General features: G+C 41.0%; 1 protein-coding gene, 1 long non-coding RNA gene and 1 other non-coding gene across 4 annotated transcripts; 1 reads left to right on the forward strand and 2 right to left on the reverse strand.

Moving 5' to 3' along the window:
- Positions 1-859: 859 nt before the first annotated feature.
- Positions 860-20,330, reverse strand: LOC133244252 (uncharacterized). 2 transcript variants are annotated; one of them, XR_009735344.1, is made up of 4 exons: positions 18,159-20,330; positions 13,198-13,397; positions 10,280-11,160; positions 860-10,055 (listed from the first exon to the last, which is right to left on the reverse strand). It is a non-coding gene; the product is annotated as an uncharacterized LOC133244252 (long non-coding RNA). The 2 variants fall into 2 exon arrangements; XR_009735343.1 differs by having other exon boundaries at positions 860-11,160.
- A 363-nt stretch (positions 20,331-20,693) lies between these two features.
- On the forward strand, positions 20,694-118,810 carry ALG14 (ALG14 UDP-N-acetylglucosaminyltransferase subunit). Its single transcript, XM_061411131.1, has 4 exons — positions 20,694-20,947; positions 26,000-26,151; positions 57,186-57,317; positions 118,373-118,810. The coding sequence occupies exons 1-4, from the start codon at positions 20,809-20,811 to the stop codon at positions 118,601-118,603; spliced, it is 654 nt and encodes a 217-aa protein (XP_061267115.1). The 5' UTR covers positions 20,694-20,808; the 3' UTR covers positions 118,604-118,810.
- Positions 91,824-91,895, reverse strand: TRNAY-GUA (transfer RNA tyrosine (anticodon GUA)). The gene has a single exon. It is a non-coding gene; the product is annotated as a tRNA-Tyr (tRNA).
- Positions 118,811-144,179: the final 25,369 nt, after the last annotated feature.

The raw sequence follows: 144,179 nt of genomic DNA on the forward strand, positions 1-144,179 counted from the left end.
CGCTCATCATTCTGCTATTTCTACCTTGAAATTCTTAATAATTATGAAATAAGAGGCCTTCCTGGGCCTTGCACATTATGTTGCCAGTCATGTTGGTGGTTGGTGGTTGGTGCTGGATGTCAGCTGGGCATCTTTCTCCACGTAGCTTCTCATCCTTAAAGAGACTAGCCCAAGTTTCTTCACATAATGGTAGAAGCTTTCCAAGAGACTGATAGCAAAGCCTGCAAGGCTCTTGAGGTCTAGGCTCGTAATTGCCACATCATTACTTCTGCTGCATTTTTTATTTATTTATTGGCTGCACGGGTTTCTCTAGCTGCTGTGAGCAGGCTTCTCATTGTGGTGGCTTCTCCTGCTGTGGAACACGGTCTCTAGGGCACCAGCTCAGTAGTTGCAAGGAGGTGTGTGTAGAGGGACAGGATGAGTTTGTGACCATTTATTGCAATCTATCACCAATGGGGTACATGTTTAAGGAGAAATGAAATCATTTCAGTCTTGGACATCTGGTGATTAAGGTTTTACCAGTGATAAATCCATGCAAAGCTGTCTACTATTCATATAATATAGGTTTAGAATATAAAAGAGAATCCTGGTTGGGCATACAAATTTGAAAGCTGTCAGTATGCAGGAGATAGGTTTCTGAATAAAGAAATCAGAACCTCAAGCAAGACTGTATTAGTTCAGGTAAAGGTAAACAAAGAGATTCGGTCAATCCCTCATACCACCGAGATGTCTCAGTGCACCCTTCTTTCCATACAGCTCAACATCTCTCCAACAGGAGCCATCTGTGGGCCTATTCATTTCCATAGCCAGTTCAAAGTCTACTCTCTCTGGGGAAAGTAGAGCCTTCTCTTTCCAGATGTCCAGATGTGACTACATACAGTCCAATGACTTATAAACCAAAAAATATTCACTTGATCCCCACTTTCAACCCAATCTGTAATGGTGGATCAGGAATAGAATACAAACTTCCATGTGAAAAATGAAAGAATGGGAAACACATAGCAACCTGTAATCCTTAATAGTTTTCTCTCCAGACAGAAACTTTTGCCCTGACCATGGAAGACATTCCCTGATGAACCCATCTGGATGCCTTGGTTATGCCTGCAGACCCCTGGGTTCACTCTTTGGGAGGTTCTTCCATGTCCACCATTCACCAGGATCAAGACTGAAGAGGACCTTGGAGACTAGCATTCCCAGAAACTCCTTGAGAACACAGTAAATGGCTTTTGCAAGGCAGATTTATGGTTTCTTTAGTAATGCAATTTCCTAAAAAAAAAAAACAACTTTTAGGCTTTTGTACTATTCATATCCAGTTATGTGTCAAAAATGATGCCAAAGTTCTTTTATGGACCTAGCTCTTAAATTAGCTTATTCTATGGTCTACCCATTCCTCTTTTCATTGTTTTAACGGTGGCTACTTTGAGGTAATCTTAAAAAATAAGTAAGTGTTAGCACCCTTAATCTGATCTTTGCTGAAAGGCTAGGTTTCTTTCTTTGTCAGAGGATCTTAATTCGTTGTTGTTGTTCACTTGCTAAGTCATGCCTGACTCTTTGTGAGCCCATGGACTGCAGCATGCCAGGCTCCCCTATCATTCACTATCTCTCAGAGTTTGCTCAAATTCATGTCCATTGAATCAGTGATGCCATCTAACCATCTCATCCTTTGCCGCCCTTTTCTCCTTTTGCCTTAAATCTTTCCCAGCAGCAGGGTCTTTTCCAATAAGTTGGCTCTTAACAGCAGGTGCCCAAACTATTTGAGCTTCAGCTTCAGCATCTGTCCTTCCAATGAATATTCAGGGTTGATTTCTTTTAGGACTGACTGGTTTGATCCAGTCAGTCTTTTCCAAGACCACACTTTGAAAGCATCAATACTTCAGCACTCAGCCTTCTTTATAGACCAGCTCTCACATCTGTACAAGACTACTGAAAAGCTTTAGACTATACAGAACCTTTGTCAGCAAAGTGATATCTCTGCTTTTTAATACACTGTCTAGGTGCATCATGGCTTTCCTTCCAAGGAGCAAATATCTTTTAATTTCATGGCTGCAGTCACTGTCCACAGTGATTTTGAAGCCCAATTTTCCCCTTCTATTTGCCATGAACTGATGGGACTGGATGCCATATTAGTTTTTTGAATATTGAGTTTTAAGCCAGCTTTTTCACTCTCCTCTACTCCCTCATCAAGAGGCTCTTTAGTTTCTCTTCACTTTCTACCATTAGAGTGGTGTTATCTGCATATCTGAGGTTGTTGATATTTCTCCCTGCAATCCAGATTCCAGCTTGTGACTCATCCAGCTCAGAATTTCACACGAGGTACTCTGCATATAAGTTAAATAAGCAAGGTGACAAAAGACAGCCTTGTACTCCTTTCCCAATTTGGAGCCAGTCTGGTGTTCCAGGTCCAGTTCTAACTGTTGCTTCTTGACCTGCATACAGGTTTCTCAGGAGATAGATAAGGTGGTCTGGTATTCCCATCACTTAGAATTTTCCACAGTTTCTTGTGATCCACACAGTCAAAGGCTTTAGCATAGCCAATGAAGCAGTAGATGTTTTTCTGGAATTCCTTTGCTTTCACTATGACCCAATGAATGCTGGCAATTTAATCTCTGGTTGCTCTGCCTTTTCTAAACCCAGCTTATACATCTGAAAGTTATTGCTTCACATACTGCTGAGGCCTAGCTTGAAGGATTTTGAGCATAACCTTACTAGCATGTGAAAACGAGCACAGTTGTACAGTAGTAAATTGAAGTAGTCTCCTGTATCACTGTCTGTACAATCCCATGGTCAAAGATGTCTGTCGGGCTATTGTCCATGTGGTTGCAAAGAGTCACACACAACTGAACATGAGAAATCTTAATGGAAGGGCTTTAAAAATATATATATCTGAAAAACAACCTTTATTCTCTGTTTGCACTACAAAAATAGTTGGATTTTCTAATCCTGTGAGGCCCAAATTTTCTATACACTCTATTTGCTTCCATTTCTGTTTACAAAACCCTCATTTCTTATATGAGCTCATCTTTTTCTCAAAAAATCTTGCTAAAGTCAGCAAGGACCAACCATCACACATTTATTTTCTGGTTCTTCCCAAATGCTTCCACTAAACTTCTGCCATAGAAAGATGGTCAGGCTTCCAAGCTGACTAGGTAAAATTTCTACCAAACACTTTGCAATGGTATTAAAAGGATCACCAGTTTTCCAACCTGAAAGATCTATTCCTTCACTGTCAATTGTCTGATTGTTTATGTAATGCCATATGTTTTAAGATTCTGTTAGAAGTTCCCCATTTCCAGGTATCAATTTTTATATTAAATGCTAAATTGCTGTGATAAAGAGGCCCTAGAAGTCACAGACATGAAGAAAGTGAAAGTTTCTTTCTTTCTCAGATACTAGTTGGGCCTAGACTGACACAGCATCCAGTGTTATGAGGTCATTTAGGAACTGGATTCCTTCTACCTCGTTTTGCATCCCCTCCTACCATGTCTTCCCCACTTTTGTGCTGCAGTGGGTCACAGACATGTCCATGAAGGAGACAGAAAGGCGTCTAAGGCAAGCCATGTTCTTTTAAAAAGAGTAAGGCAAAAGATTTTCTCATCACTTCTAGTTATATTCCACTGGCAAGAACTTAACCACAAAATCATACCTAGCTGCAGAAGAGGATAAGAAATGTAACTGCCAAATGAGTGAGCATGTAACCATAGAGAAGATAATGGATTTTACGGTGAAAATCATTTACCTTAGGAAAAAAGATACACAAGGTTAAGAAACCTCAGAAATAAAAATTAAAAAGCTAAAGTGTAGGGGGAATGGTGGTATAAATAAAGCTTTTCTTTCTTAGAGAGGAAAAAAAATGACAGTCTGAACAAGGAAGAAAGGAAGGAATGGAAGGAAGAACGGAGAGAAGGAAGGAAGGAAGGAAGAAGAAAGAAGGAAGGCAAAATTATCTAGCTGGTGGGTACCCAAGTTCCCATTTTATTTTTTCCAATGTTTTCCTGAATATATTTTTAAATATGTGTGTGTGTGTGTTTTATGAGAATTAATAGAGAAAGAAAGGCCCAGGAAGACTATGAAGGTAGAGTAATAGTGATATGAGGAGACTCAGTTCAGTTCAGTTCAGTCCCTCAGTCATGTCCGACTTTTTGCAACCCATGGAATGCAGCACGCCAGGCGTCCGTGTCCATCACCAACTTCCAGAGTCTACCAAAACTCATGTCCAATGAGTCGGAGATGCCATCCAACCATCTCATCCTCTGTCGTCCCCTTCTCCACCTGACTTCAATCTTTCCCAGCATCAGGGTCTTTACAAATGAGTCAGCTCTTCACATCAGGTGGCCAAAGTACTGGAGTTTCAGCTTCAACATCAGTCCTTCCAGTGAACACTCAGGACTGATCTCCTTTAGGATGGACTGGTTGAATATCCTTGCAGTCCAAGGGACTCTCAATAGTCTTCTCCAACACCACAGTTCAAAAGCATCAATTCTTTGGCGCTCAGCTTTCTTTATGGTCCAACTCTCACATCCATACATGACTACCGGAAAAACCATAGCCTTGACTAGACCTTTGTTGGCAAAGTAATGTCTCTGCTTTTTAATATGCTACCTAGGTTGGTCATAACTTTCCTTCAAGGAGTAAGCGTCTTTTCATTTCATGGCTGCAGTCACCATCTGCAGTGATTTTGGAGCCCAAAAAATTAAAGTCAGCCACCGTTTCTACTGTTTCCCCATCTATTTGCCATGATGTGATGGGACCAGCTGAGTACGTCAAGTCTCTATACTGTCACCCTGCTTATTTAACTTATATGCAGAGTACATCAGAGAAATGGTGGGCTGGAGGAAGCATAAGCTGGAATCAAGATTGTCGGGAGAAATATCAATAACCTCAGATATGCATATGATACCACCCTTATGGCAGAAAGTGAAGAGGAACTAAAAAGCCTCTTGATGAAGGTGAAAGTGGAGAGTGAAAAAGTTGGCTTAAAGCTCAAAATTCAGAAAACGAAGATCATGGCATCCAGTCCCATCACTTCATGGGAAATAGATGGGGAAACAGTGGAAACAGTGGCTGACTTTATTTCTGGGGGCTCCAAAATCACTGCAGATGGTGACTGCAGCCATGAAATGAAAAGACGCTTACTCCTTGAAGGAAAGTTATGACCAACCTAGATAGCATATTCAAAAGCAGAGACATTACTTTGCCAACAAAAGTCCATCTAGTCAAGGCTATGGCTTTTCCAGTAGTCATGTATGGATGTGAGAGTTGGACTATAAAGAAAGCTGAGCGCCGAAGAATTGATGCTTTTGAACTGTGGTGTTGGAGAAGACTCTTGAGAGCCCCTTGGACTGCAAGGAGATCCAACCAGTCCATCCTAAAGGAGATCAGTCCTGGTTGTTCACTGGAAGGACTGATGTTGAAGCTGAAACTCCAATACTTTGGCCACCTGATGTGAAGAGCTGATTCATTTCAAAAGACCCTGATGCTGGGAAAGATTGAGGGCAGGAGGAGAAGGGGACAACAGAGGATGAGATGGCTGGATGGCATCACTGACTCAAAGGATGAGTTTGGGTAAACACCAGGAATTGGTGATGGACAGGGAGGCTTGGCGTGCTGAAGTTCATGAGGTCGCAAAGAGTTGGACATGTCTGAGTGACTGAACTGAACTGAACTGACGGGACCAGATGCCATGATCTTAGTTTTCTGAATGTTGAGCTTTAAGCCAACTTTTTCACTCTCCTCTTTCACTTTCATCAAGAGGCTCTTTAGTTCTTCTTCACTTTCTGCCATAAGGATGGTGTCATCTGCATACCTGATGTTATTGATATTTTTCCTGGCAATCTTGATCCCAGCTTGTGCTTCATCCAGCGCAGCGTTTCTCATGATGTACCCTGCATATAAGTTAAATAAGCAGGGTGACAATATACAGCCTTGATGAACTCTTTTCCCTATTTGGAACCAGTCTGTTGTTCCATGTCCAGTTCTAACTGTTGCTTCCTGACCTGCATATGATTTCTCAAGAGGCAGATCAGGTGGTCTGGTATTCCCATCTCTTGAAGAATTTTCCACAGTTGATTGTGATGCACATAGTCAAAGGCTTTGGCATAGTCAATAAAGCAGAAATAGACATTTTTCTGGAACTCTCTTGCTTTTTTGATGATCCAGTGGATGTTGGCAATTTGATCTCTGGTTCCTCTGCCTTTTCTAAAACCAGCTTAAACTTCTGGAAGTTCACAGTTCACATACTGTTGAAGCCTAGCTTGGAGAATTTTGAGCATTACTTTACTAGCGTGTGAGACAAGTGCAATTGTATGGTAGTTTGAGCATTCTTTGGCATTGCCTTTCTTTGGGATTGGAATGAAAACTGACCTTTTCCAGTCCTATGGCCACTGCTGAAATTTTTCAAATTTGCTGGCATATTGAGTGCAGCACTTTCACAGCATCATCTTTCAGGATGTGAAATAGCTCAACTGGAATCCCATCACCTCCACTAGCTTTGTTCGTAGTGATGCTTCCTAAGGCCCACTTGACTTCACATTCCAGGATCTCTGGCTCTAAGTGAGTGATCACACCATCGTGATTATCTGGGTCATGAAGATCTTTTTTGTACAGTTATGTGTATTCTTGCCACCTCTTCTTAATATCTTCTGCTTCTGTTAGGTCCATACCATTTCTGTCCTTTATCGAGCCCATCTTTGTATGAAATGTTCCCTTGGTATCTCTAATTTTCTTGAAGAGATCTCTAGTCTTTCCCATTCTATTGTTTTCCTCTATTTCTTTGCACTGATCACTGAGGAAGGCTTTTCTATCTCTCCTTGCTATTCTTTGGAACTCTGCACTCAAATGGATATATCTTTCCTTTTCTCCTTTGCTTTTTGCTTCTCTTCTTTTCACAGCTATCTGTAAGGCCTCCTCAGACTATCATTTTGGGTTTTTTTGCATTTCTTTTTCTTGGGCATTGTCTTGATCCCTGTCTCCTGTACAATGTCATGAACCTCCATCCATAGTTCATCAGGCACTCTGTCTATCAGATCTAGTCCCTTAAATCTGTTTCTCACTTCCACTGTATAATCGTAAGGGATTTTATTTAGGTCATACCTGAATTTTCTAGTGGTTTTCCCTACTTTCTTCAAGTTAAGTCTGAATTTGGCAATAAGGAGTTCATGATCTGAGCCACAGTCACCTCTCGGTCTTGTTTTTGCTGACTGTATAGAGCTTCTCCATCTTTGGCTGCAAAGAATATCAGATTTTGGTGTTGGCCATCTGGTGATGTCCATGTGGAGTCTTCTCTTGTGTTGTTGGAAGAGGGTGTTTGCTATGACCAGTGCGTTTTCTTGGCAAAACTCTATTAGCCTTCGCCCTGCTTCATTCCGTATTCCAAGACCAAATTTGCCAGGTACTCCAGGTGTTTCTTGACTTCCTACTTTTGCATTCCAGTTCCCTATAATGAAAAGGACATCTTTTTTAGGTGTTAGTTCTAGAAGGTCTTGTAGATCTTCATAGAACCATTCAACTTCAGCGTTTTCAGCATTACTGGTTGGGGCATAGACCTGGATTACTGTGATACTGAATGGTTTGCCTTGGAAACAAACAGAGATCATTCTGTTGTTTTTAAGATTGCATCCAAGTACTGCATTTCGGACTCTCGTTGACCATGATGGCTACTCCATTTCTTCTAAGGGATTCTTGCCCACTGTATAGATATAATGGTCATCTGAGTTAAATTCATTCCAGTCCATTTTAGTTCGTTGATTACTAAAATGCCCACATTTACTCTTGCCATCTCCTCTTTGACTACTTGCAGTTTGCCTTGATTCATGGACCTAACATTCCAGCTTCCTATGTAATATTGCTCTTAATAGCATCGGACTTTGCTTCTATCACCAGTCACATCCACAACTGGGTGTTGTTTTTGCTTTGGCTCCATCTCTGTATTCTTTCTAGAGTTATTTTTCCAGAGATCTCCAGCAGCATATTGGGCACCTACCGACCTGGGGAGTTCATCTTTCAGTGTCCTATCTTTTTGCCTTTTCATACTGTTCATGGGGTTCTCAAGGCAAGAATACTGAAGTGGTATGCCATTGCTTTCTCCAATGGACCATGTTTTGTCAGAACTCTCCACCATGACCCATCCGTCTTGGGTGGCCCTCCACAGCATGGTTTAGTTTCTTTGAGTTAGATAAGGCTGCAGTAGGGGAGTAGAAAAAGAGTAATATGAGGAGCAGTATGATTAGTATGAGGAGAGTTGGAAGAAAAAAATGGAGTCGTGGAAGTCAATCAGAGAAAAAAATTCAGTGGCCTGAATGAAGACAAAGAAAAAAAAATTAGAAAAGGAGATTTTCTTTGGGTTTAATAATCCAGCAGTTACTAGAGAATAATTATGGCAGAAGCTAGATTTCAGTGAATTAAGAAAAAAAAAAAAACTAGACAGCAAGTATGGAGTAGTCTTTAACAACACTGACTTTATAGGAAAGAAAAGACATGATGGTAACTAGTTACGACTGGTTCCACTAGCATGTGGACTAACATAAGAACCAGTCTTCAAGGCTGAGTTGGGGTATTGGGTCCTAGAGACCAGGGTGGTTCACAGTTCTAGCTGTCCAGCATATACATAATGTACATCTTAAACAGTAGTAACCCAACAGAGCTCTCTGATCCTCGGAATAGATTATGGATGTAACTAGTATGCACAGGGCACTGTCATTCTAGGATAAGCCCTGTGTCAATCAATACCTGACTTCTGTAGTGCTGGGAGGACCAAGTTTCTTCCATATGCTGAGAGGAGCCTCCATATACTTGAAGTCCACCAAAAACAGGCTGCCTAGCTACATGTCCAGGATGACCACCTTTCAACAACTGAAAAATAATTGTTCTATGCACACCAGAAGGCTTCAGTTCTATGAAATAGCCCAGTTGCTTAAAAATAGACTGGGAGTGGAAAAACACTCTGGCAAAAGGATAGAAGGTGTGGTTGGGCTGTGCAGGACTGGTAGTTTAAAGGAGTTCTGCCGAGCCAGGCCCAGCGAGGGAGGGTTTTATTGATTGTGCTTTTATTTTTTAATGGGAAAGACTTCAGCTTTAGAGGCTAAAGGGCAAAAATACAATGAGAGTGCACAGTTAAAGATTCAGGACAAAAGGCATAATTGATGGAGGAAATTGACCATAAAAGGTTTTGTTTCATTTATAGTACCTTTTTAGAAAGGGAAATTGAGAGTTGTTTTTTTTTTCCTAAGTTAAGACACAGACATTCCACAGTTCCCAGGAAAACATAAATGAAGTATCACAGAGTGTTAAGAATTTCTCAGGTTCATTTATTTTTTAACTTGTGTGTGTGATTATTCACGTCTGACTCTTTGTGACCCCATGGACTGAAGCCCGCCAGGCTCCTCTGTCCATGGAATATTCCAGGCAAGAACAGTGAAGTGGGTTGCTACTTCCTACACCAGGGGATCTTCCCAAACCAGGGATCAAACCCAACTCTCTTGACTCTTCTGCACTGGTAGGCAGATTCTTTTACCAATGTGCCACTTTACTCCAAAACAAATATAACCAGCAAAGATCCCACTGGAGCACTGGTGTAGAGAAAGGAATCTTAAGTTTGGCAAATAGCCAAGCCATCTGAGATTTCTATCTTAAAAAAGGTTTTCAGTAAATTGTCAAGCCTGTTTGTAACAAATTGAGAAGTAATTCACAGTGAATAGAGTACCTAATATAGATGAAAAATGATTAGGATATTAAATAAATTGTGGAGACGCTGAGAAGAAACCAGGTTACACGTCACAGCAAGAGCTATATATCCCCTGTTGTAAAGTATACTCAATATTATTCACACAGAATTTTAGGGAGAAAAATAAGACTAACCTTTAAGAGGCACATCTGTAAGTTTCATTCTTCTTATCTCCTTCTTAATGTAACATGTTCTCTGTATTTTCTGCATGAATTACTTTCCCTAAGTAACATCACTATACTCCCGAAGCCACTAGATGGCCACAGTACATCCACAGGAAGTCAAATCAAAACATCAGTGGTGTTGACTTAGCACAGTAGAGCCTTAAGTTCCTCACCTACAAAATGGGGATAATAATAGTACTTAAGTTCATAAGATGGTTGCGAGAGGTAGTTGAGAAGCTATACAAATGCCTACTAAATGGCAGACTGCTTGTATGACTGTGTATATGAATTTTGTTTTTTCATATAAAGTTAAGCAATAATGTATAGTCAGATGAAGGAATGAAAACATAATTTGTGTGTTTCTATCAAGGACAATCAATCTGATTTTGATACTGACCATTTGGTGATGTTCATGTGTAGATTCATCTCTTGGGTTGTTGAAAAAGATGTTTTGCTATGACCAGCAGGTTCTCTTAACAAAACTGTTAGCCTTTACCCTGCTTCATTTCATACTCCAAGGCCAAACTTGCCTTTATTCCAGGTATCTCTTTACTTCCTACGTTTTGCTTTCCAATTCCACATGATGAAAAGGACTTTTCTCGGTGTTAGTTCTAGAAGGTGTTGCAGGTCTTCATAGAACTGGTCAAATTCAGCTTCTTCAGCATCACTGGTTGGGGCATACACTCAGATTACTGTGATGTTGAATGGTTTACCTTGGAAATGAACTGAGATCATTTTTGAGATTATATCAAAGTACTGCATTTCAGACTCTTCCGTTGACTATGAGAGCTACTTCATTTCTTCTAAGAAATTCTTGCCCACAGTAGTAGATATAATGGTCACCTGAATTAAATTCACCCATTCCCATCCAATTTACTTCACTGATTCCTAAGATGTCAATGTTCAATCTTACCATCTCCTATTTGACCATGTCCAATTTACCTTGATTCATAGACCTAAGGTTCCTATGCAACATTGTTTACAGTATCGGACTTTACTTTCACCACCAGACACATCCACAACTGAGCGTTGATTCCGCTTTGGCCCAGCCACTTCATTCTTTCTGGAGCTGTTACCAATTGCCTCCTGCCCTTCCCCAGTAGCATACTGGACACCTTCCAACCTGGGGGGCTCATCTTCTAGTGTCATATCTTTTTGCCTTTCATACTGTCCATGGGGTTATCCAGGCAAGAATACTGGAGTGGGTTGCCATTTTCTTCTCCAGTGGACCACGTCTTGTCAGAACTCTTCACTGTGACCCATCTGTCTCAGGCAGTCCTGCAGAGACAGCATGGTTCATAGCTTCATTGATTTACACAAGCCCCTTTGCCATGACAAAGCTGTGAGAGTTGGTCCACAAAGAAGGCTGAGTGCTAAAGAATTGTTGCTTTCAAACTGTGGTGCTGGGTAAGACTCTTGAAAGTCCACTGGACGTCAAGAAAATCAAACCAGTCAATCCTAAAGGAAATCAACCATAAATATTCATTGGAAGGACTGCTGCTGAAGCTCCAATATTTTGGCCACCTGATGCAAAGAGCCAACTCACTAGAAAAGACCCTGATGCTGGGAAAGATGGAAAGCAAAAGGAGAAGGGGCTGGTAGAGGATGAAATGGTTAGATAGCATCACCAATTCAATGGACATGAATCTGAGCAAACTCCAGGAGGTAGTAGAGGACAGAGGAGCCTGGCATGCTACAGTCCATGGGGTCACAGAGTCAGACACAACTCAGTGACTGAAAAACAATAATAACAAGTTAAGGACAAAAAGTTCTATGGAAGCGGAAAACAACTTGAGAAAGACAGAATAAAGGGCAGATATACAATGAAGAAGAAAAGATGGATTTGATGGAGGTGCTGGTCAGAGGCTCTGGGAGGAGGAGGAAGGGTTGAGATGAGGGGAAAATTAATTCAGCAGATTTCAAAGACAAGCAGTGTTATGTGAAAAAATGGAATTGTTTCTTTATAAGTCTAAAACAGAAAATATGGTAACTTTGAAAATTAAGAGCTACTTCTATTGTGGTTGTCATTAGTCAATAGTATAATGTGGTATGGTACTTACCATGATAGTTTTGGAATACATTTATAAATAAGATTTTAATGTCTTGTTAAATTTGGAACTGATAAGGCATTCTGGGTGCACAGGCTAGGGCAGGGATTTATAAACATACCTGGAAAGGCATAGCTGAGATAAACGGACATAAAGTGAGAGAAAAAAAATAGCATATCTAGTCATTTCACTGCAAGTATATTGAATCAAGTGTTAAGATGAATTTACAGTAAAATGACTAGACACACTAATTTTGTTCTCTCACTTTATGTCCAGAGAGAGAGAGCAGCATATATTTGTCTGTCAACCTATCTAATCTAGTATTGTATTTTAATGTATCAATACTTGGAGAAAAAGCTAACAGTAAACCAATTCTTGACTAGCATGTGAAACAGCTACTTTTCAAAATCCTTTTCCTCCTATTGAGCTCTAATTTTACAACTGAAAAGTCAGGCATAGTAAACAATACTGTATTTCTATCTTGCTTTCTATAATGTATAGCACAGCACCTGGTGTAAATACACAATAAACACATTTAATGATACTGTAGAAGTTAAGAGTGTGAGATATTTTGAATTCTGACTTTCAGTTCCTGGCTTTGTGACCTAGAGTAAATGATGTGATCTCTCTGTACCTTATTGTCTTCATTTGCAAAATGGGGGTCATTATAATGCCTACCTCATGGAGTTGTTGTGAGCATTAAATTAGTTAATTCATGATCTGAGTGCTTGGCATATATTAAGCACACAGTAAAACGCCAGTTAAGGATTAAACAATGACCTTAAAGAGGTAGCATTCAAGGAACAGTAGGAAGTGGCTTCATCAGGAAAAGGTTGTGACTCAAATATATACTAAGTGTGTGTATGTGCGTGTGTGTGTGCAGTCACTCAGTTATGTCCAATTCTTTGCCCCGACAGCTCCTCTGTCCATGGAGTTTCCCAGGCAAGAATACTAGAGTGGGTTGCCATTTTCTTCTCCAGAGGATCTTCCCTACCTAGGAATAGAACCCATGTCTCCTGTGTCTCCTGCTTGGCAGGTGGATTCTTTACCACTGAGCCACCTGGGAAGTCCTATATGTTAAGTACATTTGGCCAAAAAAAAAGTCTTGGCTATAACTCAGATATTTGGTTGTACTGGCACAATTTCTGTCGCCTATCTGACCCAACTTTCCAGAAGATCTTTATGGTAAAGCATACAACCATCCATCCTGGTGGCCATAGTTTTATCTCTGGCCCAGGCTAAGAACTCCCTTCCAGCTTTATCCTACCTTGTCAAGGACAAACATAATGCTGACCAAAGTGGATCTCCCAGGCTCTTGCAGAAAAGCTTCATTCTTCTTTACCATCCTCATTAGGATTGAAGATTGCTGAACTCTGGTGGGAAGAGCCTCGCTGCTAGGCTTCCTGGCAGCCCACACTTCAAGGCAGCCCATGAGAGCATGGGAAGGTGACTTTTCTCTAGGAGGCTCTGGTAAGACATACACAGTTCATTTAGCCAGGATCATTGTAAAGTCACTGCTGGGGTGTTAACTGTCACTGCCCACAGAGTGCAGCATGTAACAGGTACTAATAGACCTGGATGGATATGAATTGAGAGCCTGTCCTCAACCCTCTTTACTTCAATCCAGAAGCCTCCCAGATGAGCTAGAAGCCTCATCGCTGTAGTCACTGACCCAAATGACCCAAATGGCATTCCTCACCACCTTACAAACCCTTTCGCTGCACCTGTAGACCTCTTGATCTTAACTGAAAATTTCCCCTGAATCTTCAACTTCTTTCTGAATGTCTTCTTCCCTTTGCTGCATAAGCTGAAAACTTGCTCTCTCACATTTCTTCAATATGTCTCTCAAAGACAGGCTGTCTGACTCTCACATCCTTACAGGAGGTGGGGAAAGTACTCCTCTGGACCCCTGTCACTGCTTCCAAACCATTTCTCCTTCTTCTTTCAAAAACTCCAGCTCCTTTGAAGTTCTAGTCATGCCACTGTACCACCCTGTATCAGCATCCCTAAAAGACAGCATACAGATGGCACAGTTGTATGCGGTTAATTTGAAGATGATTTAATAAAGGGACTGCAGTGTTGACTCTCACCCTAACCCTAGGGTGGGGTTAGAGTTTTCACTCTGTACAGTGGAAAATTCTAGTATAATTTATAGTCAGCCCTCCATATCCATGTTTCCTTCATGTCTGTGTTTCCTGCATCCACAATTTCAACCACCTTCAGATCACGAGTATGGAAGTGCTTATTATTGAAAAAGCTCCACATATGGAGAAGGAAATGGCAACCCACTCCAGTATTCTTGCCTGGGAAGTCCCACAGACAAAGAAGCCTGGAGGGCTACAGTCCATAGGGTCGCAAAAGACTAGGACATGACTTAGCAACTAAAAACACACACAAAAAACCAACTTGTCACTCCTGAGGTATCTTTGCATCCAGTTTGTTTTCTCTTTTTTAAATCATTTGTTAACCTACTCAATGCGGAAAAGATACTTGATCATGTGATTGTACAAAGTCCAGAATTAAAAAAGATATAAAACCAGAAAAAAAAAAGAAAAAGCTCCACATATAAGCGGATTGCCACAATTCAAACCTGTGCTGCTTAAAGTTCAACATATTTACAAAGATGTGAATGAGGTAAGGAAGGCACAAGAGGTCATGCAGTGACTCAGGTTAGTATCAGTGGAACTATCATCATTCCTAGGCCTGATGGAACAAGGAAAGGGAACGCAGGCACCCAGAAGGAGAGAGATGTGTAGACAAAGCCACGTTGAAGAGCAGAGATCTTGAGTTCAGGGACACAGCCTCCCTCCATCCATTCTGAGGATCCCCAATGGCCAAACCCAACCAGAACCAGAGAGCAAAAAAAACCAATTGGTTTAATCTAGGTTTGAGCTCCCATGGCACTAAGTGCAATGGAGAAATGTGGATCTGGAGGGACAGATGGAACATATCTAGCTTAAAACCAATGCTTTTGGGAGGGACTTCTCTGGTAGCTCAATGGCTAAGACTCTGTGCTCCCAATGCAGAGGTCCCAGGTTCTAACCCTGGTCAGGGAACTATATCCCACATGTGGCAACAAAGATAGAAGATCCTTCTTGAGTGCTGCAACTAAGATCCAGTGCAGCCAAATAAATAAATATCCTTTTTTAAAAATGCTGTTTTTGGTTGCTATCATCTTTCAACCTCTTACTCTTTGACGATGTGAAATCCTAGCTCATTTTCTTGCTCTCCGCCCCTTAGTGACCTCAGCATCCATTTGGGTGTGCACACCCACCCTGTGATCTTTTTCATCCATTCATACTGTCACACCCTAACTACTACCACCAATAATAACAGTATTGGCTTCAAGCATCTCACTTGCTGACCACCACCTCTTATCTCTAAAGTTCGCTCTTTTCATTGCAATTTTTAAACATTTTTTAGGCCTCCAATCTACTGATTTTATACTCTTCCATGATTCATCCACAGTCCCACCTCCATTCCCCTGTCTTCACTTTCCACTGTGTCCAGAGAAAACTCCATGGACCTCACTCCCTTGAAAAGAACCTCTCTAACGTATTCACCTGTCAAAAATTTAACTCTGGTTAAAGCCAACTGTTTGCATTTTCCAGTGGCGGGGTGCGGTGGGGGGAAACAAAAAATCATGCCAACTGGTTTTTCTCTATATTTGCTATCTCAAGCTACAAATGGGCATCCCAATCCACTCAGAAATCCTAGGCTGATCCTGGTAAGTATGCCAATTACTCTTCAAGATGCTTAATTCATGCATTCTTTCTTCTTGAGCTCCTCATACTCTTCTGCACCCAAGTTTCCACACCCTTCTCTATTCACCACCAATTCTACAAACCTCCCAGTACCGCATCCATATCCCTGCCCTCCATCCTGTAACCATGGAATAAGGGTCCCTCCTATCAAAGCCCAACCACTCCCTTTGTCCTCAAGATTTCAACCCTTTTCATTTTTAAAATAAATGCATTACAGGACTTCCCTGGTAGTCCAGTGGTTGGGAATCTGCCTGACAATGCAGGGGACATAGGTTCAATCCCTGATCCAGGAAAATTCCACATACCACAAGGCAGCTAGGCCCGTGAGCCACAGCAGCTGAGAACACACTCTAGAACCCGAGAGCCACAACTACTGAAGACCGCATGCCCTAAAGCGTGTGCTCTGCAATGAGAGAAGCCACTGCAATGAGAAGTCTGCCTACCGTAACTAAAGAGTAGCCCCCACTTCCCACCACCAGAGAAAACCCATGTACAGCAATGAAGACCCAGTGGAACCAAAAATAAAAATAAATAAATAAGTAATTAATTAAAAATAAATAAATGTGTTCCTATTCTCATTCCCTTTCTCTCCTGCATCAATTTGCCTCTACTGGATCATTTTTAACATCAAATGGAGTTGGTGATGGACAGGGAAGCCTGGCGTGCTACAGTCCATGGGGTCATAGAGTCAGACACAACTGAGTGACTAAACTGAACTGAATATGACAATTACCTCCCATCTTAAAAAATATTTCCCTTATATAAGGAATTTAGAAAGACGGTAATGACGACCCTATACATGAGACAGCAAAAGAGATACAGATATAAAAAACAAACTTTTGGACTCTGTGGGAGAAGGCGAGGGTGGGATGATCTGAGAGAATAGCATTGAAACATGCATATTACCATATGCAAAATAGATGACCAGTCCAAGTTCAATGCATGAAACAGGGCACTCAAAGCCAGGGCAATGGGACAAACCAGAGGTATGGGATGGGGAGTTCAGGATGGGGGACACATTATACCCATAGCTGATTCATGTCAATGTGTGGCAAAAACCACCACAATACACCTCCAATTAGCCTCCAATTAAAATCAATAAATTAATTTTAAAAATGTTTCCTTGACTACAAATTCTCCTCCATTTCCCATCCAATTCATCCGTTCCTCTTCAAAGGCAAACCTGAAATAACTATGTACAGATGCTGCTTCTCTGCAACTCCCAGTCTCTCCTCTGCCCATTTCTATCTGCCTTCCACTACCACCATTCCATGGAAATGCTGCTCCTGTTTAGACTGCCAGTGACTAGACTGCCAGTGACTAATTTGTTCCCAAGTCACTTGATGTGATCTATCTGCAGCCTGTGACGTAGCTAACTGGACTCCTGTTCTTAAATCATTTTCCTCCTGTGGTTTTTGTGGACACCATTTTTCCTGATTTTCCTCCCTGGCTCCCTGGCTTTTTCTTCTCCATCTTCTTCTTTGCTGGCGCAATCTCCTTAACTGGATTTCTAAATATTAATGACTCCAGACTCTTCTCTACTCTGAGCTGTCTAATACATTAGCCATTGGCTAATGTCAATGTATCTATTTAAGTTTAAAATAACCGAAATGAAATAAAAGTTCAGTTCCTCCATCACACTAGCCACATCTCAAGGGCTCAGGAGGCAAGTGTGTCTAGTGGACAACATGGTCACAAAACATTTCCGTCATTGCAGAGACTTCTGTTGGACCTGACTGACCCAAATTCCTTCCCTAAGTGATCTCACCCAGCTAGTCCCACGGCTTTAAACACCATCTATACGTTGAATTCGAAATTTACACCTCTAGCTCTAACCCAGACTTCAGATTTATACGTAAAGTGCCTAACTGACACAACCACTAGAATGTTTAACAGGCTATTCAAACTAACACCCAAAACAGAACACTTCCTTGTCACCCCCTCCTCCCCTTTCTTTACCCACAAAAGCTTGTTTCTCTTCCTGTCTAGTTCTGGCACGACACCATCCAACCAGTTTTCAAGCCAAACATCAGCAGTCACCTTGATTCCCAATATCTAATCCATCAATGAGTCTTACTGACTCTATCCATAAAATATATGTCAAATCTACCCTCTTCTGCCTCCCACTGTCATCTTCTTGTCTAAGGTTTTTGTCTGGATTAGTGTCCTTCTCATACACGATCCCCTGCAATGAAACCCAGCACACAGCATGTGTGCATTAAATATGTTGAAAAAAATTAATAAGTACAATGCTATTTAATAGTGCAAAATAATCTTATTTAAAAATATTCATGAATAATACTTGTTAAAGAAATTTTAGAAAACAGATTTAAGAAGATAATAAAAATCACTTCCAGGCAGACTTTACTTAGGATTGATTATGGCTCAATCAATTACTAATACATTTTCACACCTTCATACACTTTACCTCTGTGCATTTATCTGCATTGTCAGTGCAGCTTACCTCCCCAAAAGAAATTTTCGTTGCTCCTTCCTGATCAGTCCAGCCTTTTCTGATTAATCCAGTATAGTTTCTTGACCTCTTTTAATTATAGTCCACGCCTGTCAAGCTCATAGGAGTTGGCTCACGCAGCAGACATTTATTGCGTTCTGGAGTTCCCAACTTGGCTTCTGTCCCTGCCTGCCACTCAGCTCCTCCCTGCGTCCACAACTTCCTTGTCAGCCTTAATTCAAAATAACTCATCCAATAACTCCAAACAATGTCTGCTACTCCATCTTCTTTGCTTCTCGGCATTTACTGGTAGTCGCTAAAATGCTTGATCACCCCCTATTCATTCTACCTGCAACTAAGTGTGGTCAAGCTGATTTTTCGTACAGGCAATTCCAGTAGTGAGGGGATGGGTAGTAGGGAATGCAGGGGTATCTCTTGGGGCTTGGATTCTAGACATTATCAATATGTCCAACATCTGCATTGCCTGTGTCAGTTTACAGCACCACTTCAAACATACTATCTCCGCAGCAATCCAAACACTATTATTTGCCTACCCAACAATTCTCTCTCCTCCACCCTCCTCCAACTTCCTCCTCTCCAAGAGAATGTCCATTTTGTTCAGCACCCACCCTACACCAAACAGCCAGATACAACAGGTGAGTTGTATATCATCCTCCATCCTACCCCAGCCAGCTTTGTGGTCTCATTCCTTTGATGAGTGGGCAGGTGACATAACATGGCCAGAGAGTGAAAGTCTTCTGTGAGAGGTTCTGGAAAAGGTTTCCTCACTCTTACACAAACAAACAAAAAAGGGCCCGATGACAAGATAACCTCTTGAAATCTGGAGACTGCCTATCCAGATGTAATTTCTGAGACCACTAAATATCTGCTTTTAAGTAGGAGGGGAAACGGCATTAAGCTGAAGCCATTGCTGGGAATGGCAGAGCGGGCAGACGAAAGAAAACTATATCCTTTGTAATGTTCTTAAGCTGTTGTTCACACTGAGCCAGAGGCTCTACTTCTGGACTTTCATCTATGTATTGTAAGCCCAGGGGATTCTGATGCCATCAAAATTTGAGAGGCACTGACTTCTAAACCCACAATTATAAAACTTCTCCACCACTACCAGCTAAGTAATCTTAAGCAATTTAACTTTTATAGAATCCTTTTCTTTATCTGTAAAGTGCAAAAGTAATATTCACCTTATGACCTTATTGTGAGGATACAGGGTTAAGAGGATTTGATAGAATACAGAAAGTGCTGCAAGGTCCATTAGCCAGAAAATGATGCTACATAGTTCCTAAATATTTCCCAAACTTGCCTGCTGATACAAATAGATGGATTGGTTAGATGAGTTGGTCTTAGGCCTCTCCCCTGGAGATTCTGTTTCAGTAGCTCCCTACTGTACCCTAGAAATCACATTTTTAACAACACTGTTCTAGGATCTAAGCAAGTTTGAATTTAGCAAAGGAATGTGTGAAAATGTTGCTCAGTTGTGTCCTACTCTTTGTGATCCTGTGGACTGTAGCCCACCAGGCTCCTCTGTCCATGGAGTTCTCCAGGCAAGAATACTGGAGTGGGTTGCCATTTCCTTCTCCAGAGGATCTTCCTGATCCAGGATCCAGGGATGGAACCCAGGTCTAATGCATTGCAGGCAGATTCTTTACCATCTGAGCAATCACAGAAGACCTAGCAAAGGAATACACGATGTAAACTCCTATGCAGCAGGAGTTGGGATTTCCACTGTCTAAATCTAGATCTGCCACTGTCTCACTTGAGCAAGCTGTTTAACCTTTCTGGACTTGTTTACTCCTCTGTACACTTGTCCTATCTACCCTACAAGTCCACGGGGGACTGAAGGCAAATTACACGTGGGGTGAAGGGGTTTCTCTCAGTATTTTTATATTGCTGTAATGGGAATTAAGTAAACACAAAATTAAGCAAAACTGAGATAGGATAGGTGTTGCCTTTATGGTAAAATTAACTGAATAGGACGATGTCATCTCTGGCCCGCCACCTTGAACCCCTGAGCGTCCACTCCTCTCAGGATCACGGTGTAACCTGAGGTGATCACCTACTCAGGTCACACTGTTCGAGATCTGTGAAAACGTCTAGAAAAGTGAAAAGCCTGAGTGTTGGGAAAGAGGAGAAATACGAAGACCCTAAATTCAACTTTCTGTACCAAGGTACCTTTAACTGGCAAACACTTTCAGTAGCTGCGCATGTGCAACAGAAACATTTCTCTCGGCGTTTCATAAAGAAAAACGGCGATGTATGCCATTGGCCTCAGGTGGAAGTCACAAAGTTGGTAAAGCTGGAACACCTGCTAACTTGGGCGCTCCGGGGGTTCTTTAGGGCGCACAGGTGTTCTGACATTCTCATGAGCTGCAACCAAACTTCTCCAGGGCGTTAATCCGTGAATTTCAGTTTATGCACTGGCTTGTAGGTTAGCAGAAACCGGCCCCCCACCCCCCGCCGGAAGCCAGCGGAGCGCTCTGAGCCCGGGCTTCCGCCTCTGGCCTTGAACTCCTCCCACCTCAAGCAAGTCACGCCCACCAAGACGCCCACTCTTCGAGTTTGAGTCTCCGGAGAGCCCGTAGCTTTGAACTCTGACCGCTCCTGCGGCCGGCACCGGGATAGCACGCATGCGTATTTTCTTTGAATGGGTGGTGCCCTTATCCTCGCGGCGGCTGCAGGAGCCCTGGCCTTGCTGCTGCTGGCAGTACGGCTGTGGGTAGTCCTGAGTCCTCGCGCTCCTGTGCCTCGGCGGTCTCTCAGCCTCTTGGTGGTGGCTGGATCTGGTGAGTATACGGGCCTTGACTGGCGGGCTAGGGTCGGGAACTACAAAACCCAGAGTCCATCGCGGCGCTCTTCGGCAGCGCCAGTAGGACTTTTTGCAGCTTTGAATGCTGAGATTTGTAGTTTGTGTGCATGATTGGCTCGTCTGCCCAACTTGGGCAAAACGCTGGTTTGTTGCCAATGTGCCTCAGGCCGCGCGTTTATTGACAAATGGGTAATTTACACTTGTCTGTAATAAACTTTTCTATAGCGTATATTTTCCTAACAAAGTAAGTATCAGTTACCAAAGATGACACAGAAGCCTGTTGATGCAACATGAAATTTCCCTGAATAAATATTGTTATTTTGCATTATTAATCTAGACATTTGGGATTTAATTTAGGAATCACAGTTACTGCATGAAAAACAAGACAAACCGAATCGTCGCATTTTTAAGTATACATATACAAAATCTGCGAGTGTAGGAGCAATTACCTACTAACAGGAGAACAATACACACCTTAGGATGTTGCGTCAGGGAATGAACAACAATCTGTACAGTCAGATAATGCAATCTAAAGGGAATCGGCCAGCTCTGTACGTGCTTACAACTTTAAATGGACAGCTCTGACAGCCATACACACCCACACTGTGTACATATAGAAATGCCAGAAAATTGCATCCAGAAAGATTAATGTTTATAGTATTAGCAAGTGTTCTAAACCTATGTTCACCTGTAATTCATTACTTTATTCACTTAATGTGTTTTGAGCCATGGGAGAGAGGGCAGGCAGTAAACTAAGCCCTGAAAATAACAAAACTGATTAACACTACTTGTCGTGAAGTGCTATGTCCCACGCACTGAAAGGTGTGAGGGAACAGCTGTGAGCGAAATGGAGAATATAGAAAAACTAACAGAAAACAAAAAACAGAATGGATCCTTGGCGCAATGAGAAAAGTGCTGTAACCTGGGAAGTAGAACCTGCTATGTAAGGTCACACTGGGCATCACTTTATCTGAACCTGAGGCAGGAGGCTTCCTGGAAGAAGTGATGTCTAAACAGATACTTGAAAGAAGACTAAGAATTAGCCAGACAAGGGGGAGCTGGGTCTTTGAGGTCTGGAAAGCTGTGTAAAGAAAGCCATGGCACTTCGGATGGCCAGACGTGAGAGAGCACTCCTGCAGTGAGTTGGATGTGGGGAAGTAACAATTGGAGAGGGTATTTTAACACCCCCCAAACACACACACATAGAGAAAGCGACACTACTCCACTGCATCCTACCACGTAGTCATTAGGATCACTTACCTCTAAGTTAACATAATACCGGAGTTAAATGACATCTCTGCAACTTACTAATTTGGTGATCTTGGGCAAATTAGTTAACCTCATTGAACCTTCTGTTTCCACTTCGAAAAACGTGAGTTAGGAAGAGCTGAGAGAGTAAATGTGGTGGTAAAGTGCTTAGCAAAGTGCTTGGCACATAGTAATGCATTTAATAAGTGATGACTTTTGATAGTCCTAGTAGCAATGGGATCTTTTAAAGAATTTTTAAATGAAGAGTGACCCAGTTGCATCTGAGCTTTCACAAAGACCATTCAGCCTGCATTGTCAAGAGAATGTCTTGCAAAGACTGAGGTAGGGAGACAAGTAGGACTTTTGAACATTTCAGGTGACAAATGACAGCCTGACTAGGGGGGTTGAAGAGTGAGGGGATGGAGAAAAGTATATGCATTTAAGTGAGATTTACGAGATAAAAATCACTAGAATTGTGGATTGGAAGTGGAGGGTGATGGGAAGGTGGGCTCAAGAGTCATGTCTGGGTTTCTGGCTTGAGCAGATGGATGGAAGAATGGATGTTCAAGCCATTCACTTAACATCATTAGATTTGGCAGACTGGGAACCAAAACTAAAATTGAGAATTTGTCAGGCAGGTGGTGCCCTCTGTCATTCAAACCATTGAGGGTATGAAGAGTCAAGGACCTCCAAAAGTCATCGAAACCAAAGAAAGATTTGTAGTTAGATAAATAATTTAATAGTTCATGTCCAAAATTTAGGATGGGAAGGCATTTTCCTTGTTTACCCTGAATACCAAAAAATGCTTAATCTTACCATAAAGTATCACTTGTTTAAAGAATACCAATCAAAATTATTATTTGTCTTTGAAATACCATATGTTTCAAAGACATGTGACCTGCTTAGACAATTTTAGATGTAATATTAAATTGTCTGTCATTGGAGGTACAGCAGTAACAAAATAAAAGCCCTTGCTATCATGGTGTTTACCGTCTATTGGGGCTAGGGTGGGGGAGACCAAAACAGAAAAAATGAATAGACTGAATAGTTAGTTAGAGGCAATAAATACTATGAAGTAGAGAAAGGAAGTTGTATTTTAGATAGAATTGTCAGGGAAAGCCTCCTTGGGGAGGTGACAGATACCCAACAGCAAGGAGGCCAGAGTGGCTGGAGTAGACTGCGTAAGGTGGGGAAGAAGTAGATGAGGCCCAAGAGCTTACAAAAAGTCTTTTATTCCATATGAGAAGGGGAGCCCTTGGAGGGTTTTGAATAGAGATAAATAATTTGATCAACTCTTTTTAGTAGGATCACTATAGAGGCTGTGTTGAGAATAGACTATAGTGGATACTTAAATAGACAAGGACAGTGAGGGCAGTAGACCAGGAAGCTACAGTCATAATCCATGCAAGAGAGGTGTGGTTTGGAGCAGGATGCTTGCAAAGGAAGTTAGAAGTGATTGCATTCTGGGTTCATCTTAAGATAGAACTGAGAGGATTTCATTCCCAAAGAATAAATCTTATTGAAAGAGTAAAATGGAAGACAAAGCCCATCATTTTAATGACTTGATTCAGTAACAAGCTTAAATTTTCAAAGAATGTATTCAGTGAAGCTTTCCTTTAAAGAAAAAGGAAAAAAGACCATGAAAGTAGGTAAAATAAAGTCTTAACTGCAGTGGAAGATGTTATGTATATTAGGTTTTATCCTTAATTGTTCTAGCTGTGAAAATAAGTACCTACTTTGCAAACTACCACACTTTTTCAAAGTTAAAAACAAAAATTCTAAGATGAGTATGAGATGTGTGAATTACTTGCATAAGAAGATGGATGACAACTTATTGACAGAGGCGCCTGTTGGGCTACAGTCCATGGGGTCACAAAGAGTCAAACAGGACTGAGCAGCTAACACTTTCATTCACTTTCACAGAAGAAAATGGGTGACAAGTTATTAAGTTCCAGTATGATTCTAATTCCCTTTATATTTACTCTGTGCTGACTATTTCTATATCTAATTCCTTCTGGGATCTAGAGAGTAATCTTTCCCTTTCTACTATAAGAATATATATGTGCTTCAAGAAAACACATACTTAATTTGTTTGATTATCCTACTTGTTTGTTTGTATCACTATTGAAAGCTTTCTTACAACAGGGAGGTGGGGCAGGGGGAGCTTTGTAGCATAGTGAGTCACTAGTGAAGCCGCTCGGTCGTGTCCGACTCTTTTTGACCCCATGGACTGTAGCCTACCAAGCTCCTCTGTCCATGGGATTTTCCAGGCAATAGTCCTGGAGTGGATTGCCATTTCCTTCTCCAGGGGATCTTCCCGACCCAGGGATCAAACCCGGGTCTCCCGCATTGTAGACAGACGCCTTACCGTCTGAACCACCAGGGAAGTCTATGCTTTGTAGCATGACCAGAAGCAAAGAAGAGGTAACAAATAAGATGAACACAGAGAATGTTAAAGACACCAACCTGGCCGAGGCCAAGGGATTGTGCAATTAAATAGATAAGATAGGGCTCATTCTTAAGAAGTTCAATTGTCTTGCTTAATTGGCATATAGTTAATGAGATAAATAAATGTTCTTTTGATTTTTTTTTCCCCTGAAAGAAACCTTAATAAACACAGTTGATTTTTAAGTTCATGGTTTTAAAATTAAAGTGTTAAAATTTTGGAGATTGTATGATTTCAGAAATTGAACACACAGTGGTTGGATGAAGTTTGGTAAATATTTGAGGACCTGCAGAGAGCTGAGACCTCTGTTAGGAGGTGTTGAACAAAAGTCTTCCTTAGAAAGATCTGAGCCCTAGCAATCAGTGCTCATCAATTCAGTTCAGTTGAGTTCAGTCACTCAGTCGTGTCTGACTCTTTTCGACCCCATGAATCGCAGCACGCCAGGCCTCCCTGTCCATCAGTGCTCATGCCTGCCTAATATTACTTCACAACATGGAAGCCTTCAGCAGCTGCTTCCCATTTTCCAACCTACTTTGCTGACCTTACTTCACCCTCATCTTTCTTCCCAGTGTTCCCACCAAGCCTTGAACACCCATCCCGGATCTTGTCTTCTCGTGTCCTAATGATCCCACCCCACCCACTGGCATCCCTATACCTGTCTGCCCATTAGCTTCACTTTTAAGTCATCTCAGCCTTTACCAGGGATCTTCTCTATGCTGAGGGCATTGCTTTTCATAACAGTTTGCTTGCCCGTCCCCCTCATTTTAATGTTTTTTGCTGTCTTGCGTCACTCTTTATATACCTGTGTGTGTCTTGCCCCTCTCCCATCAGACTTCTTGATAACAGGACCTGTGTCTTATACCAGGCTTCCCAAGTGACACAGTGGCCAAGAATCTGCCTGCAATGCAGGAGACTTGAGACACAGTTTTGATCCCTGCATCAGGAAGGTCCCCTAGAGAAGGAAATGCTAACTCTCTCCAGTATTCTTTCCTGAGACAATCCCACGGACAGAGGAGCCTGATGGACTGTAGTCCTTGGGTCGCAAAGAGTTGGACACCACTGAGCCACTGAGCACACACAGTACAGTGTCTTATACTTCTGTGTACCTTCTTCAGCTAGAACAGTAGCATGACTTACTGCTGGTACTGATGTTATTTTTATATTATCCTCTTCCCCCATATAGAAATAATATTTCTACAGGGGCACAGATTATTGTTTCCATATATTCCTTCTGTATTTTGAGAAATGCACAAAACTTAGCAGTAGGATAACATCATCAGATGGATATGTCCATTACAAGTTTCTTCATCTTAGGCCTTCCAATATTTTTTCCAGGTGGGCATACCACTGAGATCCTAAGGCTGCTGGAGAACCTGTCCAATGCTTATTCTCCTAGACATTATATCGTTGCTGACACTGATGAAATGAGTACCCATAAAATAAATTCTTTTGAACAAATTCGAGCTGATAGAAACCCTAGTGCTACGGTAAGTAATAATTTCTGTGTCTAAGAAAGTTACAGGTTATATATTGAATTTAATTCTCTCATGGCACTTCAGTGCCCTGCTCACACAGTACAGTCACACGTTTATTGCCGATGAAATATAGTGCCTTTACTACCCAAAGATAAAAGCTTCTTTAAATCTTCAGATAAAAATGGTTGCTAATTTCTTATATTCTTTTGTTTCAAATAGATAATTTTTTTTGATAATTCCAACTGCAAAAATTGTTTTATTTATAATTACATACATTAAAGCATCCAGTTCATGTGCTTATTGGCTCTTCGTTAAATTTTTTTTTTTTATTAAGAACACACCAAAGTGTAATTCTTTGTAATATTTATCTGTTTATTTGGCTGTGCTGGGTTTTAGTTGCAATGTGCAAACTCTTGGTCGTGGCATGAGGGATGTAATTCCTTGACCAGGGATTGAACCTGAGCCCCCTGCATTGGGAGCATGGAGTCTTAGCCACTGGACCATCAAGGAAGTCTCTCATTAAAGTTCTTTATCAATGTATTACGTGTATTGATCATTTATCTGTTACTATTGTTTATCCTTCCAATTATATCTGTATCTGCCTTTAAAAATTACTTCTCAGCTCCTCGTTGCTCACTTCATTTTAGCATTTTAATCAGAATTTGGAGTAAACTGAAAAAAAGTAAAACTATTTTATCAAGGAAAGAAACCAGAGCTATTCTTCATTAGCTTGTCTCCGTCGTTCCCTCTCTCTGGTACCTGCCTGGCCATGGAGCTCCAACAGGTAGTTCAGGAATGGACAGACAACCCGGCTCAAGCCACTCAAATGGTTCCCTCTGGGCTCTTTGGACTTGAGGACCCAGAGAATGGAAATAGTCTTTCTTCAGGTGCTTCAGCTCTATAAAAGAGAGAACTTGGAGAAAAGCAGTCATGTTTTCTCCTGCTAGCTAAAGACAGCTAGAGCAAACTATGAAGTTAATATACAGGAAGAGCAAGATGGAAAAGCAGATGCTGAGTCCTGCCTTCAGTTACTCCAGAGCTGCCCTCATATGAGCTCTATCGTTCTTATCGATAGTGCATCTAATCAGGATGCACTAATGGGTAACTCACCCTCTGCTGACCTTTGTAGCTAGTTAAACCTTGTTTTAGTTACGATTTGGTCACTTGTAAGCATCATCCCTTACTGTGTGCATGCGTGCTAACTCACTTCAGTCGTGTCTGACTGTGTGCAACTCTGTGGACTGCAGCCTGCCAGGCTTCTCTGTCCATGGGATTCTCCAGACAAGAATACTGGAGTGGGTAGCTATTCCCTCCTCCAGGGGATCTTTCTGACCCAGGGATCAAACCCATGTCTCTTAAATCTCCTGCATTGGCAGGTGGGTTCTTTACTACTAGTGTGACCTGGGAAGGCCCCTCATCCCTCACTTCAGTTCAGTCGCTCAGTCATGTCCGACTCCTTGCGACCCCATGAACTGCAGCACACCAGGCCTCCCTGTCCCTCACCAACTCCCAGAGCCTACCCAAATTCACGTCCATTGAGTCGGTGATGCCATCCAACCATCTCATCCTCTGTCGTCCCCTTCTCCTCCTGCCCTCAAATCTTTCCCAGCATCAGGGTCTTTTCAAATGAGTCAGCTCTTTGCATCAGGTGGCCATCCCTCACTTACGCACTACTAAAATGTGTTCTTGGAAGATCCCTGTTAAACAAGATTGAAATCCACCCGCTATTATTCAGCCATAGTGAAATATGTGGTATGGGATGAGCCAAAATGCTTCATTTCTGTTTCAGGACTCAATACTGTGTTAGTTTCCTAGTGCTATTATAACAAAGTGCTATACACAGGGTGGCTTGAAGCAAGGGAAATTTATTCTCTCACTTCATTTGTAGTTATTATAAAATAATGGCTGTATTCTGTATAATATATCCTTATAAGTTATTTATTTTATGTGTAGTTTAATCCCTTCTCCGACTTGCCCTCCTTCCCTTGCCCCATTGGGAACCACTAATTTGTTCTCTGTATCTGTGATTTTATTTCTTCTTTATTATATTCACTAGTTTATTTTTTCGATTCCACATGTGATATTATACAGTATTTGTCTTTCTCTAACTTACTTCGCTTAGTATAATATGCTCCAAGTCAATGCATATCATTGCATTTGGCAAAATTTCATTCTTTTTATGGCTGAGTAGTATTTCATTGTGTATGTGTGTGTGTACACTACATCTTCTTTATCCATTCTTCTGTTAATGGACACTTAGGTTCCTTCCGTATCTTGGCAGTTGTATATAATGCTGCTATAAACCTTGGGGTGCATGTATCTTTTTGATTGAGTGTTTTTGTTTCTTTTTTCAAATATATACCCAGGAGTGGAATTGCTGGGTCATGTGGTAGTTCTCTATTTTTAGTTTTTTGGGAAACCTCCATACTGTTTTCCACAATAGCTGCACCAATGTACATTCTTACCAACAGTGTATGAGGGTTCTTTTTTTTCCACATCCTCACCAACATTTGTTATCTGTGTTCTTTTTGATGACAGCCAGACAAGTGTGAGGTAATATCTCATTGTGGTTTTAACCGACATTTCCCTGATCATTGGCCATCTGACCTTTTCTTTGGAAAATTGTCTGTTCAGATATTCTTCCCCTTTTTTAATCAGGTTGCTGGGCTTTTTTTTTTCCTTTGTTTTTTGATATTTGAGCTGTTTATATATTTTTGGATATTAGCCCCCTATTGATCATGTATTTGCAGATGTCTTCTCCCACTCAGTAGGCTGTCTTTTTATTGTGTCAGTGTTTTCCTTTCATGTGCAGGAGCTTTTAACTTTCATTAGGTTCCATTTGTTTATTTTTGCTTTTGTTGCGTTTTTTTAGGAGACAGATCCAAAAAACACTGCTACAATTTCTGTTGGGAGTCTTCTGCCTGTGTGTTCTTCCAGGAGTTTTATGGTTTCTGGTCTTACATTTAGGCCTTTAATCCATTTTGAGTTTATTTTTTTTACCTGATGTTAGAGAATGTTCTAATTTTATTCTTTTATATGTAGCTATCCAGCTTTCTCATTGCCACTTATTTAAGAGACTGTCTTTTCTTCACTGTGTGTTCTTGCCTCCTAAAATTTATCCTAAGTAATCGACCATCAGTGTATGGGTTTATTTCTGGGATCTCTGTTCTGTGCCAGAGAACAGAGATCTGTGTGATCTGTGTGTCTGTTTTTTTTTTGCCAGTACCATCCTCTTGATTACTGTAGCTTAATGGTATAGTCTGAGGTCAGGGAGCACAATTTCTCCAGCTCTGTTCTTTCTCGAGATTGTTTGGCTGCTTTGTTGTCTTTTGTACTTCCATACAAATTAAAAAAATTTTTTAAGTTCTATGAAAAATGCCATTGGTCATTTGATAGAAATTACATTGAACCTGTGGATTGCCTTGGGTAGCATGGTCATTTTAAGATTATTAGTTCTTCCAATCTATGAACATGGTATACCTTTACATCTGTTTATGTGGTCTTCAATTTCCTTCATCAGTGTCTCATAATTTTCCAAACACAGGACTTTTTCTTCCTTAGGTAGGTTTATTCCTTGGTATTTTATTCTTTTTTGTGCAATTGTAAATGGGATTGTTTCCTTAGTTTCTCTTTCTGATAGTTTGTGATTAGTGTGTGGAAATGCAGCAGATTTTTGTGTATTAATTTTGTATCCTGAAATTTTGTTGTATTCATTGATGAACTCTTAACAGATTTTGGGTGGTGTCTTCAGGATTTTTTATATATAGTATCATATCATCTGCAAACAGTGACAGTTTTACTTCTTTCCAGTTTGGATTTTTTAATATCTGTTTCCCTGCTGATTTCTGTGGGTAGGACTTCTAGCACTGTGTTGAATAAACATGGTAAGAGTGGACATTCTTATCTTATTCCTAATTTAAAAAAAAAATGTTTTCAGCTTTTCACTTTTGAGTATGATATTAGCTGTGGACTTGACATATATGGCCTTTATTATGTTGAAGTGTGTTATCTCTATGCCCATTTTCAATATCATTAATAGATGTTGAAGTTTATGAAAAAGTTTTTCTGCATCTATTTAGATGATTATATGGCTAGTCAAGGCTATGGTTTTTCCAGTGGTCATGTATGGATGTCAGAGTTGGACTGTGAAGAAGGCTGAGCACCAAAGAATTGATGCTTTTGAACTGTGGTGTTGGAGAAGACTCTTGAGAGTCCCTTGGACTGCAAGGAGATCCAACCAGTCCATTCTGAAGGAGATCAGCCCTGGGATTTCTTTGGAAGGAATGATGCTAAAGCTGAAACTCCAGTACTTTGGCCACCTCATGCGAAGAGTTGACTCACTGGAAAAGACTCTGATGCTGGGAGGGATTGGGGGCAAGAGGAGAAGGAGACGACAGAGGATGAGATGGCTGGATGGCATCACTGACTCGATGGATGTGAGTCTGAGTGAACTCCGGGAGTTGGTGATGGACAGGGAGGCCTGGCGTGCTGTGATTCATGGGGTCGCAAAGAGTCGGACACAACTGAGCTACTGTACTAAACTGATGGCTTTTATGCTTCAGTTGGTTAATGTGTATCATATTTATTGATTTGCACATATTGAAAAATCCTAACATCCTGGGATAAACTTCACTTAATTGTAGTATATCATCCTTTTAATGTATTGTTAGAGTCAGTTAGAGCTAGTGTTTTGTTGAGGATTTTGCATCTATGTTCATCAGTGATCTTGGCCTGTAATTTATTTTTTGTGGTATCTCTGTCTGGTTTGGGTGGCAAGGTGATGCTGACCTCATAGAATGAGTTTGATAGTGTTCCTTCCTCTGCACATTTTTAGAATAGTTTGAGAAGGATAGGTGTTGACTCTTCTCTAAATGTTTGGTGGAAATCACCTGTGAAGCCTTCTGATCCTGAACTTTTGCTTGTTTGGAATTTTTTTTTAATTATTGATTCATTTTCATTTCTAGTAATTGATCTGTCCATATTTGTATTTCTTCCTGACTGAGTCTTGAGAAGTCATGTAAGAGTTTTAGGAATTTGTCCGCTTCTTCTAAGTTGCCCATTTTGTATTGCCCATAGTTGTAGTAGTATCATGACTCTTTGTAGTTCTGTGGTGCAGGTTGTAACTTCTTTTTTATTTCTGATTTTATCGATTTGGGCCCACTTTCTTTTTCTCCTTAATGAATCTGGCTAGAGGTTTATCAATTTTGTTTATCTTTTCAAAGAACCAACTCTTAGTTTCATTGATCTTTTCTATTGTTTTTTAGTCTCTATTTCATTTATTTCCACTCTGACCTTTATAAGTTCTTTTTTTCTGTTAGCTTTAGGTTTTATTTGTTTTTCTTTTTCTAGCTCCTTTAGATTTGAGACTAGATTTCTTATTTGAGATTTTTCTTGTTTCCTGAGGTAAGCTTGTATTGCTGTAAGTGTCCATTTTAGAACTGCTTTTGCTGCATCCCATAGGTTTTGGATCATTGTGTTTTCATTTTCATTTGTCTTCACATATTTTTTTAATTTCCTTTTCAATTTCTTCAGCAATCCATTCATTGTTCAATAGCATAGTGTTTAGCTTTCACAGGTCTATATGTGTTTTGAAGCTTTTCTCTAAAAGTTGACTTTTAGTCTCATAGCAGTGTGGTCGGAAAAGATGCTTGATAGGATTCTAGTTTTCTTAAATTTATCAAGGCTTCTTTTGTGTGAAGCCTGTAATGTATCCTGAAAAATGTTCCATGTGCACTTGAAAAGAATGTGTACTCTGCTGCTTTTGGATGGAATGTTCTATAAATACTCCTAAGTCCATCAGGACTATTGTGTCATTTAAGGCTAGTACTTTTTTTGTTAATCTTCTATCTGGTCTGGATGATCTGTTCATTGATGTGAGTAGGGTGTTAAAGTCCCTTACTATTATTGTCGATTTTTCCCTTTGTGTCTGTATTTCTTTTATGTATTTAGATGCTCCTATGTTGGGTGCATATGTTTATATTTTCTTAGAGCAATGTCTTGATCATTATGTAATGTCCTTCTTTGTCTCTTGTAACAGTGTTTATTTTAAAATCTATTTCTTCTGCTGTAAGTATTGCTACCCCAGCTTTCTTTTGATTTCCACTTGCATGGAATATGTTTTTCTATCACCTCATTTTTAGTCTGTGTGTATGCTCAAACTACCGCACAACTGCACTCATCTCACACGCTAGTAAAGTAATGCTCAAAATTCTCCAAGCCAGGCTTCAGCAATATGTGAACGGTGAACTTCCTGATGTTCAAGCTGGTTTTAGAAAAGTCAGAGGAACCAGAGATCAAATTGCCAACATCCGCTGGATCATGGAAAAAGCAGGAGAGTTCCAGAAAAACATCTATTTCTGCTTTATTGACTATGCCAAAGCCTTTGACTGTGTGGATCACAATCAACTGTGGAAAATTCTGAAAGAGATGGGAATACCAGACCACCTGATCTGCCTCTTGAGAAATTTGTATGCAGGTCAGGAAGCAACAGTTAGAACTGGACATGGAACAACAGACTGGTTCCAAATAGGAAAAGGAGTTCGTCAAGACTGTATATTGTTACCCTGTTTATTTAACTTATATGCAGAGTACATCATGAGAAACGCTGGACTGGGAGAAACACAAGCTGGAATCAAGATTGCTGGGAGAAATCTCAATAACCTCAGATATGCAGATGACACCACCCTTATGGCAGAAAGTGAAGAGGAACTCAAAAGCCTCTTGATGAAAGTGAAAGTGGAGAGTGAAAAAGTTGGCTTAAAGCTCAACATTCAGAAAACGAAGATCATGGCATCCGGTCCCACCACTTCACGGGAAATAGATGGGGAAACAGTGGAAACAATGTCAGACTTTATTTTTCTGGGCTCCAAAATCACTGCAGATGGTGACTGCAGCCATGAAATTAAAAGACGCTTACTCCTTGGAAGGAAAGTTATGACCCACCTAGATAGCATATTCAAAAGCAGAGACATTCCTTTGCCAACAAAGGTCTGTCTAGTCAAGGCTATGGTTTTTCCTGTGGTCATGTATGGATGTGAGAGTTGGACTGTGAAGAAGGCTGAGCACCGAAGTATTGATGCTTTTGGTGTTGGAGAAGACTCTTGCGAGTCCCTTGGACTGCAAGGAGATCCAACCAGTCCATTCTGAAGGAGATCAGCCCTGGGATTTCTTTGGAAGGAGTGATGCTAAAGCTGAAACTCCAGTACTTTGGCCACCTCATGCGAAGAGTTGACTCATTGGAAAAGACTCTGATGCTGGGAGGGATTGGGGGCAGGAGGAGAAGGGGACGACAGAGGATAGATGGCTGGATGGCATCATTGACTTGATGGACGTGAGTCTGAGTGAACTCCGGGAGTTGGTGATGGACGGGGAGGCCTGGCATTCTGTGATTCATGGGGTTGCAAAGAGTCAGACACGACTGAGCGACTGATCTGATCTGATCTTTAGATCTGAAGTGCATCTCTTGTAGGCAGCTGTGTTTTTTTTTAGCCACTCATTGTCTTTGATTAGATCATTTAGTCCAGTTAAATTTAAAGTAATTATTAATATGCATGTTCTTATTGCCATTTTGTTCATTGTTTTTTAGGTCTTTCTTGTTCTTCTTTTGTTCTCTCATGATTTGATGACTGTCTTTAGGATTAGGTTTGGATTCTTTTTTCTTTTTGCATGAGATATATATATGATTATGATTATATATATGATTAAATTCATGATTTCTTAATTTCAACTGCATTTTAACAACTTTGCATTTGTATTCTCCTCCCCTCATGATAACTGTTTTAGATATCATGTTTTACCAGGAGTTGTTTTGTGTATCCCTTGTCTGATTATTGTGCATATAGATGGTTTTACTAACTTTCCTGCTAGCTCTGTGCATGGAAAATTTCCTACCTTTCCTGTATTTTTGCCTTTGAAAGTGAAAGTCACTCAGTCCTATCCAACTCTTTTCGACCCCATGGACTATATAGTCCGTGGAGTTCTCCAGGCTAGAATACTGGAGTGGGTAGCTGTTCCCTTTTCCAAGGGATCTTCCCAACATAGGGGTCAAACCCAGGTCTCCCACATTGCAAGCAGATTCTTTACCAGCTGAGCCACCAGGAAAGCCCGAGAATACTGGAGTGGGTAGCCTATCCCTTCTCCAATAGATCTCCCCGACCCAGAAATCGAACTGGGGTCTCCTGCATTGCAGGCAGATTCTTTACCAGCTGAGCTACAGCCTTTACTGATTAATTTTTTCCATTCATATTTTCATGTTTCCAGTTTCTAATTGTGACCTTTTCTTTTTCACCTTAGAGAAGTTCCTTTAAAATTTCTTGTAAAGCTGGTTTGGTGGTGCATTTTAACAAGATTAGTTTTTCCAATCCATGAGCACAGAATATCTTTCTATTTATTGGTGTCTTCTTTAATTTCTTTCATCACTGTCCAATAATTTTCAGTAAACAAGTCTTTCACCTCCTTGGCTAAATTTATTCCTAGGTGTTTTATTCTTTTTGATGCAGTCGTAAATGGTATTGTTTTCTTAATTTCTCTTTCTGATAGTTTGTTAATAGTTGTAGAAATACAAAAGAGTTTTGCCTATTGATTTTGTATCCGGAACTTTGCTGAATATCTCTCTTAATTCCAATAGTTTTTTGGTGGAATCTTTAGTGTTTTCTATATATAAAATATCATAGCACCAACAAATAGTCACTATTTTGTTCTTCTTTTCCAGTTTAAGTTTTGTATAACTTGTCTGTTATACAATGGCCCCAATGTCTGGCCCCAGTGTGTTATTTTTGTTATGGAAATAAAACTTTGCAGCCTTTCTGTTTCTTTAAAAATCAGTGTAACAAAGATATTTTTCTAAGAACATGTTTAATTTTGGTAACTTTGCAAATATATTGGCATTGCTGCTGCTGCTGCTAAGTCGCTTCAGTCGTGTCCGACTCTTAGCGACCCCATGGACTGCAGCCTACCAGGCTCCCCTGTCCATGGATTTTCCAGGCAAGAGTACTGGAGTGGGGTGCCATTGCCTTCTCCATATTGGCATTAATATTTTCATAATATTCTCTCGCTGTTTTTGTAATCTGTGCTATAGTGTTTGTGTATTTTCCATCTCTTTTGAGTTTCGTGTGTCATGATGTTTTAAATGTGTCTTTTATAAATGACAAAGTATAATTTTAAAATTCAAAACTGAGAATCATTGTCTCTTAACAAACATGTTTGGTACATGTACGTTTATTTTGGTTACTAATATATTAGTTTTATTTCTACTATTTTATTTGGTTCTTTCTACTTACCATTTTCTTTGAATCTTTTTTTTGTTCCGTTTCTGCCTTCTGTTTGGATTGAGTTTTCATTGTTCTCCTCTTCTCCTGGAATGGAAATTACCCTCTTCCCTTGAGTATTTTCTTTAAACTGTTAATACAGATATCCAACTTAAAATCAAAATCTTGTTATTTCCAGTCTTCTGGAAAAAAAGAAAAAGCTTTTAGAATATTTTAACTGTGAGCACCACCTCCCATCCTATATGGTATTGTTCAGGGTTTTGGTTCTACCTTGTTTTTATTCCACTTATATTACTTATTACTATTATTTTATGCAGTTAGTATTTATTTAGATGTATGTAGTATTTGCTTTTCTTACCCTGACTACTCCTTTCTTTTGGATCCACTCTTTTTCTTCTAGAAATATATATATTTTTTTTAGTTCTTTCATGGAAGGTCAGTAAGTGATTTATTCTTTCCGTTTTGTTTGTTTGAAAATATGTTTGGGTTTTGCCGTCCTTTGATTGCATTCTGTATTTAGAATTCTAGTTTGAATTTTTTCCTTAATAACTGTGAATTTGGCATTCACTTATTTATTTAACAAGTATTTATTGCATTCCCATTGGGTGCTAGGGATACATTAGTGAATAAATTACAAATGTCTCTTCCTTTATGGTGTCTATATCTCAGTAAGGGGATAATAAACAAGATATTTAAGTAAAATGTATAATTTGCTAGTGATAAATGCTAAAGAGAGAAATAGAGCAGGGAAATAGAGCAGTAAAAGGGAACAGAGAATATTGGGGATTTGAGGGGAGATTGCAGTTTTTGGTAGAGTGGTTGGGAAAGGTGATACTTGAACCGAGACTTGATGGAGGTATGGTGCAAAGCAGCCTGAGGAAAGCCAGTTCTTGAAGAGGTAACAATAACTGCAGTGAAGTCCCCAGAGACAGAATTGTACCTGGCATATTTATGAGACAGCAAAGGAGATCAGTGTGGCCAAAGCAGAGTAAGCAAGAGAAAGCTCAGTAGGTTATGAAGCCATAGATGTTAAAGTGGGGATAACAGGGTCAGATCTTTTAAGACCTTTTGGTCCATTTTTAATCTTAGGTTTTTTTTCCGCCCATGAGTGATATGGGGAACCATTGGGAAGTTTTAAAGGGGATGTGATCCGGCTTATATTTTAATAGGATCATTTTGGCTGCTGAATACACTAAAAGAGGCAAGGGCAGAAGCAAGGAAAGCAGTTTGGAGGCTATTGGAGTAATTCAGGTGAGAAACCAGCATGGCTTGGACAAGGACGGCAGTGGTGGGTGTGATGGGGAACAGTCAGATTCTGGACATACTGTGAAGGAAGAGCTAATAGGATTTCCTGGCAGACAAGGTGCAAGATGTGGAGAAAAAACAGAGTGGGAGATGACATCCAGATTTTTGGCCTGAGCTACTAGGAAAATGGAACTGCCATTCATTTACATGAGGAAGACTACATGAGAGAACAGCAGGGCTGAGTGTAAGATATCTGAATATATAAGCAAGGATGTTGGCTGTGCAGTTAGATGTATGAGTCTGAAGTTGAAGGAAGCTGGTCTTCAACATGAATTTTGGAGTCACCTATGTTTACATGGTAATACTCAAAACGAGAAACTGTGATATCACCCAGGAACTGAATGTAGTTAGGAAATAGAAGGCGGCTAAGAACTAAGCCCAGAGCACTCTAGGTTTCAGATATAGGGGAGCTGTTACTGTTGTGAAATTATCAGCCTTCAGTTTTTTGTTCCTCGGTAGGCCTCTGCTCTGGAACCTGGGGAGGGCAACCCAAAACCCAGCTCTAGCTTTCTTGCATCATTATATCCTCCTCCCAAACTTCAGGGTCACAGACTGCACCCATTTCATTTTCTTCTTGTTTCTAGCAAGCAGAGATTTCCCTTCTTTCCAGTTCAGATAAAACTATATTTTGTTGTGTATCTTGCAGCATTTTAATCCATTTAGAGAAGGGTTTGGATCTTCGTTTAAGTCAGAGTTTTAATGTATCCTCTGTATAGATGCCTATTCTACACTGTCTGTATTAATGTCTTTAGTACATCTAATAAATAGTGCCCCCTACCTATCCAATTTTCCCCACTCTTTAAAATCTGGTATAACTGTACCAACTGCAGTTTCCTAGCAGTTGATAATACTCCTGCAGTTAAAGTCCTTGACTGTCTCTTTTTAGTCTAATTTTTTTCTTAAGTAAACCAGAAACTCTGTACCACTTTAAAGCATTAATAATTGCACCCTGTGCCTGGGTGGGGTGTCTCATCCATATCCCTCAGAGCACTTTAGGAATAAAAGTGCATCAAGTCCCACTTGGTTCTGGTAAGAAGCCAAAACCTGCATTCTCAACACAAGCCCGCTCTTCTAAAAACATAAAGAAGACCTTCCCAGCAACCAGAAGATACAAGTGACCTATTATTAACCACATATTGTTGCCCAAGTAGCATAGGAAGTTTCTACTGTTTGGTTAATAACTTGGTCTAATATGGAATTTCTAAATACTTTTGTTAGTTTTTAGAAAAATATTTAAATGTTAATATTTGTCTATTTATGATAGATATAAATATCTAGCAGATTTTAAAGCTAAATTTTATGTTAATAATATAGTCTTATTATTGAATGGTAGAAATGACCTACTTTTGTTGCAGAAACCTCATTCAAATTCCTCCTAATTCCTCTGATTCAGTACATTTTTACTTGTATTTAACATCTTTAGGTACATAATTTATCTTATTTATAGTTACACAAGAGTGAAGAGAAATAGTTATTTCTGGTGCACTTTTAACTCATCTCAGTCTATGTTTCTTTAAGTAGTTTAACTAGCTTTTGAAGAGAAACAGGCTTCTCTGGGGAGAAACATCTTGATGCCATTCAAAGAAAGCAACTGAGATTAGAAAGGTGAGGGGCAGAACGCTAAGCGAAATAAAAAACAAAACCATGTTTAGCTGTGAAATTACCTGTATGAAAAAAATCTGGAAAAGCCTTCTAAAGAAAATGTAATTTCCACTGGGATTATCTCTAAAGTAAAGAGTGGCTAAAGTAATATCTTTTCGAAAAATTGGATGGTAACCTTTCCAAATAGAACCAATTACCAGAGCTGTATTATATAAAGGTAAGTGAAAAATCACAGCAGAGCTTCTTCCCGGGAAGCAGTCATCCACCTGTTGGCCTGTGTTTCAGCAGGGACATCCACCCCTTTGGGACACTGAGGGAAGTGAGAGTCAGGGCACTGCACTATAGATTCTGGTTCATTTTTTTATTTGCTTCTCAGTCTGCGCCTTATTTGTTAACCACCCGGCTTGACAACCATTACTCCTTGTAACTTCTGTTACAAGCCTGAGTTGGCACCTTAACATCATATCAGTAAAGACAGAAATTCAGTGACACGTGAATAAAACATTTTTTGAATACACATAAAAATTAAAAGAGTGAGCTTTTTTCTTATGTAAAACAATAATAGAAGTTTCTGAAAACTGAGTTGAAGGGTTGAAAATTAGGGTCAACCTTCTTTACTTTTGGGTCACTGACTAGATTTCTCACTACTCTATAGTTAAACGTATAATGCTTTGCCAAGAAAGATTATTTGTTTATTTTGTAGGGGGAAAAAAGGAATATTCAGTGCATGCCAATTCTATACAAGACATTATGCTTATGTGGATATTTCAGCATATCTTTATAATCAGTATGCCCCATAATTACCTGCTGCAGGACTGTAAACAGTTATTTTTCTGTTTCTTTTCTTTTCTAAAAGTTCTGTTTGTTTCTAAATTGAAAATCTGTAGACTGCAAAGAAGTATGGGAGTAAAAAATGGGAGTTTCCAGTAACCACTCCAGTCTCACTGTCTAGAGGGAAACACTGCACCAGCTTGAGTCATATCCTGCTGGGATTACTTTTTTTTCCTCCTGTTATACATGTACTTATAACAGGATATTATGAATTATGTGTACATATATATACGTAACTGTATAAACAGGGGTGGGAGAGCATAGCATGGCTAGTCTATAAATCACACCCTGTACATTGCTGTCAGCTTTTCTGTTCTTTTAACTCTGTACCTACTTTTCCATGTTGGTACTTGTAGGTCTCCCTTATAATGCTTAGATATGTAGTATTGTTGTGCCTTTTCCCTATTGTTTTCAGTTTTTCATAGAATACTGTAGTAAACAATTTTGAATTTGTTATATATAGTCTGCAAGTATTCTTATAACTTTCTAGATTTTCTGCAAATGTGAGTGTGACTTTGATTAGAAAAAAATGAAAAACCAAAAGCGCAAATTAAGTACCTTGCTGACATGGAAGGGCGTGTCACCCCTTTGGCACTGTAGCATTCTGCTAGAATGTTGATTGAATTCTTGATTTGATGTAAATGCAGTAAATATATGAGAGTATCCTGTGGGGTAAATAAGTGAAATAGCTATCCCAAACTCTTACTGTTTTGGTCACTAAATAAAACCCTCCTGGGCCTCTCTTCATATTTTTCAATAGTTTACTGGGCCAGGTGGTACTGAATGCATGCCGTGTTCAAACCCCACATATACTGCAGTTACTTTGAATTCTAGTCTTCTTATCTGCATCATATTCATATTCTTGGCTGCCTACATTTATTGTCCTTAAACAGTGCATTGAACAAATAACCTATTATTCTAACATTTTTAATGATTTCCTTAATGTGAAAAAGTGTATTTGGAGCCAAAAGCCAATCTCCGTAAGAGGCATTCTTCTCCCTAGAATCAGACCCCAAACAAGAATACCTGCCAATTCAGTTCAGTTCAGTTCAGTCGCTCAGTCGTGTGCAACTCTTTGTGACCCCGTAGACTGCAGCACACCAGGCTTCCTTGTCCATTACCAGCTCCCAGAGCCTGCTCAGACTCACGTCCATCGAGTCAGTGATGTCATCCAACCATCTCATGCTCTGTCATGCCCGTCTTCTCCTGCCTTCAATCTTTCCCAGCATCAGGGTCTTTTCCAATGAGTCAGTTCTTCGCATCAGGTAGCCAGTGTATTTCAGTTTCAACTTCAGCGTCAGTCCTTCCAATGAATATTCAGGACTGATTTCCTTTAGGATTCTGGTTGGATCTCCTTGCAGTCCAAGGGACTCTCAAGAGTCTTCTCCAACACCACAGTTCAAAAGCATCAATTTGTTAGCGCTCAGCTTTCTTTATAGTCCAACTCTCACATCCATACATGACTACTGGAAAAACCATAGCCTTGACTAGACGGACCTTTGATAAAGTAATGTCTCTGCTTTTTAATATTCTGTCTAGATCGGTCATAACTTTCCCTCCAGGGAGTAAGCATCTTTTAATTTCATGGCTGCAATCACCATCTGTAGTGAGTTTGGAGCCCCCCAGAATAAAATCAACCACTGTTTCCCCATCCATTCCCCATGAAGTGATGGGACTGGATGCCATGATCTTAGTTTTCTGAATGTTGAGCCTTAAGCCAACTTTTTACTCTCCTCTTTCGGTTTCATCAAGAGGCTCTTTAGTTCTTTACTTTCTGCCATAAGGGTGGTGTCATCTGTGTATCTGAGGTTATTGATATTTCTCCCGGCAATCTTGATTCCAGCTTGTGCTTCATCCAGCCCAGCATTTCTTTCCCCAATTTATGATGCAGTATCAGTCAGAATTCTAGAGTTTTTCAAGTTTTTTTTAATTCAATATTAAATATTTGTTTTCTACTTGCCAGGCATTGTAATAGGCAGTTGGGATACATCAGTGAAAAAACAGGCCAGAAATATTCCTGCAATCTACTCGAGCTGGATCAGAAAGGCAGTAATACTAGACAGAGTGAATAAGAAAACCATACAGCTTATTAGTAGGCAATCAGTGCTGGGGGGTGATTGCCCAAGAGCCAGGGGTTGGGGTGGGGGATTGAGAATTCTGACAAGGAGGAAAAATTTGCAGTTCTTATCAGGATCTTCAAGAAAACGGGAGCACCTGGGAGAAGGCATTTCAGGCAGAGGGTGTGGTCTGGAAAAACTGCCTAATGGATGTTGGGGGAATGGCTGAGGGTCAGAGTGAATGGAGGGAGGGATACCAGAGGAGAGACGGAAGGGTAGGTTGGGGCCAAATGGTGTGGGGCCTTGTAGGCCCGTGTGAGGACTTCCTGTCTTGCTCTGAGGAAAATAGGGAGCTGTTGGAAGGTTTTGCCCCAGAGAGTGACGTGGCCTGACTGCTATTTTAAACAAATCACTCTGGTTGCTGTGTTGCCCGTAGACTGTAAGGGACAGGGTGAAACCAAGGAGGGTAGTTAGGTAGTTGAAGCAATCCAAGCAAGAGAGAGTGTGGCTTGTATTACTAGGGATAGGAACAGGGGGAAATGGTTAGAATTTGGATTTTTTTTTTTTTTCCTGAAAGTAGAGTAATAGAATTTTCCTGACAGATTGGATATGAGTTGAGGAGAAAAGAGAAATCAAGCAGAAGTTCGGAGATTCTATCAGTGGCCCTGGGAAGTCTATCAGTGGAGCATCCTCATCTCCGAGTGTCTTTATAAATAATATTTTGTACCACCCAAATGAGTCAGCAGCCTCTATCTACACTGGCTGGAGGAACCAGGATGCAACCTGGAATTCAAAGGGGCTGCCCAGGCCCTCCCAGCACTGCTTTAAAACTATCTCCTAAGTCCTGTGCACTTGCACTCTCTCTTTCTCTTTTTTCTCTCCCCTCCCCCGCTTCCTCTCTCACCCCTCCTCTTCCAACCCAAAAAGGCCTTTCAAGCTCCAGAAATGATTCTTCGAAGTCCTTCCACGTGTTGAAGAACTTTGTAAAATATTAAGACTCTCCCTCGGCTGCTTCCTCACCCCATGTTGCTGTCATTCCCTCATGCTGCCACCAGGTGGCAGCGCACTGCGGAACATTATGCTTTTGGGCCCTGCTCGACTTCTCAGTAGGGGCAAGGAACTGCTGGACTTTAGATGGATTTCTAATATATATCGCATACTAATCTGGCTTGGGGAAGATGAGGAGAGATTGTCCCCAATTCTTTTTTTAGTAGCATCATATAACCTTGCTAGGGATAATATCCTTTCTTGAGTTTGAAAAGGCTCTAACTGGCTTTCTAGCAGTCTTTCCATGTAGAGTGTGAATTTAAAGACTTTCTTCACCAAACACCTTCTTGAGGTTGCAGTACTGTTTATTTGTTTTATACGCTCTTTATTTGTGACAGGTAGAACAGCTCCCTAGAAGGCTTCCCAAAGTAAAATCCTTGAAAATTATAAGTGGATATTAAGTAGTTTCTGTATGCAGAATGTGGACTGTGTTTTTATAAAGTAAGGAAAGGAAGTACCCTTAGTCTGAGGTTTTGGTGTAGTTGGACAGGCAGAGCATGAATACTGGAAACCTTAGAAATTAATTAATGATAGTGTTATTGGGCAGTGCTGCTGACTAAAAAATAATATAGCACCAGGTACCTCTGGAGTATGGAGTACAGGGTAGGGTGGGAAAGAAGCCTCTTGGTTGAAGTCTGCCTAACTGCCTTGTCAGTTAGGCTCCCAGCCTCTCTGCCGTTACCTGGTAGAAAACCCAAGGTTTATCCACGGGAAAGGTTAAATAAAGAAATTTTGGCTTTGGAAACAACAAACCAAATTGCAGATGGGTTAAGACATTGCCCTAAAAACTGAGAGCTTAAGGAATGTGTATAACTACCCCTGTTCCCCCCATGCATACCACTTAGGTCTCCTTTGCCATCAGTTCATATGTTTCCCCAGGCAGGAGATTAAACATTAACTTTGAAGAAACTGATTTGCTTTGGAGATTAGAGCTATGTATTCCAACACTTGGGATTTTCCCCCAGTGAAGTGGTCAAGTCCTGTTTTTGTCCTCTACGTGACAAGTTCCACCCAGCACACAGAGCTTCTGTCTTCCTTTTAATGCCTCATTCTTCAGTAGGAACTGGGATTTCTCAGCCTTGGTACTGTTGATATTTTAGATGGGGAGGCTGTCTTCTCCCTGTGGGATGTTTAGCAGCATCCCCAGCCTTCACCACTAGAGGCCAGTAGCACCCATTCCTTCTCCACCCCTCACCCCCAGTCCCACCCCTCACCCCCAGGCTTCCGGCCAAACATGTCTCTTATCCTTGTCGCCTGAAGGTCTCTGAGGGAGAAATCTCCCCCTCTCTCTTGAGAACTACTGCTTTGAACCAGCATCCACAGACTACCAAATATTGGAAGAAAGTCCCTAACATAAGAGAAGGCAAAACTAACCAGGAAAGGGATTTTGAGAAAAGGAATGGGAAGGGTGGAGGAGGGGGTTTTGAAGGAAAACAGTAACGTTAGAGAAATGAGAGGACATTGTATCTTTAAAAAAAGAATGAGATCTACCTTCTAAAAGCCCTCATAGAATAAGAAAGACCTTTGGCTATTAAAATTTTAATTATAAGAATTAAAAAATCAGAACATTGGAAGATCAAATTCAAGAACTCTTCTGTAAATAAGAACAAAAAACAAAAACAGTAGAGAAAAGGTAAAAAAATTAAATAATTAAATTAGATGTTGGCAGTCTACTATCCAAAAAGACCAAGGACATAGGGGAAGTTGTTTTTTTTTTTTTTTTTAAGTGAAGAGCCAAGAAAAATTCCCAGCACCCGAAGGACATGACCTTCAAACTAAAGGACTACCCCCGAGCCAGTTAAAATTGTAGTCACAGCAAGATATATCATCATACTATTTCAGAACTCGTGGTTAAAGAGAAAAATTCCAAAAACATCCAGAAAGAAAAAGGAAAGGAGTCACATTGGGGGTTCTAATGGCATTCAGAATGACAGTGGAGAAATGTCCTCAAACTGATTCCCCATAAATCCTTTCACAGAGGACGCGCTCCACCAAAACAAGGGGAATCCAAGGAAGAGGAAGCCTTTAGTCCAGGAGTCGGAGAGCAGCAAGCGGAATTCTCTGGATGGCAGGGAAGGAGTTCCGTGCGAAGACAGCCGTGTTCAGCAGGCCCAGAGAGAGAAAAGACCATGCTAGCAGGCCCAGAGAGATTTGCGTGTGAAGGAGGGACAGCTCTGGAGCTAGAGTGTTGGGGGCGGGGGCGGGAACGGTAGCTTCTCGGGAAGGGTAGGGGGACGCGAAGAGTGAACCTGGGGAAAAGTAAGGAAGGCGGGAAGTTCAGCACTCGCACGAACAAATGGAGGAATCACGACAGCTGCTGAAAGCAGTCGGTTAAATTTACAAGGCAAGAAATTATTTCAGATTTAGAAACCCAAGACCGTCTTAGAATGTTTCCAGTTGCAGAAAAGATTTAAGTTAGCTGGTATTAAGATTGTACAAAGTGGGTAGAGGAATCATCTTAGCGTTACCAATAATGGTTGATTTTCAGTTTTGTTTGAACATTTTCTGTGTTTTCTAAAGTTATAATTAGAAAACAAAGTGTTTTGGAGGGGTTTTTGGTTTTTTGTTTGTTTGTTTAGAAATAAAGCTGAGAAGAGAGAAAAGCCCCAGTGGAAGTAGTAATTTTCTGAATACCCACATTTTATCAGCACTAATATTTAGGGACTAGTAAAATTTTTTGGAAGCACATTACTTTTTCTGTTACTTTAATAAATAGGGATCTCTTGGTATCATCTTTTAGCCTGTCTGTATGATTCAGTGACAGTTTCCTGATTGTAGGACTCATCTACCAGAACTTCTGAAATTAGCATGATGTGCTTGCATTTAACAACACCTGCTGTTTTCCACAAGGTGGGGTGCTGACTTCACACAGTGAACTGAGGCTGTGTTTAACTGCTGAGACTTCTAAATCTAATGCTAATGCACTTGGTATCTCTCTTACATAATTCCCAGGCAATCCTAGAAGAAGTAAGTTTGTGAACTGTGTAAAAGCAGTTACGGGGTTTTGTTACAGTTCATGGTTTAACGTATTTTCCTTTTTAGAGTGTGACCAATGTATACATGCACTTTTCCTCTTTATGGTGGACCTTAACTATATTCAATTATAGGTGAAGGTAAAAAATATCTCTAATTTGGAAGAGGATCATTCTAGATGCCTGAAATACCTTAAATAGAAAGTATCTAAAATGTATTGCACTTAGACATCCTGCCGTGGCTCTTTCAGTGCATAAATGATTATTTCTAAAACAGTACATCAGATAGATGTATAATATATGGTTCTCAAGTATTTTAAGTAGCTTAAACTCCTTCCCAAATCTTAATTGTCACATCCTCCATCTCTTCAACAAAGGCAAATTAAACTTTCTTTGAATCAGATTCTGAATTGATGTTATTAAAGTAACTGTAAATAGTATATTGCAGTTATTTCAACCTTCAGGTAATTTAACTTCTTCCCCGTGCCAGTGAAATTTGTATGGGCTTCTGACAACATGCAGAGCTGGTAACATTTTACAGTATGATGCTGTTGTTTCTCCATTTTAAAGCAAATTAAAGACATTATAATAACCAGTGTTTGAATTTAAATATTTACATAAATAGCATACTTTAAAAATTCATGGGCCCAAGTATACAGTAATTTTTGTTGTTGTTGACACAAAATCAGGATGTGGCCTGTTTCCTTTTATCCTTCCTTTTGCATAGATGGAGATTCTTTGGTCCCTTTTAGCCTTTAAGCTCCAGGAAATAATTCTGGAGCCAGTAGTCACAATCCTGCCAGGGACAACATAGTTCTAAGCCCTGCAAGTAGTGAGGCTGACCAGTGGTGGTTTCAATCACCAATTGACCAAAGAGCTGAGCACTAGAACGAGGCAGAAGTGGAAGAGGGGGTACAGGGGTGTTCACTTGTCCTTCAAGGATGTGAGAGGCGCCTGAGTCATGGTAGAAAGTGACGACCCACGAAGTGACCTATGACAAAGGAGCTCTGGGTTCCAAGCTGGGTCCTGCTGATGACCAACCACCTTATCACCTCGGGTAACTTAGTCTCTCTGGACGTCAGCCTCTCACTGTGAATGAAGCCAGGAGGCCTGGATGAGACCAGGGATCCTCAACAAGCATCCGTGATCCCACCATTGGCTGTCAGGTCTGACTTTTCTGAGACAAATGAGGCCTCTGCTCCAAGCCAGGTTACCCTGAGACCTGTCAGCGCCTGCCTAGAATCTAGATTTCCCAACACTGCCTTTTCCTAGATTCCCAGTTGTCTTACTCTGTCTACCACCCTGCCAAGTCAGTCCATTGCCCATGTTCCTGTACAAATCCTTTCTGTCCCATTTCAACCTGAAAATTACCTGTATGTATTCTCTAACAAGTGGTGCTAGTGGTAAAGAACCCACCTGCTAATGCAGGAAACATAAGAGATGTGAGTTCGATCCCAGGGTTGGGACAATCCCCTGGAGGGGGGCGTGGCTGCACACTCCAGTATTCTTGCCTGGAGAATCCCATGGACAGAGAAGCCTGGCGGGCTACACTCTGTAGGATCGCAAAGAGTCAGACACAACTGAAGTGTCTTAGCACACACATTCTCTAACACTGATATATTTTGTACTTAGAGTGTTTTTCTGACTCAAAATTATGCTCAAAATCAAACCACAATGATATGCTCTCAGTGTGTTTCCCCTTTTACCATCACTCCCCTAGAAACCTGAGAGTCACCCTAAGCTCCCCATGCTCCTTAAATCCCTAATCCCCGCCTCTTGCCCTCTCCAGTCCTTCGCCTTAGTGTTATGAGCATCCGTTAGGCCTTCAGCATCATTCTCCTGGTATATTTGTTTCTCCCAAATGCTTTCCCTTCTCTGGTCGAGACCCCTCAGCAGGGCCCCTCTATCCACTCTCTTCATACGCTCCTTTTTAGCATCTTCAGTATCTCCTCTTTGCCTTTAGATTTGAGCACATACTCTTTAGCATGGCTTTGGGGGCCCTACTTCTCAAGCTCCATTTGCTGCTGCTCTCCGCTCTTTACATGCCAAAACCTAGTTCCCCAGGTATTCCGTGCCACTCCATGCCTCCCTGCTGTGAACATGCCAGAAGAACCTCTTTCCCCCTCTGCTAGACCTGGTAAATCTCATATTCTTCCAAGTTAGATAAAACAGCTCTTCCATAAAGCTTAACTTAGTTTATCAAAGTATTAATTCATCATTTCTTACTTGGTGCTAACATTATTTTTAATAATTATGTCTCTTATTGTATCAGTCTCTCTGATTGCAATTATTAGTTGTCCTGTGTCACTCTACCAAATGGCAGTGAGTTCCTTATAAATATTTTACTTACCCTTGTGCTCCCAGCCTGGTTCTGTCACCTAGTAGGTGCTCTTGGGAGTTTATCTGAGCTTACAATGAAGAGTCCAGCTCTGATAGCCAGTGTTGTAAATGACTGCTTCATCTATGATTTGAATATATTTTCCTTTTTAAGCAGAGGCAAACAGTCTTTAAATTCATACCATTTTAAAGCTAAAAGGAAGTGTTTCAGCTGCAAGTGCCCTAAAACCAAACTCAAAACTGGCTCAAACAATAAAGAGAATGTGTTGACTTACGACATGGGAAAAATTCAGTCTTGTTTCTGGCAAGACTTGGTCCAGCTGCCCAGGGAGATCACCAAGGATAGCAGCATGTCTCTGCTCCATCTTCCACAGAGTCATCGCCGTTGGGCCCCCCAGTGCTGCCTCCAGCAGCCCCCAGCTGTCCCCACAGGGAAGCAAAGAGCATTAGCACCTCCTGGCTTCATGTCTTTGCCCTAACTGTCTAAGGAAGAAGAAGGTCTCTTATAGCATGTAGGAGAGGGAGAGATAAAGCGTCTTTTCCCCAAAAATCCAAGCTAACATCTGCTGCCTAATGATCTCCAACTGGATCATGTTCCCATCTTTCAGCTAATCATCACAGCCAGAGGTGAGTGTTGTTCCCTGGTGCTGAAGCTGTTCCAGGTCTACTCTTGGAGCTACAGGTTGGGAGTTAAGGAGATGGGCTAAAATCCTACCAAAAGCATCTGACTGCGAATGTGAGCAAGAGTGAGTTACCCAAAGGAAAAATCAGATTATTGCTGGAAAAGGACAACTAATGTTCATTATGAAGGACTTTAGAAATCTTTTGGGCCAGACTCCCATAATTGTTTCAAGAACAAACTTCTTTTTATTTCCCTGAAGCCTGAGACCTCCACATAAGAAAAGAACTTCTCAAGGTAAAGTGAGGAATGCCTGCAAGTCGTGAGGCAGGGCTATAACAGCAACCTTGTCTTCTTTGATGAGTCAAGCTTGAGAACGAGTTGTGGGATCCTGATGGCTGGTTAAGGATTCCCTGATCTCAGCCAGGCCTCCTTGCTTTCCAGTGAGAGATCTGAGGTCCAGAGAGGCTAAGTCACCCGGGTTTCAGAGCTGATTATCTGAGTGGAACCTGGCTTGGAACCCACAGCTCATTCATCCTAAGTCACTTCACGGTGCATCGTCATCATCTACCGTGAAGTGAGCAGCTACCAAGTTCTGGAAGGACATGCCTATAAAACCTTTTGTGTTTTTTAGTAAATTATGGTCATCTTGATTTCAGAATCGTTGGGTGAGTCATCCAACATACTTTTACTGTATATTATACTTTTCATTATTAAAAAGAGCAGTTATGAAAGAAAGCTGAAACCATTTTTGGTTGAATAGAATTTTACCATTTTCATTTTGTCTTGTTTCCAAGATTCTGCACTAGCATGGCATTCACTAAATAATAAATGTATTGTACATTTCAGTGTGTGGTAGCAGCGAAGAATGACTTCATAGACCACTTGACCTGCTCTGTTGTGGTTTATGATGCCATCTGGATTCCTTGGTGGAATTATTTCCATCTAAATCACTATAAACTCCTATTTAGCTTGTCACAAATCTAAAGCCAGATATGTCTGTGGTTTTTAGTAGTGATGTAATTCTGAAAGACACTTTGAAAGTTACAAGTTGTCGTATACCCTTAGCGTTTCACTTAGTGTTCCATATAATTCCAGACAAACTAGAAGCTTGAAAAAAAATCTATTACTCTTTTTTTTTTTAACTCTTAAACATTCCGCCTTTGCTGTGGATTTGGTTATACATCAATCGAGTATGTGTGGGGAACACTGGGAGGCTCTGTGGGCTACACAGTAATGTAAGCCTGGTCCCTGCTACTTCTTAATGAGAAAGCTTACATAGATAGATGAAAAGGATGTCTCTATATGGTGAAGAGAGAATTAAGGAGAGTGTCTCTTTGTCTTTGATATCACTGCCAATTGTGTGAAAAAAACTGGATCACATTGCAGGATAGACACATACTGCAGGGTGGCCATGTTGACCTACACAGAAAGAAAGGACTCAACTACAACATAGTTTCTCGGAGAAGGCAATGGCACCCCACTCCAATACTCTTGCCTGGAAAATCCCATGGACGGAGGAGCCTGGTGGGCTGCAATCCATGGGGTCACTAAGAGTCGGGCACGACTGAGCGACTTCACTTTCACTTTTCACTTTCATGCATTGGAGAAGGAAATGGCAACCCACTCCAGTGTTCTTGCCTGGAGAATCCCAGGGACAGGGGAGCCTGGTGGGCTGCCGTCTATGGGGTCGCACAGAGTCGGACATGACTGAAGCAACTTAGCAGCAGCAGCAGCAGCACAACATAGTTTCTAGGAGTGTGTGACCTAGTTGGCTGCCAGGTAGGAGCAACAGCAAAACAGCAGAACCTGCCAACAGGGCCTCGGGGTCTAATATTCAACAGAAAAGTCTGAAGATTTCTAAGGCCCTGCGTTTTTGTTCTGAATTTTCCCCGGAAAGGCTTGGGGGCAGAGGAGGGAGTCATTGGTAACAGCGGTAGGTGGGGGAGGGGAGCCAAACCTACAGTGCAGAGTGGAGCACAAAGTGCAGAGAGGAGAGAGGAGGCCAGGAGAGCAGCTGCCATAGAGATGCAGCACACTCTGGGGGTGGCAGGCTGACGACACATGGGGCAGGCGGGTTGCCGAACAGAGAAAGAAGAGAAAATGGGTCAGGATGGGTAGCTGGCTGTCTTAGAAACAACAGGAGGCCGGGAAGCACAGCTCCAGGGGCAGCTGATTCAACTAGCTGTGTCAGGGAGTCAGGCTTCTCAGCAGGAAGGCTTAGGGACTCAAGGCCAGGGTTCCAGTCCTGGCTCTACCACTTGCTGGCTCTGTCCCCCTGGGAAATTTGACTCCTCATCTGTGAAATGAGGAGATGGGATTAACTGGTGCTTTATGTTCCTGAGATGGTATGAGATAAAGAATCATTATCCTCCCCAGCAGAGACCACAGGTTGGGACTTCTAGAAATGGTAATGACACTCATTTATCTACTCAGTGGTGAAGAGCATGTGTGACTCATGAAACACCATGCTGCGTGCCAGCCTCACGAAATCCTGTCCTTCACTGGAGCTCTCGCTCTGGAGAGAGAGGCAGGGAGCAGTCAAGCCACCACAAACAAGTTAATTTGCATTACCAAGAACTGCTGTGAAGATAGTAAAAGAAGACAGTGTGGTCAGGGAGGGGCTGATGGAGGAGAAGTGAATCCTCTGAGGAGAGAACATTCAAGAGAGACCTGATTTGCAGGAAGGAGCTTACTAGGAGAAAGTCCCGGGGCAAGGCAGACCACTCAGAAGAAGCAGAAAAGGCCCTCAGGAAGGAATGAGTCCGGCACATTCAAACAGCAGAAAGGAGACCAGTGTGGTTAGGGTGAGCAGGGGGCGGTTGGGGAGGTAAACCAGCCCCAGACTACATGGGACCTTGGAGGCAGTGGTAAGAAAGTTGGATCTCATCCAAAGAGTAGCGGTAAGCCTTTGGAGGGTTTTAAGCAGGAGAATGAAAGGAAAGATCTGCTGTACATTATGAAAAGATCACTCTGGAGATTCTGTGAAGGATGAAATGAAGGCAAGCAAGAGGAGAAGCGGAGATGAATTAAGAGGGAATTGTAATAGTGAGAGGTGGTGATGGCTTGGACCATGAAAGTGGCAAGAATGTAGGGAAGAAGTGGGTAGATAGGAATGTGTGTAGAGGTTTGGGAAGAAGGAAGCAGGGGGACAGTCCCCCCCACCAGCCCTCATCTCTGCTAGTGCCAACATAGATCTTCATGTCTATTCAGGAAATCTGTTTATGATAGAGTCTTCTCTTCATTTGTCAATTTTTGGTTTGGTAGTGCAGGAATATCCTGTTTTGGTAGCAAATATAATAGTTGAGTTTCAAGTTGTTATAGAAAAGCCTAGTAAATAGAGGAACACCAAAACAAGTATATATTTGTTGCCCTAGTAGAATGGATTGAGGGTCGCCGGTTTAGCAGTCCACAGTGTTTCTCAAAGGAAGAACTGTGCCTGGGTCTCTGTAAGAATCCAGGAAAAAGCTGACCCTGCTTGGGTCATGTGGCCACTCCCAAATCAAATGTTAGATTTGGGGATGTGGCTCAGTGGGTAAAATGATGGGTGAAGCATGCTTTGTGTCCTGCATCCCATTAATAAGACATAAAAAAAGGGTCGGGACAGTTTCTTCAAGGCAAAGGTACAGACTAACAAAAACAGTATGTCTATAAAGATGCCTTCACTTGAATTGCTCCAGATGCCACAACTCCTCAGAATGCCTGGTCATAGCCAAGCCTAAATTGTAGCTCTCTGAAATTGTTCCATTCCTTTGTCTTCAAAGGAACTTTTGTGAAGACCAAAATATAAGCATTCTGTCAATCAGTTTTCCTCATTTACTTCTTTATATGTTTGATTATCTTCTGAAACTCTATAAAGTAATAAAAACTCTCTTAAGATTTTGTCCTGGCCAGGTTCTCAGTATTTCTTCTAGGCGACATGGGACATCAGACACCCCAGCACCAACTTCTGTGGATCAGGCATGGGTAACTTGAGGGCTCCGTCCATATCAGGATGGCCTCAGGCTTCCATCCACTTGACTGTCTGCCTGCACATAGGTTAATACAGACCCAGTGGGCATAGAATTTTTCAAACACTTTTAGATACACAGTGGGAGGCTCTCTAACCTCACTCCCTTTCCCTTTGTGCTCATACCTCAGGCATCAGATCATTCCTCTCTCATGGACCTATTTTCTGGGGAGAGGATCCACAAGGGCTAAGAAGTTCCTTGAGGCCCTTGTGAATGGTCGGTTTCACAGAGAGAAGTCTAGGCTGTGTACCCAGGTCTCGTTAATTTGTCGTTGGTTCCTTCTCATCTCCCTTAGGGTTTCATGCCTCTTGACACTGGCTGTTTGTGAACTCTCAACCCAGAGCTGTGCTTGGGCATTTTCCCTCTAGCCCCAGGAATTCCCATTTATTGAGTAGATTGTACAAATAAGGCCCATGGAAGCACTCTGAAATTACCTGCTTTGTGTCATTTCTTCATTCCTAGTCTAAATACATCTCAGCTAAGTGACAGGAAGCTTGAATTATTTTCTATTAATATCCAATAATGTACGAATCATTTATTCAGTAAATATGCATTGCTCAAATACTCAAACGCACTGAGATTGCAGTGATTCAGGTTCCTGGCCTCTTCAGGTAAGTTATATTCTAGTGGACCAAACAGACAGACATGTGGAGGAAACATATAATATGCCAGGAGAGTAAGTAGGGTAACTTTAAAACAAAAAGCAAGCCTGGTGTTTGGAGGAGAAAGGAGTGTGTGTACAGGCAAGAGGAGCAGGGTTATGTAGAAAGATGAGTCGGAAAAGGTGCCTCTGAGAACTGATCTGGTGGAGTTGGGTGGGAAGAGACTTGGATTTGGAGAGAAATCTCTGTTTTGGTAGGATTGCCAGTTACCTGACAATTTAGATGGCATTTGGAGGTACCGGCCTCTCTGGTGTGAAGCCATAAGCCAGAAAGTGGCACCATATGTAACCACCACCACTCACCCTGGCCCCATCCCCCACTAGTAACCGTCATGGTTCTGACCCCTTGCCTAGCTCAGTCCTTACTACCCACCTTTCTCCACACTGGTCACCACCTCTCTGTTGCCCTGTTTATCGCACTGGTAGAACTTCCAGGCTGGCTTTCTTCACAGCTACCACTTAAGCTCTCGTCCTTGATGGTAATGTAGATGCTTGCATCACATTGCCTTGGACTATTCTGAATAAATTTTCTTTCCTATCTCTAGGATGAACCTACCTACTCATTGCCCACCCTATGGGTAACAATAGACTCTATCATTGAAACTGAGACACTTCTGAGAGCAGAAGGAAGTATTATTAATAATTATGCTGGGACTACACGTATAAACTGGGACCACCTGTGCAAACTGGATGATTGGTCACTGTGTGCATGTGGTGATGGGCCCAGGTATCTCCAGCCCACGAGTGGAACCAGGACCCCCCTCCCCAGCCTGGCATCTCATCCGAAGAATGAGGTTGGGCTCCTTATATGGCTCATCCAGAAGTCAAATATAGGTCACCCCTCTTCAGGCACTACCTTGTTTTTTCACCCTCAGGCCTGTCTTTCTAGTTCCCATCAAGGAGGCTCCAGAACATGCTTCCACTAGTTTCCCTTCTGCTGGGAATGGACTGGAGATTTCCAGAACCTGTTTTCTCAGCTTCTTCAAGCTGCCACCCGGGATGAGATGTAGGCTCTTCTCCCTTGTCCAGGTCTCAGAGAGCTGTCTCCAGACCCTTGCATAGGCCCTTGAAGGCCTGTGTTTTTGCCTCTCTGGGGTCTGGAAGGAGTCAGAGGAGTGGACTTTCAAGCCAGAGTCAAACCAATCTCCCTTCCAACCCCTCAGGACGCTAAAAATACCCCCCAAAATATTGTTCATTGTTCTTTACATAGCTATAAGCAAAGAAGATGCAGTTGTGCATGTGTGTATATATATATTAATAATAGAGTGAAATAATGCTATTTGCAGCAACATGGACGGACCTAGAGACTGTCATACTAAGTGAAGTAAGAAAGAGAAACACAAATACCATGAATATCACATATTTGGAATCTAAAATATAACAAATAGAGCTTATCTACGAAACATTCACAGATATAGAAAACAAACTTGTGGCTGCCGAGGTGGGAATGGCAGAGGGATGAAGTGAGAGTTTGGGACTAGCAAATGCAAACTGTTGCATATAGAATGGATAAATGGTAAGATCCTACTATATAGCACAGGGAACTACACACTCAATATCCTGTGATAAACCATAATGGAAAAGAATATGAAAAAGAATATGTATATATATGTATAACACAGTCTCTTTGCTATACAGCAGAAATTAATACAACATTGTAAATCATCTAAACTTCAGTAAAATAAAAAAAATTAAGTTATATTGTTCACAGCTTTAAAAGATTCAAGGGGCATAGTATACACCCATGCTTTTTGAATAAAATATTGTAGATACTAAAGTCAGGCCTCAAATTTTGGAAGTAACACAAAAAAAAACCTTTATAATAAGACTCAACTGAGTTATTTTTACTGTAATAATAATGACATCTTACTGGGTTCAGATGTATTGTCTAGTACAGGTCCACAGTCCCTATTCTGAAATCTTAGAAAGCTTGGAAAAACAAGGAAGAAAAAAAGTTCCAAGTTTGTCACAAGTTTATCTAATAGCAAAACCTGGGTTGAATTGGCGTGAAGCGTATTGTCTCATCTCACTTAGTGTGAATATTCCTATTTTGCTGCAGAAATATTAATATTTGAAGAAGCTTGGAGAAGTTTCGGTTACTTCTCCAAACTTTAAAGGTGGGTATTGTGTAATATGTGGTATATGTACTATAATACCTGTTCACAACACTTCTGACCCAAAGGTTTCTAATGGGGGATTTTGTCTCTGCAGTGCTGAAATCTAGGCCCATGTGCCCACAGTGCAGAGAGCCGAATTCCGGCAGCCAGAGTCTGCAGCAAAGTAAGGGTTTACTGCCAGGCACCAAGTAAGGGAGTGGGAGACAAGCCTCAGATCCATTCCCACTTTTTCTTCAAGTTAGGGATTTCTTTTTTTTTTTTAAGGGTAAGAACAAAGACTGATATTAATTGGCTTGTGACATTTCTTAATCATAGTTTTGGGACTCAGGATGTTCTGTTTTGTGAGTCTCAGACCAGGGGGTCCATGGCTCGGGGGTCTGTTAGCTCATCTTGTCCTGGAGAAACAAGCTGGGTTTGTATGTTAACGATGAAAACACATACTAGTGATTTTAGTACATTAGCAATGAGTATTGGCAATATATATTTTAGTCATCGGACACTGGTAGGATTAGTGCTCAGTTAGCATAGGATTGAGGTCAGAGGGGACAATAAAGGTAATAAAGATTTGCATAGAGAGATAGTCATAAACTCAGTAAGGGAACTCAGTTTTAGGGGAATTCAGTTTCAGCTAACAGGACTATTTTACCCATTACATGTTTTCAATGAATAATCTCCACGAATTAGGCAAACACAACCTCCAACAAGATTTCTTACAAGTTTGCCCCCTTTTGGATTCTGCTCCTTGTATGGTCTATAGTTTGGGAACTCTTTGTATTATTTTCTCATTGAACATTTACTACCTTAATCCTTTGGAAGAAAACAAACACACTGAAATAGTAAATGATTAATAAGTAAATAATAATAGTGAATAACATATTGAGCCCAGAGCTTTTGTTCTTCTCTGGTGTAGCATGGAAGGAAAAGGGAATATCCTTTATCATCATATGTAAAAGAGAGTGGTCACATGTGTCCCCCATTTTCACTTTATGCTGAATTCTAGGAACTACATAGATGCCCTCCTGGAGGATAGCATAAACCTTCACACATGAGTTCATGCTTTATGAGTCTCAGACCAGGTGGTCCGTGGCTCAGGGACCAATTTCTTCATGCAAATACTAATATTTGTACCAGTGTGTATACCAACACACATAACTGTGTGATTTGTTAATACATACTGGATCATATTAAACATACTGTCCTGCAACGTGCATATTCACTTTGACAACTTATCTGGGCACATCTTCCATCTCTGTTCATATAAATCTATATCATTTGTTCTTATATATTTCATTGCATGGACTTTTCCTATCCCTTTGGAGGATATTGGACGGTTTCCAATTTCCACAAATACAGTGATAAAGTGGATAGCATATGGATAAATCTGTAGGATGTATTTCTGGAAACAGAAAGGCTGAATCAAAAATAGACAAACTTAAAATTCTTATAGATATTCCCAAACGACCTTCCCCAAAAGTTACATCAATGTGTTTGCCAAGGGAATGTAAATGTCTGTTTCCCTATATCCTCAGTAACATTAAATATCCACAATCTCTGCCAACTCGATAGGTGAAAAATAACTCATTGCTTCCTTTTATGTTTAATTGTTAACCATCTTTTCAAATGTTTGACTATGTTTCCTGTTTAGAATTATCTGTTCCATCTCCTTTGCCCATCTTGATACTAGGTTTCTTGTCTTATATTATTGATTTGTAATGACTCTGCATATCAGTATGTTAAGGTCTTTACATAAAACATATTTTATAGAAAATTCCCCTTAACTATTGTCAGTAGGCTTCCTTGGTGGCTCAACCATAAAGAATCCACCTGCAATGAACAAAACCCAGGTTCGATCCCTGGGTTGGAAAGATCCCCTGAAGAAGGGACTGGCTACCCACTCCAGTATTCTTGCCTGAAGAATTCCATGGACAGAGCAGCCTGACAGGCTGCAGTCCATGCGGTAGCAAAGAGCTGGACATGACTTAGCAACTAACAGTTATTGTCAATATTGACTTTAACAAGGCTGTCATATTTAGGAACTTTTTGTGATAACCCAGTGATGTGTGTTGTATAAAACACGAAAAAGGCTTAGCTTAAAAGTAATTCCAAAGAAAGTTAAAAGTAATCAAGACAGCATTTCCTGTTTGTACAAATGTTAACTGTTACTATGTTTAACTCCCGTATCGGTGGCCCAGTTGATTTGGGTTTTCCCTATTTCCTTCCAGTTTCCTGAATACTATGTTCACCGCATTCCCAGAAGCCGGGAGGTCCAGCAATCCTGGCTGTCTTCAGTGCTCACCACCTTGTACTCCATGTGGCTGTCTTTCCCCCTGACTTACCGAGTGAAGCCAGATTTGGTACGTATCTGGTGCCAAATACCAGATTTGGTATTTGGAGGGGAGCAAGGGTCACTCTCCTATGGATGCTTTGTTGGTAATAGGACAAGCTGTTTTCGTAAACAGCTACCATTTATCATTGCGCTAGATACTGTACCAGGCCATTTATTAACATGTGCTAAGATTTATCATTTCAATGCACTTTGCTGAAAGAGGTGAGGAATTTGTCTTCCCTCTCTGGCTATAACTTGAACCCTGAATTTGCCTTCTTCCTCCCTCTCTGTCTCATGGCAGTAAGAACTAACAGAGCACTTCTTTAACCAATTTGTGCTCCTGTCCACCTGTGGTTCCTGAGCCAACATCATGTGCTTACTTGTCAGCTGGAAAAGAGCCAGTTTTTTATTCCTTTTCAATACTTTTCTTGTTTTGTCAAAACTCTGTTACCGATACTCTGTAATGGCCTATTTAGAAAAGAATCAAAAAAAGTGTGGATATATGTATCTTATTTACTTTGCTGAACACTTGCAGCAAACCCAGCATTGTAAATCAATTATACCCCAGTAAAAATTTTAAAAATTGGCAATCTAGTAGGCAAATAAAACTTTGTTACCAGAAATGATATACAATGGGCAGAATGTCATACACTCCCAAGTTTTTATAGGAAAGTAATACAGAATATAGAAATGCGAAAACTTTATTAGTACACCGTATTAAACCTTACCTTCCTTATCTATAATGGTCTTAAATTCTCTGTGGATGAAGTTCTGTTACTAAATTCTAAATGCACTTCAGTGTAAGGCAGATCAGCAGATATGTTATCACAATAGTGTAGACAGCTCTTAAATAATATTCTCATTCCTGTTTAAGGCAGAATCCATTAATCTGTGTAGCCTTAAAGAAACTCTTGATTAACTTACCTTATACATGATTTCTGGCACAGTGGATATTATTTTCATGAATAGTTGGACAAAAATGCACTTAGCTCTGATGATTTTGAAAGATCTCTATCACTTTGGTCTTTGCCTTTCACCAACTGAACTGCCATTCAAGTGCCTCCTTTAGATTAGAATTTTAAAACTGGAATTTTCCATATGAATAATTTAGATTGTTTTTAAAAGCTATAATTTATAAGCAGTGAAATGCAAAGATCTTAAGTATATAATTAGACTATATCTCTTATCAAGATATAGAACATTTCTATCACCCCACTGGCCCCTCCCCAAGCAACCAATTTCTGGTGATTCCTATCACCATAGATTAATTTTGCTTATATTTATTTTAAAATTTTTGACAAAGTAAATTTATCTCACAGTCTCCAACCACATTTTTAGTGTGTAAAATTCAGATGTTTTCTGAAAGATCATTAGTGCTCTTAAGGGGCTTCCCTGGTGACTCAGTGATAAAGAACACACCTGCCAACACAGAAGACGCAAGTTTGATCCTTGGGTCGGGAAAATCCCCTGGAGGAGGAAATGGGAACCCACTCTGGTATTTTTGCCTGGAGAATTCCATGGACAGAGGAGCCTGGTGGGCTATAGTACATGGGGCCACAAAAGAGTTGGACATGACTGAGCAACTGAGCACACATGTGTGTACTGCTCTTAAAGATTTAATTATTCCTGAAACTTAAGAGATAAAATGGAAGGAAGAAAAATGGTCTTCACATTTTAAGCTGGAAGTTTTGAGTTTACATTACTAAGTCACTGGGGGTATGGCCACTGTCACAGGCAGCAGCCAGGTTCGGGTGTGATGACTTGAGGACGCTAAGGTGTGAAAGTGAGAAGGAGGCAATGATGTGATGGCTGATGTCTGCTGTGGACATGGAGGGCTCTGCTGTCTGCCTGGCCGAAGTGTTTGATACCCTTGTGGTGGGAAGAGTAGCCGATGGGGCATGAAGACACTGGGTCCCAGGCTCATTTTGGCTTTTATTTGATTTTAGATCCCTTCTGGGCCTCATTCTCTACCTTAAAACAAAAGGACTGAACTAGATGTCCTCTCAGTTTCCTTCAAACTTAGTCTAAAATTTTATGAGTGCCATAAATTTGCCTATAAAGAGTGGAAGGAAAAAAAAACTATTATGTTTCTAAAGGAATAAGAGGGGGGAAAGGAGGGAATGTGAGGTACTTATTTCCATTTTAAACTGAGTTTTCAAAATTATTTCAAACCTGAGCATTGTCCAGTCTGCTGTTCTGATATGGTTGGCGTCACAAAATGAACTCCCACTTAGTGCAAGTCCCTTTTACACACACACCAAGTTAACGGGTAAAAGGCCTTTTTTCCTACTTCAAAAGCAGAACTACAACATGCAGCTCTCTCCTGTATTTGTCCTTGACTTTTTCTTTTTTAAAAAAATTATAAATGGCACTAATTCTTTTGAGTATTTTTGCCCTTTTAAACTGAAATATAGTAAATTTATAGTGTTGTGTTCGTTTCAGGTATACAGAAGAGTGATTCAGTTGTGTGTGTGTGTATGTATATATATTCTTTTTCAGATTCTTTTCCATTATAGGTTATTGCAAGATATTGATTATAGTTCCCTGTGCTGTACAGTAGACCTTGTTCTTTATGTCTTTTATGTATAGTAGTTTGTATCTGTTAACCTCAAACTAATTTGTCCCTCCACCTTCGTCCCCTTTGGTAACCAAAAGATTGTTTTCTATGTCTGTTAGTCTGTTTCTGTTTTGTAAATAAGTTCATTTGTATCAGTTTTGTTTGTTTTTGGATTCCACGAATAAGTGATAACATATGGTATTGTCTTTCTCTGACTTATTTCACTTAGTATGATAATCTCTAGTTCCATTCATGATGCTGCAAATGGCATTGTTTCATTCTCTTTTATGCTGAGCAATATTTCGTTGTATATGTATGCTACATTCTTATCCCTTCATCTGTTGGGCATGCTTACATTGCTTCCATGTCTTGGGTATTATACATAGTGCTGCTGTGAACATGTATCTTTTCAAATTAACATTTTTATCTTTTCTGGATCTGTGCTCAGGAGTGGGATTGCTAGGTCATATGGCAACTCTGTTTTTAATTTTTTAAGGAATGTCCATACTGTTTTCCTCAGTGACTGCATCAATTTACATTCCCACCAACCGTGCAAGAAGGTTCCCTTTTCTCCATGCCCTCAGCACTTACTATTTGTAGACTTTTTGGTGATGGCCATTCTGACTCGTGTGAGTTTTGATTTTCATTTCCCTAACAGTTAATGATGATGAGCATCTTTTCATGTACTGTTGACCATCTATATGTCTTCCTTGGAAAATTGTCTCCAGATCGTCTGCCCATTTGGTTTTTCGTTATTAAGTTGTATGAGCTGTTTGTATATTTTTGAAATTAAGCCCTTGACGTTTGCTTCATTTTCAAATATTTTCTCCATGTCTGTAGATTGTCTTTTTGTTCTGTCGAGGGTTTCCTTTGCTGTGTGAAAGCTTCTAAGTTTGATTAGGTCCTATTTGTTTATTTTTGCTTATAGAAAGAATATTGTCTTGGAAATATAGAGTGACAATTTATGTCAGAGAATGTTTTGCCTATGATCTTTTGTAGTTTTATGGTATCATGTCTGACATTTAGGTCTTTTAAGCCATTTTTAGTTTCTTTTTGTGTATAGTATAAGGATGTATTCTAACTTCATTGATTTACACATGACTGTCCAGCTTTCCCAGTACCACTTGCTGAAGAAACTGCCTTTTCTCCATTGTATATTCTTGCCTCCTTTGTCAAAAATTAATTGACCACAGTGCCTGGGTTTATTTCTGGGCACTCTGTTCTGTTCCATTGATCCATATGTCTGGTTTTGTGCATTCTTATGACTTTGATCAAAGTTTCTTTTTTACTTCTGTTAAAAAAGAAAACCCCACTTTTAGAAACAATAGTAATATCAGACCTTAAATTACCTGAGTTGTCTAAACAGCAAGGTGATTTTCTGCTTCACCTCAGTTGTGTGCACCTGAGCCAGTAAGTTGACTCTCCATTCAACTGTCTCTGTTCCTCACTTTGTCATCTGTAAAACAGAAATAAAGTCACTTTCCTTGTTTCAGAGCGAATGGTGAATAATAGAACATTTCAGTGTTTTTTAAATGGAAATTCCATCTGGTATATAATAGCTAACATTTATTGACCACAGTTACATGTACGAGGCTTGGTCCTTAGTACTTGCGTTCATGCTGTGTGAGGTGGGTAGTACTGTTACGCACATTTAATAGAGGAGGACTCTCAGGCTCTGTGAGACAGGAAGTTACTTGTCCAGAGTATGCAAAACCAGGAAATAACAGAGCTAGGTCTAGAATCCAGGTCTTTCTGATTCCACAGCCCAAAGCCTTAACTACTGGACTGTATGCCCCATTCTGGCTCACCATGGAAGGTGTATTCATTCATGTAGGCCAATTAGAAGTCAATTAATAAATTAATTTTAAAATAAATTACATTAAATATCAGTCCTCTAATTGAGTATGTAAATTTAAATATACCCCAACAGCTCAAGTTAAGTACTTGCTTTCATAATAGATTTAACAAAGACTGATCTAATTGAATAATAGTAATAATAGTGTATATTTCAAAATTAAGTATCATGTATATTTGTCAAAATATAATATTTTTAGAATACAAAATGGATGATTCAAATAAGTATTAATAAAGAAGTATTACAGAATTTTACAAATGAGACTGATTTGGAAAATTGAATTCATATTTATCAGTTTTCTATTATAGAAAATCATATGTAAAACCATTGTAAGAATATGTAATATTATATCTTAATTTAACTTTTTGAATGAGATAGTAATCCAAAAACTCAGGTTGTTTTGAGGGAAAAGTGTAGAATTGTGCTTATTGAGCATGTATTAAAAGGCATACTTGTTTGGGGGACTTCCCTGGAAGTCCAGTGGTTAAGACTCCAAGCCTCCAATGTAGGGAGCTTTGGTGTGATCCCTGGTCAACAAACTAAGCTCCCACATGCCACGCAGTGGAAAAAAAGTCATGCTTGCTTCTTCTAAGCCAATTATTAGATGAAAAGTATCTTAGAGGATAGGTTATAAACTCTCATTTGGAGGCCTGAATCTAGTCTTTACTAATTGGAATGGATGGTTTCTTCTTTTACAAGGTCATGAAATAACTTTTTAGGTGGTTCTGATATTTCACGTATCATATTTTTCCAAGAAAGATGGCTTTGCCAGGCATCCTGTGAATAAGAGTTGTAAGTTCCAAAGGGTATCGTTGAGTCTAAAAAGACAATTGGACAGAAAATAGATCGCTGGTTGCCAGCATCTGAGGTGGGGGAGGGACTGACTACAAAAAAAACTTGAAGGAACATTTTTGGGTGAAAAGCTGTTCTAAATCTTGATTGTGGTGGTGATGGTGGTGGTTGTTAATTGCATGCGTTTGTCATAACTAAGACTTGTGTGCTAAAAGGGATAAATTTCACTCTGTAAATTATATCTTAATAAATATCAGTTTTAAAATCTGAATCGTGGCTGAAAGCCTCAAATCTTTGCCTCCCAGTAGCTTCATATATAGCATGTAATTTATCTTTGAGTAAAAGTGATTTGGTGAATCGTTGCTTACTCCTCTCTACACCTCACCACGCTAGTGTTTTTAAGACCCTCTCTTAAGTGGCACAAATACCAGAGTCGAGTTACAGCATTTATCTAAAATTTCTAACACAAAATTCAACTCCTTCGCCGAATTACGAATCTGAGTCAGGGAACATCACTAGCAGCCAAAAATGACATAGTTCATCAAATGAGCTGAGTTTTCTAGTCATTCCAATCACATTATTTTATGTTTGTCTCTGTAACCTTGGAAACAGCAAGTAGAGTTGGTGAAGTTTGCGATGCTGTATTATGTGTTTGATTCTAGGTGAGTCTGTCATCATCAAAGAGTTAGTTATTGAAAGTATATGTTAAATGCCTACTGCTTTTCCCCTTGTACTGCTTATCCACTTGTACATCCAATAGGCATCTGAAACTTTCTTGGTTCAAAATCGTAGGTATTTCCTATTTTTTCCCAGGTGGCACAGTGGTAAAGATTCCACCTGCCAACTCAGGAGACACAAGAGATGTGGGTTTGATCCCTGGGTTGGGAAGGTCCCCTGGAGAAGGAAAGGACAGCGCACTCAGGTATTCTTCCCTGAGCTCTTGCGTGCGCGCGCACACACACACACACACGTACGTGCATGCTAAGTCACTTCAGTCATATCCGACTCTTTGCGACGCTATGAACTGTAGCCTGCCAGGCTTCTCTGTCCCTGGGGCTTCTCAGAGTACTGGAGTGGGTTACCATGCCCTTCTCCAGAGGAACTTCCTGACCCAGGGATCAAACACACACTCTTCCCCATCTTGATAAACTTACTTAAGTCAAGTTTTCAGGAGACATCTTTGATTTATCACTGCCACACCCTACTCCTGTTCAACAGCAAGCCCTGCCAGCCATGTCCTCACAATTTATCATGATTTCTGTCTGTTTCCGTCCATGTTCACTGTCCGCCTGCCATCCAGCACCACCCCATCCCCATTGCATGGTCTCTTGCCTGCCTGTGGACATTCATAACCCCCTGCAATTTTACCACTCAGCAGCCAATGTGATTTATAATGTAAATCAGAGTCTGTTACTCCTCACAGAATGCTGTTACATCCAGCAGTCTTCTATGTTCTTAGAATAACATCCAAATTTCTCACTGTAGCCTGCATGCTCCAGCCTGACCAGCTTCTCTGACCTCTTCTCCTCCTCCTCTCTTTCCCTAGTTTTCTATGTGCCAGACAGACCTGCCTTTTTTTCTCCTCCAACAAACCCATCTGATTCATATCTCAGAGCCTTTGTACATGCTGTTTCCTGTGGGTGGGGCTCTTCACACCTGGTCTAAATGTGACTGGTGCCTTTCTGTTCTCTGAGCTCAAATGTTCCCTCCTCACAAAGGCCTCCCCTGATACAAGCCCTTCCTCCAGCCCATGTCCTCACCTCTCTGAGAGACTGCCCTGCTTTAGTTTCTTCAGAGTCCTAATCCCAATTTAAAAAAAAGAAAAAGAAAAGCTATTTTATATATGTGTTTGTCATTCCATAAGAAACTGCAGCTGCCGTGTTACTGTACTGATGCAGCAGTGCCTGGCACTTGGTAACCTCTCAGTACGTATTTTTGATGAATGGTTCAGTCACTGTGCTAAGTTACTGGTGCCTTATGGTGGCGAATGAACACTGCTATGGGAGTATCACAGAAGAACTCAGTGGTTCCCTCACTCACAAATGGTGGTCAGGGACCCTGCTCTATGACAGGATTTATCCTGAGTGTGAGAAGTATGAAAGTAAGCACAGTAGACAGCAGTCTTGCCCACAGCTGGGTTATTGTAGTGCAATAGGTCCTCTGGGGCGGAGAAGGCAATGGCACCCCACTCAGTATTCTTGCCTGGAGAATCCCAGGGATGGGGGAGCCTGGAAGGCTGCAGTCCATGGGGTCGCTGGGGGTCGGACACGACTGAGCGACTTCACTTTCACTTTTCACTTTCATGCATTGGAGAGGGAAATGGCAGCCCACTCCAGTATTCTTGCCTGGAGAATCCCAGGGATAGCGGAGCCTGGTGGGCTGCCGTCTATGGGGTCGCACAGTCGGACACGACTAAAGTGACTTAGCAGCAGGTCCTCTGGGGAGCTGGATATGGCTTGAGAGTGGAGATGACATTTAACCAAAGATGGATAAGAGTTAATCGGTCAGAGAATAGAAAAAAGGTCATTTTAAGAAGAGTAAAAGATTAATAAGTCAGTTGAGTGAATCACATAATGTATATAAGATTGAAGTCTTTAGACTGTACCTTTATTAATTAGCATTTCACATATAATATTTTATTGTTATTAGAAATTAATGAGATCCAAAACTTAAGACCTGAATGCAGTAGCAAGGTAGTCATTTTTATAATGTTAATTATGGGTACTTGTTAAGATGACATATGGGACTTTTTTCTCTATAAACCCCATAGATTTTTCTGAATGAAATGAATTTTTCTGAATGAAAAAAATTTTTTTTCATTGAAGTGCAATAGTATTTAAAGGAAATGACCACTTAAACATTTTATTGATTTATCATTTTGATTCATGTGAATGGAACACCTTAAAGTCGTATTTTTAAAAAATTTTAGAAAAATAAAATTTTTTCAACTCTCCCTGTGTCAGTTACTATTCTATGTGCTTTACATATGTTAACTCATTTAATTCCCTTAGCAGTCCTGTGACATAGTACTCTTTATCTCTGTTCTATGGATAAATAGCTCAAAATCCAGAGATGTCTGAGCAACATGGTCACAAACCTAGTCAGAGTAGCATAGTTCCAATTCTCTTAGAAATGTATCAGGTTCTGCCAAAATTAGATAACTTATTCAATAGAAACTTAACTAGTATTTTTTAATGTCTGTATTGTAGCAGCACTGAAAGCAGCACTGGCTAAATAAAATATAACCAGTGTCCTCAAGAAGCTTATATTTAGTTAGCTTCAAGGAAAATGGAATAAAGAAATAACAGGTAGACATGAAATAGTAATTCTGTTGCGGGGGGAAGCCATTAAAATCAGAAATAGTTCTTCCATCTCTTCAGCCTGCGCCTTGTTTGGTAGCTGAGATTCTTTTAAAAAGCATTTGAGTAGATTTTTTAGCATTTTTTTTGTTTTGAAATGATTACAGATTCAAAGAAGTTGCAGAAATAATACATAGCACTCCAGGTACTCTTCACCGAGCTTCCCCTAGTGGTGGTCTTATATAATTGTAGTGCAAAATTGATATTAGTATAATACTGTTAGGGTCTTCCCTAGCGGCTCAGCGGTAAAGAACCCTCCTGCAATGCACGAGACGCGGCAGGAGCCACGTGTTTGATTCCTTGGTTGGGAAGATCCCCTGGAAAAGGAAATGGCAACCCACTCTAATATTCTTGCCTGGGAAATTCCATGGACAGAGGCTACAACCCATGGGGATCACAAAAGAGTCGGACTCAACAGAACACAACACACACTAGTACACACACTACAGTAATTTTCTAAAACCACACTTTGTGTGTGTGTGTGTCCCCATAATACTATTAACCAGACTAAAAACCTTATTCAGTTTTCACTGTTTTTCATATGTGTTCATGTGTGGTTATGTGTGCATGTGTGTGTGTGTGTGGAGTTCTATGCTGTTTTAATCCATGTGTGAAAGTCGAGGTACATAACTGTTTCACATCACTACCAGAGAACTGTGCTAGCCCTGTTCTAGCCCCAGTCCATGTTCCATGGTAGCCATTAATTCATTTTCCATCACTATAGTTTGTCATTTCAAGAATATTCTATAAGTGGAATCACCCAGTATGAAACTTTTTGAAATTTACTTTATACACTGAGCTTAATGCCCTTGATATCCATTCAGTTTTTTAATATGTATCAATAATTCCTTTTTATTGTTAAATAGGAATTCATCCTATGTATGTACTACAGTTTGTTTAACCATTTATCAGTTCAGTTCAGTTCAGTTCAGTCCAGTCGCTCAGTCGTGTCCGACTGTGCGACCCCATGAATCGCTGCACGCTAGGCCTCCCCGTCCATCACCAACTACTGGAGTTCACTCAGACTCACGTCCATTGAGTCAGTGATGCCATCCAGCCATCTCATCCTCTGTCGTCCCCTTCTCCTCCTGCCCCCAATCCCTCCCAGCATCAGAGTCTTTTCCAATGAGTCACCTCTTCGCATGAGGTGGCCAAAGTACTGGAGTTTCAGCTTTAGCATCATTCCCTCCAAAGAAATCCCAGGGCTGATCTCCTTCAGAATGGACTGGTTGGATCTCCTTGCAGTCCAAGGGACTCGCAAGAGTCTTCTCCAACCCCACAGTTCAAAAGCATCAATTCTTCGGTGCTCAGCTTTCTTCACAGTCCAACTCTCACCTCCATACATGACCACAGGAAAAACCATAGCCTTGACTAGACGAACCTTTGTTGGCAAAGTAATGTCTCTGCTTTTCTAGGTTGTCTATGTTATCTAGGCTGGTCATAACTTTCCTTCCAAGGAGTAAGCATCTTTTAAAATCATGGCTGCAGTCACCATCTGCAGTGATTTTGGAGCCCCAAAAAAGAAAGTCTGACACTGTTTCTACTGTTTCCCCGTCTATTTCCCATGAAGTGATGGGACCAGATACCATGATCTTCGTTTTCTGAATGTTGAGCTTTAAGCCAACTTTTTCACTCTCCACTTTCACTTTCATCAAGAGGCTTTTGAGTTCCTCTTCACTTTCTGCCATAAGGGTGGTGTCATCTGCATATCTGAGGTTATTGATATTTCTCCCGGCAATCTTGATTCCAGCTTGAGCTTCTTCCAGCCCAGCCCAGTATAACCATTTATACTGAGGGCTATCTGTATTATTTTTCAGTTTTTTGCTGCTATGAATAAAGCTACTGTGATTATTCATATATAGGTTTTTGTGTAGACACAGGTTTCCACTTTTCTGAATAAAGGCCCAAGAATAAGATTGCTGGGTCTGATAGAAAGTACAAATTTAGCTTTATAAGAAACTGCCAAGAATTCCCTGACGATTCAGTGGTTAGGATTCTTCACTTTCACTGCCAAGGGCAAGGGTTTGATCCATAGTCAGGGAACTAATATCCCACAACCCTCACAGCCAAAAAAAAAAAAAAAGCCAAACCATGTTCCATAGTGGCAATACCATTTTACATCTCACTAGCAATGTATGAGAGATCCAGTTTCTCTGTCTTCTCTCTAGCATTTGGTATTATCAGTATTTCTTAGGTGTGTAGTGATATGTCATTGTTTTTAATTTGTATTTCCGTAATGGCAAGTGATGTTGAACATCTTTTCATGTGCTTATTTGTCATTAATAGCTCTTCTTCACTGAAATGCTTGTTCATGTCTTTTGCCCATTTTCTAATTGAATTTTTCATTTTACTTTTGAGTTTTGTATATTCTAGATATTGGACTGTTGTCCAACATGTAGTTTACAAATAATTTCCCTCACTTCATAGTCTTTTCATCTTCCTAACAAGGTCTTTGACAAAGCAAAACTTTTTACTTTTGATGAGGTCTAATTTATCAAATTTTTTCTTTCATAGATTATTCTCTTATTGTCATATCTATAACTCTTCATCCAGCCCTCAATCACAAAGATTTCCTCATATTTTCTTCTAAAAGTCTTATAGCTTTATGTTTTACATTTAAATGTATAAATCAATTTTTGTATCAGGTGTGAGGTTTAGATGAAGGCTTACTTTGCCTGGATGCCCAGCGCAAGTTTGTTTTTTTAAAAAAAGAAAAGGAAAAGAAAACTTTCCTTCCTCCATTGAATTGCTTCTCCCCTTTGTTAAAAATTAGTTGGAGGGACTTCTCTGGTGGTCCAGTGGTTAAGACTCTGCTTACTTTCACTGCAGAGGACTCAGATTGAATCCTCCCTGGTCAGGGAACTAAGACCCCACATGCAGCATGGTGCCACCAAATAATTTTTTTTTAAGAGAATGATTACTAACTATAAAAAAAAAATCAACAAAAAAATCAGTTAGAAGTTTGAAAAATAAGGTAGTTGGGTGTCGCCTTGATCTGTGTCTCTGCTTTCTCAGTACCACTCCCTTGTGGTTGCTATAGCATACAAACCTTAACTTCAGGTAGAGCGATTTCTCCTACTTCATTCTTTTTCAAAATTGTCTTAGCTGTTCTGATCCCTTCCCCTTTCAATATAAACTTTAGAATAAGTTTTTCTATACAGAAAACAGAGTTTTGCTGGGATTTTGATAGGAATTGCATTATGTGTATAGATCAATTGGGGAGAAATTGACATCCTTACTATATTGAGTATTCCAAAATGTGAACATGGCATGTCTCTTCATTTATTTAGATCTTCTTATATTTTATTCATCAATGTTTTGTCATTTTTCAGCATCTAAATTACATGCATATGTTTTAAATTAGTATCTTGGTATTTCACTTTTTTGGAAAATTGTAAGTTATAAATGGAATTGTGTTTTTAATTTTGGTTTCTACATGTTTGTTGCTAACATACCAAAATACTGTTGATCTTTGTTTATCTCACTCAGATTCTGTGATCTTGCTTTCCTAAATAGATTTTCTTGGATTTTCTAGAAAAAAATCATATTTTTTACAAATAAGAAAGTTTTATTTCTTCTCTTCCAATCAGTATATAATTTATTTCCTTTTCTTACTTTATTGCACTGAATAGGGCTTCTAGTATTATGTTTAATAAGAGTGATGAGAGCAGCTTCGTCTCTTTTCCAATTTAAGGGGAAAAGCATTCATTCTTTCACCACTGATTATGATGTCAACTTTAGGCTTTTTATAGATGCTCCTTGTCAAGTTGAAGAAGTTTCTCTTTTGTATTAGTCAGGGTTCTCCAGAAAAACTGAACCAGAAACAATAGGATAGAATTTTACTCAGCCTTTTTGTACTATTTAGGTGTTCAGCTTAACACATTAGGGAGAACAATGCACTTTACTCAGTCTGCTGATTGAAATGTTAATCGTACCCCAAAACCCCTCACTGACGTTGTTGTTCAGTTGCTAAGTTGTGTCCAACTCTTTGCGACCCCATGGACTGCAGCATGCCAGGCTTCCCTCTCCTCTTCTGTCTCCCGGAGTTTGCTCAGACTCGTGTCCATTGTGTCTATGATGCCATCCAACTATCTCATCCTGTCATCTAAATAGATTTTCTGGGATTTTATTTTCTTAATTTATTGTTTTGTTTTCTTAATTTTAATTTATTTTCTTAATTCTTAATTTATTGCACTGGCTAAGACTTCTAGTATGTTTAATACTTTCCCAGCATCAGGTTCTTTTCCTATGAGTTGGCTCTTCACATCAGGTAGCCAAAATATTGGAGCTTAGCTTCAGCATCAGTCTTTCCAATGACTACTGAAGGTTGATTTCCTTTAAGATTGACTGGTTTGATCTCCTTTGACCAAATTCTGGGTAGCTCATGACCCAGTCAAATTGACATATAAAATTAACCATCACAACCTCTATTCCTGGTATTCTGATCATGCTTTTATTAATCACATTAGTGAAAAATTAATGTATTAATGACTAAATGAATTTTGTCCAAACTTTTTTTGTTGATTGATACAACCATGATTTTTTGTTTAGCTGTTGATACAATACAGTGAGAGATTTTCAAATATTGAAACAGACTTGCATTTCTGGAATGAATTCTACCCGATCATGGTGTATAATCATTTTTGGGTATAGATGGATTTGATTTGCTAGTAATTTGTGAGAATTTTAATGATGATATTCATGAGGGGTATTTGTCATTAGCTTTCTGCTTTAGACTTTCAGCTTGGTATTGAAATTAAGCTGACCTTATAAAATGATTGGTAGGTGTTTCACCCTCTTTATTTTCTGAAAATAATTATTTAGAATCTACGTTAGTGCTTCTTTAAATGTTTGGTAAAATTCTGCAGTAAAAACATTTGGTCCTGATGATTCCTTTTTCCAAAGCTTTAGCTACAGATTACATTTCTTTAATAGACATAAGATTATTCAGGTTCTCTGTCTTATATTGAGTGAGATTTTGTAGTTTGTGGTTTTTAAGGAATTGTTCCATTTAATCTAAATTTTCAAATTTATGTGCATAGAGCTGTAATATTCCCTAATTTTTCCTTTTTACAGGTTTAGGGTCTGTGGTTATAGCTTTGGTCTCATTCTTGATATTGGGAGGTTCTGTTTTCTCTCTTTTTATATTTGTCAGTCTTACTAGAGACATCAATTTTATTGATCTTTTCTAATAGTTAGGTTTTTGTTTCATCTATTTTCTCTTTTGTTTATTTTTTCCTTTTTGTGGCTGTCTTGGGTTCATTTTGCTCTTCTTTTTCTAGTTTCTTAAGGTAGGGACTTAGATCATTGATTAGACCTTTCTTCTTTTCTAATGTAAGCATTTAGTATTTTAAATTTATCTTTAAGCACTGCTTTAGCATCATCCTGTAGATATATTTTCATTTTGTGCTAAGTATTTTTTATGTCCTTAGATACTTTTTCTTTGACCCATGGATTATTTAGCATGCTTTAATTTCTTTTTGGAGATTTTTTTTTCCCCTATTACTGATTTCTAGTTTGATTGATTTTGGTCAGGGAACACACTTTGGTTTTAAATGTGTTGACTTAATGTTTTATGATCTAGGATATAGTCAATCTTGGTGAATATCCCATGGGTGCTTGAGAAGAATGTGTGTTCTGCTGTGTTGTACAGGATGTTCTATAACTGTCCATTAGATCCTTTTGATGGATGATGCTATTGAGCTCTTCTATATTTTTGCTGATTTTCCATCTAATAGGTCTACATATAACTGTGAAAGACATGGACCATTTCATGAGTCATCCTAAAGCTATGTCTAAATGGTCTCATTGGTCTTAGCTCTTCGTAATCCATTCAGTGCCCTGTTCCCCCTATTGTAATGTACACATGGATCCTGCAGTAATATAAATTTTAAGTAGACCTTATAGTTCACTGTTTTGTCTCTCAAAACCCATGTATTTCTTCACTATTGTGTTTTTCTAGTTTCTCCTAAAAGTGGGGGGTCTTTGAATCATTTTTTCAGTAAGTTGGCTGATCTCATATTCTTGGAAACATACTTCTACAGAAAAATTTGTTTGTTTCAAGGTGAAAAAGAGAACATTGAATTTGTGAGTTACTGATCATTGAACTAAAGAGGACTGCTTACGTTCAGGGAGAGAGATCTGTAAAGTTCTTGAGGATAAAGGCCATGTATTTTTCTGTTTCCCGTGGTCCCTGCTTAGAAAAGTGTCTTCCACATATTTGTGGAATGACTTAAAAATAAATGAATGAATACTGGATGATGTGAGTCATCACAAAAACAAAGATGCCTGGTCCCTAAACTGGTGTTCTTCTCAGGCTTTATTAAAGAGTCTGAAAAACCAGAAGGGTTTCCCAGGTCTGCAAGTGTTTGATTACTGGCTTCCTTCCAACCTGGCTGTTGTTAAATGAAATACTCAGAGAAAGAGCTCTGCATGTTAAAATGAAACCTATTTTAATTTTTAATCAAGTAAAAAATAAATATCAGATTCTACATGTATAACAAATTGGAAAGAAATGGACCATTTCAACCTAATACACTGCCTCTTTGCCTGAAGCTGAAGCTGATTTAATTCACCATGACAAATGTAGATGTATTTATTACATGTACACTCATGCTTTGTATGAAAGAAATCCATTCTTTTACTTAGTCTTTTTTTTCCATGTTCTATATCCAGTTTGAGCTGTGAAATGTCTAAGTTCATAGCAGTAGCAAGTTGATGATGTGCATAATGGGTTATTGTCCATAAATGGAATACTATGATTTTTTTTAATGAAGTATTTTGGGTGGTAAACCACAAACTGGGTGGTATTGAGATTACCACTTGTTTGCATAGTATATAAAAATTTTATTGGCCTATTGATTGACATGTGTTTCAGACATTAGGAAGAGTCAGTTAATTTCTTGTTGATATGCCAGAACCTTTACAGGAACTTTGTTTTTCCCCTTAATTTGTGTTGGTTTGATTCTTTGTATAATGACCTTCATCTGGTATTATGTTTTTCGGTGATGAGAACCTTTATAGCATGTTCAAAGGAAACTAAGCTAGACAAAGAAAAGGTCAGCTGGCCCAAGATGCCTATCTGTAATTGGAGTTAAGTGAGAATATGATTTTTCAAGCCAAGTCAAATAAGAAGCAATTAGCTCACAGTCGTCTGTTGCTTCTTGTTTTCCAAGATTAATGAAATCATACTTGGAGCCATTTGTTTAAGTGTGTTCAGTTCCTGTTCCTCTGTCGACCAATCCTCTGTAGCACATTAAAATAATACCAGTGTTACTTTTTTCCAATGTCTATTTCCCCTCCATACATGTACTATAAATTTAGCAACTTTCATAGAGATACAGTTGGTATTGTGTGTGCATTTAGCAGGTCTGATAAAGCTCAGAGCCCACAGTGAGGAGTGACTGTACGTGAACATTCTCCCACGTATCTGGTTTCTTAGGCCTGAGGAACTGCTTTCCCAGCTGCGAGTGAAACTACCAGCTGTGCCACTGACACACTGGCTAGGCGACAAGCTGTAGCTGCTTCCATCCCCAAATGAGGTATTTGATTTAAATGTTATGGTTTCTGATTCACATTTTGAGTGCCCTTAAAATCTGTGTCAAAATTATGCTGTGTATTATCAGGTAGAGATTGCTTTGAATTTTTTTTCCTCCACTTTGGGGGATTCTCCAAAGCTTGAAAACAGTTTTTCTTTTCTTTTCTGAATTGATCCTTTTTCTACTTGGTAAACATGATGTTTTTCCTCTCTGCAGAAACCAATATGGCTTTGCCTACCATTTTTCTCTCGTTTCACTTTGCCTACATCACTCTTTTGAGTTGTCGCTGTTTCAGATCATCACAGGCACAGATGAGATCTGGGTCTGGTGGGCCCTCTTCCTCTTGAGATGAAAACTAGCCTCTTTTCATAAGGATAACAACGTGGCTACAGTGAAAACCGAAACAAAAGTTGAAGGAAGAGAAATTCAGTTGTGAAAGGGTCAGGGAAGCGTGATGGGAACAAAGCTGTTTTCCAAGAAAGGACTGATATGTAATCAGAGGCAGTGACCTCAGAGAGACCTGGCCTTGTGCAGAAAGGTGGTGGAAGGCACCAGTAGCTAAGTGAAAACAGAGTGAGATCAGGAGAAAGGAAATCTTTGAAATGATCTTCAGTTTTCATAATGATTCCTAAGAACCAGCCAATTTCAGAACCTTACAGTGCCTATTTTAAAGTTTCACATGAATCAGTATAGCTCTATATTTATAGTATCTGAAAATCACTAAGGTGCCATTTTTGTCTAGGATTTTAAAAATTTCCCTTTGGTCTGTAAAAAGAAAAAAAAGGAGCACAATCAGAACACAAATATCTGAGTGTGAAATAGGTGAGCTTAGGAAGGGCTGCTATAGTCCAAGTCGAGTGCAGTCATTAACGATTTGGAGATGTCTGGAACTCAGGTTGGTATAGAAGTAGCTTGGGGAATATTTTAAATTTGAATGCAGACTGTGAACTCCTTGAGGAAAGGTAAGATGTATTACTCATCTTGGCAATCCTAGCACCTCTTAAAGTGCTCTGGGGCATGTAGGAGTTCAATAAATATTGAAGGAAAGAAGTTGGGTAGGAGGAATATAGGAAGGAAAGAGTCAGAGAAGCTATTAAAACTTAGTGATGACTGCTTAGAGCTTTTAAGGGGGTGGAAGAAATAGAATAGGGGAAAAAACATTGCGTAACTGCTCCTTGGCTAACCTTTGCACCCACTGAACTAATCCCTGGAATACATCTAAGGATTTTCTTGGTGGCACGTTTCTGAAGCATTAAATATTATCTTTGTCAGAGCAATCAAAAGGAAATGGCAAACATTTCTCATTCACCTTAAGCAGAATGCAGTTGCTTTACTCTACTTTTCTTTTTATTGAGATAAAATTTACATAACATAAAATGAACTATTTTAAAATGTACAATTCAGTAGCGTTTAGTACATAGACAGTATTAAGTAGCACCTGTATTAGGTTCCAAAACATTTTCATAAAGAGTTGCTTTATTTTAATGCCTGAGTATCATGAAACCACTTAGAGTGTTTTACTTTTTTTTTTTTTTTTAAAGATTGAAACGTAGTGTTTTCCAGCAGCCTCTGGAGACTAAATGCTATCTTTGTCATAGTCTGCCTTTTAAATTTCTCATTTCCCTCCCCCCGAATCATTGGGTGAAACTTACATTTTTAGGCTGGCTTTTCCTCTTTGGTAGCTTGCTTTTCAGTGGTTTCTTTTTCTCCTGGCCTCCTGGTGTAATTCTTATATTTTGTAGCATGAATACAGCAAAGCCTCCTGGTCGTGGATTTCTTTTTCTAGTGTTAGAAAAATCAACTGTGGAAAGCTTATCACTTCTCTATATGGAGCATGACATTTGAGATTCCACTTATACCAGGAGATGTAAGCCAAGGGTCCTTGCTACAGGATGAAAAGGGCAAACTCTGATTTTCTCTAAGACACATGGACAAATAATTATAAAAATATTCTTCCAAAGGACCTTATAATCAGGGATGAGGAAACTTAGGACTACCCTAGATTTACTGAGAAAAATGAATAAAACCCTAAAAATTTCAAACACTGCTGTGGCTTACAGAATAAGATATTTTAGTATTATTGCTTAGAGTAGTGAAAAGGGCCCATTTAGGTTAGAGAGCTTGAGAGCTCTGTTAAAAACAGCAAGACATTCCCTGCTGATAAGACCTCTAAATTATAGAAAGAACATATCGTGACTGATCGTTCCTTTTAAGAAATGTGAATAGCAGATTTATAAGTTTCATATGGTTATGATGTCAAAATTTCCATATTCTGCCGTAAAGAATGAAATCTGCAGAGGGATCACCTATAAAATTGCAAAGGGCAGCAAATTCCATTTGTGAGCAGAATACCGTTTTGCATTCTTGGTTTTCCTGAAGTCACACTTAAGCCATTTATGCAAATCTTTGACAAAGCAACTTTTAAAAAATATTTATAGTTGACAGTTTGTGAAAACACATTTGTGCTTATGGGCTAAATAATTACTTTTCTCTAAAGACAGGTGTCTCATGCTCAAATCAGTTGTGTCCACATCTTAAAAGCTCCAGATGCTAAATTTCAAAAGATTTGCTGATACAATACAGTATTTTGTAGATAAGTCTTGTTAGTGAAGTCAGTGCCCAGGGCTCAGGGGACTTTGTTGCTGTTTTATTATTCCCAAGCCAGCTTTCCTGTTTCAGCGTTTCAAGGAGCCATGATTCATCTCTGTGAAGTCACACAAGGAGAAAAAAAAAAAAAACAAACCCTCACTGCTCAGTAGGCACAGAGAACAGAATTGGGGTGGGCGTGGGTGGAGGTGTGTATTTCCCTCCTCCCTAGGAGAACTGGGTGAGATTTGTGCATGGCAGACTTCCAGTCTTCAGGTCACAAAAGAGTTCATTTTTGTTCTATAGCTTTCATCAAGAATTTGTTCTGAAAAAAAAAAAATTTTTTTTCTGAATATTTGCTTTACATTTTTTCTTCCACACTGTTGTTTTCCGCATTACTGTTTTCTCTGGCTTGCACCCATTATACCTTAGTTTTGGTACAGGAGGAAGTATGCCACACTGGGGATCAGGAGGCTCTGGGTTTACTCTCAGCCTTGTGAATAATTAGGCATGTGACTCGAAGCTAATCAGTTAGCCTGTCTGAGCCTAGCCTCTCTTCCCGATCAAATGGGAATAAGAAGTAGACAGAGCACAGGTGTCAGATCCACTTGCTTTTGAACAGGCCGCTGCCTCTGCCAGGAAGGTGATAGATTCCCTGCCACTTAAAACCACTAACTCCTGCTCTGTTCACCTCCTGTCTGAATGACTGATGGCGCCTTGAAGCTCCTGCACCTTGCAGTATCTTAGATATAGTGGATGCCCAAAACATGTTTTTTTAAATTGTGATGACTTACTTCTGAGAACATTTCTGTGGTTCCTCATAGTTTATTTGCAGAACACCTATCACCTATACACACACATTCAAATGCTTGGCTACCCTTCTACTGCCCTGCCCTATAGAGCGGCACTCTCTCTTCTGTCTCTTTTTATACAGTGGCCGTTCTTTCTCTGTCTTCTGCTTTCTCACTCATACCTCTGACCTCCCATTGGGATTCATGTTGAAAGCCCCGTAGTTTTGCCCATTAACCTTTACTTTTCTATAGCTGTCTTGATCACCTTCTACTGCAGGAATTCTTCTTCCCTTAGCTCTCTTGGGAGATAGAATTTAATTTTAATTTTCCACAGTTCTCCCAGTTTTTTGTGCTAGGTGAGTGTCCCTAGCACACTCACCTTTGTTTTAAAAGTTCTCTTCCCCTTGACTATAGGAAGCAGATAGGTACTGACAAAAATTGTAAGCATTATTAGAGTTAGACATGTAAGAGCTTATCCTTTACTGATAGACTTTATCCAAATAAAATGGGAAAGGTCTTTCTCAATGCCTTTTCTTTGTCCACTTCAATGAGGGCCCTCCCCCCCTTTTTTTTAATATTTAAGACTAGGTCTCCTGCATTTCTTTTTTATCAGCTAATTCTGAAGCAAACTGATAAGCATTGGATCACATGCAGATACAAACATGTTTTGTCTGATTCACCTAGCTAGTTGGCATTTTGTACCACATGGTGGTTTCAGGTGTTTCATGGTGCACAAAAACCCATATTTCTGAGTCTGTTTGAGGAATTGGAAGAGCAGGTGACTGCAGGGAGGTATCAGCCAGAGCTGAGTAGTGACCGTCCTGTCTGGGGCACATACTCTCTTACCTCTGGTTGTCTCATTTATGTAGGCTCCCTGAGCAGGTTGTGTTTGTGTTCAGCCTTCATACCTCTCTTGGCGACCAGAGTGGGTGGTGGTAGCTCAACGCAGTGGTTTGTAGGCCTCATACACTCAGGGGACTAAATGCAGGCCATGCAAGTGAGAGCAGTGGGCTCAGTGTACTCGGTAGCAAGACAGACCTGCTATCCCTGAACCCTTTCTCCTTAAAATCCCGGAGCTGCCACTGCTTTTGTGACACAACTGTTTATAGCCTGGTGGATTTCTGTATACAGAGATCAATATGTGTCCTCATATTCCCCCCTCCTCTTTTAATTAGAACAGTCATATTAAGTCATTCCCTGGTGGGGAATCTACTTGTACACTTAGACTCATAAATGTTCACAGATGATACCTTAGCAATTGTTTAATCCTACATCTTCCTTTTAAAGTTTAGATTATAAAGCCAAGAGGGGGCTTGCCTTGTATTGTCTTAGAACTAATAGCAAAGCATGGTTGACAAACCCCATTCTTCTCACTTCCACCCTCCAGGCTCAACTCTAGACCACACTAGACATGAAACATGGATTTCCCTCCTCTCTAAGGGCATCCCTGGTGGCTCAGATGGTAAGGAACCTGGCTGCAGTGCAGGAGATCTAGGTTCAACCCCTGAGTTGGAAAGATCCCCTGGAGAAGGGAATGGCTACCCACTCCAGTATTCTTGCCTGGAGAATCCATGGACAGAGGAGCCTAGTGGGCTATAGTCCACAGGGTCACAAAGAGTCAGACATGACTGAGCAACTAATACTTAGAGCATCCAAGTGTATATTCTCTACATGAAAGAGAGAAAATGGGCTTTGGGTAGCAGGTATACTAAGGTTGAGGATCTAGGTCTGCCATTCTAATATATGGGCAAGCTTAAGTGAGCTGTTTGATATGCATAAGTTTCCTTTGCCTCTGTAGAACAGAGACCATGATACGTACTTCTTAGTCTTATGTGAATATAACTAGTGTATACATAAGGAGCCTCCATGGTATATTCCTAGGTCCTCTTCACCTTTTTTTTTTTTTAATTTTAAGTTTGGTTTTTTATAAATGATTGAAAATTTCTGATGACTCACAAAACCAATTTTTAGGGAGAAAGCAATAACAGGAGAACAATAAAAACCTTATGCACATAATTTAAGAATAATGTCTTTTGTATGCATTAATGTTGAGAAGAAACTTTGCAAATTACTGATTTTGGTAAAAAGCTATTAGGTAAATAAATATAATAAAATATATTTATCAAGCAGCATACTTTGTTAATTTATTTTACAAGTGTAATTGAGTTTTAATTACTTATGAGTTTTCCACATGAGGTAAGTGAACTGTGATATAACTTTTAAAGACCATGAAATATGTATTCTTATCAATTCATGTCAGTATCCTATTACTGAGATTATTCCTTCAAAAGGGAACCAAAATACCAGATGTGTTTGTTAAATATATTGTGTTTGGAGCTTAATCAATTTGGCAGGAATTCAATATAGAATTATCATATGACTTAACGAGAAACATAATGCTATTTGTTAAAATATTCCTCTTTAGTTATCTCATAGTAGAGGGAAAGATAAATAATTCATTGTATGACACTATTATACACAATCACTTAACAAAAATCACTTTGTTAAATTTATTTAAAAATCATATTTCAAAAAATAGTTATATAATCTTATCTTTAAAACTACATCTAAAAGCATAGTGATCAATCACTAACTCATGATCTGGGACAAAAGATTTGATCAGACTGATATGCGTAATTCAGTGCTTCTCACCCCTTTATCATCAGGTTAAATATTCTCTTCCAAAAATGGAGAGGCTAACAAGGAGTTAATAAATATTTTTAAACTTAGGCCAAGGAATGCCTGGATGATGTGATGTGTCTGTTTTCATGTTGATTTTCATGCCACAGTGAGCCCCTTCAGGCGTGAAAACAACTGAGGATTATTTGCTTCTCATTCTTTCTTTTTTGGCCCTCTTGTGTTTTCATCACTGACTCCAGCCCTTCCAAAAGCAGTCTGTCAGGGTTCTCTCTCCTGCCGGGCCACCAGCAACATCCTTCTGAATCTGCCCCTCTCAAGGAGGAGTTCATCTGCATGGGCCTGATTCTCAGTTGCACTGTTCATTTACCCAATTTCTGGAAGCTTCTTCTTAGCTGTGTCTTGCACTATCACTCCATCCAGACCTTTACCATCCATGAACTCTTAGGGCTTTATAGGCTAGCGTTTTACCATTCTCTGGTCATCTCACTTCCATTCGTTTTCCCCTTCCCCAGATTACATTATGAGTACTTTAAGGGCCAGAAACAAAATCTTCTGACTGTATTGGGTGCTTATAGAGGTCTGTGATTAACAACTGGATCATAAGGAAATGGAAGACAGCATGACAAAAATTAGCTCCTGATCCCATCTCTTCCCAGTGCACCACACTGTCTTCCTTCTCTGCCAGTTATTAATGATTTCTCCTCCCCGGCTACCTCCTTCTTTTCCTTCTTAAGTGCCACTGAATGGTAGGGAGTGACATTCAGAGGACCCTTCAGCTGTCCCATGGGTCACCTTTATCCTTGAGACTCTCCCTCCCTGCTAGCCAGGTGTGCCCTGTACTCCTAGTTATCAGAGGTCATGGGAACGTGGACCTCCTCTTTCTCTAAGAGCAAACCACAGTAAGTCTAAAACTATGCAGAGCTCCCTTCAAATTGAAAAAGATTAGGAAACATAACCAAACCTGAGAAACTCAATTCTTCCTCTGCTGCCATTCCCCTGAAATACCCACTTGATTCTTAAGGAAGATGTTACTAATTTAATTATTCTTTATTTTTTTAAGAGGACCTGAAACTATCAATGTAAAAATTGCCTTCTGATGCCATTTTTTAGGATTGTAAAACCTGGGTATCAAAGCAAGCTTTTACTGGTTATAATCTGAACCTCTATCCTTTGAAGTCATTTATTCCTGAATTTGTTATTTTATAAACTTATTATTTACAAATAAAAATTATCTGTAAATAAGTTTATGAAAAATTATAATTTATTTGTAAATTAATTATAGATAAGTAAATTATTTACAATGGTGTTATTATTTTACATTAAATAACTGCTGTGAGCTGAGACCTGAGCTGGCCACCATAAAAGATGGAGGTGAGCATGAGATGTGGGTGGCATTCATGCTCAGAAGAGTCTATAATCTTGGAGGCAGGCCCTGCCCCAAGTCCTGGGTTAGTAAGATCATGTGGACTGGGAACTGAACTGACCTGCCTCAGGGTTTAAAACAGAAACACCAGGGTGATTATTTGGAGGTATTTTAAATCCCAGACCCTCTTTTGGAGGTGAGAGCTGATTAATGAGCCATTATCCCATCATTCACAAACTACATAGTGAAGAATAGGCATAAGGCTTCAGGATATCTGACAGAACAGTTCCAGAAGGCAGGAGCAGCAAATGTACTTCAAAGAACCCAGAACAAATAGCTCTTTGGGTCAGTTTTTAAATCAATAACAGATCGGGCGCTACAAGAGGAAGCCTGTTTCCCAGCCAGTGAACAATGCTAAAAGCTCCGGCTCCCACAGTCTCTGGGGAGTAATTAGAACTTGTTCAGTAATCAGCCAATTTGGATTTCTGAGAATGATTCTAAATATAAAATGATAAAAGTTGAATAAACTAAGCTATTGCTTCACCATTTAATTTCATAATTCAATTAGAGAATCATAAAGTTAGAAATGCTGAAGGGTTTTTTGGATTGTTTTGTTTTGTTTTGTTTTGTTTAAGGAAAAGTTATTTAAAGGCAATGCTATTAAAAAAAAAAAAAAAAAAACTCGAGGCTAAAAATATATGCTGAAGCATTTTATCTCATTGGGGACCTGAAAACAGTAAAATATCCAAGTTGGAGTCTAGTCTTCATTAGACCAATAAGTTAGTTTGGGAACTTTGAAATAATTGTTTGATTTCTTTTGTCTATAAAGTCAGTGCAGATTAGGTAGATTGTTTGTTTTAATTGTTGGCAAAACACTGTAAACATCCAGGTTCTGGTTGCTGTATTTTTATTATAAAGCACAGGAAACTTCCATCAGAAGTAGTAGAGTGTTAGGATAAATTGTAAATAAACAATAGCTTTTGGTCAAGTTCAAATACAGCCTGTTACTTATCCTGCACTGGAAAAATGAGGCAATTCTTCAATTTCTATGATTACATATATAAATGGCAACTCTAATATTTTTGATGAGAGGGAAAGATTCTTCTGGATTGTTTTTTTGTTGTATAATCAATGGCACAAACCCATAAAAGAGTTGAACAACATTTTACCAAGTTATACTTTTCCCTGTGATATCACTTTTGATCTTTGAGGTTCCTTCCAGCTTTAAGAGTCTTTAATTCACTGATTCTAATGGGATATTCTAGGGAATTCCACCAAAGCAGGACTGGCTGGAACAGGCCCTGTTGGCCCTGGCGTATAGATGTTCTCCAGGGGAAACCCAGTGTATGATGATGTAAGTGTGACTGACCTGCAGAGGACTGCCTGGTTAGAGGTACCTCAGAACTTCACTTAATGCTGCCAGCATAGCCTTGGTGACCAGCAAATGCAGCATTTGTATTTCTTAGTAACAGATATGGAGAATTCATTATTACTTAATGAGCAGCAAAATCTTACTGAGCTGTACTATAATAACTTCATAGCTTTCTCTAATAAGACAAAACAACTGGAAAATAGTTCTCTAAGTTTAGTTCCAACTCCACTTCTCATTGAGTTGGATAGTATTTCCCTAAACTAGAGATTGTGGATTACCGTGACATTCACCAAAAGATCCAAACCATGTTTACATGGAAGTACATATGATGAAGTAATTGAAATTCACTTTTTATCACTTTTACTCATTCAAAGTAAAGACTAAAATAATTATCAGATTTACTTTTTGAATTTCAATAACAAGGAATAATAGAATGCTAATCCTGCTTTCTCAAGAGGCAGGTCAAGTGGTCTGGTATTCCCATCTTTTGAAGAATTTTCCACAGTTTATTGTGATCCACATAGTCAAAGGCTTTGGCATAGTCAATAAAGCAGAAGTAGATGTTTTTCTGGAACTCTCTTGCTTTTTCAATGATCCATCGAATGTTGGCAATTTGATCTCTGGTTCCTCTGCCTTTTCTAAAACCAGCTTGAACATCTGGAAGTTCACTGTTCACGTATTGCTGAAGCCTGGCTTGGAAAATTTTAAGCATTACTTTGCTAGCGTGTGAGATGAGTGCAATTGACTCATTGCAAAAGACCCTGATGCTGGGAGGGATTGGGGGCAGGAGGAGAAGGGGATGACAGAGGATGAGATGGCTGGATGGCATCACCGACTCAATGCAGATGAGTTTGGGTGAACTCGGAGTTCATGATGGACAGGGAGGCCTGGCGTGCTGCGATTCATGGGGTGGCAAAGAGTCAGACAAGACTGAGCGACTGAACTGAACTGAATCCTGCTTTACATGAAAGGATTGGATTGGCCAAAAAGTTTGTTCAAGTTTTTCTGCAACATCTTATAGAAAAACCCAAACATACTTTCTGGCCAACCCAGTAATTGGATCTTTGGGTTTCTAGGCTAATTTAGATTCCGGGCCCGCTCATTCTTTTCTGAGATGGCTTTATGATCATAGTGTAGCAGGAAAGGCACACAGTATTCTAAGTATACGATAAGAACAATTCCCCTGATGTTATTTTTTGTTAGTTTCTTTGTTTACATAAAGAAGAATGTGCTTGTTTATATTTCTGCTAGGTCCTATTGGAATTTTCTCTTCCAATTTCATAGAACTTTTCACTAAGTATGGGATGATATGCTGATATCGTTTTCACTTCCAGTCAGTAAAAACTTTATTTTCTTTGCAGATCTTAGGAATGGTGAAAAGAACTAACTCATTTCTTGTGGTATTTTCTAAATCCATACTAAACAAATGAGTAGTCACATGGCTGATAGAAATAACAGTATACAGTAACTTGTTTCTTTCTCTCTTTTTTTAAAGTAGATTTTATTCTTTAGAGCCATTTTAGATTTACAGCAAAATTTAGCAGAAGGTATGGAGAGTTCCCATGTACCCTCTGCCCTACACAGGCATCATATCCCCCATTATCAATATCCCTCATCAGAATGGTACACTGATTATATTTGATGAACCTGCATTGACACATCAGTATCATCCAAAGCCCACATATTTACATTATTATTCACTCTTGGTGTTAACACATTCAATAGATTTTGAGAAATATATAATGACATGTATCAGTGGTAAAGAATCTGCCTGCCAATGCAGGAAACACAGGTTCCAGATCTTCTCTGGGTCAGGAAGATCCCCTGGAGAAGGAAATGGCAACCCACTCCAGTATTCTTGCCCAGAGAATCCAATGGCCAGAGAGCATGGTGAGCTACAGTTGATGAGGTCACAAAAAGTTGGAAATGACTTAGCAACTGAATAACAACAACAGTGGATATGTACTGGTATCTTGTTTTAATTTGCATTTTTCTAATAATGTATGATGTGGGGCATCTTTTCACATGCTTTTTTGCTATTGGTGAAGTGTTGGTAAAGATCTGGCCCATTTCTTAGTCGATTTGTTCATTTTCTCAGTTTTGAGTTTTAAAAGTTCTTTGTATATTTTGGATAATAATTCTTTGTCTGATATGTCTTTTGCAAATATTTTCTCCCAGTCTGTGATTTGTCTTCATTTTATTGATAAAGTCTTTTAAAGAATTGATTTTTTATTTTAACTAAGTCCAAATTATCAATTATTTCTTCTGTGGATTGTGCCTTTGGTATTAAATCTAAAAAGTCATCACCAAACCCACAGTCATCTATTAATAGATTTTCTGTGTTATCATCTAGGAATTCCATAGGTTTGCATGTTATGTTTAGGTCTGTGATCTATTTTGAGTTACTTTTTGTGAAGGGTATAAGATCTGTATAAGAAGGCATCTGTATCTTTTTTCTTTGGGGCATATGGACGTCCAGTTGTTCTAGCACCATTTGTTGAAAAGACTATCTCTGTTCCATTGTGTTGGCTTCACTCTATATAGTCAACTGTCAGTTGACTACGTGGTTCTACTTCTGGCTTTCTGTTATGCTCTTTTGTTATACTTGTCTGTTCTTTCACCAGTATCTCACTGTCTTGATATTGTAGCTCTACAGTAATTACAAAGTCAGTACTTACTTACTGAAGTCAGGTAGTGTCAGTCGTCCAACTTTCTTCTTCAATATTATGTTGTCTGTTCTGTCTTCTGCCTCTCCATATAAATATTAAAGGTGCCAGAGCAGGAGACATCAGAGACATGGATTCGGTCCCTGGGTGGGGAAGATCCCCTGGAGGAGGGCATGGCAACCCACTCCAGTATTCTTGCCTTAAGAATCCCATGGACCAAAGAGCCTGGCAGGCTGCAGGCCTTAGGGTCACAAAGAGTCAGACATGACTGAAGTGATTTAGGACACATAAATATTAAAATCAATTTGTTAATATCCACAAAATAATTTGCTGAGATTTTGAGTGGGATTGTATTGAATCTATAAGTCAAGTTGGGAAGAACTGAAATCTTGTTAGTACAGAGTCTTCCTATCCATGAACATGGAATATATATTTTATTCTTCCTTGATTTTGTTTTTCAGAGTTTTGTAGTTTTCCTCATATAGAGCTTATACATATTTTGTTAGATTTATATCTAAGTGTTTCATGGTTTGGGGTGCTAATATAAATGGTTATGTGTTTTTAATTGAAAATTTCAATTGTTCAATAGAAAAGTGATTGACTTTTGTATATTAACCTTATATCCTATAATCTTGCTCTAATCTCTTACTACTTCTGGGAGTGTTTTGTTCATTTCTTTCAGATCATGCCATCTACAAACAAAGACAGTTTTATTTCTTCCTTCCCAATTAGTACACCTTTTATTTCCTTTTCTTATCTCACATTAGGAGTGATGAAAGTGGACGTCCCTTCCTTGTTCCTGATGTTAGTGGAAAAACTCCTGGTTTCTCACCAATAACTATGATGTTAGCTATAGGCTTTTCATAATTTTTTTTTATCAAATTGAGGAAATTTCCCTCTATCCCTAGTTTATAAGAGTTTTCTTTAAATCATGAATTGATTTGGATTTTATCAAATACTTTTTTCTCCATCTATTAATATGATAATGTGATTTTTCTTCTCTATCCTGTTGCTGTGATAGATTACATGAATTGATTTTCAAATGTTGAACCTGGCTTGCATACATGGAATAAATCACACTTGATTGTAGTGTATAGTTATTTTCAAACATTCTTGGATTTGATTTGCCAGTATTTTGTTGAGAATTTTTGCATCTATGTTTGTGAAAGATATTAACGTATGAAAGTGAAAGTTGCTCAGCCGTGTCCGACTCTTTGTGACACCGTGTACTATACAGTCCATGGAATTCTCTAGGCCGGAATACTGGAGTGGTACCCTTTCCCTTCTCCAGGGGATCTTCCCAGCCCAGGGATCAAACCCAGGTCTCCCACATCACAGGCGGATTCTTTACCAGCTGAGCCACAAGAGAACCCCAAGAATACTGGAGTGGGTAGCCTATCCCTTCTCCAGCGGATCTTTCTGACCCAGGAATCGAACCAGGGTCTCCTGCATTGCAGGAGGATTCTTTACCAACTGAGCTATAATTCATCTATAGTTTTCTTCTCATGTCTTTGTCAATTTTTGGAATTAGGGTAATTCTGGACTCATGGAATGAGTTAGGAAGTTTTCCCTCCACTTCTATCCTCTGAAAAAGATAGTGTAGAGAATTGGTATAATTTCTTTAAAATATGGACTGCTTTTTATTTTGCAGTCATTTTGCTGCTACTGCTAAGTCGCTTCAGTCCTGTCCGACTCTGTGCGACCCCATAGACAGCAGCTCACCAGACTCCCCCGTCCCTGGGATTCTCCAGGCAAGAATACTGGAGTGGGGTGCCATTTCCTTCTCCGTGCAGTCATTTTAGGCTTACACAAAAGTTGAAAAAATAGTAGAGAATTCATGTGTATCATTCATCCAGCTTTCACTGGTTTTAATATCTTTTAAAACTGTGCTACAGTTACCTAAACCAAGATATTAACACTGGTATAATAACCATTAACAATTAAATTGCAGCCTTCATTTGGATGTTGTCAGTTTTTCCGTCACTGTACTTTTTCTGTTCGAGATCCAATCCGAGGTTCCTATCCTAGTTATTTACCAGGTCTCAGTAGTTTCTTCTAATCTGTGACATTTCTCCAGTCTTTCCTTGTCTTTCATAACCTTTACATTTTAGAAGCAAACTGGTCAATTATTTTGCATACAGAGATTACAGTTGTGTGATACATAGTGGGATTCACTGTGTCTTTATTTCTAAATGAAAGTCTGAGTTTTCTAAAGGTTTTGTTTCATGTTTGTGAAAATCCTGGTGTTTACATTCTGTTGTTAGTTTAGTTGCTAAGTCATGTCCAACTCTTTTGTAACCCCATGGACTGTAGCCTACCCAACTCCTTTGTTCATGGAATTTTCTAGGAAATACTAGAGAGTGGGTTGCCATTTCCTGCTCCAGGGGATCTTTCTGACCCAGGGATTGAACATTTGTCTACTGCATTGGCAAGCAGATTCTTTGCCAATGAGCCACCAGAGAAGCCCCGTTTACATTTTGTTGTTGTTCAGTTGCTCAGTCGTGTCTGACTCTTTGCAACCTCATGGACTGCAGCACGCCAGGCTTCCCTGTCCTTCCACCATCTCCCAGAGCTTGCTGAAACTCATGTCCATTGGATCGCTGATGCCATCCAACCATCTCATCCTCTGTTGTCCCCTTCTCCTCCTGCCTTCAGTCTTTCCCAGCATCAGAGTCTTTTCTAATGAGTCGTCTCTTCACATCAGGTGGCCAAAGTACTGGAGCGTCAGCTTCAGCATCAGTCCTTTCAGTGAATATTCAGGATTGATATCCCTTAGGTTGACTGGTCTGATCTCCTTGCAGTCCAAGGGACTCTTAGAGTCTTCTCCAACACCACAGTTCAAAAGCATCAGTTCTTCAGCACTCAGCCTTCTTTACGGTCCAACTCTCACATTCATTCATGACTACTGAAAAAACCATAGACTTGACTAGACGGACCTTTACCAGGTTGCAGTTATTTGTCATATCTTACCTTCTTGGGGATCTATAGTTATTTGAAACTTCCTCCTTCAGTACAAGGAAATGATGTATCCTCAGTTCTTTTTACTGAAGCAGTCTCTCTGTCTCCAGTAATGATATGTGAAGTATCATGTGAGGAATAGCTTTATTAATGCAGAATATAGTTACTAAATTAATAAATTTTATTTTAAAAGTTATCTTTAAGAGCCTTATATTGGTTCCTCAAAAACTTAAGCATAGAATTACCATATGATCCACCAGTTTCACTCCTGGTTTTAACCCCAAATGACTCAAATAATTGAGTCACTGATTTATTTGTACACTGATGCCCATAGCACACTAGCCACAGTCAAAAGAGGAAAACAACACAAGTGTCCTTCAAGAGATGAATGCATAACACCATGTGGTATATGGAATATCATTACTGAGCCACAAAAAGGAATGAAATTCTGATATATGCTATAACATCTATTTGAAAACATTATGCTAAATGAAATAAACCAGACCCCAAAAAAGACATATTTTTTCATTCTAATTATATGAGGTACCTAGAATAGGGAAATTGATAGAGAGTAGAATAGAGATTACCAGGGGTTGGGAGGAGGTGATATGGGGAGTTATTATTTATTGGGTACAGAGTTTCTGTTTGGTATGATATAAAAGTTGTAGAGACAGTGGGTGGTGAGGTTGCACAACAATACTTAAAAGTGGTTTAAGGGTAAATTTTATGTTATGTGTAGTTTTTAATTTTTTAAAATTAATTTAATTTTGGCTACACTGGGTCTTGTTGATGCACACAGGCTTTCTCTAGTTGCAGCGAGTGGAGGCTCCTTCTGTCGTGGTGCACGGGCTTCTCGTTGCAGCGGCTCCTCTTGCTGTGGAGCACAGGCTCAAGGGTGCGAGGGCTTCGGTAGTTGCGGTGTGTTGCCTCAGTAGTTGTGGTGCTTGGGCTTAGTTTCCCTGCAGCATGTAGAGTCTTCCCAGACCAGTGATTGAACCCACCTCCCCTGCACTGGCAGGCAGATTCTTATGTATATTTTACCACAGTTTTTAAAACGTCTTATTCAACTATCCCTTTCCTTCCCACCCCCACACCCCCTCTTACTGGGTCGTTTTAATCCAGTAAGTAATTTTTTTCCATATTTCACAGGTTAATAACACTCTTGCCCACTCCCCACTTATTGGGTCATTTTAATCCAGTATGCATTTTTGCCATGTTTCACAGATTATTTTTTTCTGAGAAACCTTAAATAGCATTATCATGGTATAGCTGACCTTATAAAAGTTGTATTTCTTCCATCATTATAAGTTTGAAAAAGTTTCACCCCAAATTTATTTCATTGTGAGTAAGATATATCCTGAGACTAGTATTTGATTAGTTACAAAGATGAACAATATTAGAAACATAAGCGTATTCTCACTAGAGATAGATTTTATCTTGTTGCCTTGGGTTTTGTGATGGAGATTCACATAAAGTTTAGCCTCTGAATGATCTACCTGCAAAATGTACCACTCACATTCATCAAACCTCCTGACACTATGCCTTGATTCTCCAGACATAGGAAGGAGTACAAATACCTGCTTAAACTGTAGGGAATCTAGGGGCTAGGGACATGCAGATTAATAAGCTCCATACTTATAACCCCATTTACTAGCTTGTTCAGTCTCATTATTGGCAGCACCATCAAGCAGCAGTTCACAAAAGAAGGGAATACTGGGCAAAACAAAGATAGATGTCTGCTGCTGCTACTGATGCTAAGTCGCTTCAGTCGTGTCCGACTCTGTGCGACCCCATAGATGGCGGCCCACCAGGCTCCCCGTCCCTGGGATTCTCCAGGCAAGAACACTGGAGTGGGTTGCCATTTCCTTCTCCAATGCATGAAAGTGGAAAGTGGAAGTGAAGTCGCGCAGTCGTGTACGACTCTTCGCAACCCCATGGACTACAGCCTACCAGGCTCCTCCGTCCATGGGATTTTCCAAGCAAGAGTACTGGAGTGGGGTGCCATTGCCTTCTCCGAGATGTCTGCTACATCAGGTCATTTCGTTAATTCATTCGGCAAATATTTGTTAAGCAGTATGAACAGCGTTCTGAGGGCTTGGGGTACATCAACTAACAAAATAGGCAAATAACCCGGCCCTCATCTAGCTTACCTTTGAGCTGGTCTGTTCCACTGCAAAAGCATATTGAGACATGGGCAGCCAGTTGATGTGACATCAAGGGCTTAAATTTCTGAGGCTAACCAGTCCCCTATTTGTTGATCAATCCACTGAAGTCTTTGCATTCAGGGTGGATAGGAAGCTAGTGTTTCTATCAGAGTGATGTTCTTCTACAGAGTTCTGCATAGCTTCCAAAGACTCAGACCAGTGGATGGTGTACTGGGGTTCAAGAGTCCTTATACCTACAATGAGGAGATGAACTGGTGCTGTTTCAGTCCCAAGGGACAGCATGGTAAGAGCCAGTCAAGTTATTGCAGGGCTTCATTCTCAGACCAAAATGGGGTGAAAAATCAGAAGCCTGGATAGAATTATGCATGGTGGGGCTCAAGCTGACATTCACTAGACATACAGGAATGCAGGGGCTTTCTGCACACACCAGATCCATGCTTAATACAGAAATACTGATTCCAACTTACAGGCCAAGCCCCTAGAATGGGTGGCATACTTGCCAATCTTCGATAGACTTGGGACATGGGCAGACAAGAAATGACTACAGGAGGGTGGTAAACAGATGCTATTGGCAAATAAAAATAAATGTTAGTATTTATTAGCCAAATCCACATTTTCATTTAATCCTCAAGACAAAAACAAACTAGGAAGAAAAAAATAGCTCTGAGATCTGCACTCTCTTTGTGACTATTAAAAACTGAGATTTAACATGTTTAAACAAAAGAAAGGAAAATTTTTTTCAATACTGGTGATATATTGAGGATTAAGATAGATCTCCCCTGTTCCCTCCCCCATCCTGATCTCACTGTGTGGAGCAACAACACTTTCCCCTTTTGGGGGGGGATATTAGGAAATATAGTTATATATTTCAGTGCTGGAAACCACATTCAGTTCTAGGCACCACACTTCTAAAGGGCCACTGACAAATTGGAGCATGTTCTGAGGAAAATGGCCCAGATGGTAAGGGAACATGAAACCAAGTTATATGAGAAACACTTGGAGGAAGTACGGAGATTTAGCCGAGAGAAGAGAAGATTAACCAGAAAGTATTACAGAGACCACAGTTTTCAGTTTCTGGAAGAGACGCTAAGGATGGGCTAAGGATTCATCGTGCTTTGCCTACTGGAGCCTCCAAGAACAAGGGTCATTGAGGGGAGATACAGGAAGAACATCATCAAAAAGAACTTGATAAAAATCAAAGGCATGTCAAAAGGAATGGATATCACTGGAGACAGATACCAAGCCCCACATCTCTGAAATTATTCTCACAGAGGCTGTCAGTCAGTGCCTGCTCACATCAGACCTACACCGTGGGCCTTCCCAGGCCCACCATGGCCAGTAGCATCTCTTCCCCTTGTTCTCCCTTTGTACTCTTACCTCTCTGAAGTACTGCCATGCTTTCGCTTGTGCTTTAATTCTGTTCATACCTGTCTGTCTCTCACTAGTGATTCTCAACTTTCAACCTGATTATATTCTTTTAATGGTTTCCCTTGTGGCTCAGCTGGTAAAGAATCCGCCCGCAGTGCAGGAGACCTGGGTTTGATCCCTGGGTTGGGAAGATCCCCTAGAGAAAGGAAAGGCTACCCACTCTGGTATTCTGGCCTGGAGAATTCCATGGACTGTACAGTCCATGGGGTTGCAAAGAGTCGGACCTAATTGTATTCTTTCAACCTAATTGTATTCTCTTTATAACAAGTATAATATATATAAATTGTAACACATGTTATATATTATAACAAATATATGTTATAATATATATAGTGGTGATTTAGTCGCTGAGTTGTGTCTGACTCTTGGAACCCCATGGACTGTAGCCTGCCAGGCTCCTCTGTCTATGGGATTCTCCAGGCAAGAATACTGGAGTGTATTGCCATTTCCTTCTCCAGGGGATCTTCCCAACCCAGGAATTGAACCTGGGTCTCCTGCATTACAGGCAGATTCTTTACCAACTCAGCTACAAGGGAAGCACTTTAATATTTTATATATATATATATATATATATATATATATATATATATACACACACACATAAAATATAATGCATATAGTTTCACATTTAACTATGTGAAATTCATAATTAATATAACCCACCTGTGCAGCACACAATTCCAAAAATATACTATAATGCCCTCATATTGCACTTAGTCACTCAGTCATGTCCAACTCTTTGCGACCCCATGGACTGTATAGCCCACCAGGCTCCTCTATCCATGGGATGCTCCAGGCAAGAATACTGGAGTGGGTTGCCATGCCATTCTCCAGCCCTCATATTAAGGCAATTAAAAGGAAAAACAAATTGTATTCAAGTTACATATTTCACACAATCTCCAGGAATGACCACACCAGGAAACACAGTAAAGTAGATGGATGTGGAATGTGGGAGCAGCACTATTAGGGCAGCTGTGCTGCAGGCTGGTGTAGGCACATTGCATCAGTAACTCAAAAAAAACAAACAAACTAGGAATGTGTTTGCTTCCCATGATACAGTATTCTTTTTCTTTCCTTTTTAATTCTTTTCAATTTATAACTTGTTTATTTTAAAATGTGTAACATAAAATGCATCATTTTAAGCATTTTTAAGTGTACAGTTCTGTGGCATTAAGTACATTCACTTTGTCATGTAACCATCACCACCTTCCATCTTCCAAATTTTTTCATCTCCCTCAACTCATGATGTAGTTTTCTTAAGTAATGAGTCGTCCTGGCAAAGGTCCAGACAACACAATGTATAACAGTCTTCCTTCAGTTTCCTTGGTAATTCAACTTATAAGATTTCAGTGTATATATAAAATATGTAAAAAAGTTTTGTTTTTGTATGTAAAACAGAGTTAGGTTTTAAGTTGTGCTGCTGCTGCTGCTAAGTCGCTTCAGTCGTGTCCGACTCTGTGCGACCCCATAGATGGCAGCCCACCAGGCTGCCCCATCCCTGGGCTCCTCCAGGCAAGAACACTGGAGTGGGTTGCCATTTCCTTCTCCACTGCATGAAAGTGAAAAGTGAAAATGAAGTCAGTCAGTCGTGTCCTACTCTTCGCGACCCCATGGACTGCAGCCTACCAGGCTCCTCCATCCATGGGATTTTCCAGGCAAGAGTACTGGAGTGGGTCACCATTGCCTTCTCCTTCAGGTGATTGTAAATGGGTTGTCACCCATCCAGATGACCAATGGGATGGGGGACAGGGGCTTGTTGACTGAAACCCAAATATTGCAGAATATCTGTATCATTGGCACCTGTCCACTAAATGCAAGTACCACCCCTTGGTCACTGTAACAAGCAGAAACAACCCTATCCGTTCCCTTATCATTACCACCATTGAGAGCCAGACTGTACAGTACATGAACTCTAAGGCAAGACTCAGTTTTGTCCTTTTTTTAACTCCCTTAGTACCTGGTGGGGCTTCCCAGGTGGCCTAGTGGTAAAGAACCTACCTGCCTGCCAATGCAGGAAACATAATGAGACATGGGTTTGATCCCTGGGTCGTGAAGATCCCCAGGAGGAGGGCATCACGACCCACTCCCTGTATTCTTGCCTGGAGAATCCAATGGACAGAGGAGCCTGGCGGGCTACAGTCCATGGGTCTCAAGGAGTTGGACACAAATGAAGCGACTTAGCATGCACAGTACCTGGTACAAGAGGCTCTCAGTGTTTATTAAAGTAGAGAATATAGTAGAGAGGATGCCCACATGTCCCTCAGGTAGCTGTAGCTCAGCTTTTCTGAAATTGAACAAGAAATCATCTTCCTCTTCTCTAGCCTCGCTCCTCAATCTTTCCTAACCTTCTTCATTCTCAGTCTTTACAGTTATCCAAAAAGCTAGCCACTGCAGATTCATCTCCCTCACTGTGCACATCTGGTGGGTCATAGACCATCACTTCTGCCTGTCCTAACTCAGGGACCCTGTGTTTCCCCTGCTTCAACCTCCCTTATATCTTCTTCTATTATAATACCCTTGTTTTCTGGCCTCCACGATCACCATCCTTCAAATGCTCAGGAACTCGAAGCATTCCATTGGCATGCCAAGCCTTCCATTTTGGAGTAGTGTAGCCCCATTGTTGTTCAGTCTCTCAGTCGTGTCCGACTCTTTGCGACCCCATGGACTGTAGCATGCCAGGCTTCCCTGTCTTTCACCATCTCCCAGAGCTTGCTCAAACTCACATCCATTGAGGCATCAATGATGCCATCCAACCATCTCATCCTCTGTCGTCCCCTTCTCCTCCTGCCTTCAATGTTTCCCAGCATCAGGATCTTTTCCAGTGAGTCAGCTCTTCTCATCAGATGACTAGAGTGTTGGAGCTTCAGCTTCAGCATCGGTCCTTCCAATGAATATTCAGGACTGATTTTCTTTAGGATTGACTGGTTTGATCTTCTAACAGTCCAAGAAACTATCAAGAGTCTTCTCCAGCACCACAGTTTGAAAGCATCAATTCTTCGGCACTCAGCCTCTTTTATTGTCCAGCTCTCACATCCATACATGACTACTGGAAAAAGCATAGCTTTGACTATATAGACTTTTTTCAGCAAAGTAATATTTCTGATTTTTAATACTGCTATCTAGGTTTGTCATAGCTTTTCTTCCAAGGAGCAAGTGTCTTTTAATTTCATGGCTGCAGTCACCATCCACAGTGATTTTGGAGCCCAAGAAAATAGTCTGTCACCATTTCCATTGTTTCCCCATCTATTTGTCATGAAGTGATGGGACCAGATGCCATGATCTTAGTGTAGCTCCTTATGCCTAGAGTAACTGTTACCTTTTTCAACTTGAAAAATTCCTACTCATACATGGAGACTCAGCTGAAATGTCTCCTCCTCTGGTCCCAGATCTCAGATAGAATTACCCACTCTGTGTCTCTGTTGATATCTTTGTTGTGTCATTTCTTGTGTTAAACTTTGTTCATGTGCCTGTCAGACTAAGAGTTCCTTGAGTAGAAGGTAATTGCTCAGGCTTTAGAGTCAAGGGCTAGAGTTTGAATCCTGCATGACTTAGCAGTCCTGTGGTCTTGAACAAAGCCCTTCACCTCCAGAAGCCCCAGTTTTTCTTATCTGTAAAATGGGGATAATATACTGCTTACAAAGTGTTTAGAGCAAAGCTTGAAATGTTAACCATTTTCATTGGCTTTGTATCTGTCCAGCACCTCATAAGAAGCAAAATAGAGGAGGTACTTACCAGCTGTTTTGAATGAAGGAAGCACGGACTGCTGATATTGTCAGATTTGGAGATTTTATTATTTAGTCATGTTCAAACGGATGTTATATTTGGCACTTATAGACAATTTTATCATGCATAAATTTATCCATGGAAAATATTCTTGAAAGAAAAAAGCAATCTGTTTTCAGCTCTGACTTTTTTTAGGTGTATTAAAAAGCATTCATCCTGAAACAGTAATGTAAAAACCCTTGGGCTTGTAAAGTCTATGCCCACTGTGGAAAATTATGTGCCTAGAAACTCCTTTGTTTTGGATTTTGACTTGTAGTTTCCATAACGTGAAATGTGGGGAATGTCACTTTTTTCTTACTTATCTGAATGGTGAAGACTGGCGACCACCTCTAGCATCATTGAGCCAAACCCCATGACTGTCCTGCACTTGTCCCACCTTCAGTACAAAATGTATATTCTTATTCAGCTTATGACTCAACTATTTGCTTTAAAAACCCTTTAAGTGCTGCTTGCAGTGTAAGACCAAATCCTAAATTTTAAAAACTTCCATAGCTAATACTCTGCTAAATGTTTAAAGCCTGACATTTAATCTCCATGAACTGGAGCGCTCTGATTTCACTGTTTGCAGCTAGTAAATGTCACTCTGAACATTGTTGCTTTCACTCACACTTAAGCACTTTCATCTGCCGTGGATGCAGAGTGTCAGAGAAGTCTTTGTGTGCTATTCTAGTGAGGGGAAAAAAAGACGAAACCCAGCCTTTAAACAGACTGAAAAAAACTGCTTGAAAGGCAGCGATGACCCTGTTTTTTTAATATGGTGTTTGTGAACACACAATCCTGAGTTCCACCAGATTCTCTTAAAAACTAACTCTATTAGCTCAGTCAGAACAGGGTCCCCGCTGAGCTCATCCGTGGTTGCCAGCCAAGCAGCTCCCCCTCCTTTGTGACCGGAGTGGGGATTGGTGGGGAGAAGGGGGAGAAGATGCTGGCATTCCTTTCATTTCACTTCTGCCTGCAGGAGGAATCTTGTCATCCTCTGGCTCCCCAAACTATTTTCAACCTGGGTGTTTTATTTCTTAGTTCCTGAAGGCTGCTGGCACACAGGACAGCCCTCACTTCTCATCATCTTGACATGGAATGGAAAATCAGTTTGTGGCTATTTTCATAGCAAGTGATTTACTCCTGTTCTTTTATCTGTCTCCGCTTTATACTCTTTGTTTGAACATGTTTTTATTTCCCGTCTCTGCGGCCTTTTGTTCTTTTTCTGGGATTTTTCTGTTCACTTTTCCTTCCCCTGCTCTCTCCCCATCCCCCACCCGCCATCCCCTGCTAAGTCCCTGGGGCCTTCCTTGTCTCGGTCCCCAGGCCCTTGTCCCACCCCTTTTGTGCACATCCTGCTTCCTGCCTGGTTGCCCTCCTCTCTCCTGCCCAGTCTGTTACAGGCACTGCTGGTGCTGCCTCCACTGCTGTTCTCATCCTTGGGGTCCCTCTTCATGTACCCGTGGGCTCAGTCTGTAATAGCCCATGGTACAGCAGGCAGACAGACTGAACTTGTCCATGGTCACATTATAGACAGATTGTCAGCCAAATTCTTAGGCAGATTTGTTTTTAAGGCCGTTAATGCCTACACTAGCCTTTGTTTCCAGTTTCCTGGCAGCCATGCTAAAGCATGAGCTGAAGCCTAGAAACAGAACACTCTACAAGAAGCACTGAAGGGGAAATTTTAGAAAACTGTGGGCTTTTCTGACAGACATGGATTCAAGTCTCTACTCTGCGGTTTATTAGCCTTGTGGCCTTGGACAAATTCATTCATTTGACAAATGTTTATCAAGTGCCTATTATGTGCCTTCTGCTGCTAAGTCACTTCATTCGTGTCTGACTCTGTGCGACCCCATAGATGGCAGCCCACCAGGCTCCCCCGTCCCTGGGATTCTCCAGGCAAGAACACTGGAGTGGGTTGCCATTTCCTTCTCCAGTGCATGAAAGTGAAAAGTGAAAGTGAAGTCGCTCAGTCATGCCCGACTCTTTGCAACCCCATGGACTGCAGCCTACCAGGCTCCTCCGTCCATGGGATTTTCCAGGCAAGAGTACTGGAGTGGGGTACCATTGCCTTCTCCGATATGCCTTCTAGGCAACCAAATAATTACCTTCTGTCTTCTTCTCTTATGTTCCTAGCCAATTGGGAAATAAGACAGTAGAAATCAAAATATCAGCTTTATCAACTGATGGAAGCCAGATTAGAGGATGTGGCTAACATATGCAGCCACCATGGGTTTACTTCTCTGCTGAATTAGGCATTAGGCCCGCCTCTCTTCTCTACTCAGCACACAAGCCAGGTATAGAGGATAGATGCTGAAGACAGACAGGCTGAGAAGAGAGTGAAGAAATCCAGGGGCATGGTGCATCCTCATCTCCTGACCTCACTCATAGGCAGGCCACTCCTCCCATGGGGAAGGACCTAGTGGGGAGCCTGAGAGGAGATTTCACCCCTCCCTCCTGGGACCTGGAAACTCCCTTCCCTCCAGGGAAACAGGAGGGTTGAGAGCGCGCCCTTAACTCTAAGCTCTGTACCTAACCAGTGATTACCATAACAGGCAAAATAAATATTGCCAGTCTGTTTCGTCACCTATAAAATATGAATCATCATACCCATCTCTTACTGTGGCTGTGGGGACTAAGGTGAAATGAGATGCTGTTTATGAAGAATATGAATACCTGTTAGCGGTCACCCTTTGATCAGGACCAGCTGAAAGCAGAATTAGTCACTCAGTGGCTTGATATATCTTTGTTGTCCTCTTTATCTTCTCTTTTTGAGCCCGTTTGGTCATTTTTCCCCTCCTCACTACTGTTTAAAAAACAAAAAAAGTGGAAATAAAAAGCAGGTATACTGGTCCTAAAGCACAGTAAGCACAAATCATTTCTAATCCTGGTGTACGTGTTACACAACTCATTAATCTGGAAAAAGGAAGCATTAGAGACAATTAAATCTACTTTAGAACTACAAAAACTGGTTGTTCTTGAAGGGTCACCAAAGTACAATTTATGGCTACAAGCAGATATATTACATGGGAAATGTTTGTTTTGATTCCTCACACTTATTGTTATATTAACTTAAATAATATTCATGAGGTTCTTTATTACTGTAGAAAAGAATTCAGCTGAGCCTGGAAACCACAGTGATGAAGGAAAACAGTAAAGATAGTTTTAGGGAATAACTTTTAATTCAGGGTACTTGGACTTTTTTTGAGGGCAGCAGGAAGCCACTGATGACAAAAGCTGAGACGGTCAGGTTTGTACTGTAGGTGAATGCCACGTAGCAGCGCTATGGGAATGAAACAGGGGAGAAGGCAGGCCTGGGAGAACAGGGAGGAGGTGAACCAGGTGAGAGGAAATTGATTTACGCCAAGTAGCAGCACCCAGATTTAAGGGCCTTCAGGAGTAGAATTGGCAGGGTCAGGATGCTGGGGCAGAGGGCCGAGGAGTAAAATGTATCTGGTAAGAGGGCTCTTTTCTGAAGTTAAAACAGGAATTTCCCTGGTGGTCCAGCGGCTAAGACTCCAAGGTTCCAGTGGAGGAAGGGCAGGTTTGATTCCTGGTCCGGAAGCTAGATCCCACGTGCCACGACTCAGACCTCAGTACAACGAAGGTGGCAACTAAGACCTGGCACCGCCAAAGAAATAAATACTAAAGAAACTATCAAATAAAGTTAGAATTATAAGAATTCAAATGGCAGTGCTGCCCTTCCCAAGCAGGATTAGAGAGTTAACATGGGAAACTCAGCCTGAGAGAGACCAAGCCAAAGGACAGATGAACTTGGCCAGCAAGAGGGGCTGGACCAGTTTCCCGAGAGGGAGCAAGATAAAGCAGCAGGGTATGGCGTGACACCGAGATATGCCTTCCACTGATGGGAAAGAGAGAGGAAGAAAAAGAAAGCCAGAGAATTTAAGTCAGTTGGGGGCTTTGGTGCGGGGAGGGGGGGGGCACTATCAAGAATGCTGTGGAGTTGTAGATTGTCCTGCCTCTCGCATAATTATGTCAGCCATTCTCATAGTAGACACATAAAGCCTTATTTCAGTTTTTCCCTCAAAAAAACAGATTTAACAAAAGTTCTTAGGTGGATACTAAGCTAGATATTTTTTTGTTTTGTGAACAGTTTTCTTCTTTGGGCTTTTTTAATTGCATTCTTTTATTGACTGGGATGGAGGGAATTCAGTCCTTGGGACAGGCTCTCTCCTTCTAGTCAGTTTTCATAGGATGTTACAGAACTTTTCAGTTTTGAAACAGATCTAAAAACAGTAAACAAGAAAAGATCAGTGAATACTTTTGCAAGGTGGAAGGGAAAGGAAAGAGGAATGACTCGTTGGCTTTGGAACAATCCCTTTTTATATCCCTGTGTGTGTGCATGCTAAGTCGCTTCATTTGTGTCCAACTCTGTGCGACCCTGTGGACTGTAGCCCACCAGGCTCCTCTATGGGATTCTTCAGGAAAGACTATATACTGGAGTGGGTTGCCATGCCCTCCTCCAGGGGATCTTCCTGACCCAAGGACTGAACCCGAGACTCCTGTGTCTCTGCATTGGCAGTCAGGTTCTTTACCACTAGCGCCTCCTGAGAAGCCTCTTTATGTCCATGCTACTGCTAAATCACTTCAGTCGTGTCCAACTCTATGCGACCCCATAGACAGCAGCCCACCAGGCTCCCCCGTCTGGGATTCTCCAGGCAAGAACACTGGAGTGGGTTGCCATTTCCTTCTCCAATGCATGAAAGTGAAAAGTGAAAGTGAAGTCGCTTAGTCATGTCTGACCCTTAGCAACCCCATGGACTGCAGCCCACCAGGCTCCTCTGTCCATGGGATTTTCCAGGCAAGAGTACTGGAGTAGGGTACTAATTGAACAGAGCACTCTGTTCCCATCACAACAGAGCAGTATTAGGCATATCTGTGGTGAACATACATTTTAGTTTTCTAACTGGTTACACAAAACAATGGAAAACTATTTTCTCTGTTTCAAGATGAAAGGTTTTCCTTCCATTTCATAGTTTTTAAAGACCCAATATTGGAGCAAGGAGTTTTTAACTAATGACATACTATTAAAGGGTTTTGTTCATATTTGTAGAGTCAATGTATAAAGCCATTGTTTTTTCTGAAGTATTTTGATATATTAAACTGAGGAAAACTAGAGACCCAGCAGTGAATCAGTATTTCTGCCAGCTCCCCTAAGACTTTTTTTGGGCACCTGTTTTGTGCAAAGTGCTTGTTGATAAGGGCTGAATACAGTGCCATGTGTCTAGATTGTAGGCTCCCCAATGGCTTACTTGTCTTCCCAAACCCAAGTGCCAAGAAAAACGCCAAGCATCATTATATTTGTTGACAGGGAAGAATAAATTGAGAAAGTATCATTGATATATATACACTAACATGTATAGAATAGATAGCTAGTGGGAAGCTGCTGTATAGCACAGGGAGCCCAGCCTGGTACTCTGTGATGACCTAGAGGGGAGGGATGGGGGAGGGGTGGGAGGGAGGCTCAAGAGGGAGGGGATATATATATGTATAGTTATAACTGATTCATGTCGTTGTACAGCAGAAACCAACACAACATTGAAAGCAATTATCCTCCAATTAAAAAATAAGCTAAAAAACAAAATAAAAACAATACTTGTTGACTGTAAACAAATAGACTGCCAGGTACTTCTCCAAAAGTGTGTTTACTTGGGATCAGCAAAGAATTGCCATTTGAGGATCTGCGACCGTAGTTTTTTGGTTTTTGTGGTTTTTTTGCGACCATAGTTTTAAAAGATGCTTGCTCCTTGGAAGAAAAGCTATGACCAACCTTGATAGCATATTGAAAAGCAGAGACATTACTTTGCCAACAAAGGTCTGTCTAGTCAAAGCTGTGGTTTTTCTAGTAGTCACATATGGATGTGAGAGTTGAATCATAAAGAGAGCTGAGCACCGAAGAATTGATGCTTCAAAACTGTGGTGTTAGAGAAGACTCTTGAGAGTCCCTTGGACTGCAAGGAGATCAAACCAGTCCATCCTAAAGGAAATCAATCCTGAATATTCATTGGAAGGACTCATGCTAAAACTGAAGCTCCAATACTTTGGCCACCTGATGTGAAGAACTGACTTATTGGAAAAGACCCTAATGCTGGGCAAGATTGAAGGCAGGAGGAGAAGGGGACGATAGAGGATAAGATGGTTGGATGATATCACCGACTTGATGGACATGAGTTTGAGCAGGCTCTGGGAGTTGGTGGTGGACAGGGAAGCCTGGCATGCTGCAGTCCATGGGGTCACAAAGAGTCAGACATGACTGAGCGACTGAACTGAACTGAAGTAACCATGGGTGAGCCATGTGCAAATCCCTGCTGCCAGGCCACAAGAAGAGGGAACCTCTCTTAAAGAGGGGGAGAGGAAGCTGGGAGGGTGATAGTGAACAAAGAGTCTGTTGGAGGAATTGAGAGTTCGAAGAATAGTGGCTTTTCATTGGCTGGTTGTGAGCTTTTGCCAGGCAAGAAGAGGAGTCTGTCTTCTCCCTGTTGCTCTGTCTTCATAGGGCGTGAGAACCTTCTGGCCTCCCAACTCAATTTTAACTGAGGTTTCCGTTTATTAACTTTTATACACTTTACATGTGTTAACTCATTCAATCATTACAATAACCATATCCTATTTTTATCCCCATTTTGCAGATAAGAAAACTGAGGCATAAGGGGAGGAAAAATTGGTTTGCCCAAAGTATGAGGGACACTAAGTGGCAGAAACAGGATCCAAACCCGGATAGCTTGAGGCTGCAGCGTCTATGCTCTAGTCACTGTACTCTGCTACCCTTCTGCTCAGGACGAAACTATTGAATTCATGAGTAAATATCCTAATGGAGTCATACGGATGAGACCATCCATTGTGACAGGCTGGTGATAGTTAATTAGAATTACAGCATGGACTTTAAACATGCTTGATTATAATTAACATCAAATTTGAAGTTAGCATCTATCACATGTGTGAGTGCCTGACTTCAGTTCCCCTCCAGCATTCTCATTGCCAACATTTCCCGGACCAAAGGGAGCCTGCTTTTGTTTCCACACCCAGCTCTCTTTCAAAGACTGAAACCGTGGTGGGCCGGGCCGGGGGAGGCTGAATGGGGTGAGACAGCCTGTGGGGGTGGGGAGTCTGAGCAACAATGAACCAGCAGCGTTAAGAGCTGCATGGCGCGTACTCTCCCTGGAAACGCTCTGCCTCAGGCAGAAAGTATGATTTAATCCTGGTGAAGATAATTCCATTTTATACCCTAGAATAGACTGTCCCTGTAACCGAATTTTATTTGCAATCTTGCCCTGGGAAACCCTACCAGTGTACGTTATTTGTCCTATTAGCTAAACTGAACAAAATAGGGCCCACCACCTTTTCCGTTAAAAGGCTCTTAAAAGAGACTGCGAGAACCTGCTGCCCCAACAGAAGATGCCTGGACCATGGCCCAGCGGTGCCCTGGGCAGGGTTTGCAGGAGGGGGAAGACTGCAATTCGGTCAAAAGAGCCACTGTTGATCTTGAAAGAGCATCAGCTACAGATGACACAAGGATTCTGTCCCCACTCCAGCTCTGAGACCCCTCTTTTGGTCACTGTTGTGAAGCAGCCTTAGGCAGAGAGATTAAAAAAATATATAATGGCAGCAAATATACACAAGGAACTTGCTGAGTTCTCAGTGCTTGGCAGACTCTGCCTCACTTAGTCATCGCTGTAACACTATGTGGAAAGCCCGACTTCAGTCCCCATTTTTACAAATGAGGAAACTGAGGTTCAGAGAGCTGAGATAACTAGCCCAGCGTCACAGGGTAGAAAGCGGTAGAGCCAGGATTCACTCTCAGGTGGTCTGGCTTCAGGGTCCACGCTCTCATCACTGCCCTTTTCCTGGACTGTCAATGCCTCAGATACCCCATCTTGTTGACCATAAGACAGAAACTTGTTTCAAAAACTGAGGAGAGAGCACATGTGAATGAGAAAACCTGAAGGTTTGGTCTTCTCTCCATAGTAGCTAAGAATTTCTTCTTAACAAAATTTGACTTTTGGTCAACCAAGATGTTTCAGAGATTATCTACTGAATCAAAACCTGTTGCCCTGCCCTTAAGATGACTGTGGCAAAGGACCGCCCCCCCGCCCTAAGTGCTACTGACAGACTGAGCCCCACCACTGAGGCTTTGCTTGTCCAGCCCACCCCCCACCCCCAAAAGACCCGGCTGTGATGCCAAGAAGCATGAGCAACCTTCCCCACGTCTGCAGAGACACTGCTTGTTGGGATGGGGCCTCTTGGCAGCAAAGGAGACAGAGTGGCAGAGCTTATGTCGCCTTGCCTTCTTCCTCATCAGTGTCCCTTTCCGCCCACCCTCAGGTGCCTTCCTTCTCTTTAGCCTGTCCTTATCCTCACAGTGTTGTCCACTTACCATTTTTAAAGAGTTAGATAATTAAAGAGTTAACTTGTTAACTTCTGGTCTCTAAGATAGGATCCAACCAGGGGTGCTCCCTGTGTAAGGAGCTGATCTCTAAGCCTAGCCAGTGGAGGGAAAGAGGGGCGTCCTGGCAGAGCTCCTCAATTTCTGGCAGTTCTCACTGCTATTAGGAGCCTCAGGCTCACTGAAAAGCTCTTCCAGATGAGTTCAACTGAGCTCCTTGTCCCCAGAGTGGTTTCTGAGCAGGATGAGAGAGAGAGAGTGGCCTTTGATGGCTCACCAGTCCCCGCGTTTCCTCCCCCCGCCACCCCTCCACGCTGTCTTCTCCTTTAGCACACTCAGACCCCTTCGCAGGAAGGCAGATGAGGCAACGCTTATGTAGATTGCCAGCCCCCTTCCTGTAGTGCAGAGCAGAGGTTTCCAAGCACTAATCTGTACCAGAAACACCTGGGAGCATGTTTAAAATGCGTATTCCTGGGCCCCAGACCCAGAGATTCTGATTTGGAAAGAATATGAATTTTTTATTCATTTTAATTCAAATATATCAGGCTTCCATAGTGGCTCAGTTGGTAAAGAATCTGCCTGCAATGCAGGAGATCCAGATTCAGTCCCTGGGTCAGGAAGATTCCCTGGAGAAGGAAATGGCAGCCCACTCCAGTATTTTGCCTGGAGAATCCCATGGACAGAGGAGCCAGGCAGGCTACACTGTCCGTGGGATCCCAGAGTCAGACACAACTGTGCAACTAACTTTCACTTTCACTTTAATTGAAATGTAGTTGATTTACAATATTGTATCTATCTCTGCAGTAGAAAGTCACTCGGTTTCACACACATATACATTCTTTTTTTAAATAGTCTTCTCCATTATGGTTTATTCCAGGAGATTTGGCTGAGAAGTTCATTTGGGTTTTCTGTAAGATACCAAACCTAAATAAATACCAAACCTAAATGAACTTTTTGGTCAACCCAATAGTTCCCTGCGCCCTACAGTAGGACCTTGTTTATCCATTCTAAATGTAATAGTTTGCATCTACTAACCCCACATTCCCAGTCCATCCCTCTCCCTCCCCTAAGGATCTGCATTTTTGACAAGTACCCCTGGGTGAATGTGATGCGGAGGGCTGTGAAATACTAACATGGAGTCGCTTCTCTCCTTGCTGGTTTAAAGGGTCCCTCTCTGAACAGAACTGGGGCAAACCCAGTGCTTCTCTCAGTTTCTACCAATACTCCTGTCTTCTCAGTCTATAATAAGAGAGAGTTGTTAGTACAGCTGAACATTCCTAAACAAGTTTGCTTGTTTAGGAACATTTGCTAAACAAGTTAGCAAAACTCAGCTAAGCTTGAAGGCAAGAAAAACCTCCAAAAGATACTGATTTTGACAAGCAGTGTCATTCTGCTCCTGCAAGTTACCAATGGAGTCAGGGGCACCAATGCTAGGATCTAGATAGATGCGTGGTGGACAAATAGAAATGCCTTTTGAATCTCTGACTGCACGGAATGAAGCACATATTCTCTGGAGAACTCTGAACCTCTGATTCTAGGTGTGGAATCCAAGCTCAGCTCTAGAATACCATGTTCTTTAAGCTGCAATAAGGTACAGCTTCCTAATGCGTCTCACTTTGTTGAATTCTGTCTTCTCGCCTCTGTTTCATTGTCTTTGAGTATTATGTCTGTCTGTCTCTCATACACACAACCAGAAACTCGCAAACAAGTGTTTCTATCTATCCTTTCAGCTTGGAATTAAGGAATTAGATAATCCTCTATAAAAAAAAAACTTGTAAACCTTTTATTACTGTACATACAATCTGTACATAAAGGAAATTATCCAAGGAAAACTGCTGAGTAGTTTTCAGTTCAGCAAGACAGAAATTTTATACATAGGTTCATGTAAAAGAAATTAGGGAAGGATCATGAATAAAATATCACTTATCTGCCTGAGAGAGGCCTTGACAGAAGTCAGGAATTATATAATTGCTTTGAATTCAAGCCAGTCCTTCCTGTTTAAAAAGGATACTCCCTTTTCTTTTGAAAATGTTAACCATTTCCACCACTACCCCCCAATTTTATCTGCTGAAAAGCTTTTGCAATCCATCGTAGCCCAATGGTATATTATAGTCTGTCACTAATTTCTCAATTAAAGCTATAAAATATGAACATCTATTGGCAGAATTTTGCCTCAGTCCAGCTCCCTGTGTTGTTTGTGCCCTGGTGTCTGCCTTGCTTTCAGCCCACTTCCAACTAATGCTGGACCTGATGAGGGACAAGAGAGTCCCAGGCTTGTCTTCTAAAGCTGGTTTGAGTCTCAGCTGTCTGATCTTTCATAGGTCACTTAATTGCTCTGCATTTCAGCCAGGTTAAAGTGGGATAATTATGCAGAATGCCACACTTAGGCTCTGCACCTGGCAAGTAGTAGCATCCCTGTGAGTATCGAGATCTTTCCCTTCCCTTCTCAAGCTAGAGGGCAAGGACTGAACCTAAGTGACTCCCGAGACTGCACCCAGCACTAGCAATCGGTGCTTCTGAGTATATGGTGTGAGGAAAACAAGAGGAAAAACTACTGGATTACTAGGACTTAAAGGCCTCCATGTAAACATTTCAGAGTGTTGAAAATACAATGAAAACAAAAAAAGACCAAGAAGTCAGGAAATCGTCACCTTGACCATTTGGCCCAGAGAACAGGAAAACTAAAAGATTCAGTTTCCTCAACTGAAAGTAGAATCAGCCAGAAAGCTTTGGAAAACAATGTTTGGCTAGCCTGACAGTGATCTTTAACGATGATGCAAAGAAGGCACAGCTTAACCATTCAGATTAAAAAAAATAATAATAAGTACTGATTTTATCTATGTATTTATTTATTTAAAAGAATTATTTGTTTTTGTCTTTGCTGGGTCTTTGCTACAGCGTGCAGGCTTGCCCTAGTTGTGGCGAGCAGGGGCTATTCTCTCGTTGTGGAGCCTGCACTCTTTTTTTTTTTTTTTTAGGTTTTTGTTTTTTTTATTTTTTTTTTTTTTTAATTTAATTTAATTTTTAAACTTTACATAATTGTATTAGTTTTGCCAAATATCAAAATGAATCCGCCACAGGTATACATGTGTTCCCCATCCTGAACCCTCCTCCCTCCTCCCTCCCCATACCATCCCTCTGGGTCATCCCAGTGCACTAGCCCCAAGCATCCAGTATCGTGCATCGAACCTGGACTGGCAACTCGTTTCTTACATGATATTTTACATGTTTCAACTCTTAAGTGCTGGGCTTTAGTCATTGAAGCGGGTGGGCTCAGTAGTTGTGGCTTAGTTACCACATGCCACAATGAAGGCATGGGGGACCTTCACAGACCAGGGATTGAACCCGTGTCCCCTGCACTAGCAGACGGATTCTTAACCACTGGACCACCAGGGAAGCCCCTTTGTATTTATTTTTATAAATACATCAGGGCAAGGCAATGAAATGCCTCTCCAGTGTGGGCACTGACAACCTCCGGACTCTTTTTTGGCCATGCTGCACAGCATGCGGGATCTTAGTTCCCCCGATCAGGGATGGAACTTGTGCCCTCTGCAGTGTAAGCTTAGAGTCTTAACCTCTAGACCACCAGGGAAGTCCCCCTTGAGCTCTTTTGCCTACTCTGTACTTACAGTCAGAGGAGCCATAAACATTCATGGAGTGGCCAAATTATGTGGAGCCTTGGGTGGGTAAGATCTTACCGACATGCATTGAAACTGCTGGTGAACATCCTGCAGTTGTGAGGGGACACTGGTGTCTACTGTCTGTGCATCTCTCACATGCTTAACTTCCACCTCTGTATCTCAACCCAAACCCAACAAATCAGGATGGTTGCGGAATGTTGGGAAGTCTGGTTTCCCACACAAGGACAAAACAGCTTAACCTGGGGACTTCCCTGGCGGTCCAGTGATTGGGACAATGTGCTGCTAATGCACCCCAACATTCTCTACCTTACCATCTCTAACTCCCAAGAAGGAGAATACATTAGCAAGGACCCTCAGGACAGTCTCATCATGCCCTGTATATGTCTCCATTTACTTTATTCACCACAAGAGGTGGAAGCCCCTGAAAGAGTCACCTGGACCTGTCATCTCTGTTAAATTATAATCAGCCTCAAGCCCACAACCCTCCCCAACCTCCCAAACTGTTTTTATTGGCCCCGATTTATGGTCCGTCCATGAAGTCTACATCCTCTCTCCTCCATCTTGCTCTAGATGGTTTACCTAAAATACTGTGCCACTTCATTACTTACTAGCCCCCAAGTCACCTCCTCTCAGGTCTCCTTTGACCTCCACGTGTCTCTGTCCCCTTCTGCTTTATATTATATAAATGTGTACCTCGTGTTTTCTGTCTTCCCATTGGAATGTAAACTTTATGAGAGAAGGGGCTTTTGTTTACTAGTAAACAACAATATCTGTAATACCCAGAACAGTACCTGGCATATTATCCTTACTCAATAACTATTTCTTGAACAAATGAATCTGTGAGTGAAGGAACTGAGATATAGAATGAATAAGCATTCTGTCCCTATTCACATTGCTGCTAAGCAGACAACTCAAACCTGTGTGATTGCAAAGCCTTGGTCCATAAGCACCTTGAGGCTTCTTGATGGATTATGTGAATGCAGCATGAGCAAGAATACTCTGGTTGACTGGGAGTAATCAACATTGGGGTGTCAGTATTAGGAACTTATCAGTTGAGCAAGATACTACAGGACCAACATTTACATTATATGATTATGTGATTTTCAGATCACCAAAATATTTTTGGTATATATTTGGTCTTCGTGCACTGTTCCTGACTCACAGCTCCTAAAACCCTTGGAATTTCCTAAGTGATGACAGTGATAAAGGTGCCTTGTTAAGTTAATGAGATGACTTTTGGAAGGCACTCAAGAATGGGGGCTGCTTGCCAGTGGAGCCAGCTGTGTGATTAAAGGGTCAGAACTTCAATCCCACTCCCACCCTACCCCCAGCCTCTACCTCTGGCAGGGGAGAGAGGATGGAGGATGGATCAGTCACCAATGGCCAGTAGTTTAATCAATTGTGACTATGTAATGAAGCCAGCGTAAAAACTCAAGAGATCAGAGTTGGGAGAGTTTCCAGGTTGGTTAACACGTACAGACTTAGGGAGAATGGCATGAAAAGTCCACACCTTTGCCCCATACCTTACCCTGTGTGTCTCTTTTTCTGGCTATTGGTTTGTGACCTTTAATATCCTTCATAATAAATCAATAAACTAGTGAGTAAACTGGTTTTTCTGATTTCTGGAACCATTCTAGCATGTGACTCGACCTCAAGGAGTGGGTCATGGGAACCTCTGATTTATAGCCAGTTGGTCAGTAATGTGAGTAACAATCTGAGTTTGTGACAGGCATCTGAAGGGGAGGGTGGTCTTGGGGACTGAGCCATTAACCTGTGGAATGTGATTCTATATCAGAGTAGATAGTGTTAGAATTAAGTTAAACAGTAGGACAACCCGTTGGTGTCCATAGCATTGTTTGTTGTGGGGAAGCCTATACATAGACACACACACATTGGAATTGGGTCCAGGAACCTAATTTACACTGGGAACAGTTTTCTTGAGCTGTTATCAAACAAAATGGAAGTAACTGATATTTGAGGAACTAACAAATTCATTGTCTTTATACCATAAGCCATTAGCCTAGATAAAAATGATTTATAACTTAACCTTTTTGGAAATGATTTAAAAGATGAAAGCGATGCCTGGGTAAAGAGGAGTAGGGCAGGGCCTGAGTGGACTGTGACATGTTCAAGCAGGGAAGCAGCTGATGCCCGTGTACAAACATCGAATGGAAGAAGTGATATATTCGGAAAAATAGACCTCAAAATGCCATGTACACAATGATGACAACTCTGAAAATGCTGTGTGTTAGCAATAGAATTGTAAGAGGCCTTGTAGTTCATGAATAGTGATTCTTTTGGGTTTTTGCATGTGGCTTTCTTTGGTTATTTCATGTGGGTCTTGATGTTTAGATGTTCCTATTGAACTGTTACTACTCAGATGATTAAATATACATAAAAAAGAAGAAATGCAGTGTACCACAGTGTGAGCCAAGCAGACACGTCATCCCATCTGCTCTGCGTCCAGTTCCTCTTGGCCGTCCACCTCCAGTGAGCACCAACACTCAGCACTGCCTTTGCTCAGGCTGTACTCCCGCCCCCGTCCTTCCGGTCCTCTGACGATATCCTCTACGTGTTACAGACCACCTGCCCTCTGACTGCATTTTCTCCCTTACCCTCTTGATTACTCTCAGATGCTTCTCTCTCCAGTTTTCTGAGGCTTTTATTCCACTGCTCCTGCCCTCCTCTGCTCCTGAGATGAGGACTTGAGAGTGTCCTTTCCCTATGCCAGAGCACTCACCCTGACCTTTTCCACCTCTGCATCCTCACCCATGTCTCACTCTGCCTCTTCCTGTGCACGCGGGCCAGCGCTCGGAGCCCTGCCCGCGGAAATCCTGCGACTGTTCTGACGTGAACTGTTCCTTCTCTCACTCTGAGTTTGCTGCTCTCAAACCTTTGTCTTTTTCCAGACCGATCAGGTTCTTTGTTAACGAACCATAAAAATCCTCTCTGGCTGGCTGAAACAGAAAAAGAATTCAGTGAAAGACTGTTGAGAGCGCTGAGAGTTACTGGGAAAGCTAATGAAGGAGGATTAGTAAGCATGGAGGGACAAGCGGGGGAGCCGAGCAGCTAGAACCTCAGGGCTGCTTTGGAGGGGCAGTGCCACCACCACCGCTGGACAGTGAACGGTGTAGCTGGCCCCCGGTCCTGGATGCCAGATTCTGCCAGTGGTTCCTCTGCCACCAGAACAGATTCTCCTTGGCCTTGCCTCTCTGCACCACTAGATCCTGGTTGGACCTAGGCAGAAACATCGGGTCAAGTCACAGCCCATCCACTGGCTGCAGAGGGGACGCAGACAGGGTATCTCACTGGTGCCGTGAGAGCTGGGCTCGGCCTGCTGCCCCAACTCTTACAGTGGGAAATCACTGTTTCCAGACAAGAACAAAAAAGCGAAATAAAAGGCCACATGGCCCATCCCCAATTCAGGACAGTTGTTTTATTAAACTTTCTACAACTTCCTTATTAAGTCCTTGAAGCTGTTTCTTCTAACCTCTCACTCAGCAAGAACTCTGGAACATAGTTTAATGCAAAATGAAAGCCTTAGGGGTCACAGATTTATATACAAAATGTTCATAACAGCATGATTTAGAATAGCAAAAAGAAAAAAAATGAGTCAGCTTGAATTTTCAACAATAAAGGAATAGTTGGATGAATTATGATATATCCATAGGATTAAATATATGCAGTAATTAAAAATCATGAATTTTAAAAACTTTTTACAACACACAAAAATATAACTGAAAAGAACTTTATAATATGTATATGTAAGCTCTCAGAATTATATATGTGCATACATGAACATATTTTATAGTGAAATATAAATGTGTATATAATACACCAAAATGTTGACAGATTGATGAGATTAGAAGGATTATTTTTTACTTTATGCTTTTCTGCACTTTTCACATTGAGCTGGGAAGTTATAAATATTGAAAAGAAAATCTGGTGATGGTAGACTTCCTGCGCCACCATTTTTAACCTTTGCCATGTTCTCAGTACAATTTTTCCCAAACCAATCTTACACTAAATAGTCTAAATTCTTACTCTTTTCTCCCGATCTTCATGTTCATGTACAGCTCCTTCATTCCGTTCTGTAAGCCATTCCCCAGCCCCACTTCACATGTGAGCTCCCCCTCTCTCCTGCTCACTTTCCCCTCCCTGCCTTTTAGCTCAGTGATTCACTGACATAACCATCTCTAGGGTTTCCATTACTCTTCTTTTAGCCAAATCTGAAGATCTTGTCTCTGTCGGTTTAGCCAGGTTGCCTTGTGGTTTTCTTATTCAGGTTAATTCTTACGCACCCTACCTGTAAGGCTTCATAGGAAGCCTCACGTCTGAGCTCTTCCTGTGTCTCCTGACTCGTCCCAGGCCTCAGCGTTTACTCCCTCCCTCATCTGCACAGTGGAACCAATATCCTATACATGTAAGTGTTGGTTTTGACAGGACCTGTGACCTCCAAAGACTACCTGCTGAGCCAGCTCAGCTTTGACAATAGGTTTGAATTCCCCCCAGCTTTATCCGTGGCCCTGGAAGCTCAGTAAAACCTTGCCTGCAGCTGTGTTCCTGCAGTTCTTTAGCTCTCTCCAGCTTCCACCTCCACCAGCAAGACGTTGTGCAAGAGGGTAGTTTTCAGGCCATGGTCTCAGAGATGGAATCTGCTTTTCTGTCCAGTCTTTTCAGATTACAGCCATAATTGGGCTCTCTGTGGGGCATCTCCAGTGGCTCAGATGGTACAGAGTCTGCTTGCAATGAGAGAGACCCAGGTTCGATCCCTTGGTCAGGAAGATCCTCTGGAGAAGGATATGGCAACCCAATCCAGTGTTCTTGCCTGGAAAATCCTATGGACAGAGAAGCCTAACCAGCTACAGTCCACTGGGTCACAAAGAGTCAGACACGACTAACTTTTACACACATCTAGCTTTCAGGTGACTCAGATGATAAAGAATCCACCTGCCAATGAAGGAGACCCAGGTTCCATCCCTGGATCGATAAGATCCCCTGGAGAAGGAAATGGCTCCCCACTCCAGTATTCTTGCCTGGAAAACCCCATGGGCAGAGGAGCCTGGTGGGCTACAGTCCATGGGGTCACAAAGAGTCGGACGTGACTGAGTGATTAACACTTTAACTTTCAATTCATTTGGCTTTCAAGCTCACCTTCATATCCTTGGATCACCCTCATTGACCTTCAAACCAACCTAGGACCCCAAAGGTCTTGGCCCATATTCTGTGTATGGGGTTCGTACTAGGCTAGGAGTAAAATTCAGACTACCCTAGTTAAATATATGTTGGCACGCCTGTGCTGGTGTCATATCTCAACCAACAGGCCTTGACCTGTGGTGACCCAAATCTATGGAACAACAGTCCTTTTGTAACTGCTCTTAATCCTTGATCTGGATCATCTACCCTCACGACTTCATGTTTATATTAGCCCTCACCTCTTTCTGTTTTATGGACCCATAACTTACATTATCCTTAGTATATCTATATCTTGGGTTTCCTGCTTTCAGAGACATTTATTTATTGATTTGTTAATTCATCCAGCAGGCCCATATGAGCACCTACCGGTTGGCGCTGTAAGCAATCAGAGGCTAGGCAATAAGTTAGACAAAATAAAGGACTGTGTCAGTTGGGATGCTTTTTATTGCTAGTGACAGACGTCCTGATCCAAACTGGCTTAAGCAAAAATGGAATGTATTCCCTCGCACGCCTGACAAACCTAGGACTAGATATGATTTCCTTCAGGCACAGCTGGCTTCATGGACCTTAAATGCTGCCTTTGGGACCTGGCCTGTCTTCATCCCTCAGCTCTGCTCCATTGTGCTGTGTGATGGCTTCATTCTCAGCTCTCCAGGTGGTGGCAAGAGTGATGTTAACAGTGCCAGGCCCACATTCTCCTAGGCGCCAGTACAGCAGAGAAGGTACTGCTCTCTTAGTAGCCCCAACACATGTCCTGCTGTGTCTTGTGGTTCTCACTGGATTGGATGCTCTTCCCTGAACAAATGATTTTTGCCAGGGAAAGTTAGGGCTCTCACTGGTGGCTCAGATGGTAAAGCATCTGCCCACAGTGCGGGAGACCTGGGTTGGAAAGATCCCCTGGAGAAGGAAATGGCTACCCACTCCAGCACTCTTGCCTGGAAAATCCCATGGACGGAGGAGCCTGATAGGCTACAGTCCATGGGGTTGCAAAGAGTCAGACACAACTGAGCGACTTCACTTTCACTTTTCACTTTGGTCAGACTAAAGTCATATGGCCTCTCCTTGTAGTTGAGTGTGAACTCAACTCTGTTCAAGCACTTAAGTTGAGAGCAAGGGGTACAGTGGTTCCCCTGAGGAAAAGGCAATGGATGTGAGATGGTTAAAAAAAAAAAAAAGAATTTTAAAGCTGTCAGTCACAGCCTTTATGCTCATGATGAATGTGTGTGATAGAGCTACAAACAAGGTCGAGTCTGGCAACAGGAGCCTTTGACTTCATATATGACAGGCAAATGATTTCCAGCTTCCTTGTCCCTCAATATGTCTTTTTATTCCTTCCTTCAGCAGAATTTAATGAGTGCCTGTTTTGTCATACATGCACAGCATAGGTTATACTAGAGGTTGACCCTGCTCATAAGCAGTGTACAAGATAGTGAGGTAGAAAGATAGTAATGACCCTGCACCCATACTGAGAATTTGTATTTTAGGAAAGAGAAAAATAAGAAAGAGTATTTCTGAGTTTTTTTTTTTTAATTAAAAAGACAACTTCAACCATTATATTGTTTAAAATCTTCTTTCCCCAGGCTGTCTCAGTAAATTCTGTTTTGTTTAGTGCTTGAAATAAGTCTTTCTGATATGCTTTGTTGAATAACAGAAACTCCATAATCCACAATTTTTCAATATTTACCTAGGCTTCTGTAAGGGCTTCCCTGGTAGCTCAGTAGTGAAGACTCCACCTGCAATGCAGGAGACACAGGTTCGATCCCTGGGTCCAGAAGATCCCCTGGAGAAGAAAATGGCAATCCACTCCCACATTCTTGCCTAGAAAATCCCATGAACTCCCAGAGGAGCCTGGCAGGCTACAGTCCATGGGGTCCCAAAAGAGTCAGGCACGACTTCACAACTAAACAACAGTAGTAAGGCTTCTGTAAAACTCAGATTTAAAACCTGTATGTAATTAAAAGCTTTCCTTCATTTAAGTTTTAAGGGTTTTTTTTTAGTATTTGGTTTAGGGTTTTGTGATTTTATTGTTCCTAGGCTTTTTGCAGTAAGGTACCTCAAAATCAAGATACAACAGAGGCAAACAAACAAAATACCTTTAATTTCCACTTTTACCTTAACAGTCTCTGCTTGTGGTCCATGGCAGGTTATTAAAGCATCTCCCACCAGTGCCCCTATCTCCAGACATTTCTATCAATATATTCACAGCTTGTGTATATATATAATATATATATACATATGTGTGTGTGTGTGTGTATATATATATTCGCAGCCAACCAGATACTGAATGGAACACGTGTGGATATGTACTTTTAAACATCTGTTAATTTTTGGCTGTGCTGGGTCTGCTTTGCTTGCAGGCTGTCTCCAGCTGCAGTGAGTGGGGCTGCTCTCCGGTTGTGCACTGGCCTTGCACTGCGGTGGCTTCTCTCGTTGGGAAGCCTGGGCTCCAGGCGCACAGGCTTCAGTAGTTGCAGCAGGTGGGCTCAGTAGTTGCGGCTCTCAGGCTCCAGACCACAGACTCAGTAGTTGTGGCACACAGGCTTAGTTGCTCTGTGGCATGTGGGATCTTCTCAGATCAGGGATCACTTCCATGTCTCCTGCACTGGCAGGCGAATTCTTCACCACTGAGTCACAAGGGAAGCCCTGTACTCTTTTTTTTTTTTTTTAAGGCAGCAAACATGAAAATACTTTTGTGACATTCAAGATCCAACATGCAACCCTTTTTATTATTTTTTTAGCTTCAGGTTTTACTTTGTTCTGTGTTATGGGAGACAAAAATGAGAAAAAGCAACACAAATAATCCAAGGATTAGGGAATACATTAACAGCGGTTCTCAACTGGAGAGTTGGCAATGCCCAGAGACATTCTTGACCGTCTTGGCTACTGGAATCTTGTGGGTAGAGGCCAGGGATGCTGCTCCACATCCTACAATGCACAGGACTGGCCCCCGCAAGCAAAAATAATCCAGTCCAAAATGTCAATAGTGCCACTATTGAGAAACCTTGCATTAATAGGATTTTTAGAATTCTAAACCCTGAAAGGATTCAGAACAGTCTTGTAACTTAGGCTTCAGACAAAACCAGAAACAAATGAGACTCAGAGAATTCTAGAATCCTGGAACTAATGGGAAAGGTCATCTAGTCCAGTCTTTCTACTTCCCACATACAGTTAGGAGTCACATAGAGGAAAGGAGGCTGGAAACAAAGGTGGAGACTGGAAACAAAGGTGGAAACTCCACCTTTGCAATGCATGGTCTGGCAACTGGTCCATCTCAGTTTTCATATTCTGTGAAAAGGGAACGAAAAACTCAAATGATTGCTGTGAGGATTAACTTAACACAGGAGGGAGGGGACATATGCACACTTATGACTGCTTCACATTGTTGTATGGCAGAGACCAACACACATTGTCCTCTAGTTAAAAATTTTAAAAAATACATCTGAGATATAAAGAAAAGAATACATGTGAGGTGTTTAGCACAGTACCTGACCACAGTGGGTTGTTAATAAATAGTGGTAGTGAGAGCCGAGGTGGTAATTAAGATTACCGTTGTTACCAGAAAAACAAACAACACAATCAAAAAGTGGGCAGAAGACCTAAACAGACATTTCTCCAAAGAAGACATACAGATGGCTAATAAACACATGAAAAAATGTTCAGCGTTGCTCATTATTAGAGAAATGCACATCAAAACTATAATGAGGTATGACCTCACACTGGTCAGAATGGCTATCATCAAAAAATCTATGAACAATAAATGGTGGAGAGGTTGTGGGGAAAAGGGAACCCTCTTGCCCTGTTGGTAGGAATGTAAATTGATGCAACCACTATGATGAACAGTCTGGAGATTCCTTAAAAAACTAGGTGTAAAAATATTGTATGACCCAAAATCCCACTATTGGGCATATTCCCTGAGAAAACTATAACTGAAAAAGACACATGTACCCCAATGTTTATTGCAGCACTATTTACAATAGCTCAGACATGGAAGCAACCTAGATGTCCATTGACAGATGAATGGATAAAGCATTGTGGGATGTATATACAATGAAATATCACTCAGTCATGAAAAGGAATGAATGTGAGTGAGTTCTAATGATGTGACTGAACCTAGAGCCTATTATACAGAGTGAAGTATGTTAGAGAATAACAAATATCATATATTAATGCGTGTGTATGGAACTCCCTGTCCCATTTTCTTTTGTTCATGCTCCCTTGAGGGTCCATGAAGAAAGGTTATAGGGGCAACTCATTGAGGATTAAAGAGCACTAGCCTGGAGGGCAGCTTAGTAGCTGGGACTTCAGGAGAAAGTCTCAACAAAAATTCTTCATAGGAGACAGGCAGGGGGTTTAACTTGTAGGTAAGAGCTAAGGAAAACTAAAGAGGATTGGTTCCCACCTGAAAACAGGTTACTCTGTCTGACCCCAGAGCTCTGTAAATGGTGTTCTAGGTGGTCCTACCTCAGCGAAAGGTGGGACTTAGGTCACATGCCCTTTACCAAACCCTTACATTCTCCCGTGTGTCTCACAGCTGTGACACATGTCTGTCAGAGAGGGTCCCCGCAATGCTCAGATGATTATTTCAGCTCTAAAGTTCTCTGAGGCTTCCCAGGTGGCTCGGTGGTAAAGATCCACCTGCCAATCCCTGGCTCAGGAAGATCCCCTGAAGGAAGAAATGGCAACCCACTCCAGTATTCTTGCCTGAAAAATCCCAAGAACAGAGGAGTCTTGCCTGAAAAATCCCAAGAACAGAGGAGTCTAGCAGGCTACAGTCCATGGGGTTGCAAATGTCTAATAATAAGTTTTGCGGACCTTGTGCTGAAGTGCTCGTGTGACATCATAGGCTATGCCTAGTAAGTGTATGTTGACACACAGATCTTCTGTTGTATGATTTTTGGAGTAAAAAATGTTTAATTAGGTTTTACTAGTTCAGTCAACATGAACATATGATTAACATGTGCAAAATGTTTTAAAAATAATAATAAATGATCTTGGTGGCTCAGTGGTAAAGAATCTGCCTGCCGATGCAGGAAACACAGGAGGTTTGATTCCCCGGGTTGGGAAGATCACCTGGCGAAGGAAATGGCAGACCACTGCAGTATTCTTGCCTGGAAAATCCTATGAATAGAGAAGCCTGGTGGGCTACAGTCCATGGGGTCACAAAGAGTCGGACACAACTTAGCATCTAAGCAACAAACAATGAACTTACCAACAGTTCTGTGTAATAGGTTTCCTCTCATTTTCTTAAAAAACCTATAAAAATTCTTTGCAGTTACTCTATGAGTTAAATTCAGCAACTAAATTATTTTTAACCAGTGGCTTTCTATAAAAAAAAAAAAAAAAGATTAGCGAATTCAAAGCATTAAAAGGCTCTGGATTACAAGTGTGGATTGAATTCTCTTGAGGGAAAACCTCATTCATTTGGTAGCCTTCTCTCAAATATCCCCCTTTTTGGGTTTTTTTTTTTTTTTTTGGATTGAAATACAGTGATTCCACCTCCAACAAAAATGTTCTACATAATTTGGTCATTTAAAGATGTTTTCTCCTATATCTTTCATGTCAGTCCTCCAACTATCATAAAGATTGCTTTAAAAAAAATCAACACAAACAAGTCAGCACATTAGAAAACAGTGAATCACAGCTGGTTTCCATATATTTAACGTTCAAGATCCACAAAGCAGTCAGAAGAGCAACACACACGCATCCCGTGGGTGCTGGCCGAACACCGGGCACTGTGTACATGCGTCCCTTAGCACAAAGCCGGCCACCCAGGTGCAGAGAAGTGCAGTCATTTTCCCCAGGGCACGCAGATGATAAGCAGGGGAGCCAACAGCACCGCCCCACTTGGCTCCCAAGCACATGCGTTTGCTGCAGACTGGATCTTAACAGGGAATCACTCAAGACTTGGAATTAAAAAAAAAGTCTCTAAGATTAGAATGTTTTTATTTTAAATGCCTCACTTAGAGTAGTATCCTGTGTTTTTATTTGACCTTGAACTTTTTTTTCCCAGGTGTTGTGTAACGGACCAGGAACATGTGTTCCTATCTGTGTATCTGCCCTTCTCCTTGGAATACTGGGAATAAAGAAAGTGATCATTGTCTACGTTGAGAGCATCTGCCGAGTGGAACATTTATCCCTGTCCGGAAAGATTCTGTTTCACCTCTCCGATTACTTCATTGTTCAGTGGCCAACTCTTAAGGAGAAGTATCCCAAATCTGTGTACCTCGGGCGAATTGTTTGACCTACGACAACTTACTTCTTTAGAATTTTGCTAGCCACAGTGTTTACTGTAAATGGGGAACAAAAAAACTACATGTTTTTTATTAAAAAGCTTTTGAAAATCCTGAGAATTATTGGTGGTCAAGAGTAAAGAAATGTGTCAGTAACCCAGTGAGGAACCTGAGGTTCCTCTTATAAAACAAACATTAATAAAACTATTAAGTATGTATGTCTCTGTGCTCCAAATTTCCTTTCTATGTAAAAGTATTTATCGCTGCCTGCAAATTATCTCCTGACTTGTTTTACTTAATATTTTTTCTAGGGCTAAATATAGAATTTGTATGATTAGCCACATTTCCTGTTCTATAGGTTTTTTGTTTGGTTTTTTGTTTTGTTTTTTTTTTACAGTATTCTGCATTATATAAAGAAAAATATTTCTTAGTTTTTGTTCAGACACAACAGGCTTTATTTCCTGTATGGAAACAGAGAGGTCCCTGGTGAATCCTTTCAGCATAAAGGAAGCAGTTATATTAAATTGGCTTCATGACAATTTGCACTCCACAGGCTTCCAGAACTGAGCGCATAAACCAGTATCTTTTTTTATTCTTCAGTTTTGCTTTGTGAGTAGTTGGCCTCAATCCAGAATATCTTTTAAAAATCTTTTGTTTGTTAAAATAAATGGAAAACTGACTACTGTCATAGGAGTAAGAACATGTTTCTGTTATCATGGCCGAACTCTCAAAACACTTTTTTTTAGCATTTTAGTAAATTCAGCATTTCATGGCTATAGTTGTCTCTGGCATTTTAAGATGTGTAGGCTCAGTAAAGTGTGTATTTACTTAACATTTAGGTGAGTTCTTGTTGAATGCCAGGTATTCTTCTAAGCACTTTTCAAATAGTAACTGATTTAACTCTAATAACAACTCTATGAGGTAGGGCCTGTTTTTATCCCCATTTTACAGATGACTTTCCAGAATCACATGACTTGTAAGTGCCAATGTAGGAATTCAAGCTCAAGCTTAATAACAGAGCCAGTTGAGGGCCCCATAGTTAGGAGGGCCCCTCACTTGGTTTAATACTCTGCTGTCTTCCTCTTGAATTCTTCACATATTATGAACAAGAGGCTCTAATTGTATTTTGCATTGGACCTCGCAGGTTGTTTAGCTGGCCCAGCTTGAGAATCTCTTCTCCTAAACAGCCATGTCAACTTTAACAGAAGTACAACACCCAGTGCAGGGCCTGGCCTGGCGGGTCTGCAATAAACAGGAATTCCATTCCCCTCCTTGCTACTTTAACAAGGCAACAGACAATGAGAAGACCTTTTGTGATGTTTGTTAATTTTTTTTTCCTCTTAAATCTTTTTTATAAGTATGATATAAAGCTAATAAAAATATATAAATTAAAAAAGAAATTGAGTTTTGGAGAAAAGAGTGATCACCCAAGATGACCTACAGTTAAAACACTGAGGCTACTCTAGCCTTTCTTGTACTTTTAGAAAATCTCCTTCTCTGAAGTCCAGTAGGCTCATCTGTCACCAGTACCTTTTCCTGGGTTTTGGGCTGGAGAAGCACATGGCAGAAGACACTCAGAACAGAAGAAGTACCTTGCTGTCTGGATTTGGTGGCTATGGGATAGCCAAGCGCTAGTTCATTGCGCTTTGACTTTAATTCTCAAACCTCAGGCACTGGCTCCGTGTCACCTGACGTAAAGGTCTGAAATACCAGACAATGTATTTGTGTGGTTCAACCAGGAGTGGAAATGAAGTGAGCCTCTATTTTTCTAGGGAGAAAGTGATTTTTTTAGGGACAGTAGCACATACATTTTATGTGTCTTTGAGTTTGTTCATAAGTGCCACTGGGTGAATAGTTGCTCAGTGAAATTGGACTGTGTTCAGTGCATTTAATGCCTGTCTGTGCTCCAGAGCAACTGCCCCGGGGGCCCCACAGCTAGGCCTGATGACTTGGCTCCTGCATGGGCTTAGGCCATGGAGAATTGTAGTAAAGAGACCATGATTTTTTCCAGAAACATATGTCCCAGATGTTTTGCAGAGCCTTAACTTAGACAGTGGTTAGTCTGGAATGTCAGAGAAAGAATCTTATGTATATCACTAAAAGTTTAGAAATATCTGCAGGGCCTGGGGCTGCTGTGCACACATTCAGACCCTGGCTGAGCCACACAGGATCATGCCTTCCTGTTCAGTTCCAGATTATTTGGTAAACAAATTCATGTTCCCCTGTGCCTTATTGTTATGACTAATTCAAATCCTCAAGATCACACTTTAGCAAAAGAGGCTGATTTGAGGTTGCAGTAGAGGCCATTCTGCTGTGCATTTCTGTGGTGTAAAGAAAGCTAGTGCTCTACTCTCGATTCAAACTGAAGAAATCAGTAGCTAGCTTGTCTTTTCCAATTTCTCTTGAAACACTTGGGAATGCAGCTCTTACTGGTAGAGACTGCTCATGAGAAATTAGTTGTATCAGTCTTTAAATGAGGCAGGCAAACCACACATCCTGCCCACACCTACTTCCCTGGAAGATTTTATCTACAGTTCAGCTGTCCTGAAGGGTCTCAGCAGCTTGCCAGGTCAAAACCAAACTGTTTCAGAGAGGGCTTCCAAGAGTCATCACAGGAAGCTTGTGCTGGAACGAAGAGTGCTATGATACCATGTCAACAAGAGGAATGTTGTACAGTTTTAAACTGAAAAGCAAGAGTTCCTTGCTAGAAGGGAGCTGGCCTAAGCGTCCCCTTACAAAAACAACTTCAAACATACTCTGATTGCCTTTACCAGAAGAGATTAACATTGGAAAATGTACCACCCCGTACTGTGCAGCTCCCTGCCTGGAATCATGCTTCATATCTTCTAAAAATCCCCAGCTCACCGAAAAGAGTTTGGTAGCAAGCTCTTTTACATGAAGCGTCTTTTATCCACTTTAATGTCATTTGCGCATGTGTGCTAAGTTGATTTAGTCATGTCCGACTCTTTTCGACCCTATGAACTGTAGCTCGCCAGGCTCCTCTGTCCAAGGGATTTTCCAGGCAAGAATACTGGAGTGGGTTGTGATGAGCCTGCTTCTGTAAGTCTCAACAGCCCAGCACTCTAAAGCAAAGTTGTGTTCTTGTTGCCACTCACTTTAAACACGGATTTGACATGTCTCCTTTTCCCTCCAGAGTGATCACCAATGCCAGGCTCTGCTATCTCACTCAAACAGCAAACTGAAGTAATTTTTGTTTTGTTACTCTTTAAGCCACATATAATAGATTGCCTTAAAAAAAAAAAAAAAAATAGCCTCAGAATTTTCTCTTGTCTTTTCATTCTCCTGTCCTTGTCGTCTGATTTTACCCATCAATTCTGCCTTTGAACTAGTTCTTATCTAGCTTCCTTTTTAGTCCCATGGTCACAACTCAGCTAACTCTTTAACATAAATTTCTTGTTATGTTAGCACATTTGTTGAGGAACTGAGGCATAAAGAGATTAAGTAACTTATCTAAGATTGTGTAACTAGAAAGGAGCAGAGCTGGCATTTGAACCAAGGTTCACTAGCTCCAGCCAGACTTACTTGAACAGCTGTGTTAGGTTTGAAATACGAAAAGTGCTAAAAAGTAGACCAACAGGATGCTGTGATGGGAATACAGTGCTGGGTGCTGTAAAGAGGAAAATCAGGAAAGGATTCTCTAAGGGTCACTTTAGATGAGATTTGAGGCCGAGTGCCTGATGTATTTGTCCTCTTCCCGCTTCCCATATTATCTCCCCTGTTACCCATAGCCTGGTTTCAGCAACTTCTCTACACACTTCTTTTTTATATATACATACAATTTTATTTGTTTATTGGCTGCACTGGGTCATTGTTGCTGCTCAGGCTTTACTCTAGTTGAGATACACAGGCTTCTCATTGCAGTGGCTTCTCATTGCGAAACATGGGCTCTAGGCTTGCGGGCTTCAGTAGTTGCAGCTCCCGGGCTCTAGAGCACAAGCTCGGTGATTGTGGCCCATGCGCTTAGTTGCTCCACGGCTTGTGGGATCTTGCCGCATCAGGGATAGAACTCATGTCCCCTGGATTGGCAGGCAGATTCTTAACCACTGAGCCACCAGGGAAGCCCCTCTGCACACTCTGTGTCCTAGCCGCACACACACAGTTAAAGCTGATTACACACCACCAGATTGCAATACCTTGTGCTTGTAAACACGTGTGAAGGGAAGACACCAGTGCTTTTGCTAATTATTTCTTTATGTTTGTCTTACTTGAGGGACTATACCTCATATTATTGTGTCCTTGCTTCATTCTTGGTCATACCTACCACAGCTCAGGACAGAATGCAGCCATGAGGTAAGTACATAAATTTTAGACTTTGTCTAGACCTACTTCTAGTTCCATTTCATCTGGATCAGTACTTCTCAAGCTTTTTGGTCTCAAGACCTCATTAAAAACTGTTGAAAGATCCCAATGAACTTCTGTTTACATGGGCTATATTTGTCAATATTTACCACATTAGAAATTAAACCAGAATTTTTTTAAACATAAGAATAGACAAGTATATATACTTTGCATTATCCGTCAGAGCGATGATATCAACACACATCATTGTAGCATTTACAAAACTATAAAATAATGAAAGAATGTGCAGGGAAAAGGCAAATAACATTTCAATACGTCTTATGACAATGTTTTGACCTCGTGCTCTCATTTGAGAGCTGATCTTTATAACAGCACACCAGTGAATTCACCTCCTCTAGCAGCCTTTCATCAGTCTGTGCTCTGCCTACTAGTTTTCTATTGCTGTGTAACAAAACTGCTGCAAAGTTACAGGCTTCGAATAATACTTATTATCTCGCAGCTCTGGCTTAGAAATCCATGCAGGACTTAACTGATTCTCTACGCAGGGTCTCACAAGGCTGTAATCCAGGTGATAGCCAGGACTGGGCTCTGATCTAAACCTCTGGATCTTCTAAAGTTATTCAGGGTATTGCTGGCTGAATTCATTTCCTTGCAGTTGTAGGACTCATGGTGACCTGTTTCTTTTTCTTTGGTGGGTAGGTGGGCGGTTTGCTGTGTGGCATATGGGATCTTAGTTCCTCAACCAGGGATTGGAATCTTAACCACCGGGCTGCCAGGGAAGTCCCCGATGGTGATCTGTTTCGTACAGGCTAGCAGGAGAGTCTCTATTGCTGCTTGTTTCTTTTAAGGACTCACGTGGCTGTGTCAGACACACCTAGGGTAATCTCCCTTTTAATTAACTCAGGGTCAGCTGATTAGGGACCATAATAATATCCAAAAAATCCCTTTTGCCATATTAATAATGTCATCAGATTAATAGCCCATGATATTCACAGGTCCCACTCCTATGTGGGGGCTTCCCTGATGACTCAGTGGAAAAGAATGTGCCTGCCAATGCAGGAGATGTGGGTTCAGTCTCTAGACTGGGAAGATCCTCTGGAGAAGGAAATGGCAACCCACTCCAGGATTCTTGCCTGGGAAATCCCATGGACAAGGGAATCTGGCGGCTATAGTCCATGGGGTCTCAAAAGAGTCAGACACAACTTAGTGACTAAACAACAACAACTCCTACTTCAAGATAGGGGATCATAGAGGGTGTGGGCATCATGGGGTAGAATTCTATGCCAGCTTAGAATTCTGCCAGTTATAATCTGCCTGGTGATTTTGTTTTGTTTGGGGAAAAAAAAATTTTTTTTTAAACTTTTACTTAGGTCACCAAACTCCTGCATTAGCATCCAAGTTCTCTAGCCTTTTTTTTTTTAATATGAGAAATTCATGTCTTCCAAACCTCATCCCTTTTCTAGCAAGTTGTTCTGTGCCTCACTTTGTTTACTTGTCAAATAGGCATAATAATGGTACCTACTTTTAGAGCTGTGAGCATTAAACTAGAAGATACATGTAATGCCTTTAGCACAGAGCCTAACACACAGAAAGCCCTATGCAACCTGATGTCTCCAGGCAACCAAGGTAGCTCCCTTGGTATGTCATGTCCTGGAGGTAGGTTGTCCTTAAACTAAGCGCAGCAACCACTTCCTGCCCTCTAGGATGGCCTTTATCAAACAAAGCAGAAAATAACAAGTGTTGCCAAGAATGTGGAGGAACTAAACCCTCACATTGCTGGTGGGAATGGAGAATGGTTCAGCAGCTGTGGAAAGCCGTTTGGCAGTTTCTCAAAGAATTAAAGTTACTGTATGATCCAGCAATTCCACTCTGAGGTATATACCCCCAGAGAATTGAAAACACATGTTCGCACAAAAACCTGTACACAAACATTCATACCAGCATTATTCACAATAGTCAAAAGGTGAAAACAACTCAGACATCCACCAACAAATGGATGGATTAGCAAAAGTGGTATATCTGTACCATGAAATATCATTCAGTCACAAAAGGGATGAAGTACTAATTCATAACATGCTAAGCATGGATGAATGAACCTGGAGGACATGCTAAGGGAAACAAGCCAATCCTAAAAACCCACATATTGTATGATTCTGTGTATATGAACTGTGCAGAATAGGCAAATCCATTGAGAATAAGTAGATTCATTGTTTCCAAGGGGCTGTGCTGTGCTAAGTCGCTTCAGTCGTGTCCAACTCTTTGCAACCCTCGTAAACTGTATCTGCCAGGCTCCTCTGTCCATGGGATTCTCCAGGCAAGAATACTGGAGTGGGTTGCCATACCCTCCTTCAGAGGATCATCCCCACCCAGGGATGGAACCCATGTCTCTTACATCCCTCCTGCATTGGCAGTGGGTTCCACTAGTGCCACCTGGGAAGTCCAAGGGGCTGTGGAAGGAGGCAATGAGGGTAACTTTAAGCAGATATGGGATTTCTTTTCTTTTGAGTGGTAATTAGATGGTGGTAATGATTTGTACAACTCTGAACATACAAACCCACTGAGTTGTATGCTTTAAATGGATGTACCTTATGGCATATGAATTATTTCTCAATGAAAAACACTGTCAATAGTCACAGAATCTGTCTGTGGATATTTGTGGGTGTGTATACATATTGAAAAGCAGAGACATTACTTTGCCAACAAAGGTCCGTCTAGTCAAGGCCATGGTTTTTCCAGTGGTCATGTATGGATGTGAGAGTTGGACTGTGAAGAAGGCTGAGCACTGAAGAATTGATGCTTTTGAACTGTGGGGTTGGAGAAGACTCTTGAGAGTCCCTTGGACTGCAAGGAGATCCAACCAGTCCATTCTGAAGGAGATCAGCCCTGGGTGTTCTTTGGAAGGAATGCTGCTAAAGCTGAAACTCCAGTACTTTGGCCACCTCATGCGAAGGGTTGAGTCACTGGAAAAGACTCTGATGCTGGGAGGGATTGGAGGCAGGAGGAGAAGGGGACAACAGAGGATGAGATGGCTGGATGGCATCACTGACTCGATGGATGTGACTCTGAGTGAACTCCGGGAGTTGGTGATGGACAGGGAGGCCTGGCGTGCTGTGATTCATGGGGTCGCAAAGAGTTGGACACGACTGAGCGACTGAACTGAACTGAACTGAACTGATACAGATGAAGAAAGACAAAACAGAAAACTAAGCACAGCAGCCAGGAAGCAGCTACAGGGAGCGTTTTTGTTTACTGTGATTCCATCTCTGCCCACAGCCAGAGACTGAACAAAGACTGAAGGTGCTGGGGACAAAGCACGGCTATTGGGGAAGAGCGGAGTAAGAACAGGATGAAAAGAGCCAGTGAGGGGTTAGGGGGCCTGGCAGGAGAAGATGGCCTCGGTGCACACTAAGTCCCTCCCCCACCTCCTCCCTAAAGGGCCTCACCCCAGACGACTGAGGTGAATTGTATTTTCCAAAGTTGGCCAGCCACGTGCTCTGCAGTATGCCTTGGCCGCTTCCCGACGCGGGAATGGAGTCTGGCTGCTCTTCCCCAGATCTAAACATGGCCATCAGAATGCAGTGAGAGTGGGAAGTGACATACATTTTAACTCAGACTCTCCCCGGGGGCATCCCCAGACCATGAGAAGCCAAAGGCTCCCGGAGAGGCCAGGTTGTAGGTGTTGCAGTTCAGTCAGCTGAGCACAGGCTTGGGGTCATCTCCATACAGATGCTGGACATGTGATGGGAGAAGCCTCCAGATGACTCCAGCCCCACCATCTGAGTCACTCCCAGCCTTTTTAGTCCTCCCAGTCCTCCCACCTCGGAGCAGAGAAAAGGTCTCCCTCTGCTCCCATTGAGTTTCTGACCCAGAGTGTCCATGTGCAGAATTAAATGGGTGCTGTTTTCTGCCACTAAGTTTTGGAGGAGTTCATTTCAAAGCGATGGGTAATTAGAACAATAACTTTTCAGAAGGAGCCAATCCCTCTGAAGTTTGGTTACTTTGGCTTAATATTAGGAGAGGAAACGATTTCTCCCTCCAAGGCAAAAGGAATAAAATGTATTTCTACACCATGAATAGGAAAAGGCTTTTTTTTTCCCTCTTCTCCTTGCTCCTTGGCCTGCATGTAGCAGTGAAACAGAAACCAGTGAATTCTTTTAAATCTTTTAACCATATGCAGATGAATAAGCAAATGCTTGGACTTGGTTCCTAATCTCTTTTCCTTTCCTGTGTAACTGATGGGGTTTTTTTTTTTCCACTCTAATAAACTTTAGTATTTAAACAGAAGTCATGTGTCACATGTATGACGATTAGTGGCAAGAATGTAGAAAAAGAGATAGCTGCAGAGCACGAAGCCTTAATTAATAGCCAAGCCATTCAACTGAAAATAAGAACAATGTTTCTGGCAGGGAAATGTGAACTTGGCCTCCTTTTTCTTCCCTCAGTCTTCTTGGGATAATTATTTAAAATTCAATGATTATAAAGAAAACTTTTCAAAGTTTTCATTCAAGTGCCAGTGCTTGAATTTCAGTAATCTTTCAGTGACATCGAATAGACCCACCCTTCCCATTTCTGGATCTTCCTGTGAATTGCCAAACCCCAGAATTTGCAAACTGAGACTTGTGCAGAAATCAAACAGAAGGGAAGGCAACAGTGGCAGGAGGCATGGAGTCTGGAATGATAGTCTTCTCCTCTCTCAGAAAAAGGGAAAAGAAGTTTCATTCTTCAAAGAAAACAGAAAGAAAACAAGACTTTTATGGAAATACCATATACAGAGTTGGCAGAAATTCAGCAGGGAATAAAAAGTATCCAAAATGTTTCCTTGTTCAGTTCCAGCCCGGCAGCCAAATTATAGGGGCTCCATTTTCAAGCTGATTTCCTCCGAGTTATCTGGACCTGTGACCAAGCAAGGCCTCTAGAATGGCCCAAGCTTTGGCCCATTGATTCCCCAGCTGAACAAGCTAAGTCTAAAGATGGAGAGAGAGCTTAAAATTTATCAAAATCTTATAGAAAAGCTGAAAAGTTTTAGAAAAAGTTACAGAAAAGTTTATGACTGATATGGTAAAAGTCTGATATTTGACAGCCATTCCAAAGAACAAAATAATGCCGTTTGCTGTAACATGGGTGGACCCATCCCCAAGACCATCCCCAAGAAAAAGGCAGAAAGGCAAAAAGGCCAAGTGTTGTCTGAGGAGGCTTTACAAATAGCTGTGTAAAGAGAGGCGAAAGGCAAAGGATAAACGGAAGATACACCTATTTCAATGCAGAGTTCCAAAGAATAGCAAGGAGAGATAAGAAACCTTCCTCAGTGATCAGTGCAAAGAAATAGAGGAAAACAATAGAATGGGAAAGACTAGAGATCTCTTTAAGAAAATTAGAGATACCAAGGGAACATTTCATACAAAGATGGACTCAATAAAGGACAGAAATGGTAGGGACCTAACAGAAGCAGAAGATACTAAGAAGAGGTGGCAAGAATGCACAGAAGAACCATACAAAAAAGATCATGACCCAGATAATCACGATGGTGTGATCACTGACCTAGAGCCAGACATCCTGGAATGTGAAGTCAAGCGGGCCTTAGGACGCATCACTATGAACAAAGCTAGTGGAGGTGATGGAATTCCATTGGAGCTATTTCAAATCCTGAAAGATGATGCTGTGAAAGTGCTACACTCAATATGCCAGCAAATTTGGAAAACTCAGCAGTGGCCACAGGACTGGAAAAGGTCAGTTTTCATTCCAATCCCAAAGAAAGGCAATGCCAAAGGATGCTCAAACTACCGCACAATTGCACTCATCTCACACGCTAGTAAATGCTCAAAATTCTCCAAGCCAGGCTTCAACAGTTCATGAACCATGAACTTCCAGATGTTCAAGCTGGATCTAGAAAAGGCAGAGCAACCAGAGATCAAATTGCCAACGTACATTGGATCATCGAAAAAGTGAGAGTTCCAAAAAAACATCTATTTCTACTTTATTGACTATGCCAAAGCCTTTGACTGTGTGGATCACAATAAACTGTGGAAAATTATGAAAGAGATGGGAATACCAGACCACATGACCTGCCTCCTGAGAAATCTGTATGCAGGTCAGGAAGCAACAGTTAGAACTGGACATGGAACAACAGACTGGTTCCAAATAGGAAAAGGAGTACATCAAGGCTGTATATTGTCTTATTAAACTTATATGCAGAGTGCATCATGAGAAATGCTGGACTGGAGGAAGCACAAGCTAGAATCAAGATTGCCGGGAGAAATATCAATAACCTCAGATATGCAGATGACACCACCCTTATGGCAGAAAGCAAAGAAGAACTAAAGAGCCTCTTGATGAAGGTGAAAGAGGAGAGTGAAAAAGTTGGCTTAAAACTCAACATTCAGGAAACTAAGATCATGGTATCTGGTCCCATCACTTCATGGCAAGTAGATGGGGAAACAATGGAAACAGTGACAGACTTTATTTTGGAGGGCTCCAAAATCACTGCCAATGGTGACTGCAGCCATGAAATTAAAAGACACTTAGCCCTTGGAAGGAAAGTTATGACCAACCTAGATAGCATATTAAAAAGCAGAGACATTACTTTGCCAACAAAGGTCCATCTAGTCAAAGCTGTGATTTTTTTCAGTGGTCATGTATGGATGTGAGAGTTGGACTATGAAGAAAGCTGAGCAGCAAAGAATTGATTCTTTTAAACTGTGGTGTTGGAGAAGACTCTTGAGAGTCCCTTGGACTACAAGGAGATCCAACCAGTCCATCCTAAAGGAAATCAGTCCTGAATATTCATTGGAAGGAGTGATGCTGAAGCTGAAACTCCAATACTTTGGCCACCTGACGTGAAGAACTGACACATTTGAAAAGAACATGAGTGAGTGAGTGAAGTGAGTGAAGTTACTCAGTAATGTCCGACTCTTTACGACCCCATAGACTGTAGCCTACCAGATTCTTCCATCCATGGGATTTTCCAGGCAAGAATACTGGAGTGGGTTGCCATTTCCTTCTCCAGGAGATCCTCCCGACCCAGGGATTGAACCCTGGTCTCCCGCATTGTAGGCAGACGCTTTACCATCTGAGCCCCCAGGAAAAGACCATGATGCTGGGTATACTGAAGGCAGGAGGAGAAGAGGACAACAGAGGATGAGATGGTTGGATGGCATCACCGACTCAATGGACATGAGTTTGAGTGAACTCCGGGAGTTGGTGATGGACAAGGAGGCCTAGCCTGCTGCACTCCATGGGGTCGCAAAGAGTCAGACATGACTGAGCAAGTGAACTGAACTGAACTGGATGGACCCAGAGATTACCATACTGAGTGAAGTAAGTCAGACAGAGAAAGACAAATACCATATGACGTTGTTTACAAATGAACGTATTTACAAAACAGAAACAGACTCAAAGACTTAGGAAACAAATTTATAGTTATCAGCGGGAAAGATGGAGGGCCGGGGTTGGGGGTGGGGGAGGGCAGCAGGGAGAGATAGATAGGGAGTCTAGGGTTGACATCACACAGTGCCCTTTTGAAAATAGGTAAACAGCAAGGACCTACTGTAGAGCACAGGGAACTCTGCTCAATATTCTCTGATAAGCTACCTGGGAAAAGAATTTGAAAAAGAATAGATACATATATCACTGAATCACTTTGCTGTATACCCAAAACTAATACAGCATTGTTAATCAATTATGCTCCATTATAAAATAAAATTTGTTTAAGTAAAAGGTCTAAGATTTGATTCAAGATTTGTTGCCAGGCTGGGGAAAGAACTCAGGTTTACAGATGAAACAGGCTTAGCCATACATGATCACTGAATATGGGAACGGGACAGTGGGTGGACAGGGCTTTATACCTAACCCTCATCATTTTATTCCCTTTACTTTCATATATCTTTGGGCATTTACATAATTAAAAGTTTTAAAAATACAAACCTTGTAGGAAATCTTCAACTGCTAAAAAAGATAAATGTATTGATTATAGGTAAAATGAAACAAGCTAGGTTTTAAAATGAGAACAAGGAAGGAAATTTACAGGTTACCTTTATTTCATATTTCACTCATGAAAAGAAATTCAGCCTGCAAATCTGTTTCCTGAACCAGAATCAGTTTTTCTGACTTAATGTCCTGGGCCTTTCACTATACTGCTATCGAGGACGGAATGTCACCTTCTTCTTTATCCGTGTAAGGGCTGTGCCCTCTTGTTGTTGAGTAAATATTTGAGGTGTTCCCACATCAACCTGACAAGACCTTCACAGGAGGCTCCCGGCGCTGACTGCCACTAAAGGTGTCCCCTTTCTCCAAGGCCACAATCCCTGCCCCCATCCAGAAGACAGCGATAGCACAAGTCACCTCTGTGGACTGGGCATATGACAATTGGTGCAGACCCTCAGGCCTTTGTGAGGGATTGCATCATGGAGCCGGGGAGAGGCAGCTGTGTGGTGAGAGCCTGAGTCAGGCTCTGGCTCCACCACTGTACGTGTGTTTAATCACAGTTAACTGTAGTATGTCTGTTGTTTCCTCACATAACACAAAGGATTTGGGCAAGATCATCCTTGAGATCCCTTCTAACTACAGCACTGCCACCACAAGAGTAATAACAGCAGCTTCCATGATTTATTACATGCTAGCAACATGCTAGCTCCTGCACTAAGCACAGCACACGCAGTGACTCATTTCCTCCTCAGACCCAGGCAACGGAGGCCTCACACTTTGGAGACCCCTCCGCTTGCCACCTCCCTCTGTGTGTGAGGCCAGAAGGGTGTGATCACCTGAGCTCACTCTCCCTTCTGAACCAACTCTGGCAGCGAAGGACCCCAGAATTCCCTGCCTCAGTGGCCCAGGGCTGCTGCTAGGAGTTGCAGGGTTCTGTTCCTGAGATATGCCCTCCCAGGGTGGCTTCCAGTGGGGAAGAGTGTGGAAGGTTAGGCCCTGCAGGCTGGGGGCAGGACACAGTGCACAAAACTCTTCAGTGGAACCAGGTAGAAAGAGAAGGACAGGGACTACTGTAGCCAGGGGTTAAGACGCATTTCCAATGCAGAAAGTACAGGTTCGATCCTTGGTCAAGAAACTAAGATCCCACATTCCACACCATGTGGCAAAAAAAAAAAAAGCTTTAAAAAGGAGAGAGTGAAGGACAATGGCAAGGGTGGGTGTTTAAGCTCTTGGCTAGGCTTCTGGCAATGTTAGGGGTGGGAATAAAGAGATTAGTATTATTGTTACCATCTTGATTTTACAGAGGATGAAACTGAGACACAAAAAGCTTGAGTCACTTGCCTGAGGTCACGCAGCTGGTTAGCAGTGGAGCCAGGGTTTCAACTGTTGTCCTCCTGATGCCATGCTCTTGCCTTTCGTGCTGCCATCCAGCAAAACCCGCAGACCCTGCAGATCCCTAGGGCCCTCTTGAGACACAGGAAAGAGACCAAAAAGCTGTGTTCCACCAGATGAGTTGCTTTTCTACCCCCAACTACATTACTGGTACCAAGTGAGAATGTGGCAGACAGCGGTGGTAAGCCAAGCCTCATCCAAAAAAATTACCATGGGAAGCTGATTCACCAGAAAAATATTTGATACAAGAGTATGACAGTTAATCCTAGGATTTCACTTTTTGTTCTGAACTCCTGACCCACAGCTGCTAGACCAACCACGGAACATCAAGAAGGTACCTTAACTAGATTTTAACCCTGTTAAACAAGTGTTTGGCCAATCAAATAAGCAGGTCTTTGTTGATTTCCTTTCAACTCTAAAACCAGGAAATTACTTCTAATATGTTAAGACCCCCACCTTCCCTCCAAGGACATCCTAAGGCACAGAAATAAAATCTAACCAAACATACTTTCAATGACTGTTCAGCATGGAACATCCAGAGAATTATAGGTAATTTGAAAAAAAGCAAATTTCCGAACAAAGCTATAAATATATTCCTATGGTATTTTTAGAAGGCATAATTTGATGTATTTAATGCCAAATGCTCTAATTAGTAATGTCTTGGATATTAAGCACAAATATATAAGGTTGGTATTAATAATAGTAACTAACAGTATTGAGTGTTTATTATGTGCCAAGCATAATCCTTTATTTTTTATACATTCACTCACTTGATCTTTATTATATCTTCACAGATGAGGAAACTGAAATATAGAGAGAATGGCAAGCTTAGATTGAGATTATACATAAATGGATTTATTAATGTAGCATTTATAATAGAAGAAAGTTGGAGACACTATTTTTTTTAACTTTTAATTTTTTAGCCATACCATATGGCATGTGGGATCTTAGTTCCCCAAGCAAGGATTGAAACCATGACTCCTGGAGTGGAAGCATGGAGTCTTAACCACCAGACCACCATGGAAGTTCCCAGAAACAATCTAATTGGAAAAATGTAAAAATTAGTAACTTATGATATGTCCAGATAATGGACTATTTGTACAGTCATTAAACATCTCTTCCTTGAAGAATATTTAATGGCATAGAAAAATGCTTGAAATGCTTTATTAAGTAATTTTTTAAATGATGCAAATAAATATATATTGTGAGCACAATTTGAAAATCTATGTAAATAAATGTAAAGTTTAAGAAGGGATAGAAACATATAAGAGTTTTAAAATGGCTATCTCTGAGTTAAGGAATTATGTATGAAGTTCATTCTATAATTTTTAAAACTCTATATTGACTATGTATTACATAATAAAAGAAAATAAGATTTTTAAAAAATGACTGAACTGTGAATCATTAATTCAGGTAGTAGAAAAAAGGGAAACATAATTTCTTCTAAGAAATATCATACCAGTACTGTAACAAATTATAATAGAAATAATTACTTAATAAACATGTGTCTAGGGAATCCCCTGGCAGTCCAGTGGTTCGGACTCCCAAGATTTCACTGCCAAGGGCTCGGGTTCAATCCCTGGTTGGGGAACTAATATCCTGCAAGCTGAGCAGCATGGCCAAAGAAAAACCTGCAATAAACATGTGTCTAATACTTACTGTTTTATGTACAACTTTCACAGCATCTCACTTGATCCCTGCAAAGACACTGAGAGGTAAATAGTCTTGGTTCTGATTTAATAAGGCTCAGAGAAGCTGTGCCTTTTCCAAGCCTCCACAAGATGGTACATGGTCATGCCAGGTCTGAAATCTTTGGACGCTCAATCACAGTGCAGCATCTGTGAACACAGGCCCAGTGTGTGGGCAGAGCCAGAAATAGGTTGTACTAACCACGTTCTAATTTCTTTACCATAAAATTGAATAAGTATGGCAGCAGAATGGGAGCAGACGAAGAGAGCCTCACACCAGTTCGTGGGAGGGCCTGTTCACGGCCTTTTCATGGCCAGTTCATGGAAGGCAGGAATCAATAGATCTGAGTTCAGATCTTATCATTAGTTAGGTCTGTGGCCAAATCTTTTGACCTCTCTGGGTCCCTTTTTATTCATCTAGATACCTCACAAATGTAATGGGATTTCCTGGGCCCAGGGACTGTCTTGGCGATCAGGGGCTACATTGTCACCTGCCAAACACCCAAAATATGATTCCAAAGGCTTTGAATGGCAGTGGTGATTTCCACGGGCGATGACGGGGAGGCGGGTTGCATCACACATCACTAGCAAAACATCTTTACAATTTCCTTTGAACACTGTTTTCCTCTAATTCCCTCTTCCTCTACCAGCTGCGCAAATTCTCTTTTTACGTTTCCTTTTTCCTTTATAATACATACACAACTCTTTGCCCATTTCTTTCTCAGGCCACGCTCTTCAAGATTTCTCCCTATCCCAGTCTATTCTCATTCATTCAACAAATATTTATTACATACCTACTACTTCCTAGGACTGGTCTTACTGCTGGAGGAGACAGCAGCAGACTTTACATTCTATCCCTTTATTAGATGGAGTAATCTAACCTGGTCATAACTTCTTAAATTTGCATCCAGCCAAAGGCAGCTAGTAGGGGAATAAGAGTATTTAATTATTCAGTACTAATGCTTTTTTGGAAAACTCAGCAGTGGCCACAGGACTGGAAAAGGTCAGTTTTCATTCCAATCCCAAAGAAAGGCAATGCCAAAGAATGCTCAAACTACCGCACAATTGCACTCATCTCACACGCTAGTAAAGTAATGCTCAAAATGCTCCAAGCCAGGCCTCAGCAATATGTGAACCGTGAACTTCCTGATGTTCAAGCTGGTTTTAGAAAAGGAAGAGGAACCAGAGATCAAATTGCCAACATCTGCTGGATCATGGAAAAAGCAAGAGAGTTCCAGAAAAACATCTATCTCTGCTTTATTGACTATGCCAAAGCCTTTGACTGTGTGGATCACAATAAACTGTGAAAAATTCTGAAAGAGATGGAAATACCAGGCCACCTGACCTGTCTCTTAAGAAATCTGTATTCAGGTCAGGAAGCAATAGTTAGAACTGGACATGGAACAACAGACTGGTTTCAAATAGGAAAAAGAGTACATCAAGGCTGTATATTATCACCCTGCTTATTTAACTTATATGAAGAGTATATCATGAGAAACGCTGGACTGGAAGAAACACAAGCTGGAATCAAGATTGCTGGGAGAAATATCAATAACCTCAGATATGCAGATGACACCACCCTTATGGCAGAAAGTGAAGAGGAACTCAAAAGCCTCTTGATGAAAGTGAAGTAGAGAGGGAAAAAGTTGGCTTAAAGCTCAACATTCAGAAAACGAAGATCATGGCATCCCGTCCCATCACTTCATGGGAAATAGATGGGGAAACAGTGTCAGTCTTTATTTTTGGGGGCTCCAAAATCACTGCAGATGGTGACTGCAGCCATGAAATTAAAAGACGCTTACTCCTTGGAAGGAAAGTTATGACCAACCTAGATAGCATATTCAAAAGCAGAGACATTACTTTGCCAACAAAGGTCCATCTAGTCAAGACTATGGTTTTTCTGGTAGTCATGTATGGATGTGAGAGTTGGACTGTGAAGAAGGCTGAATGCCAAAGAATTGATGCTTTTGAACTGTGGTGTTGGAGAAGACTCTTGAGAGCCCCTTGGACTGCAAGGAGATCCAACCAGTCCATTCTGAAGGAGATCAGCCCTGGGATTTCTTTGGAGGGAATGATGCTAAAGCTGAAACTCCAGTACTTTGGCCACCTCATGCGAAGAGTTGACTCATTGGAAAAGACTCTGATGCTGGGAGGGATTGGGGGCAAGAGGAGAAGGGGACGACAGAGGATGAGATGGCTGGATGGCATCACTGACTCGATGGACGTGAGTCTGAGTGAACTCCAGAAGTTGGTGATGGACAGGGAGGCCTGGCGTGCTACAATTCATGGGGTCGCAAAGAGTCGGACACGACTGAGCAACTGAACTGAACTGAATGCTTTTTTTAAACTGTTAACATATAAAATAAGAAATGAGTACTTCTTGCTCTCAAAGGACTTCCAACTCAAGTTTTAAAATGAACTCTATGATTCAGTGAAATGAATTTCATAGCAGTGTCTCCTTCAGAGACACTGGTAATTATAACAAGAATGTATTAGGTACTCACAGTGCCCCAACACTAATTACCTGACCATTGAACCCTCACAACCATGTCTATAGGTACTATTATTCCACTTTCCTTGATAGAGAAACCAAGGGACATTTGGTGACTCACCTGAAGCCAAACAGCCACTGGGAAGCAGCTTGAGGATTCAGACCCAGACGAGCCTGACTCAAGACGCTGTGCTTTTTGCCTCTGTGCTCACTGCACCATCTCATCCCATCTCATCTTCTCTTACCCAAAGTGTGGTTTTGTTGGGAATATTAATGTGCATTAAAATCTATTTTTCTTTTCCATTTTTGCCATGTTTTCTGTCCTCGTCCATTTGAGCAACTATGAAAAAAATAAACACTGTAGACTGGGTGGCTTATAAACAACATACACTTATTTCTCACGTTTCAGGAGGTTGGGAAGTTCAGGATCAAGATGCCTTGGAGATATGGCACCTGATGTGAGCTATTTCCTGGTTTACAGGCAGCCGTGTTCTGGATATAAGCTCAGGTAACAGAAAGGGTAAAAGAGGTCTCTGGGGTGTCCTTTATAAGGGCACTCATCCTATTCACAGAGGCTCCAGCCTCATGACTTAGTCACCTCTCTAAGGCCCTTTTTAGCTGGAAGAAGTTTATTCAGGATGCTGGCTGTAGAAGTAACTTCTCTGCTTCTCAATATGCTACCAAGTGATGGGCTTAATAAAGCCATTTCAGGCCCCTATAGTGGAGTCTCTTATCTTTCTCTTTGGTTTTCTCTTTCAGTTCAGTTCAGTTGCTTAGTCGCATCTGACTCTTTGCAATCCCATGAACCACAGCACACCAGGCCTCCCTGTCCATCACCAACTGCTGGAGTACACCCAAACCCATGTCCATTGAGTCGGTGATGCCATCCAACCATCTCATCCTCTGTCGTCCCCTTCTCCTCCTGCCTTCAATCTTTACCAGCATCAGGGTCTTTTCAAATGAGTCATCTCTTCGCATCAGGTGCCCAAAGTATTGGAGTTTCAGCTTCAACATCAGTCCTTCCAGTGAACACCCAGGACTGATCTCCTTTAGGATGGACTAGTTGGATCTCCTTGCAGTCCAAGGGACTCTCAAGAGTCTTCTCCAATACCACAGTTCAAAAGCATCAATTCTTCGGCACTCAGCTTTCTTTATAGTCCAACTCTCACATCCATACATGACTACCGGAAAAACCATAGCCTTGACTAGACAGATTTTGATGACAAAGTAATGTCTCTGCTTTTTAATATGCTATCTAGGTTGGTCATAACCTCCTTCCAAGGAGTAAGCGTCTTTTAATTTCATGGCTGCAGTCACCATCTGCAGGGATTTTGGAGCCCCAAAAATAAAGTCTGACACTGTTTCCACTGTTTCCCCATCTATTTGCCATGAAGTGATGGGACCAGATGCCATGGTCTTCGTTTTCTGAATGTTGAGCTTTAAGCCAACTTTTTCACTCTCCTCTTTCACTTTCATCAAGAGGCTCTTTAGTCCTTCTTTGCTTTCTGCCATAAGGGTGGTGTCATTTGCATATCTGAGGTTATTGATATTTCTCCCAGCAATCTTGATTCCAGCTTGTGCTTCCTCCAGGCCTCCAGTGTTTCTCATGATGTACTCTGCATAGAAGTTAAATAATCAGGGTGACAGTATACAGCCTTGACGTACTCCTTTCCCTATTCGAAACCAGTCTGTTGTTCCATGTGCAGTTCTAACTGTTGCTTCCTGACCTGCATACAGATTTCTCAAGAGGCAGATCAGGTGGTCTGGTATTCCCATCTCTTGAAGAATTTTTCACAGTTTATTGTGATCCACACAGTTAAAGGCTTTGGTATAGTCAATGTTTCAAATTATTACTACAATTTCCCATATGTTGCAATTTTTTTAAACAGAGTCTTCTTAGAAGACTGCCTTTCTCTGAAGATCAGTGAGAACCCCTGGAGGAATTCACAAAGAAACAAGACAGATTTTTATTTCCATCCTAAAAACAATGGGGTAAGTGACAACATGCGCGTTGGTGGGCTGCTGCTTCTTCTTCTTATTCACAAGGACTAGAGTGATCTGGTATGAGCAACAGAAGTCACTGAATTCTTACAAGCATCAGGGATTTTTGTGAAGTTTCTAATGTGACATTAATCAAGGCAATTTCCATTCAGTGTCAAAGTTTTTATGGATTTTTTGCTGTTTCTATTGTCTGACAACACCTTAGAGGTGAATGTCCACACAATTAAAGTATCTAAGTGTCACCACATGAGTCTTGGCTTCCATAGGATACTGAATGTATAGATTTAAGGCAACATGTTTTAAAAGGTGTCTTCAAGTTATGAGAAAAAAACAAGTTAGTTACACAATGGAAGGATTTCCTTACTTTTTACTTTCCTGTTCCAGAGAGGGATACAATGGTTTAAACCCCAGCTTTGTCTAACCAAACCTGCAAACATTATTTTCTTAAGTTTTCACTTGGTAATAAATGGGAATTGATCTATACCATACGCAAATTATACGTTGAATCTTTTGGAAAACTAAGGATTTGGTTTACCCCTATTATCTATTATCTGCTAATATTTTTCAATATTGTTTCTTCAGTAACTAAGCCAGGGATCCTTAAAACAGGGTCCATGGAAATATTTGCACATTTTTGAAATTTAGCTATGCATTCTTTGGAAAGAGAGGACATAACTTTCTTTAGATTTTCTGTAACTCTTCCCTTCCTCCCCAAAGAAGGCAACAAAACATACGTAAGATTTTGAGGCTTTAAAGGACATATTTATTTATTTTTAACTCTTTTCTTCAACTTGAGGCTCGAAATTTAATGGTAAAACAAACAACCTATCTCCTTTCCTTCTGTATCTATTCAATCATCCCACTCCTCCGAAAATGAATGGTGTGTATGAGTGTGTGTGTGTATGTGTGTGTGTGTAAAGCCTTCTCTGAAGGCAGCAGGATGCAAAAAAGAAGATTGGGGGGAGAAAAAGTAATGGAAATTTTTTTAAAGAAAATAATTTTTTCCCAGAAATCTGCCTTTGATTTTTAAATTTCTACCCCAGTCTCTTGGCTATTGTTATTGTTATTTAGTAGTCACTGTGAATTCTTTTGTGGATGACTGTAAATTACCGGATTCTATTTTAACTAAAGGAGCTGACACAGCAAATTTATGTTCTGTTATAAATTAAGTGATGTGATGACATATGCTTAGTGGTTAGGCTGACATGCAAAATAAATCAGATATAATCATTTGAATATAAGTTTGAGATATAAAATAAACCATTTTGGGGTTTAAACAAAAGACCATAAGAGTAACAGTTTGCCAAAGCACAAATATACTAATTCTGCTTGCAATCAGCAAAAGAAAAAAATCATTTCAATTGGATATTTTATTTGTCTTCTTCTGTGAGTACCGTACAAAGAAGTTAATAGCTCAGATGTGAAAACATGAAATTTAGAAACTGAAGATTTATAAGTGGATATCTTTACTTTTTTTTTAAACAGATGAGGCGTAAGACCAAAGGCACTGCCAAACACAGAGCTTTTGCACAAGCTCTGAAACTCCTGTTCTAACTCCTCGGCTACTTTCCACTGTATTTCATCCAGTGAACTAAAGTGAGAAAAAGTAACTTGACACAGCACACTATGCCATTGGAGAATGTGCAATAAAAGCATAATTGCATACCTGAAACTCAGATAAGGTACTAGGTGAAAGCTAAAATAATCCTACCTATCACCGAATAGCTGATAACAAGAACACAACAAAGGGCTAAGCGTGAACTTTGTCGTTCTGGTTCTTTGGCCAGAAACCGATTTCTAAAATTGACTTTATTAAGATCTGTTTCTTTATTTAAAGTTATTCTGTGGAGGAGTTAATATTAAGGAAGTAAAGGACATTCACTTTTTAGGAGTAGAGTTTTCTGTGCATTTGACTTTTCTCTCTGGGTAATTATCTGTTACTTTCATAATTTAAGTACACACAAAAAAAATTCTGTACCCTAAGGATTTTGTTTGATGTGCTACAGCTCCAGCATTCTCGTATATCATCTGACTCTGGCCTGTGATTGCCAGTTTTAATGCTTAGCCTGTCAATGGAACTCAAAATAAAAGATAAAAGACCTTACCCTATTTGTGGAGCAATTCAATTATGGTTCCTTTCTTTTGTGGCTTCCAGGAAGAATAGACTAAAAGGTTGATTAAAAGAGAATTGATAACCGAAAGAAACTTTGGCATCATTTAAGCCAACCTGAAACTTACTAGCGGGGCTTTCCCCATGGCTCAGTGGTAAAGAATCCAACTGCAATGCAGGAGCTGCAGGAGACTTGGGTTCAATCCCCGGTTGCATGGCAACCCACTCCAGTATTCTTGTCTGGAGAATCCCATGGACAGAGGAGCCTAGTGGGCTACAGTGCATAGGGTCGCAAAGAGTCAGACACGACTGAAGTAACTTAGCACGCATGCACCCAACTTAACTAGATTAGAAGAAGCAGACATTCAGAGGCTGTGTGGAGTTAACCCAGCTAGTAAATAAGATGTCAGAGGCCTTCACCCTCCCATTGATCTACCCAATACCCACAGTGATTGCATTTCTGCAGTGGAGCGCTCCTGGTCATAAATTATCCAGTGGTTCTCTGTGGCTCACACTGGGGGATCCCACAGGGAAAGCATCATTTGTTTTGTCTAATGTGTCTCACCTCCCTCACAGGGTATAAGGGTCCGAGCCTGAAGCCTCACTGGTAGTTGCCATGTGTACAATGTGTCAGGCGCTTGGCTGGCACCCTGCACACCTTAGCACATTCATTCTTCAGGGCAACCCTGGAGGAGAGCTGCTACTATTCCTCTTTTCTATGGGAGGAACCGAACTCCGAGAGGTTAGGAAACTTGCCCAAAGTCCCACAGTTGATAGACAGCAGAAGTGAGATTCAGACCTGGATGTGTGTGCGTGCGTGTGTGCAAAGTCGCTTCAGTCAAGTCAGACTCTGTGTGACTCTATGGACAGTAGCCTGCCAGGCAGGGGATCTTCCCCACCCAAGGATCGCACCCAGTCTCTTACCATCTGCTTCACGAGAGGCAGGTTCTTTACCACTAGCGCCATCTGGGAAGCCCTGCCTCACCCCTGCATAGGCTGATTCCAAAACTCACCACAGACACTCTTACGTGGAATTATGCTTTATTCACCTTCTTTTTCCTGATAGGGGCTAGCACATAGTAGGGACTCGATAAATGCTGTCCAGAAAGAATCAACAGGGGCTTCCCTGGCAGTTCAGTGGTTAGGACTCCACGCTTCCAGTGCAGGAGGCATGGGTTCAGTCCCTGGTTGGGGAACTAAGATCTCACAGCCAAAAAAACAGAAAAAAATGAATAGAGTGAACAAATTATAGAAGAACTTTTTAAAGTGTTATTGTCTATGTTTCAGATATGTTTTGTTCACATTGTGAGGGTGGTGGAGGGGGGCGGTAAAAACAACCTAAACGTTAGTGGCCCAGTAATCCATCAGTTTTCTCTGCCATCTGATGGGCACTCTAGCTGGATGGGGTTGGTTTTTTCCCCCCACTTTGGTCCTTATTTAGTTATTTATTTTTGGCTTGATGGTGTTTTATTTTTATCAAAGTATAGTTGATTTACAATTTTGTATTCGTTTCAGGTGTTCTGAAAGTGATTCTCTTACGGTGGTGGTGGTGATGGTTTAGTCGCTAAGTTGTGCCCGATTCTTGTGACCCTATAGACTATAGCCCACCAGACCTCTCTGTCCATGGGATTTCCCAGGCAGGAATACTGGAGTGGATTGTCATTTTCCTTCTCCAGGGGTTCTTCCCAACCCAGGGATCGAACCCACATCTCCTGCACTGGCAGGCAGGTTCTTGACCACCAAGCCACCCGGGAAGCTTACATGTATAGGTATATATTCTTTTTCAGATTCTTTTCAATCATAGCTTATTACAACGTATTGGATCAAGTTCCTGTAGCAGAGTGGTTTTGTGTGGGGGCCTGGGCCAGGCCGCCAGTGTTTCCTCCTGTCTCTGCCATTCGCCCTCACCCCAGACAAGTCACAGAGCCCCTCTGTGCCTCAGTTGTTTCATTTGTGAGGTGGGATTATAGTCGTGATTTCTTTGGAGAGTTGTTTTGAAAATGAAGTGAGGTAATAGATGTAAGGCACAGTGCGGCACAGTAAACACTCAATAAAGAACTTTATTAACTCAAATGCGTTTCTTCACGGCCCTAGTAAAACCTGTGCCGCTCTCGCAGTGAGGCATTTTCACAGGGTGCTCCGTACCACAAACCCAGGGTTGTCTCCGGGTTCTTTTCCCAGAGGTTCCTGAGTGTGGACTGTGTTGACATCCCATTATTAATATCTCCTGCTGCCGGGGCTGTAGTCAAAGTTTTTCTAGCGGCCTTGCATACCCCAGGGGTTTGCTACACTTCAGTGCACCTCAGAGCATGATAACAGGAACTGAAATGGCAGAAACTGAAAGCACAATTTTACAATTCAGCCAAGAAACTCTTGGCTGTTTTTCCCTTTGCTGCATATAAGGGGGGAAGAAGGCGGTTAAATGGAAAACCTATAAAACCTGATGAGTCTTGTATGTTGTATTCCAGAGTTGTTTTGGTTTAATTTTCTAAATATCCAGACAGAGTTTTCGTTCCTTCGTTTGGCAGACATCTCTTGAGTGTTTCTTGTGGTGTGATCCCCCATATATGTCTGGTAGCCATCTACCCTGGGTTATCTAGAACAATCCCAATTTTAAATGTCTTTGGCGTCTTTTCATGGAAATAAATTAACAAGGAAGAGGGGAAGAAAAGCCTTTGGAAGACCCTCTGGCCAGAATTTTGATTTGTATTTACTTTTAGCTGAGTTTCTGCTTGCCCCAAGCTTAGGAGCCATCTAGAAACAAAGTGCCAGGAGCCCTGCAGGGCACTGTGCCAGAGGAGGGGTGCCAGCTTGTATCTTCTGTTTCGCCTTTGGAGGAAGAGACTTAAATATTCATTACATATTTTCATCTATGATTCCGATTGCTTCTTTGAGGCTGCCAATACTGGAAACTAACTTTGTATAGTATATATTCTATATATATAATATTACATATTATATAGTCTTTGCTTTTTTCATTTTTACAGTAAAATGCATTACTGTGATACATAGGGGGAAAAAAACGTTTTTTAAGCTATTGACCATTGCCACACAAAAATGGACATCCTCTTTCTAAACTGGAATTCTCCAGGCCAGAATACTGGAGTTGGTAGCCTTTCCCTTCTCCAAGGGATCTTCCCAACCCAGGGATCGAACCCAGGTCTGCCACATTGCAGGCGGATTCTTTACCAGCTGAGCCACAAGGGAAGCCCTCTTTCTCAACAGCCCAATACAAAAGGCAAGATGCTCCAGGAAGACAAAAGCTATATACTTCATGAGGATAGAGACCCTCTGCTGTTTCCACCTTTTTATTCTCACAGACCAGCACTCAATATATATCTGCAAAGGAATAACAAAGGCCCCTTTAGTGTTTTTGAAACATCTTTACTTTCTCAAATAGAAGGACCAAATATTGTTCAGTTCACTTCAGTTCAGTCGCACAGTCATGTCCAACTCTTTGCAACCCCATGGACTGCAGCACCCCAGGCCTCCCTGTCCATCACCAACTGCCGGAGTTTACTCAAACTCATGTCCATTGAGTCGCTGATGCCATCCAGCCATCTCATCCTCTGTCCTCCCCTTCTCATCCTGCCCTCAATCTTTCCCAGCATCAGGGTCTTTTCAAATGAGTCAGCTCTTCACATCAGGTGGCCAAAGTTTTGGAG

Source organism: Bos javanicus, chromosome 3 (assembly GCF_032452875.1).
Source record: "Bos javanicus breed banteng chromosome 3, ARS-OSU_banteng_1.0, whole genome shotgun sequence".
Lineage (NCBI taxonomy): Eukaryota > Metazoa > Chordata > Mammalia > Artiodactyla > Bovidae > Bos > Bos javanicus.

Coding starts and splice junctions, on each gene's coding strand:
- ALG14 (XM_061411131.1), top strand. CDS start 20,809: ATGGGTGGTGCCCTTATCCTCGCGGCGGCTGCAGGAGCCCTGGCCTTG. Junction 26,152..57,185: donor ATAGAAACCCTAGTGCTACG/GTAAGTAATAAT, acceptor ATTTCCTTCCAG/TTTCCTGAATACTATGTTCA. Junction 57,318..118,372: donor ACCGAGTGAAGCCAGATTTG/GTACGTATCTGG, acceptor TTTTTTTCCCAG/GTGTTGTGTAACGGACCAGG.